At 45.7% G+C, this 144,179-nt stretch overlaps 1 protein-coding gene across 1 annotated transcript; it reads left to right on the top strand.

Moving 5' to 3' along the window:
* The first annotated feature begins 9,110 nt into the window (after nucleotides 1–9,110).
* Nucleotides 9,111–89,015, top strand: LOC126531064 (uncharacterized). The gene is made up of 4 exons (XM_050178449.2): nucleotides 9,111–9,414; nucleotides 73,024–73,229; nucleotides 76,643–76,778; nucleotides 87,455–89,015. The coding sequence occupies exons 1-4, from the start codon at nucleotides 9,360–9,362 to the stop codon at nucleotides 87,550–87,552; spliced, it is 495 nt and encodes a 164-aa protein (XP_050034406.1). The 5' UTR covers nucleotides 9,111–9,359; the 3' UTR covers nucleotides 87,553–89,015.
* Nucleotides 89,016–144,179: the final 55,164 nt, after the last annotated feature.

Consider the following 144,179-nt stretch of genomic DNA (forward strand, 5'->3'; position numbering starts at 1 on the left):
GTTGAAGCGACAGATGCACGGAGGTCAATTGGTTCGCGGCTGCTGCCGCGATTCTAACTCCAGCGTTTTCACAGACAGTTTCCGCTGTTATCGAGCGATGTGTGCACCTGTGCACGCGTGACACCGTGCTGGTTAATTTAGTAGAACACGTTGACGGGCTAGTTGATTTGAATCCATGGTAGAATGTGTAAGCGCGACTGAACAAGGACGTAGAAAAAAGCAGACACACAAGGACAGCGCTGTCTCCACGTGTCTGTTTTTTTCTACGTCCTCGTTGAGTCACGCCTACGCATTCTGTCATTGTTAATTCAGTTAGTAAGCGAATGTTTACAAGTTTATGCGGCCGATATAGCTACTCTGCTTACTTTGTAACGCTATCTACTAATTTGCTATCGCAATCGGTGCTTCGCATTTCGGGCGGAACTGCAAATTTTTTTATTGACCGCCTCCAAACTTCCATCGAACCTCCCCCTTATCCCAACGCAGTGACAACTCGAATCAAGTCCTTTGCCTACACCCATGGCCTACTTCCTGCATTTGCAAGCAACATATTCCTTCCGTACAGGCGGACAGAATGACACGGGCTGCAGGCTTAGCTGTTGTGGAAAAGAAAACAAATGCTGCCACAATTTACGACATCGTTGCGCCTCATTGAATATTTATTACTTCTGCTCTGCTGGAGGGTGGGGGTGGGCGAGGGCCTTGCGTGTGCGTGCACTATTTGTTTTCGCTCGCATGCTTATCTCAGCCTCTACAATAACTTACCCTATTTTCTTTCTGTGTGAGATGGTAATAATCCGGATGTGCGAATATATATATTATTTCTCACAGATTCATAACAAGCGAAACGAACAACAATCATACCTTGCGCGTCTGAATTCGACGTATTGAACTAACCATGAAACAAATAAAAACAGTAATATTTCTGGATCAATGCGGACAACTTGCTGACTATTAAGAACGGCTTTTACAATGCTCAAGGAATGCCAAAGTGACCGTTGTGTGAGGTGAAAAAGGCTTACGGGCTGGGACACTAAAAAATGGTACATTTTTATGGCATTTGTAACGCATTCGACAAGGTACCACAGATTAAGCCTGCGTGAATGTGACTTTAAAGGACCACGTTCAATCTTGGTAACTAGATAGATACTACTTTACAAAGGACAGTGTGTCCAAATGATAAGCTAAAAATGTGAAATATAATTTCACTGTAGAAGTGGACACACAGTTTCATTCATTCATTCATTCATTCATTCATTCATTCATTCATTCATTCATTCATTCATTCATTCATTCATTCAAATGTTCTCCGAGTAAGGCCACCGCAGGAGCTCTTTCCTTTCTTTCTCTTTCTTTACGTTATTATGTACAATCATCACGAAAACTACCTGCCATCGTTTAGTTGCTTGAACTTTCAGAAGATAAAACAATGTTAAAAATTTAGTGTTTTTATAAACGTAATTGAGGATTGTAATACTCCCTCTGGCTATTTAGCTACGATGAATCAAATTATTCGAGAAACTCGTTGACACTTTTCCACGTTTAGAGTGGTCTTATGGCTCCAGTGTTATCGCCACTGTCTGTTAAAATTCTTCTTTCTCCCCACCTTTGTTTGTCTATGATGGTATTATAGAGTTTGTTTTGCAGCCGCTGTAACTGCACACATCACAACATCAGTAACACCTAAGTCATCACCGAGGAACACACCACCGTTAGACGGACTCATGCGAAAGTCACCGAGATATTCCGGAGACGGCGACAGCTACCCATTGCTTTGTTGCAGGGCTAACGCGGCCGACATGCCGAGGTGGCCACAAAAGTTGGGCGGTTCGTCTGCACCGCCGCACAGCGATCCATACCAGCGTCCCAAAATATCGCCAAAGCAAACAGAGGGCGCACTTATTAGTCGCCGTCGCCGCTTCGACCGCGAACAAAGGACTCGAGTCGGCAAAGGGGACCCTGCGAACTCCGCTACAACTCTATCGGAGCGTGTCGACAGGCACCAAACAAACCAGGGCTGATTCACCCCCCGACACTGCGCGACGCACTCGAAGGGTGGAGGCGGCAAAGCTGAGGCGCACCGGGGAGGCGGGCGCGCTTCTGGGCTTACGCCTAATTGCCATTAAACTCAACAACAACGCTGACGCGGCCCTTGTTTGCGGTAGTCTGATAACGGGAACTCGATTTGGAGCGTAGTAGGCGAGCGTGGAGGAAGCGAAGCGTGCTTGCACGACATTCACGGCGTTTCTTAAATGGGACCGCCACCGCGAGCGCATTAGGCCAGTGAAGTTTGTTCCGCGCTTCTGATTGGGCTAGGTCAAAAAGTAGACGAAAAACAACGTCGTGCAACGACACGATATTGCAGTGCAAAACACACGCGCGCACGCGCGCACGCACGCGCGCACACACACAGGCACACACACACAAATCAAGAGCAATTCCAAGGGACAGACAGAAGAGCAAGAAAGACGACGCTACACTCAATAGTTTATTAGGCACAAAGCATGCCACATATATACCGCGCTCACTCTCGACACCAGGGGGCGGCAAAGAGCAAGCGACAAGTTATCTTGTTTGCGACAAACCTATAGCTATTTCATTTCTGCGTAATATAACAGAACATATGTTTGACTAACGCATGCTTGACTACTGATATTGATGGGACATGCTTCTAGCAGTTATCTCGGATCCTGCCTGGGATTCTCACCTCAGAACTACGTGGTTTACCGCGGCATGATCTGCAATGCGCAGAGAAATGGGTACTCATATACTTTTTTAAATTGTTTGCGTGCTCCCTCATTCGGTCGTTCAGCAAACAAGTTTTCTGGGTTTATTGCGCTACAATATCACGTTGTTCAGCAAACACCAACTCGCCCAAGAAAATGTTATTGAACATCATGGGAAGCATCTCAAGTTCACACAGTGCACCTTTTGTATTTATTCACAAAATTAGTGCTAAAAATGTAAGAAAGTAAATAATAAAATTGTACCGACAGCCAAGGACTGGAAAACTTACCTCTCCAAGTCATACTGCACTGCCAGTCGGCCAATTTCAAGAATAGTAGCGACTGTATTTATTTGTGAATGTATGTAGTAGTTTTCAATGTACGTATGCATTAGTTGTTAAATGTGTGCATTAGATGTTAATGTACGCGCCTCATATAATACACCTTGGCTAGGGGCCTTTGAAGTAATCAAATAAATGAATAACTAAAAGCCTGCTTAGCTGTAGGATATTGCAGGTAGCCACAGCACCGCTGACGACATCATGTGAAGCGAATTTTTCATGGGGGGTGATTTCGTGTTAAATTTACACACAATTTCTAAAAATCACCTGTGGCAGATAGCATAATTTTAGTCCTCGAGGTCGGATATGCAAAGAAGCGGACATGACTTGCTCGAAAAATCGAAACACATTCAACTAATTAAAAAAAAGAGATGCATTAACTTCCTAATTATACACTTCACGGTACATATTGCAATTAGCGAATTGTAGCCGGTGAGTTAATATTATCAGTAATATTACCTATAGTAATATTATCGGATATCCTAATCCCGTGCATTAAATTTACGTGATCGTTTGGCACTAAATACACTTCTTAAAATTAATTAAACTTTCATTACTTAGCATGTGCCGACGTTCAATATTTCCTTGGTGGGTGCCACAGGTCGTGGCACCACCGAGAATATAGTTGAGTACTAGTGGGTGACTCTACATAGGCAAGTTGAATGAGATATCCCTGATTGGTTTATTGATTAAATGAGTGCATCGGACTTTCAATCAGTATCGAGGAAGGTTGGGCGTCTAGGCTGCCATATTCGCATGTATTTATAGACTCGCACATTGGAAAAAAAGAATTATCCGCATCCCACACACCGTGGGAATTGATGTTACTGGAATCATTTTGCAGTTAGCTGGCTATTCATCCGCGATCGGGGTTCTGCAAAGCGGTATTTGATGGACCGGCGTGTCAGTGTAAGACGAACAATCGGATCTTTGACGCGACCATGAGTGCGATGACAGCAATAAGGCGACGACGACGGCGGCGACAGCGCGACGGGGACCGTGGTGGCACGATGACTGGCCTAGTCTACACCGGATAAGCAATGTTGCATGCTTTCTTTCGTTAGGCCCTGCGTCGATCCCGATGGTGGTAGAAGGTCACATAGCTTTTACCAAGTGCTAGCTGCCATGAGGATAGGTGTGGGAAAAGTTGGCCGATACCGAAAACGGTGCAACATATTACTTAGCGTCACAAAGCTCTGCCTGTACTTAGAGAATGCTGGGGAAAAGCTGGTGCTACATAGCTTTTATAGGCAACTTGTCGCAACGACACGTGGCGTACGGGAGGGAAATGGGTAACGAATACATCTATATATGCGTTCTATTCCTCCGCCTGTGGCCTTATGGGAACTGGCGCCCGCGAACATGTTCCCGCATTTTATAAAGCACCTTGTTGCTGTGCAACGTGGCGCATGTGCCAATCGTCTCAAAGCGCTGTAGTGGACGTTGGCAAGAGGTAATTATACATCACGTGTGTGGCCTTATAAAGGTAGAGAAAAAAAAAGGCGTCTGCGGTTTAATGAATAGAGCATTGAGTTCCTGCGGTAGGGCACTCTTGTTCCATTCTACCATCGCACAAGAATTTTTTATCTATTGAAGATGCCTTAAGTGATGCATCTCGGAAACCTACCGAAAGCGGTGCTATGAGGCAAAGAATACTCCGCATTACGCTTGCCGGCGTATCCACAAGAAGAGTGGTGACGCGCCTACAGGAGGTAGCTGTAAGTACACAATGACAGGAGTGACACTGTGCAGGAGTACAAATTTACAGTTTAGTCCTTTATTTCTCTGAAGGTCTTCGAAGAGCCCTTTCAGTGACGCCGTTTAGAATGGTTTGTCAGTTGTTCCCAACTGAAGTAACACAATCCCCTACGAGGGATAAAAAGTTAATCAGGTCACCGTGACAACCTTCTATTTATATCTGGCATATACCATTCGCATGCATCATCCAGAATTTATGCAAAATTATTGATGTGAGTGTGGCACAGATAAAGAAAAAACAGTTTATCACGCACGTTGACGCGAATCTCGACGAGATAAACCATTACTTTCACAATCGATTCAATTCAGTGACGCAGTGGAAAACAAGAATGCAAACCTATTTAGAATAACACAATCAAATCGACACACAAGACGAAATATTCCATGCCAAAGAATATGGATACGCCTTTTGATTACAGGACAGTGTTCTAGTGAATTTACAACCACCACGGTCTTTCCTTTTCTACATCATCGTTGGCTTTTACAACTAATCTTTACATATAACATCAATTAAAATGGATTCAGATGTTTCTTTTCAGATTATTTATTCATTAGTACGAGCTACAGAAGTGACAAGAGGCTTCCTTTGGAACCATAATGCTTCGCTTAGCCCTGCAATTAGTTTAGGTATATACGTAATGGCATATTCGGCTGGTCGCTCGAGTACTCTGCTTCCGAGCAGCCAGATCATGAGCCGGACCGAGCTGGAGGCACAGCTCTCAGCCTAGCACGCTCCATCATTTGTGGCTATAGCTTGGTGCTTTCCGTTTGTAGCGGGAAGCCGGAGAGATTAAACACACCATTCAGGTAACACGCTTTACTCACACTCTCAGCGCGGCACAGCTGACCACTTGTCTTGTCTGACCACAGGTCGCCACGTGTAAACGAAAATAACTCTCAGGTGAGAGTATAATACTTGTCCTCTAGCGAACACCCGGTTGGGAGTTTGTTATACTCCGTTTGATCGGAGTATAATTTTTACTCTGTGCGGGCGGAATTTTCGCATGGCGTCTTGGGAGTAGAGTCTTGGGAGAGTCCGGAGAGAGTCCCATAAAGAATTGCTCCTAGATCACTGTCTTTTATACATCATAACGTTTTTGCAATATCCGAAGCAACGACGTGATCAAAACAGAACTGCGCGCTAACAATTCGATTCACATCGCTTAATAAGGAGCTTTATTTACAGTACAGGCTTACGGCCTACCGTTTTTCTCGGCCGAGGATATTCGCACACAGATACATAAAAACAGTTGCTTGTACTCGGGTTTTCCTCACTGGCAACACAGCGCCGCAACGATGTTGGAACACGGTATTCATGTGCGACTAGCACGGGCGTCGTCGCTCGAACAGTGCTCGCTGCTGCGGCCATTGCTACGTGACACTTTGAAAGATTACACCAGACGTTGTCCGCATAAACTCACAAGGACATAAGCTCGCATTTCACGTACTGAAGGACGCAAGTCCAGGCGTCGCAACACGAAATCGTAGCCAGAGACCTGAACCCGCACCAGGAGTCAAGCAGCAGCTTCGAAGTCATACCTAATGCTTTTTCGCACTCGAAAATGTTGCTCTTGCATTCATTGCTGTCAGCAAAGTTATCACCGCTAACGTACATGAAGCTGAGATACAGTGAGCTTCAAGCACGCCGATAACACTTTCTGGAAGCAAGTATAGGGAAAAAATCGTCGAAACGCTGACATCGCGACGCCGCTTCACAGATGCAAACAAGCCGTCAGCCACGAGTAAAGCCGACTCCGCCGAACGCGGCCGGTCGCTGGCGCGGACAGAGCCTCATGGGAAGCGCCATGTGACCAACCTGTCTCGGCGGGGGTAGTGTTTAAAACTCCCTGTGCGGAGTTTCTATAAGATAACAAGATTTTAAAGGCGGAGTAAAATCACGTCATGTCGCCTTTATCCTCGCGCAGGTTGCTTGCGGAGAAAACGAGGAAACGCCGCTGTATTTCTCCCATGTATCGGAGTAAATATATAAGGATTGGGAGTTTTTAGGGCACATGACCTGGTACAGCTCCCGTGTGGGTTTATTTTCGCTTACTGTGCGCGCGCACAACCACCTGATGGGCGTGCAGGTCTGGTCCTTATCTAATCGCACGCCAGCGGTGCGAGTGTGCCAACTAATACACCAATGGCGAGCCGAGTTCGCGATGCATCCACGAGGCTGCACCCTATGAACTTCCAGAGCTCTATAGTGCTAGATAATATAACTTATCTCTTTCCCTCCTCCTGTAACTCTATCGAGAGCGACACCACAACGTGAAAGCGCTGCGAACGCAGACATGAGCAGCGTCTTCAATTTGCGCTGCCAGCGCTGTGGCTTGTACATTTCGACATTTCAGAAGGAAGCTGAACATTAGCGCTGAAGGAATTATTCGCGTTACTAAGATTTCTGCGGTCTACGGGCCTTCACGATAGATTTCAAGAAAGCCGCCCCCTACGGCTCTGTAGTGTACGCGGTTTGTTTGTGCTCGTCTCTCTTTCTCTCTATCTCCCCCTTTCGCTCTCTCCCTCTTTTTAGCTTCCTACTCCTGCCCCCCGTGCAAGGTAGCCAACCGGAACTTCCTCTGGTTAACCTCGTTGCCTTTCAATGCATCCTAGCTCTCAGAAAATTTGACGCTCAAGGGACTGAGAAGTGCGACAACAATATGTCGCTTGAACTTTGCGGAATATGTTAATATGATCCACATGCGGCGCCTGTCCGAGAAACTACGATAGACGTGCCGCTAGATAAAGGTTTTAGCATACCGTCATTGCAAACTGCGCCTGAGTGTAGAAGTAAATTAGTGCTGCAGCGAAGATTTACGCTTTCAGAAGCACTCCACATCGACAGAGCATAACATACGCTAAACGCTATGGCACCACCTCGTAGATAGAAATCTCAACACTTTGGCGACTCGGTGCAATATTAAACCTAATATTGTTAAAACAAACAGCTGATCTCAATAATAAAGACAATGTGTTGCTAAAATTTGCCTTCACTGTTAGAACAGGCTGAATTTACCTTTGATTTTTTTCCGCGATAACTGATATGCCAATAGCGAGGGTAATTTAGTATCGAAGCATGTGGCCTAGAAGCTGCCATTTTGTTATGCAATCGCGGTAGTCACCGCAGAAGCGAGCGGTACGTGAACATAGTTCGGCCAGATCTTAGAGTCGATCCGACAGAAGAGTCGGAGCGCTTCTGAGTGCTCTTGACTGGAGGCAATCGCATGGGTAACGTGACCTTCAGCGACCGGCCTTACTGTGACCTTTACTGTGTGTTCTACTTTATTCTTTCAGGTTTGTCCTGTCGCTCTTTCTTTCCTCTTTCCTCCCTTCCTTCCTATCCTGCATTTCTTCAGGTGGCAGTTGCCAGCCTGTTCCTCGCTTTCCCTTTCATGCAAATTGTACATATGTATAAAAAAAAAGAAACACAATCGACATTAGAGCACTTTTTTCCACCAGCTGAAGATGGATCACCTTTCGGGGTGCTCTGGAGAAACCGAAAACGACCAGCCGAAGATCGCATCAGGCATCGTTCTAATCGTGGCTATTCTCACATTTCGCATTGTCGGCACGTGTAATAAGTGATGTGAGCAGCAAATAGACAATAGTATTTGCACTGCACATCAGCGTTTTAACCCAGCGATGTCAGCTTCGAACGCTGTGGTCGCCACAAAAAAATGTGTTTCGTTATTTTTATTGCCCTAAAAGTAAGTCGTGTCACAATGTTCTAGTACTGTAACTCCGTCTAAGAACACGAATCACATGCTAAACGCGGCAATATGTCCCCTGACGCAGTCATATCGCTCCAAAAGACGACCGGTTGGTTACATTTTTCCATGGTGTAATTCAAAGTTTCAACATTCTAAAATAACGTTCATCGACGACCAGGCAAAACTCTGTAGCATATATATAGAGAAAAGTCGTCAGAAAGCTCTGCACTCCGCATACGCGCGCACCGTACAGGTCGAAATGGGGGGGCGGCGGTAGGTGGACAAGTCGCGTGTGGCGTGCTCTGCACACGGCATGAGGGTACGCGGGGCAAAGCAGGGAAAAAAGAAAACAAGGGAGGGGAGGTGGGAGGGGAACCCAGCCGTGGGTGGAAAACGATAATTAATGGACAAGATAGGGGGCAGGAAACAAAATGTAAACTGCAATCCGAATATCGATTCGTGTTTGCGCGGGAAAACCGGGTCCCGGTCCCGGCCTCGTCGCTAGTCACCGCCCCGGTCCCGTGGCGGCGCTAGCAGCACGGCGCGCGCGACGCCCTCGAAAGGCCGGGCGCGGGACGCGCGCACAGCAGATACGCGGCGAGTCGCGCGCGTGGAGTCCGTGCGGCGCTGGGAGTCCGGCGAGGGACAAGCACGCTGTGCGCGACGAGGCGCGCGCGCGCAATCGGGGCTCCACGGTGTCCACGACTTTTCTTCGTCGGTCGAGGAGGCACGGCGCGGCATTCGGAGTACGCCCACCGAGCGCGACTCCTGCGGATAAGCAGTGCGGTCGTCCGCCGCCGCCAGCGCGCACCACGTGCACACCCATGTCGGCAGCCACGGGTGCCCTGCACTGCCTCTTGTTGGCTGCGCTGGAGGCCGGTGAGTGGAGCCGTTTTTGAGGGGTCGCGTCGGGACTGTCACCGAAGTGGGGACGGTTGGCACGTGGGGCAAACGCTTGTATTCCAAAGCTTTTGTACATACAGAATTATATATGTGTATATATATATATATATATATATATATATATATATATATATATAAAGTAAGTGCAACCAGGAAAGGCAAACAATCTCTTGAAGCTACGAGTCACAGAAGGGTCACTGGAAAAGATGAGAACTGCGAAATGCGTGCATATTGTATCGAAGCGAGCACAGCGCTGTGTTCCTCAGTCACTTAGTTTACGCGGAACGCTTGAATGAAGTCGCGTATATGGATAAGGTCTAGATCTAGATATGAAACAAGAGCTTATAAATTCCGGGGACAAAGAATTTTGGGGGGTTAGAGCAAGTGCGCACTGTACAGAGGACAGGCACAGAAAAACAAAGAAAGAACAAGTCCCAGGGCCTCTCAGCTGACTGGAGGAGTCAAACATCTGGTTGCAAAGTTTCTTACGAGCATCCAGTACAATCCAGCCGTACACTCAATGCAGCGTGTCGAACGTACGAAATAGTTCAATTTTTCTGAGTATCTTTCTTTTTATTCACACTGACGCAAAGCTCTGTGTACAGTGTAAAAACTACGTGCTACTTTCTGCAATATAGCCCGCGCGCTCGGGCACGTTCGAGCTGCGCTCACCGGCCTTAGCTGGAAACAAAGTCACCGTTCAGAGTAGGCGCTCGGTATCACTCTTATTCCCGACAGCAAAGTTAAAGCGGAATCACTGCTACCGAAAGTCGCGGCGAGAGCGTTGACCCTTGCACCTTTGCGACAGAGTGCAAGTTCCGTGATCCTCGAGCGGTAATCCTCTGACTGGCCTCCGCGCGTGGAGTCCTACAAGGCGCTGACCTGCGAGGATAAGAATTGCGTCGCGCATCGACACCCTCATTGGAACAGGGGAAAAAGTGTTTGGTGTAATTATGGCATGGCGGAAATGATCACAGAGAGGATGGTGTGGTGTTCAATATCTAGTGCCTTGTAATCGTAGAAAAAAAAGAAACTGCCCATTACAAATGTTTTTGAGTAGCCAGAAAAAAAAATTACGCGTGTTCTTCCTACAAAGCATGATAATGAGAAAGAGGAGGGCGAGGAAAAACACTTATGGCATAATAAAAAGAAAAGCCAGGCAGGTGTCTTTCTGCTTGTACGGGGAGGCGCCCTCAGTCCAAAGCTCTTGCGGCTCTCGCTGTCTCTCGGGCCCTCCGCACCAGTTGCTGCTGGTCACGAGCGTGCGAGCTAGTAAGTACGGCCTCCCGATGTTCGGGTGTAGGGTTGGGGATTTGTGGGTCTGCCTTTGTGCTGGGGCACGCCCAAGTGGTGTGATATAGGGAGGCGTAGTCGTTACAAAGGGGACACTTGTACGAGTATAGTGTAGCTCTGGTAAATATCCTACGCTTACAATTGCATAATGCTTAATAAGTGCGTCACTACATTTAGTGAAGCTAGGTGTGAGAGTGGTCTTGTTGGTATTTCACTACAATTAGGCCGCTCAAATTCATATATCCTTGCAGGTTTCGCTCGCTTAATTTCGGATTAAGGCTACGAGAAGAGAGAGCCCTAATTTCATTGCTAGTTTATTTTATGTACTAGAACATGAAAAAGCGCAACAGCCCAGCCTAGCATTGAAGGAACAAGAAAAAAAATCAGGTTACCAAAACAGGCGTTTAGTCTAAAGAAGAAGAGCTTCACTGAGCTTTAATCTCTTTTTCATCACACGCGCTTCATTTCTCTGGGAATTCCGAGCCGACTTCCAGTCAGTCTGCACGCCCCAACTTCCTCCGACTAACCAGAAGCTTCCATCGAAGTTAGTGGAAAGATTATCGTTTATACTTCCTTCAAATATAGCTAAACGTTTTATGAACTATTCCACTCCAATGCTTCTCAATACTGCGAAGGACTACTCTAGGCTTACCTACCGCTTTCCTATGCGCAAAATATATTTTATTTGTTCAATCCTTACGTAAAAAATAGCGGCGCGAGCTGTTCTTAGAAATTTCTGAGCGCTTGTCGAACACTAGTAAATGCATAACCCTGAAAAGCGCGTTAAGCCCGCATAGCAAAAGAGAAAGAGACCATGTAGACAGAGATATACATATACTGTATCTTATTTTCGTTGTTGAACCATGCCAGATAGAATTACCGATTAAGAATGCGCCAACCACTTTCGGCACGTCAGCGCCAACACGGAATCAAATGTTGGCAAGAGAAAAGCTCACACGTGAATAGCGAGCTTAATTTATTTGTATAGCCATCAAGAGGAACCGGAAACTTTAAAAAAATTTTCGAGTCATGCTTTCGGAGCATCAGTAGAGGGCCATAGTGTTAAAGACCTGTTTCTTTTGCGCACTGCTCTTTCAAATAGAAAAATAAATGAAAAAATCCAGACCGGTGGCAAGCGTAGGCGGGATGAATTTGTCATATTACCCTTAAAGGGTTCCTTACCAGGCCACATAGCAAATTTTGGTTATGCGCTGGAAGTTGTTACGTGCCCTCAAGGGAGTGTTCTACAACAAGAGATCTTCAAATCAGCTCATTGATAGCAGATATAGAAATGTTCGAGGGGCCGCGAACTGATGATTTCAAGAGGCGGGCGTCACTGACAAACTAGACACTCTCCCCACTTGCCCCGTGCAGCCTCCGCAAGCGAAAGTACTTCCCAGCGTTGCCCCATACCGGAGCACGTTTCAGCCAAGGGGCGCACTTCCGGTGACAGCCTCGCGCGCGAGTTGTTGCGTTGGTCTCGTTTCACGCAACCGACAACTTTCCATACTCTGCACGAGAACACATGACCAAGTGCAACAATCACGAGCAATGAGGCAGGTGCGAGAGGATGAAAGATCATGATCGCATCGCTGAAAGAGGGTAGGAAATGACACACTTTCGGTTCTCTGCACGCGCGGCTGCACGACGTGGGAACAAGCAAATGAAATGGAAGTAGATGTATCTTGGTACGCATACGTTCAGTTTGTACGTTTTATTATTTCTCTAAACTTTAATTCGTCTACTGAAGCAACAGAGTAAACAATTAACTGATGCTGACTTGGATAATTCTCAAAGTCACGTGCCACTGTGAGTGATGTCACCTCACAGCAGTGCCCTGTACGTAGGCGCACTCGTGCGACTGACGCCGAACTCTCCGGCTGGGGGCGCGGCGCCCGCGAGGAGAAGGGCAAACGGGTTTCTTTCTTTTTTTTTGAAATTCAATCTCTTTCCGCGGCACGACCCTTATTTTACAGCTACGTAGTACAAGCTAAATGATAACGTGCATTACATAGAGTATCCAGAAGTGCTCAACAACGACATAACTGAAATTCGTAGCAGCCCAGAGTCACGATTGTGAGCGTGAAAGAAGCCCGCGAATACACGTGCAAAGTGCCTCGAGTGGTCAGTCGTGAGGCAATCTTGCATGCATTTGAGGGCGTCTTTTGCGCTCGGATAAACACTTTTACGTAGCGCGTACTGGGCGACAGAAAGCTCTATCGGGAGTTTTTCGTGTCGCTCTACGATTTCCGCATTGACACTTTCGACCTAATTATAATATTTGAGAAGTTGATTAATTAATTAAGAGTAATTATCTAACTAGGCGGAATGAAAACAATTATTTTAGCTTCTCCAAGTGACCGCAAACAACATTATCTTGGTACTTTCCAGCTACGTGGCATTCGCATATTTTAAAACTCTGGTTGAAGTTTGTTGGGACACCCTGTATATATAGAGAGAGATGGAAACAGAAGAGAGCAAAGGCAAGGAGATTAACCAGACCACGTCCAGTTCGCTACCCAGCAGTGGGCGAGAGAGGATCTAGATATGAAGAGAGAGAGAGAGAGAGAGAGAGAGGGAACACAGTTTCCGCACATTGGAAGGTGCGCAGCGAGTCTACAAATGGCTGCCGAGACGCGTCGATTTAAGGTACTGCAATAACGCTTTCGTGGATTTCTGTGCCGCCGGCACGCACGGCCATGCTCCAAGGATCTTCATTTCTGACAATGGTCTAGAGGCAAGCCGATTCAATGCTGACCGGAGAGTTGGCGTAGAAATAGCAAAAACCATCAAGAAGAGGCAGGAACTTCCAAAACTTCACTGTTTGTCAAGCTCGATTCTTAAACACTAACATCTAACTTATCCTGTCTCCTTGATTCGTTAGAGTATGTAAGTAGAGTTGTATTGAGTGTACGTTTAAGACGTGTGCAAATTACCGCAATCAAGTGCTCCACGTTCGCGTGGGAAAGCTGGCCACGAGCACGCATGAATCACGACTCTGGGCTGCTACAAATTTCAGTTATGTCGTTGTTGAGCCCTTCTGGATCCTCTATGTAACACACGTTATCATGTAGCTTCTACTACGTAGCTGTACAATAAGGGCTGAACATACGCAGACTGAATTTGGTGTACGTATTTTAACAGACGACAAATACGCGAGTAACAATGCTGTCGGAATGTTTAGCGCTCTAAGCGATGTGCCGCGCACTATAGTGCACGGATTACAATTGCACGGATTACAATTGGAACCGTGCACAATAGTGCACGGTTAGAATTAATGTAACCAGACATGAATACGGGCTTTGTGGCTCACTAAATTGTATACACGAAACGCGTGTAGGACGTAAACGGACCGTTGCACGAAGAATGCCAGAATCTTGTTGCATTCTTTACTGGCGAAGAAAATGACGCCATCGCTGTTTGCGCGAGACGCCCAGATTAAATTATTTTCATGTTTCGAAGCAAGAGACTGTGGATTGATTTCATTTTTCCGAAGAACGGGTCGGTGTACATATTGTTACTTAAGCGCGTTCAGAAGGGACACCGTTCTTGTTTCTGAATTTCAGCGCAAGCAGCGCTGTTGCACACGTGTCAATTAAATACATAAACAAATAAATTGCGTGACTCCCCGCAAGCGTGGCTTTCGCAGCAGCCGCGAGACGGAGCAGCCAGACTCATACTATATTCGGGTCACTGACCGCGAGCATTAATGACAGCGCTCCACGGAAGACTCTCTTGCCTGTGACCGCTTCTGCCGGCAAGCGAACACAGCAAATCGCTTAGAAAATATCATGACTGACGGGAACATGTTTTCTTGGAGAGGACCGCGAGTTTATATCATCGTCTTTATTAAATATTTTAAGTTCACTCTCTATTTCTTCTATTATCTGACTCTTGTTTCTCTTATCTCTGAAATAAATACATGTTATATTTTAGCACATTTTCTTGTAGTATCGCGAATATTATTTCTGCAGCGGTTCGCTAATGTCAACTGAAATATTAAGTAAGATATCAAACCACCCAAGAGACGTGCGGCTTGGCTGCCCGCACAGTCGTGAGAATGCGTGTATGCCCTTTTTTTTGCCGCCTAATTATAGTGGGACTCCATTATGAGAAAACCACTTCAAAGAGAATGTCCACTATGCCCGCTGGGGAATGACCAAATGTGTGCCCGTGAAGGTGTTTATTGCGCCTTGCTACAATGGCGCGGTGGGCTTAGCAAGAACAGGTGTTTAAGATGGACTCCAACCAGCACTCGTGGGGTGTAGGCGATGCCGTAGAAACGTGTGTTTTTCTTCTTAACATGCGCTAAGCGAACGTTGAATCAGTCCACTTGCAGAAAGAAGGCATGAGACCGGCATAACAATGCCACATCCATGGACAGTAGGCCCCCCAAAAAAAGAAGAAAGAATGGCAGTAATAAATAGACGGCTTTCGATACTTAAAAAAAAACCCTTACTCTTGACCAGAATTGAACTTTCTGCTAGTTGGTTACGCATTGATAACAGTAGAGCAGTGCGGAAGTGCGCGACGAAAGGAAGAAGTGAGACACACAAGCTGTGTGTGTCTTGCGCCTTTCTTACGGCCATGTCTTGTGCACTGCTTTACTATTCCCGACTTTCTTCACCTCTTAACCGTTCGTTTTTCCTTGCTTGCCTTCCCTAACACCTTGCGCATGAAGCCCTTAATAACACTAGTGGTGGGGACGGGCTGGACACCCTCCACACTGCAAGCCTGTGCGAGCGTAATGGGCAGACGCCTCTGCGTGGATATAAAAACCAAAGCAACTACTATAACCGGCCCTACCGAAAACAGTTATGCTTCAGAAGCTATACCATTCTCGAAATACCCCTAGGGTACGTTAACATTCAAGATTCTGCACGAAAGCCGCGAAATGTTCCATCGTTGCGAGAAGAGCGAGTGTCGGTCACGTTTCCCAACTGCGTAGCGAACGTACGCAGCTCGCGCTTTTGAAAACAAGCCTCCATAATTTAAAGTAGCTTCCGGATGCATAGTTTGTGATATAGTCTTCACCACGTAACACCAGCCTCTTGTTATTTTAAGTCTTCGACAAACTGTGCTTTCATTTTCCCTTTGTGTTTGCCGCAAGCTTTTACATCGAGTTTCGCCGTCTCACGCGCCTTTTCTCTCAAATCTTGACTTGTCGGAACTGGTACAGCGCGAACGAAAGCTAAAGCAGTAAAGCCGTACAACCGCACACAACGACATACTACGACGAGTAGAACGTATTCTGCCGGTGCTTTGTCGCTAGCAATAAATACAGCACACTGCTGCAACCATTGGGTGAGCTTTCCCACTCGTCTTCTCGCTGCTGCAGCCACGTGACCCCGTAGATCACGTGTTTTTCACTGACTAGGTGGAACACGGACTTCCAACTGCAGTGCAACGGAAGTGTATATACGGTAACAGTAGTGAAAGCGTCATCTTGTACATTGCTACACGTGGACCAGACGCAACTTAGCATCGTAAAACCCAGATGGCAAGCAAACAGCCTCAAATACCTTTTAAGAAACTTTGAACAACCTAAGAAGCTACGAACTTCAAGAACACGTAGAAGCGCTTTTCTGGTTTTGCTTTATCGCCCACTTAGCTGTATAGGCGGAAACACGTGCAAAGTGATCTGCAGTACTCGCATAATTTTTGTGTGATACTATTTTGTGAAAGCCCTTTGAAACATGACTTATTCAGGATTTGAACTAGTGCTCGGGAACAAATAAGGAATGTGCGTTTGACAAGGGGGGGTGGGGTGGAGGGGAGGGATGACACTGAAATAAAAAAACAACAGAACTGCGCTCGTTCACACTAACAAGCGGAGAGATGTGAGCTCATAGTGAAGGCAACCTCGAGTTCCAGGCGTTTAGCAAAGGCACTCGAGCCGAGAATTAGGCATCATAAAGACCAAAAAGTGCGCGGCATGAAGTCTATCAATTTTGTGCACAGCATGGGCACTCCACTAGTTTAATTACAATGTGTAAAAATATTGCTACTCTCCTTTTTCTTGCATGTTGCACAGTAACTTACCAACGCCAATGAACACGAAAGAAAGAAAGGAAACGTTGCAGGAGACAGTGTCGCTGGGGCGGCACGTTAATGAGCAGCTGGGAATGAAATTTTGGCGCGACCACGATTAATTTGATTAATGAAAGCTGGGCGCATCAATAACACCTTTCAAAATAATGAGCGTGAGCTAGCGGAGGTTGTAAGGTGGAACAGATCCAGTTCATACGCACGTGACAAAAACGCGAAAAATTATCCTGGTTGAACAAACACGCACGAGTAAAAAAAAAGAAAATCTATGCTTTCCGGAATTACAAACGCTTAAGAAGCAAAGTGGAATGTAGGGCGACGCTATAATTGCTATAAATTCTTATTTCTTGCTAGCTGGAGCGAACAGAGCGCCAAAATGATCTAGTTGAAAAATGGTGTCTCAAGAAAAGTACGGATTCATATGGAAACACCTACGGAGCAGAGAGACAGAGAGAGAAAGGTGAAAGAAAGACAGGGAGGTTAACCAGATATTATCTCCGGTTGGCTACCATGCACTGGGGGAGGGAAATGGGCACGATAGATAAGAGAAAAATATTACGAAAGGACAAGAGAAAAAAAAACACAGACAGACACGCACGCACACACACACGCACAAGCACGCGCACACACAGACGCGCACACACGCTCAATACAGAACTGTTTCTGTGGGCGCTGTCACGCAGTCCGCGAAGGCGTCGCGTAGTGTTACACAGTGTCGATGTCCCTTTAATACATTCCATGTCACACAGTGTACAGTCGCAATGTGTCACAAAGTCCGATGTCTTTTTAAATAACGTAGTAGTGCCTCCTTCGCAGCGGCTTGCGCTGATGTCCGTGTAGGCCAATTTCCAGTAACGTTGTTCTCTGTTAGTGGGAGCTTGTCCAGTTCGTCTCGCGTGGCTAAGAGGGCTGCTCATTTCTGGTGGGAGCGAAGGGCACGTGCAAAGAAGGTGCGCGATCGTTTCACTGCACCCGCAGAAATCACAAAGTGAGCTATTGCCCATTACGATAAGAAAGGAGTATGCATTTGAAAATGATACTCCAACCTATAGACGGGATAGAAGGGTGCAGCCGCGTCGTGGAAGGTCGGACGGAATACGGAGCTGTAATTTATGGTCCGGGGTATGAAGGCGAGCACTTGTGAAGCCGGATGAATTCCACTGAACGAACGTTAGGTTACTCACCAGTGGCGGAAAGTTTGTTTCTCTGCGTAGCTTCTCGAAAGAGGAATGGCAACGCAGTTGACGCCGTCATGGGCAGATCGGCCAGCTGCGACTGCTTGATCATTGCCATGTATGCCACATTGACTAGACAACCACTGATGTCGTATGTCGTGGCCTTCAGCTACTCGAACTATTCGATGGTGGACTTGTCTGATCTCTGCGAAGAGATGCTCATGTGATCCATGGTGCAGTGCTGAGAGTAAACTCTGGAGGGCTGCCTTGTAATCACATGAGATTGATCATCGATGGGGGTGGGTTCTCCGGAATGAAATCAAGGGCCGCACTGACGGCTACTAGTTCAGCAGCTGTCGTTTAAGATGCATGTGACGTTTTTGGTTGTATTTTGATGGAACTTGCTAGAATCATCATCGCTGCAGCTGAACTTGTAGGTGTGACTGATCCATCAGTGTAAACTAGGTGCGCGGCCACTGTGCTCCTCCTATAAAGTCCTAATGTGGCCTGTTTCAGGGGAAGGGCGGCATGCTAGCTTTCTTCGTGGTTCCTGGGATGGTGAGGCATACTTCAGGTTTGTGCAGGCACCATAAACGTGAGGATGAAGAGCCTTGCTGCAGGCATGTAGTTCGAGGGCAACGAGGCGCGATTAACAGCAATTGAACGGCGGAAAGTTGTATGTGGCCCTTCTGCAGGTTAAGAACCAAGATGGCGAGAACGTAGTCGGGCAACATACCGAATATGTGCTCTGAGAGCATCCGTGGCTGTGTACGGTGATAGTGGGTGATCTCGCGCTATGACAATCGTTGATGCTGTAGACGCACACTTAGGAAGACCGAGGCACGTCCTGAGGGCTTGAGCTTGCGGTGCCTGGAGTATAGGCAGGTTTGTTTTGCAGATGGTGCTGTCAGCGGGAGGCTGTACCTTACGAAACCGAGGAACAGGATGAATCATGTGCCTCGAGAGGCGGCGAAAGAAGAGTGGTTCATGCGAACGATATCCCGCCCGTGGCCAACTATATTTTTCTGCAACCCACAGAAACCGTTTAGATGCAATATCTGATAGACAACATGAAGAGCACACCCTCGGCAGGACCTGTCGAAATTCGACCGGAGCCGATCAAATATCTCTCAAGCGAAATAGGTGGCGTTCTAGATTATATTGCTAATTTGTCAGTATCTTCAGGAATTTTTCCTGATATGCTAAAAACCGCTCGCATAACACCAATTCATGAAGAGGGTGCGAAAGATCAAGTCTAAAATTACAGACCAATACCGGTCTTAAATATATTTTCAAACCTTTTTGAAAGTGTCGTGGTTGACAGGCTGGGGTCTTTCTTGGATAAACACAATATAATCTCAAAGTACCAATGCGGTTTCAAAAATATTAAGTCAGCAGAGCAAGCCCTTCTAGATATCAAACATAAAATAATTGAGAACATCGAAAAGCAGAAGCTTACACTTGGCGTTTTTTTTAGGTTTGCGGAATGGTTTTGACTCGATCGATAATAAAGTATTAATACGCAAACTAGAAATCCACAGAATACGCGGCGTCGCTCATGATTTAATAACAAGTTACTTAACAAATTGAAACCAATTTGTTCAGATAAATTCTATTGCCTCTGACATTTTTCCTATAAAACAAGGTGTACCTCAGGACCCAAAGCTGGGCCCACTGTTGTTCTTAAGTTATATAAGTGATATTGTGCGAATACCGGGCTCACCTGACTTGGCAATGTATGCCAATGATACCAACGTGCTTTTTATATCCAATGACAGTTCTGAACGTATCGTCAGCATTAACGCATATCTAAATCGCTTGCCAATGTGGCTTAGAGAAAATAGTGTACAATGAAATACTGCAAGAACAACATACATTTTATTCAGGGCTTGCAACAAGAACGTACCCAATGACTAGCATTTATTTCAATGGAACAGCAATTAACCATGTCCAAGAAAAAAGTTCTTAGGAGTACGGTTTGATGAACTTTTATCTTGGGGTTCACATGTAAGGATGCTATGCAATGGCCTTACTAAATATCTCGGTATCATTACCAGGATGACCCAGCTGATTCTGCTTTGGCTCAAACAACAGGTATACGAAGCCCTTCCTTACCCTAAATTCTGCTATGGGGTATTGGTTTGGGAAACAACCTCAAAAACAAACTTTAACGTGTTAATCCTTGTACAGAAACGAATACTTCGTATATACTGCAATTACCATAGCCATTTTCTAGACCTTGAAACAGCTCCATTATTTCAACACTGCTCTCTTCTTCGAGCGGAGAGAACATATTATAAGAAGCTTCTGGTCACTATACATAAACGAAAATTATTCACCAAAACAGACAATGATGAAATATCTCGTTAGCCAGTACGCCGGCATACCAGACACGCACCGAAAACATGAACAAATTATGGAAAACAAACGTTCACAGTCGATAGAAATATTAAACAAGGTAGGAGAATTGTTAAATGTTAGTGCTTCAGAAAGCTTCCTCAAAAAATGAGCTTAGTGCATTATTACACGCCGATGACATTTGCTTTCACTAATTATTGATATTATGTTTCTATTGCGTCTGTATGTATGTAGGTATGACCTAAGAAAACATTAATATAGATATCATTTGGGCTAATCTTCATGTGGCTTCCTCATTCCAGTGAACAAATGTAATCATTTTTGTTACTGAAATACTGTTCTCTTGTTCAAGATGCATGTACGTTTTATATGTATTCATTTGAAGTGATTATAACCGCTGTTGTACCTGTGGGTGCTGGGACCTTTGTCAAGCATTCATGGCTTTTGTCTGAGTCTCCTCCAGCTCGGACGAGAAATAAAGTTGTTTCAAGTAAATAATGCTGTAGCTTTGACCGCACCGATGTGCACCTCGACTTTCCGCCGAAGAAATTGAGATATGTTATTGTCGTTAACCCGCTCTTTAGCTGTGAAATGTGTGGACTACATGATAGGTCGCGGTCCATGATTACCCTTAAAAAGCGCTGTTTCTGTGCGTTTGCAATTGCTTGCCCATTCGCATATTACAGAGTAAGGCCTCATTGTCCGCCAAGTGAATGTAATCAGGCATCATCTCTCGGAAGTAAGCTCTCAAATCTTTTTTGCAAGTACAATGATGTTAACGTTTCTGCTTTGTAAAAGACACAGGAGGGAGAGAGACAACATAGGGTGGTTGTGTTGTCTCCCTCCGTCCTGTGACTGTAGGAGTTTTACTCACAATGTCTCACCAACTGGCCTACAACTTTACCTTGATAAATAACGTAGCTGCCTTTTGTAGCCTAGTCGCTCGTACCTGCAGTCGTGTTATAGCAGACACCCAGGTGCAGACGTCATCAGCATAGACGGACACTTGAATTGCATTAAGCAAGCAAGGAAGGAAGGAAGGAAGGAAGGAAGGAAGGAAGGAAGGAAGGAAGGAAGCAGAAATAGGACAGAAAGACAGCGAGGTTAGCCAGTTCTCAGACCGGCTGGCTACTCTGTGCTGGGGAAAGGGAGTAAGGGAAATAAAAGATAATAGAAAAGAGATATGCTAGGAAAAAAAGGAAAGAAGAGCAAAAAGAAATACAGGAAAAAGCGTCGGACAGGGCCAACGAGCACTATACGTTGACTAATGTCGGGCTCAACGGCCCGCCTCGCCGTACTTCACGGAATGCTTTGTGGTGAGTGGTCGCGCCATCCTCGGTCCTCAGAAAAAAATGTCTGTCGGTGCTCATGCTTACTTAATGTTGTGCTCACGCTTACTTTAGCTAATGCATAACTCGTGCAAGGCTATACACTTCATTCGTTATACGTTATTGCACTCGATTCCCCGTTATAAGTAAGTGCAAGCTTCCCCTTCCTTGATACTCGTGCATGCAAACAGCGGCTCCGAGCAATGATTTCGTGCCATAGCGCGGGATGATATACGGCATACCGGTTGCATAGCGCCGTTTACTGCTGCTGCCAGACGCAACAGCATCGATCGCAGTTACGTCTACAGGGGCCCTAACGGGCCCACAATGTACTACGCAAACACCGCTACTTCGTCTGCAGTCCCTGGCGTGCCGTGCGGTCTCGGTGAGGCCCTGGACAAATAGCTCGGGCAGCGAACTTCGAAAAAAAAAAAAGTTAGTAAAATCGAAGGCACGAGCAGAAAGAAGCACGGGCAGTAAAGCGAAGGACCCAAGGGCGAGGCCCCACCTTGCGATACGCACCCTCCTCTTCCTCCACATCCTCTCCTCTATCGGAGCGCGGTCGCCGCCCCGAGCAAAGTGTTCGGCGCGCCGCGCTTCTCCTCGCACGCGATTCAGTCCATCGATCATGGCCGAAATGACTTGAAAGACGCGCAGCTTTCGCGCCGCGTTCCCGGCTGTCCGTCACGACGTCGAAGGTTAAGACGGATTCTTCGGTCCCGCAGCGCCCCGTGCGCGCCCCCGGGGCTATCGCTCGGGGCGAAACGACGCTTCCCGTGAAGGATTAGGATGTCTTCCCGTCTCTCGCCCTAAACTGTGGCCTTACACTACTCCCCACTTCTTTTTTTCCTCCCCATTCTTTGTTTTTTTTTCTCTCTTTTTCTTATCGGAGTGTGTAAAGCGAGTATACTAGACCGCGGCACGTATTCCACGCCGTGTTGCGCGCCGCTGCACTCGCTTCACTCGGCCGAAGCGGAAATCATCCGGCGCGGCTTACAAAACGTAGACATTCTTCTCTCTCTCTCTCTCTCTCTCTCTCTCTCTCTCTCTATTTTTTCTATGAAACATGACAAGCAGCCAATGTTCTGGGCGTAGCAGGGGATGCGCGGAGAGAGATATAAGCCGTAGCCAATTACGTTTGCTCACGCTGGCTGTACCACATTTTTACTCCTTCTTTGAGAGGTGTTGTACTCCGCGACGAAGCGCGTCCACCCCGTTTGTGCTCGAAATGAGTGATAACTTCATACCCTTCGCGGGTATGAAGATATCAGAAGAATGGAGTTGGAAATGGGAAAGAAAAATAGCCACCCCTGCATAAAAAACTGCGAGCATTCCTTTTTTTTTACACAGCACACGCCTCCTTGGGGAAACGATACAGTGGTGAGCCACCCACGTGCTTCCGTAATAAACGGGTTGCCAACTCTGCAAACGAACTTCGCTGCAGTTGCAGCAATGGTTTCTGAAGTTACCATGACTCTGACTGCGTATCGCGGTGCTTATTTATTGTCTAAAAAGATCGGTTTGGCACGCAGAGGAGCTTGAACTAGAATTCAGACTTTCTGTCAACTTACCGAGAGACGTGGAGACCTTGTTTTATCGAATTCGACTCCCCGTTAGCTGCTGCCTTCATGAACCACTTCCTGCATAGATTAGCGAGCGCTCAAACATCATCATGCGCTAGTTGTGAACCAGATGACGACATTTGTCAGGTGGTCATAAACTGTAATCTTTACGCCTAGCAGAGGTTAGAAATGCGCGTCAAGCTTAGAGCAATATGGAGAATGTTGCGCCTGCTTTGCGCACTATTCTTGGACCAAGGCCGTCTCCAGATATCGCAAGGAGGACATCATGTGGCGTGCAGCTTTTTCTTTTTTTGGTTTCTTGCAACCTACTCTCGAAGTACTGACAGAGGGCTGTAGTCTGAACTTCCATTTTGTTTTTCCAACTCGGTGACGTTACGCCATCTAGTAGTTCTTTAATTTTTATGTTTTCCATGTACGTCAGCAGTTTTCTTTTTCCGGTAATTTTGATCCATCATAGCGCCCTAGCCCATTAGGACGTCAAACGAAGTAATAGAAAGCAAATGCTTGTGACCTATCTGCCTCATTTCTAACTATACCTAATTTAATCTATGGTCGCATATGTGCAACGCACTTTGCCTTCTTTTGGACTACGTTGGTATTTGTGCTCAAAAGTCGTAATCTCTAATAATCCATCTGTGCATATATTTTAAATTAAAATTATGCTTATTCTTCAGCTTTTTTTTCGTGATGCATTTTATCGTGACCTTTATAAGTTGTGCATTGGCTGCTTCGTAAATGATAACTTGTCTTATACAGAACTGCCCATCCCTGTCACAAAAAAAGAACTGCGATTATACTCTCCTCGACGATTATACTCTGCTCTCGAGTTGACTTTCGACCTCTGCTGCTCGGTCACTTGCGACCACTTAGGGTAATGACGGTGACCTGCTGACATTTGTGGCACCGTCACTTTTGCCTCGGCCCTGAGAGAAAATTGATGACATGAAATGGTGTACGGCGTGTGTACATACGCAAAGCGTCCCGCAATATGAATTGTATGCGCCACTTTCCGGGCGTTTTGAGTTAATTCTGCTGGAAGGTGGCCTTCGTCTGACTAGCAAAACCTACAACATTGTCGGGAAAAAAGAATTTATACACTCGTTGGTATTTGGATCTGTTTTGAGCTAGCGCTCATCAATCCGGAAACGGCGTTATTAAGAAAAAAAGATAATAACAAAAAATGAAGCGCTAACGTAATTGAGGAATGGAGGTAAACGCTGGTGCGACAGCCCGGAAGTACTAATAGAACACGGAGAGATTTTCCTGAGGAACGTACACATGATGAAAGGTAACGGGGCTCTGATTTTAGGTTTGCGAATATCGTTTATTTTTTTGTGTGTGCGTTCCACATACCAGATGGCTCCCATAAATTGGCAAAGATATAAGTTCCGGGGTTTTACGTTCCAAAAAGACGCTGTGCTCATGAGGCAAGCGGTAGTGGGGGACTCCGGGCTAATTTTGCCTGCCTGGGGTCCTTTACATCGCACCCAATGCACGCTACAAGAGTGCTTTTTGCATTTCGACCCCTATCGTAATCGCGGCCGCCGCGACCGGAATTTGATCCCACTTTGCCAATTGATAGATCAAATGGTAGAGCATCCCAAGTGTAATGCGAAAACTTGAGATCGTTCCTCACCTGCGGCAAGTTGTTTTTTCATATACAAGCATTTACATTAATTTATCACTTCTTTATTTCAATTAGTAAGTAGAAGCAATTTCCCCTATGTTTTCCTTGGTGTCATTGTTTGTTGGCTTTTTATAATTATATATATAATGCTTGCGAGAACACTACAACGATACTGATCTTGAACAAAGTATATGGAACTTGTATTGGATCCTTTGCCTGGAAAATGTTACACTAATTTCGTTCGGCTTTAGAAGTACGTCCTTTTCGTTGTCGTTTTGTGTTAATGACATGTAATTCAAGCAGAGGTTGGCGATTTTCTTGGCGCCGGATGCTAAACTTGGCAGGGCCGGCAAAACTAAAATCAAGAAAACATTGAGACAGTGAAATGTCACAAACATTTGCGAAGTTTCGTACAAGAGGAAAGGAAGTCTCAGAAAGGAGTAAAATAACACTAAGAAACAAACTATCCCGTAATGACAAGAGAGTTCAAAAACACGCACATAAGTTGACATTTTTGCAGATGATGCCGCTGGCCAATCTAACCATGTGTACATAAAAAGATAGAAACAACACGCCTTAAGAAGGCGACGAGTTGGAATTATTCGTTTTAAATTTTCCAAATCATCATGGCAAATCGTTGCGCGGGAACGTACAGATGGACAGAACAAGAGACAACAGACGAGAGATTTTCTTTTGCTTATCTTTCTGTCCGTCTCTATGTTTTTCCGCGCTAATCTTGATATTATGGGAAAAAATATCAATTATAATCCAGCTTTAAGCCAAGACATTGCAAGTTATCGCATCTTAACGGAACTGAAAACGTTCTTGCAGGTTTTACATTCTGCATTCTTGTGAATGCACGGGGTTCGACTGCTCCCCAACATACCTCCCGCTTTCACCGACGCTTCCATTTAATGAATAACGAACGAAGCGACACCACGAGCGTAAATCGTGGGACGCTCGTGGAACATGCGGGAGCTGGGTAAGCCATTAAGAATGTAAACAGGATCCGCGACTCATTCAGCAATCAGATTATTCACCCACGCACTCCTTGGCGTCGCAACCGCAGCGCCCCTCCTTAGCGCACGCGGCATCGTCGGTCACTGCAAACAAGCTTCATTTTCCAGTCGCCTCTACTTCTCCTCGTTTCTCTCTTACAAAACTTTTCTGGTCCTGCAGTTCAAGACACGGAGCGCATGAATCATACGAGAGAGTTGAGCCGAAAGCGAGTCTTTTACTGTAAGCGTTCGAAAAGAATGTGCCGTGGCAGCGACGTCCGCGAAATACTCTAAATAAGCAATCGCAGTTGCGCAAACTGTAAAATATTCATCGCGCCAGTGTTCGTTGCACTCGCGGTCCGTACAACCCTCTCGACGCGGCTCGATAGAGTCCGGGTGGACCAACACTTGGACTGCTCTGGAAATAGGCCCCTGAAAAACAAGTTGTACCGAGAGTGCGAGCAAGGCGTTCGGCCTGGCATTTGCGCCCAATCGATGCATGTGGTAGCCCCGTTTGTTCCCATTTGCCCAGATAAAAGCGAAACCACAAAGCAGTAGCGGTGTGCTGAATTTGGCCGGTGACCTGAAATCCTGCTGCGCTGACACTGGCATAAGCAAAGTTGCAGTCATTTTACAAAATTAAAAAGAAAGAAAGAAAGAAAGAAAGAAAGAAAGAAAGAAAGAAAGAAAGAAAGGAAGTAATCACAGACGGAACGACATTTATCACTAAGGTAAATGGTTCAAACTGCAAAAACGGGTAACAGGACGGGCGCATTGCCCAAACGATACCCACGCCTTCGTGATCCACCGAACGACCAGAAGATGGCGCCACTGCCGCGGATATTTGGACGAAAGGCCGCATGAGACGAATTCGTTCTTACTTTCGTCAACTATACGTGCTTTGTCGCGGCAGGCGCATAGGTTTTGTAGGATTTGGCGCATTTGTTTCCTTTCTTTTGCACATCGCATCAACGAAATACTTCAAATACTGAAAATAAATATGACAGTCACAGTCTAATTATGCATAATGAACGCTCAACCGACAGGTCAGAAACATAAAATAATTTATAATAAATAAATAAATAAATAACCCTTATATGTATTTATATATAGTATGTTATAATTTTATATAAACACACTTCTCATCGCAATCCAGTCCTCGGCAAGCATTATACATTGCTGCGTCGACTTCTCCCACTGTATACATCCGTTTGATTTGGTTCTTGCGTGTCAGCATAGAGTATGAATGGGGTGGTGCATAAACATAAACATTGCGTTAGATTGTATGTTGCACTGGGTGAAAATAAACACACTTGTACACATCGTATTTAATTGTATAACATTCCATGACCCGCTTCATTTACACTCCACTTCACTCCACTTCACTCCACTTCACACAGATTGAAACATGTGCGTTGCATCTGCACAATTCCTTAGTCTGCACAGGATGGGCAATATTGAGCAGTTTATTGAGCTTTTGTTTTATCCAGCGACTTTCTTTAAATCAAGTATTTAACCAGCAGTGACAAGCAATGCTTGATGCGACGAACATACATGCATGAGAAGTCAGGTCCTACTTTTGTATCCCAAGTTTGTCGTGTTTTCTGAACGCTTCATTCTAGTGAGTGCTTCAAACATGAATTATTTGGAGGAAAGTAATGTTCCTTGGTGTGGGATACGAGGAATTACGAGTGTTGCTGATGGGATGAGCTGCCATTTGTCGTGCAATCGCAACGTTGGGAAAAGAAATGTATTTCACGCAGTCAACACATATCATGTAGTTTTCATATAGCCAGCAAAGTTATTATTAAATTCACGCTGAAGTGCGAAGCTGTATCTTTATGCACAATCTTGTGTCTTTGTGCACAATCTTGTGGATAACTTTAGTCGGTAAATGATATTAAACAATATGACTGCCACATCCTGTCAGTCAATCTATAGAAGGCGTCCTTTAACAGATTTTTCTTTGCGCAACGAGACAGAGAGAAGAACTGCGTAATATTTGACCAACAGGTGCACAGGCTTCACGACGGATGCACTTGTTTACGTCACTGTCAAAACTTTATCGCCTGTCAAAAACGGAAGCATCGCGCGATTCAATGGTTCGCCAAAGATGATGTAAGTGCCCTGACAAATTTTGACAGGACGCTATTTGTATTCCAAAAGCCTACTCAGCAGGATATTGGACTTCGAGGAAGTCCAAGAAAAGTATGCAACCACGATGAAGCAGTGCAAAAAAAAAAAAAAAAAAAAAAAAGAAAAAAAAAAAACGAACGAAGAAAGTGTAGAGAGAGAGAGAGAGAGAGAGAAACGGGATGGAAAAGGCAGGGAGGTCAACCGGATGAGATTCTGGTTTGCTACCCTGCACGGAGGGAAGGGTAAGGGGAAATAAAAGACCGAAAGAACAGGAACGTTGCGGCCGGTAAAAAGATAGAAAAACCACCTGACAAGGGAAAGGTCGGGAGGGGAGCCAGACTGAGCCGCCCTATGTTTCTAGTGCTGTGAAACGGAAATGGAGGGAGCAAGAAAGCAGGACGGTTAGACAAAAATATGCGCTGAAACGGAAGAAAAAAATTATACGCACATGTGCGCAAACGCGCTCGAAAGGTCAACGTTCGGGTATGCTTCGGCATCAATTTGTTTGGCTGTACAACAGCAAATGGACAATGAGAGAGAGAGCGGGAAATTTATTTACAATGCACAAAAATCGTTATGCAGCTTGGTAGGCGCAATGCACAGCGTATCTTTCTTTCAGCTGTTGATGTGCTCACACACATTTTTCCGTGTCCGCCTGTGCTATGCCTGCGAAGAGTCAAGTGATGTGCAGAGTGTTGGAACGAGTGGACAATCGTTCACTATCCGAACAAAGCATTCTGGGCCAGTGATCCCAAAGAAACTTGGCACAGATTGCTTTATTCGTGCTACTAAGGTTCCTGAGGTCTAAGGACCTTCATTATAAACTTTAATACCACCGCCCGGTACCGCTATATAGTGTACGTATTCACTCTGTCCTCTCTCTCTCTCTCTCTCTCTCTCCTACTGCACTATTTCTGTTTTCATCCACCTACTTTTGCCCCCGTGCAGAGTAGCCAACCGGAATTACCTCTGGTTAACCTCCCTGTATCTCTGTGTATTCTCTCTCTCTCACGTGCCGGTGAGGACGCAAGTTCCACTTGCGAAATTTTACCAGAAAGTTGGTTTCAAAACCGCCGTGGTGGCGTAGTGGCATTGGAGCTGCGCTACTATGCACGAGGTCGCGAGAACCAATCCGGCGGCTATATTTCGATGGGAGTGAAATGTGAGAACGCGCACGCATCGTACATTGGCTGCACGTTAAATAACCTCAAGGGGTCGAAATGAATCCGCTGTCCGCCACTACTGCGTGCCTCATAATAAGAATGAACTTTTGGCACGTAAAAGCCCAGAATTTGTATATTGTTAAGTTGGTTAGAAATTTTGGCAAATTTTCTATTTTTCGAGAAAGAAAGAAAGATAGCCGCGTTGTAGAACGCTTCGAACTTCTACTCTCTGGCTGCAACACACAGCTTCGTAATTTTCTCCCACCTACGTCTAGCGAATCTTAAGTGGCACCACTTCTAGGCATCGCTTCCTTTACGGTTTCGCATAGCTGCCCTTCGCGACACGGTTTTTGCATTGCACAGCTCCCCTCACTGCTCCCTCTCCCCCTCTCCCCCCAGCCTGCTACTTCTGTACGTTTCGAGTAGTTTCTGTGCTCCCACGCTTTATCTTACGAAGTTCCTTGCTACAGAAATGCAAGTTGCGTCTCAGCAACCGTTCCCTATACGCTCCATGCTATACCCGCCGAAGAGACAGACAGCCCCGTGGAATACGGAAAGAACGAATCAGTTGCTCGCGCGACCATGCATGCAGAAACGGATCAGGAAAGTTGGCCGTGCAGACGAACTAAGGCGGTATATTCCGAACTATATAGGGGCTCATCTTTTTGCATTTCTCCGCAGACTGCGTGCCGGGGATATTGAGGCCTCTACGGAGGTCGTCGGTAACCGCCGAGCACGTGTCGCTCCGCCGACGGGATGCATGCCCGCGCGGCAAGCTAGCATCGGCGTAGCGCGCGCCAGCCGGAAATTGAATCGGCCTCGTTCGATGCCTGACGCTTCCTCCGCTCGAGTTGATGCCCTTATAACTACGCCCCTGTTCCTTGCGCCGGTCTGTGCCCCATCTTGTGACTTTTCCTACCATTTGTATATTTCCGTCTCTTTCTTTTTCTCTCCCTCTTTTTGTTTCTCCTCTGCGTAACTGTTCCGATGACCTTTACCTTCACAATACGGAAGGGACGAAACAGGTGTCAGCCAAACGTGCATCACTTCTAGTCGCTTGTTTAATTGCTTGCATGAACTTGAAGAGTCATAAAAAACTAGCTCGTGCGTGCACATAAAACACGAGATATCCCACTTGGTTCAAAAATGGCGTTAGAGTCCTATCAGATAATTCATCATTATTGATAGCGTGCTTCGAAAGGCGCCGGTAGGGGGCTATAACCGTAACCAGCAATCCGCAAGATATATAGGACACCTTGCCCAATGTCCCAACTATATCCCGACACTAAGTACGTGCACGCTATAGCAGTGCACGTACAATAGAAAGATGCGTCAAACGAAACTCATGCGGGCTTCTTGGAAAGAAAGCATCACAGTCGACGAAAAATTTCATACACTTTCCTAATATTTCACTTTCAAAATAACACTTTCATAATATGTAAATTATCTATATCTTTAAGACAGCACGCACACGCCACTCGATTCGCTTATTCGATGGCATCAGCAACAACCCGGGAAATATGTCCCTATCAGAGTCGATATTGCACAGCATACTGCATTGCAATAGCCCCGAAATGGCAAGCTTTCTCTTTCTGTTTCCGTCATAGAGTATCATTTAAATGCTGAAAGATGGCCCAGATCTTTATGCGATCTAAATTTAACGCCTTACTAAGAATGATGCGCAGAAAGTCACTTTACCCCCCATTCCATTGTTTCTCTCTATCTTAAGTTCCTTGTGCGATCTCGTTTCAACCAAAGGGATTCCATCTCTTGCCACGGTCCTTTAGATGCCTTCTGTTGCAACTGTAGTTTATATTCTTCATTCTTGATCGCACTATTCCTTTTCAGTGCTTCATGTAGAGGAACACAAGTGGCATTGAGTTTTCTTTCGCAAACGTATTCTCAAGAGCCGCTGCCTTGTGCTTTCTTTTAGTGCACTTTATTTCTGCTTCCCAGGCACGACAATCGCGATAGCAGTGGAAAGAGTGCTTGGCGAGCAAGCGCGGAACGTTCTTGTAACAGGCTACGGAAACGTTTCTTTGCCTAAAGCGTTGCCTTCTATTTCTCCTCTCTCCGTTGCTCGCCAAGGCGAGCCCGCCTCTTCTATCCAAAAGAAGTTGTTGCAGGGACCATGCGCCCTTCTTGTACAGCGCCTCCCTTGCCCTTTTTTTCTTCTAACCCAGCCGCCCCACCTAGGCTTCGCGAACCTGCAAGATCCGACCCGTTATGGCGCCGCGCTACGACCCGAGTAACGGAAAGGAGAGGTGAGCGCTTGAATAGCCGTCCTTCCTTTGAACGCTGGGCCGACTTTTCTCTTGTTGCCCCCGCGCACCGTCGAGTGGAAAGTGATGAGAGAGAAGGTCGCCTCCAGCTGCTGCATTTTAAGGGAAGTGCGGCGATTGTGTAGACGTTCTCGGAGAAAGGTCCTGCTCCTTTCTTGCCGGCAGCGCAAGTTTGGTGGGTCGAAGCAGGAGAAGACGAGACACCCCCCCCTCCTTTCCCGCTAGAGAAAGCGATCAGGTTTCGTGCTGCCGTTCGCTGTCTCGCTTTCTTTTTATTTTTCGCTACTATTTCTACTTCGCGCACAGGCTTTCCAGACGAAGCCCCACGTGCCGTCACCTCGCGCTCTCCAAGTGCGCTTTCTATTCCGTCACAAAAGGGGAAAGCGGGCGGGGGAGGTTACCGATTTCCGAAGCGCAGAAGCCGGAATCGATAATCGATTATACCGGAGCTCGCATTAATTGGTCGATGAAAGCGTTTCCCGCGCCTTAGCGTGGGCGAGGATAAGAGGTGCAGGACGGTGCCGGATAGACCGTGGCTCTAAACAAAAGACGGCGTGCCTGTACCCGTTCCGTCTCCTGACAACTACGCGGACGCCCGATTCAATATGCATTAGTCAAAGCATGTTACCGCTGCGGCTCTTCTTTTGCATTCCCTTAATGACAGACCAGGTGCATCAGGGTAGACTGAAACGCGACGGCGCACCGTTTCTGCTATGGAGGCTCGTCTGAATGTCTAAACGCTGAAGTGCACATTGCCTACCATTTTACCGTTTTTCGCTTGACGCTGAAACGGTTCGCTTGCATGGCGATTTCCAAATGACCCACGTAAAAAAAAAAAAAAAAAAAACAGTGCCCTTCCGCATTGTGAAGAAGGATGACCAGCGAAATTGTGAATGTCAGCCGCTTACTGGCGAACTGCACCTCCACCGCTGGTCGGCACGGTATTGCACAATCTTCGGGATCGGCCAACGTAAGGTTAGTACTTAAAGGGACACTAAAGCGAAACAATAAATCAGTTTAAACTAATGACGCATTGCTTGAGAACCCTGCAGGCAGTCATTTCAAAAAAAATAGTTTGATTATTAGATGAGAAAATGAAGGTCCAAGTATCAGTATTTGAATTTCGCGCCAAAACCCCAGAGCCGGTACGTCAGCGTGACGTCAGGGATTCCAAAGTATGTTTTCGCATTTGGGCCGCGTTGGCTGAATAAAGGTTCCTGAAACTTGCGATGTTTAATATTTGGTTCCTTTAGAACACGATGTAGCCAATCTTTACCGCTATATATAATCAGTAGGCCCTAGAAGATGCCATAAAAGTCCAAGACGTCACAGCCCCCAGGTGCGGGAACTTAAGTAGGCGTCGCCACCCGTATTTCGTTCTTGCGCTTTTTCTGGCTTACGAAACGTCTTATCGTTGTAAGCGTCGTGTTTTTGCTGTTGTAGAACGGTAATTTACTGATGCAGAAGAAATCATTTTTCACTTTAGTGTCCCTTTAACGCGTGCTTCTCCTCTGCCACGGGTTTGCGCGGCATTGCACTGTCTTCGGGATCGGCCCACGTATGCGGAGTGCTGAACGCCTGCTTAACCTCTGCCGCGGGTCAGCCCTGCATTGCACTAGCTTCGATTTCGGTCCACGTATGCGGAGTGCTGAACGCCTGCTTCACCTCTGCCGCGGATAGGCCCTGCATTGCACAAGTGCGGGATCGGCCCACGTATGCGGAGTGTTGAACGCCTGCTTCACCTCTGCCGCGGGTCGGCCCTGCAGTGCACTATCTTCGGGATACGTCCACGTGTGGGAAGTGCTTAACACCTGTTTCACCTCTGCCGCGGCTCAGCCCGGTGTTGCACTATCTTGGGGATCGGCGCACGTATGAGAAGTAGTTGGTCTCTGTGAACGGAGACTAGATCAGCTAGACGCTAGCCATATACAGCTTCGCTGACTCAGTGAGTTGAGTCACTGAGTTGAGTCAGTGAGTTGAGCGATTGTGAGTCGCTGACTCACAATCGAAGTCTCACTGAGTCGCCACGGTATGCTTTCAAGCAAACTTGTACACGTACATAGAATTTTTTTAGTGTACGCGCTGAATTAAGAATTCGTCGTAGTGACCTTGATGATACGGATTTATGAGACTCCGTGTACCTGTATTTCGGTGTCGCTGCAGAAGGCTACAAAACCTATTCTTGGAGGTATTCAAGCACGCAAGAACCGATAATAGTACTGGTTTTCGTAGCTTGCGAGTGATCCCGGTCTCTTCTCATCTACATATCGTTCGATTCATTCTTCTTTTGCATCTATCTCGTGAGTCGTCGCACGGTAGTTAACAGGTGGCTATTGAATTTCACCAGTCCACGAGTTTTGCTGTTGAAGTAACCACTCGTTAGACAGGAAAGAATAATCAGTCATACCATGTTTATGACAATAACAGCGTGATGCTAAAAAATGTATTGCTTGGAAAAAATTGGCGAAATCCAAAGCCGGATGAGAATTTGCACAGCGAGAAAATGCGAAATCTCTGTTGTAATTTTTCACCTGGATAAGTGCTGCAAAGCCCGCCATATGCGTCCCGTGCTGTTAACATCCGAGTGCTCATTGCTGCGAATAAGATGGGCTGAATAGTTGGTTACTATTTGAAAACAATGAAAACAAAACGACGAAGGTGTTTTACTTGCACGTTAGCGCATTACTTGCACGACAACTTGCTCTGTATAGGCTCCTAATTACAAAAAATACATTTTGCAATAAAAATTTTATGTTATTATCTTAGCATACATGCTGAAATTCCGAAATTAAAGCCGAACACCAGTGAAGTCATATTCGCTTAGCAGAAATCCCAGGACTAGCAGCACTTTAGAGATACCTTAATACCCTATCTGAATATGCGCGATGAGGGCATTGTCGTTCGAGTAAACAGATTCCCATTAGACTTCCTCTAGCAATTCTGGACGTTTCTAACTGCAACATCGCTGAATTTTCAGAAGAATCAAATACACAGACATTGCGTTTTCTCGTGAAAGTCATTTCTTTCGCTTTGAGAGATTCATTTGAAAAGGCGGAGTACTCCGATGTATTTTACACGCGAATCATACTTTAAACAACTGAGATAAAGATATGCAGGTGATATATATACACACTTAACCGTTTCTAGGCTGAGGAGCATTAAAACAATAACGAAAATGTATAACTAGGTGTGCGGGAAACACCACTCTTTCAATGTACTATATCTGGGCCCGTGGAAGGAGCAGTACCGGTAAGAATTCCCAAATTTTGTGGAGAAATGCATTGGCGTTCCAGTCACTTGTGTGCTTCAGTGCATGAAACGACGTTTTGTTAACAAATTAACTGGAACGCAAATGCATTTCTCCGCAAAGTTTGCGAATTTATATCTCGAAACTGGTGTCTTAAATATTCGTTCCAAGTGGATCCACATTGCGAACTCCACGGCTAGAATTAGTAAATTGCAATATGGGCCATAGTACAATTAGGTAAGAACTTAATTAGGGAATTTTTATTAATTAGCCAATTTTGCTTCTCACTTAGTTTTTTGTGCAAGTATTGTCCGCCGCTTCGAGTTGATCAGCTCAACAACTTGAACTGGATATCGGCCACAGGGAACTTTTAAAGATTTTCGAAAGTGTTCGCTGAAACACCCTGTATATATATTGAAAGCGAATAGCTTTCTTTGAATATTTCGTTCGTTTTCGTGGTCGGACGTTCGCCGCCGGATCAAAGTTGCCGACGCATACGGCACGCGCATTTGAGCAGCCGACTTGCGGGGCACGTTCTTTGCCGAACGCCAGTTATTGCAGTTCTTGCAGAACACGCGTGCTCTCCACGTATACTACCGCTGCGGATGCGCTGGTTAATCGCTCTGTTCTTTACGGGATTAGAAACGCTACTTAAACACTCTCACAGCAACAAACATACGCCGTCAAACGCACCATTCCTTTTGTAAAGTGAAAATAAAGAAGTGGAGCGACAGATGGGGTAGCACATTGTGGTATAGAAGTTATATAAGCAGGGATAAAATGCCTAAGAAAGGCTGGGAAACGCTTTGATAGGTGGAGCTATCTTGGTTCTTTGAGAAATATAAATAGGTCCACCTATTGGAACGTTGGGCAGCCTGTCTGAGGGACTTATTTCTTCTTCTATATAACTTCTACGCCCCAGTTTAATAAAGAGGATAGCTTTCTAGAAGTGTCCGGCTGTTAGCTTACGTTGACCGCCATCGCCGATGATTTCTGCATACATTGTTTAATCCATATTAAGATATTGGTTTATCTGACTGAATAAATATCGGCTTTGAAGAAAGTTATTCCTGGCGAAGTCACAAGCCATTGAAGAGAGAGAGAGAGAAGGATAAAAGTAAAGACTGAGATTACCCACAGGATATCTCCTGTAGGCTTCCCTGTGCCGGGGGGGGGGGGCACGAAAGATTAGCACGAACGGCACGAACGATTAGCGATAAAAAAGAAAGGGGGGAGGAACCAAAACATAATATGATGTGTGTTGGCAGTGGCGCACACAAAGGAGCTTTCTACAAAAAAAAAAAAGACAGAAAAAAAAAGAGTTCGCCAGAGGTAACTCGGGCGCCAGTGTCTACTGGGACCTGTAAGTACGGCGGCTCAGCCAGCATGGACCTGATGTACAAAGATTTGCCTAAATTTCGTCCTTGTGGTCTTAAATCGCTTTTTCTGTCTTCGAAAATTGATAACTTTCAACAAAATATTTCATTCAAAATGCAACAGTTCGCAACAATTACGCGTGTCCACAGAGTCTAATTGCATTGTTATGTTTAGAATATTCTGAATGCTTGGGAATTGAAAAGGATAAAGCGTGATATTTAACGCCAGAGAGAGAAGTCATAAGGGAAAGGCAGGGAGGTTAACCAAACTGAGCCCGGTAGGCTACCCTGCAATGGGGAAGGGTGAAGGGGACTGAAAATGGAGAAGGGAGAGAGAAATTCACACTTGGCACAGTTGCACAGACACGCTTTTGTTGCTGAGTTAGTCACAGGCGGTCTTACAGGCTGCCGCATTAAAAAAAAAAGCCCGCATTAGCGCTTTTGTAGCCTTCCACATAGCAGGCGCACGAGGCCATGGGCCCATGATCTGCGCTGTAAAAGGCCTGCCATTTAGGTGCCCCAAAGCTGTCCGAAGGCCACTCCTCTCATCTTTGTGTGTGGGGCAGTCACATAAAAGATGTTTAGTGGTTTTTTGAACACCACATGTGCTGCAATTGGCATTGCCTTCATTCTGATTACGAATGAGTATGCGTTTAATAACGGCAGAAGTACGTCATAGAGCCACACGCACGAAGATTAGACAAATCCATGTATGCAAATATACGTCGTTCCCACTGAAAGATCGCAGTGCCGTAGTAATTTTTGTAGCAACTTCTATGGCCCCGCCGTCTGCCAAGACGTCGCGTAATCACACGCAGTGTGGGTTTAACGTACCTACAAAATCACACCAGTGCGCTTTGTCTCAAAGTCACAATTTGCAGCCTAATCCGGCATCTTTAATATGCTGATGTCGAAGGTCGGGGGGTGAGGGGTACTATTCGAGAGATTTATAAATTCCGCCCACATGTCTTCGAATTCGGCTTCTTGTCAGCTGCGATTGGCTAAGGGGACTGCTACGGCCTCTCTGATTGGCCGAAAATTCTCGCCATTACTTAATTTGACAACATGGCGGAATTTGATGATGTCCAGAACAACAACCCTGGGCAATGAATTCAGCTCCTGCAGAACGGGCAGAGCGTGGAAGTGAAGCAGGAGAACAATGCTTGCGGCGAAATAAAGCCGCTGCGAGCGATTCGGGCCGCACAGCCCGCTTTCGGGCTCAATCACTCGTCTCGGTTGGGGCCGTGCGGCTGGCAGCTGGCTTGGATCCAGGCAATGATGGATGATGAGCCTCGCTGGATTGCAAGCCTTCGCTGAGTTGCCTTCTCAGACGCAGTCTACAAGAAGCATATTGAGTCTCAGTCCCGAAGGGGCAGCAGTGAAACGAGCTTCTAGGTTGTCCTCTCCGGCGTGTACATATATAGCGCTGGAACCACATGGAAATGATCAACTACCAGCGCCTTAAGCAAATTCGGAATGCAGTCTATCGGAAATGTCGAAGGTTGGTTCGATATAGACGAAAGACAGAAAGAGCAAAAAATACGCGTGGCTGGCTTTCAACACAATTACGTTAATTTAAAACGCGCTGAGTACCTAGTGCACAGAATCTGACGCCGTAGGCAGATGTATCCAGAGAACTCACGCAGGCAGGAGAAACGGGTATTGAAGGGTATTGTATGATGCAACGATGTCATACGACACGGGAGCTATAGCTGCATTATTGTCACAGAAGATTTATCACGATTCGAACGATTTTTGCATAATGAACCCCAGACTCGATGGCAGGCTACGATTTCTATTGTGATTTATGATGTCAAATGAGGTGTCTATGATTTCATGGCTGCACAGATCACGCAAATGCGCCGTGGTGAGGTTCAAGTTTAAACCCTGCAATTCGTGCAAACGTGGATGCATCCATGGGGGATTTACGCTGCAACAAGAACGTGGTGCGTGGGATAATTAAAGATGACACGTCATTATATTAAAGACCGTGCTCGCGCCCGACGGGCTCTGCCACTCACCTTAAATAATGTTGAAAATTTTTAGCTGTGTTCGCATCTACCTAGCGATACCAGCTAGCAACCAAGGATTCAATTACCATAGCGGCTTATTTTCACCACACCTCGAGGGACCTTATAAATCCCTGTACTTCATATCTACACTTCCCCAACCGACAACTATAAACACATTTACCTTAGGTCATTTACGTTAGGTTTCACTGTAGAGTGAAACAACTAAAATATATATTGTCGAGAAAAAGCTGTTCGGCAGAAGCTTCCAATCTTCCTAGTCTTTCTTCTCATTACAATGCCGCCTGATTTATGAATGAGCATTTTGGTTCTTTTATGTGCTAGATTAACGAAGAGAATTGTTATGACCAGATGAAGCACAGTGCGCATTTGCTATGATTGGAAGTAAAAATGAAAATGCTACTATGCAGCTTAGCCTTAACCTTATTGCGTATTGCCTGAAGAACAGCTCCAAACGCTTGCTTCGTTTCGCTTCGCCACAGGCTCTTGCAAAACGCAGGAAGGGGGAAAAGAAAGCTAGATATGTAACTGCAGCATCTTGAAAATTAGTACACTCAGGCATAGAACCAATTCTCATTACATAGTTTCAAGCAGCGAAAAATGCTACCAAGCAGATGATGACATATGAGCTCCGGTCCCCCAAACAAGGCATTTCTCCAGTTATACTTAAAAGCATGTACACGGGTTAAACATGTCGACTCACTTGCGCCACAGACGCACACTGGTCCTAAATGTTGCTGTCCAACATGTACTGTCGAACAAGCAAGTGTCCACGCGGCGACAGCATTAGGTAACGTCTGCTTGCCGTCAGTTTGACGTTCTCACAGTAGGAAAGAGGCCAAGAGGCATGAAGTTCCTCAGTGCTTGTGAACTATGGATAGGTAGTCTAGACAGAATAACTCGTGCTCGTTACTTCGTGGCAGCTTAAGATAAAAGAATATGCCTAAATATTAAAATGAAAAAGAAAATATGGTTGATCCCTCTTTCAGAGGAATTGGCCATAGCACTAAAGCGAAACGTGTATTCAAAAAGCAGTGACAGCTTCGTTGCAGATTCACAAATGCAAGGCGCTCCAAGGCTGTGTCGCTCCAAGGCCGAACCAATGGCAGCGACAGCAAGCACGCGAGGCCTGTGCTACCGCGCAGCGCGAAACAGTAGCACGGAGGCTAGCAGGCGTCTTAAGTGTAACCGACGCGATTGTGAAAGCGTGTGTGGTGAAACTGCGTCGTTAAAGTTGCAGTTGCATCGCGCGCGCGCGCCCATAAACATGTTGAAAGATGAGCCGCCGCCGCGGCGCCACCGAAATGTCACGGAGATCACTTTCGAAAAAGCGCCTGGAACGCCGTCACCCGTGGACGACGATGGAGTTACACTGTAAAAACAAATACTGTTGATGACGGGAAATACCTTGGCAGCTCCATGGCCAAGTCTTTGACCGCCAAGGCGACAGTGGGCCGTCATTTCGTAAGATGTATGCCAAGACGTAGTCTGCGCGGTAGTCAATATAATCGCGTTACTGTGACATAAAATGTGTTGTTTTTTTTCTCGGGCGTCTTGTCTGTATGACGCCGATGACTTGCCAAAAATGAAGAAACACGACCTTAAAGTGACGACTGATTTCTTTTTTATCAGTGTAGACCGCAAGGCACTAATCTTTACTACCCCAATAGGGGGGCAATCTATCGACCATTTTTTTTCTGCAGAAATAACTAGTGATAATACAATTCATTTCTAAAGATCCACTGTAGAACAAGTTAATGTCGTGAAGCGCACAATTATTTCAATAAAGCGCACCTTTCTAACCATTGTATGTCTATTTCCATAACTATTATGTAGGCGCAAAACAGCAAATATGACCGCAAGACACTTTCAAGAACTACAACCTTTAATACTCTGTAGCTGTCCAAGCTGCCACTCATCTTTTCTATAAGAACACTCTGTGAAAAACCAACAATACCTAAATATTCTTATTACAACAAATGCACTTGATCAAGAGAACAATTATTTTATTTAGCCAACCTTCCTAACCTTTCTATGCCCACCTTCTTAACCATTAATCATCATCAGCCTATTTTTATGTACACCGCAGGACGAAAGCCTCTCCTAGCGATCTCCAATTCTACCTGTATTTCGCTACCTGATTCCAACTTGCGCCTGCAAATTTGCTAAGTTGATCTACCAACCTAATTTTTTGCCGTCCTCGACTGCCTTTTTCCTTTCGTAGTCACCCATTCTGTAACTCTATTGGTCCACCGGTAATCTCTTTTACGCATTGAATCGCCTGCTCAGCTCCATTTTTTCTCGTAATGTCAACTAGAATATTAGATATTCCCGTTTATTCTCTGATCTGCATCACTCTTTTCCTGTCTCTTAACGTTACGCCTAACATTTTTCGTTCATCACTCTTTGAGCAGTCATTAACTTGTTTTCGAGCTTCTTTGTTAACCTCCGAGTTTCTGCCCCTTATGTTATAACCGGTAGAATGCAATGATTGTACACTTTTCTTTTTAACGATCGTGTTAAGTTCGAAATCAGGATTTGGTGATTTCTGATGTATTCACGTCAACCCAATTTTATTCTACTGTAAAGTTCCTTCTCATGACCAGGGTCCCCTGGGAGTAATTGACCAACATAAACGCACTCGTGCACCGACACTAGAGACTAACTGACAATCCTTCATTTTTGTTCCGTTGCCAGCCGATTGAAAATTACCTTTGTCTTCTTGATAATAATCTTCAACCCTACCCTTAAACATTCTCGGTTAAGGTGCTCATTCCTTTCCTGCAATTCATCACCTGTGTTGCTAAACAGGGCAATGTAATCTGCAAACCAAAGGTTGTTTCCATATTCCAGGTTGATCCTCAGTCCTAAGCTTATCCAGTCTATAGCTTGAATACTTCTAAGCCTACGGTGAACAGCATCGGAGAAATTATGTCTCTTAGGCTGAGCCCTTTCTTGATAGGTAATTTTAAACTCTTATTGTGGTGAATTAAGGTAGCCGGGAACCTCCGTAGAGATTTCCCAAGATATTCACGTATCTAACTATTAGGTGGGTAGAAAACGGCAAAGGATCGCCATCTCATAGATTCCTATGATGATGGTTGGGTAACGTAAGTACGTATGACAGACTTTCGGTGGAGCCCGACATAATAGACTGTCGTGGTAAAAAGAAATTGGTCCGGGACCGACGTGATCATCCTTCGCTTCAGTGGGTAGTCCGATTCGTTTTCCTCGGATCGATTTTACTGCGCTGTTTAGCAGAGCAAGAAGAAGGGCTGGGCAAAAGACTTAAACACAAAAGAAGCGCTTACATGGGTAAGCACCATCAGAGATTGTGTAAATATACTAAAGATGCTAGCAATAAAGGGCAATCAGAAAGCATGTTCTTTATGCGGGGTCAGCCGACGGCCCATGCATAAGCAGGGTTAAATTTTTCTTTTATACGTTAATGTGTCGTGTACGCATACTGGCCACAATAAAGCAGATGCTCAAATTCGGAGGGTGACTGTGCTTGTTTTTCATTCAGTAGTTGAATAAAAAAATACTTGGCAGCTACAACTTGAGAAACCCGTTTGCCCTGCCCTGACAGCGTCTGCGTTTTCTCAGCTACAAGATCCTGTAAGAGGAACATTATTCTCTTTTAAAAGTACCAAGTCGAGTATCACTGAAACCAACGCTATATTGGAGGAAACCGAAGCCCAAGAGCGCCGAAATATTCCGTAAACGGCCACTCTGGAGTACAACAGTTGCTATCCCTTATAGTGCGTAGCCCAGGAAAGCTTTCTGAAAAAAGCTTTGCAATAAAATCAGAAAATTGTTTTCTACGAAATAGCTGTTAAGTAGAGAGGCTCGTTACTGTCATAACAACCTAAGAAATGACATTTAATAACTACGTAAGAAAGGACAAACTTTGATAAGCAACTTGACATCTTTTGCAGTGGAAAAAAATAAATAAGTATTGGCTTGCACACGGAAATGACGTATCCACGAGCTTATGATATTCATTCCCATCAAATGTGCGTTGTTAAAAATTATCCAGAAACGCAATTACCAAGCTGGAGATAAATAATTAAAAAAAGTGTATCGCGAACATGTTTCATGCCGTTGCTGCGTTTTCGATCTTGCTACTTTTATTGCCTTTTGAATTTTATATCCTTTTCTGAGCAGGCATAGTAATCGTGTTCAAAAAGGCGTTGAACCGAGCTTAGGCCTGCTCATTCAGCTATAACAAACGCGGCGTTGTCATTTTTTTCCCCGCTTGCTTACAGTGAGACCGGTAACGTCGTGCCCTCCTTATGCGACTACACCGTCATTAATGAATCTGCTTGGTTTGCAAGCTGTACAAAGAGAGGGAAACAAGCGAGAACATTGGCTGAATCTGTTGCTTTCATTGCATTTTGCCTTTTTGCTTCTGTTTATTAGAAGCAGGTATGCATGTGGGCGCCTTTCTTTTTTTTTTTTTGTCCGGTGTCGTGGAGTTCTGGGCGGCTGTAATCGTGCCCATATGTGTTGCCAGTAGCCGGGTTTGAACTACGAGTACCCGTCAATGTTCAAGCGTCGTGGCCATGCGTTTTACAATACTTTTTGCGAATTTGCTTCCCTGCGCTTCCTGAAACTCTTTGACGCAAACTGTACCGTATTGCGCGGCATCCATAATGGCGGAAAGCTGGTCCCATGGATGGCAGATTAATCTAAGAAAACACGAGCAAAATTGTATACCCGCTTTCAACTGTGCGTTTATTTCATTTTTTTTTTTCACTTGACGTTCCTAACGTTCTCACATTTTACCGAGTGCTGCTGTTATGTACCAAGTTCTCTTACCTGCGTTCTGGTGTTTCTTCCATAAACGTTGTAGAGCTTATAGTATTCATACAAAACGTAGTTAATTAACAAGCGCTGCATTTCGTTTCCTCTGGCCGCTGCTGTGCACACAAAAAAAAATAATTTTTCATATCCCCTCACACGTGTTACGTTGGAAGCGCCTCTTCTCTCTCTTCTTGTTCTGCTTATTGGACACAGGCTAGAGTAGCACGCCTGCAAATGACGCTTGCTCACTTCATTAAATGCTGTAGCGATTGCTTCTTGCATTGGCATCAGAATACATGCGTCGTACGATGGAGTTTTCAGAAGCAAGCACATAAAAGTTGTCATAGAAAGACATTATTACGAATGCTAGGAAGCGTAAGTTCTGAACATGACCTGGAAGGTGAACTGCAGCTCACCAGTGGGGTTTAGTTATGTTTGAGTTTTGTATAGATCGGGTTGTGAACTGATATGAGGTGCTCCCAGAGACGTCAGAGGGTGTACTTGACATAAACACGAACTTATGATTATGACTCCGAGATCACCACATGCTTACATTTGTGTCCTGGTCGAACCCTGAGGCTTCGAAGGTCAACATAGGCCACAGCTTTGGTAACTTGTACCTACGGTGGCTCTGTTACATGAAGCGTAAAGTCGCCAGCAGCCAAGCACAGATGATTCTGTTCTCTGCGAAGAGAAAGCAATATTATAGAAACTTCATGCACGTTCGTTTATAAATACGCTCTGCTAGGTAATACAAACAAAATCAATCGCGCGGACATGTTTACCGCTCCACATAAGGCTTTCTATAACAAGCTTGCATGCATGGTTAACCGTTAATAAATAATAAATACAAAACATACAGCCTCAAGCAACGCTAAGCATTTTGTACATTAATGACTGCTATGACCTTTTTTTGTGTTACTTTGCCCGGATAACCTCCCATCACTGTTATTAGAATTTCACCAAATATGTTACTGTTGAAACGTCAATTTTTCAATAAAGTGTAATTTTAATACTTCGTAGTGTTTATGTATTGCTGTTGTACATTACAAAATGAGTTCCCAATATTTTGCTTTGCCCCAGCAATAAATGCCTCATAGATCACACCACTCCAGAGCCCACCAGAGGAATGCACACATTTCCCTAAAAATATTGATCTGGCGTTTTAAAAATGAATAGGCAGTAGAGTAAATACACGAGTAGGACAGGGGCGAGGGGGGGGGGGGGGTGCAGGCAGGAACAAGATAAAGGGAACACCACAGCTGTGTCTAGTAAGTCTCGGTTGCTATTACCAATCTGAAACAATTTTACATGCCTAATTCGAACAGAAACGTACTACTTTATAACGCAACAGTTTAATTTTGAGCACGACAAAAACTACGAGGAATTGAATTATAATTAGGCTCAAAGGTAAAAAGAAAAGAAAAATTTTGGTGTTTCATGTGCCAAAACCACGATCTGATTTATGAAGCACCCCGCAGTATGGGGACTCCGGAATAGTTTTGGACGGCTGGTGTTCGCCACCGTGCAACTAAATCCAAGTACCCGAGCGTATTGTATTTCGCCCCCGTCGAAATGCGGCCGCCGCGTACGAGATCGAACCTTCAGCATCAAGCTCAGCCAACGCAACGTCTTCGTCACTAAGCTTCCGCGGCGTTTCCTCAAACAAAGACCTTCGGATCTAATGCACGCGAAAGTAATGTAGGCGCCTACATCCTAGGATAAGAGTGAATGCAAAATAAAGCTAATCCTTGTAGTGTGCCACACCACCGTGCCGCAGGCGCGTCGTAAGCCTGCTCTGTGCCATCAAACCAGGGCGAAACCGATACGCGCGCGGCTGTAAAACGTCGAAAATCAAAGCAAAAAAACCAAGCAAGAAAGAAAAAATGTGGCGACGAGAGCAAGCAAAATGGCTGGATATGGGAAGGAGGAAGCGATAGACGAAGCACACACAGACGTGCGAGACAACGGCAGAGTCCTAACGGCCTGAAGTCATCGGACGAAAGGTCCAGGCCACGGACCTGATTTCCTGTGTAAGAGCACTACCTTGTCCTAATCTAGAGCCGGCGAATGGAGACATTAACCTTAGGGCACCGTAGCTTTACTTTGATTTCTCACGGGAGGCCCCGCTCACTCGGAGAGCGCGCTGCTTTTTATGACTGAAAGTACGCCCGGACGGGGCAGCCCGTTTCAGCGAACTTTCCCGGCTCACTCACCGGCGGTATACGACCTCACGACCGTATTAAATTTGCACGGCACTACCGCGTGGCGCTTTAATCGATGCCGACGCGTACATTTCTCGCTTCAGGTGGCAGGAGATGGCGGGGGAGAGCGAGATGTGAGGCTCCCTTTCCGAACTCGCCGCCTCTAATTCGCGGCCGTGACTTATCAGCAACGATGAAAGAGTCGGACGACGCTGGAAGACCCGGGCTGACGCCTTAAGTACGACTGGTCGTCGAAGCAGGTCTCCGTTTCTTATCACGGAGGGCCAAAATCAATTGTACAGGACTTTTACGCGTCGAATCTGATTTTTATTTTCTTGTTTCGGTGGCTGACGCAAGTTATGTCTATGCGTTTTTGAGGCAGTGCGGTGTATCTCCGAGCCCTTCCCTTAGGGAAGTGCAAGGAAAACTATACATTGATGGTGTGGATGGAGTGATGTATAGTTGAATATGAAACAAAAAGTAGGTGACAAGATTGGTATAAAATTCAGTTATGGAATATGGAAAATATGGGGAATCCTTCCCGTAGTCACGGCATGGAGATTACACCTCAGTTTAGATGCGTGCATTTACAAATGACTAGTGCATCGCAGCGAATATTACGAAAGATTACGTACGGTAAGCTTCACCAGTGTGTAATTTTTTTAACGAGATGTATGTCCATGTGTAGAGACAACGGCTGGGCTATAGTAATAATATTGCTCTATATCTCTACATGGTATATACTGCCGTGAATATAATGTTCAGAGACAGTCCATGGCGTCCGTTCTGGCGCACCTTGACAATAGACCATTGTCAGTTGAAACGATTTTCAGATGTCGCGGACAGAAGACATCGCAGCCGAAAGCAATGAAGGGCTACTAAGTGACGGGCTTGGACAAGCGGCTGTGTCAGTGATGTCACGTACCACGCAAGAGTGACACACTGTAACTGACGATGTGCGTGCTGTGCCTATGTGCTCTCTCTCTCTCTCCTCCCCATATTTCATCTGCCCCCATTCCGCTCCCATGTGTAAGGTAGCAAACCGGCTGAGCTAAACTGGTTACCCTCCCTGCCTTTCCTTCTCCACTTTTTCCTTCCTTCCTTCCTTCCTTCCTGCCGTGAGGAGGTGAAAGCAAGCGCATTGTTGGCACACAGCTCTCATAAATAGGTAATTGCAGACAAAAGCATTCATACAAATAGAACCATAAAGACGGAACAGATATGTCGCACCAAAGCGCCTCCATCAGTGACTGAGTAAAGTGGAGCGATGAATTTCCGGAGGAGTTGCAAATACGCATCGATGTTCGTTATAACGGTCCCTATGAAAGCCTATATAAATTCTTGTTATAACTGTCTTTTCATAAAAAGAACATGAACGTGATTGAGTCACTCCAAGAAGTGAAATTTCTTTTATTGCATTGACTTATTTTGTGTATGTGTCCGTGTGCGTGCGAACTAGAGCGCGAGGCCTGCACTCGTGAAGCAGACTGATCTACACGTGGTGCGATGTTGGCGTAAGCACAATATACCCATTCGTGCAAAGGTCCATTTACAGGCGATGACAGTCAAATGCATTCGTTGGTTCTGATTTGGCCACATAAGAAGGCACATGGTCAGCGGGCGAGCTACTTAACTACACAAGGTCTTCGACGAGCATGAATAAATTTTCACGCCTGTAGCGTGGCAGCTGCCATCAGATGCCGTTCGTAGATTGTTTTTTATTCGGTCGCTCTATTTGCCCAGGCATTATTGTATGGAGTTGTGCTTCCAAGGACTAAAAGAAACACAGCCGCCCAGAATATCGCCATAGCTATTGATGGTCGTCTGTTTCAATGGCGTGGCTTACTTTTGGGGCACTTACGTAATGAGAAGATGTCGAAGATCATCCTGGATCAACACATGTTTATAGCGGTAATTCAAGAACCGACTAGTAGCACTTCGTGTAAGCTGATATGATTCTACATATATAACGAAGCAAGCTCGAACAATAAAAGAACTGAGGAAAGATGGACGCACACACTCTGTGGCATAAAACGACTGGTTGTCACACCTCACTTTTATGTATTTGTTTTCATCACTATGTTGCTGTTCTCGTTGGTTTCACGAAGTGCAGTCACCAATTCTCCCATTTGTACTTTTGCCCATAAATCTGTTCGTTAGGATATAAATTGCTTGACTGATCCCTAAGCAATGAGGGCGTGATACAGCAAGCATGTGTCGGATGAGGACGGAAACATGAAGACACCATCATCACGGCGAATTGCAAATCTCAAAGTTCGAAAGGAATATAAAGGAAAAGTGATCATCATTGACAGGCTACACAATAACGAGTGGTGTTCCTTTCGTACAAGTTCATTAGTGTAATCCTAATGATTTCAAACTTCCAGTCCCTGTAATGTGGCACCTTATTACTTCGATTGCGCGCTCATATTGCGATAGTAATTATAGGGACACTCCAGGCGCATGTCTGCCGTCGGCGTCGCCGTGAGGTTCCGTGCAAAGTCCAAGGGCGGTAAAACCGTCGCCGCGCGCCGTATGCTGTATGTGGGAGCGAAATATTGCGAGGGTGAACCGGCGAACGCGGTTCAATCTCGCATGCGCGAGCGAGCAACGCGGGCCGGAAACGTGCCCTCTCCTGTCGCGCACGAGGAGGGGGGTCAAGGGGGGGAGGAGGTGTGTTCTTCTCCGGCAGCTGATAGGGTGTCTCGATGTCCTCCTCACCCGCCGCGTACAGAGTGAAAACAACCGCGGCGTCTACTACGGCGTTGGGCACGCGATTGGCGGGCGCCGTAAGGACGCGTTGCCGGCGCTCGTGTCGTTTGAAGGCGATCTGCGACGTGGCCAAAGTGCGGGTCCGCGCGGGCCTCATCTGCAAAGCGATCTGAGATGTTGGTAGAGTGTGCGTAGTGCCAGTAGCTTCGTATGCGCTGTGCTTTCGATGTTTCGTTCGCGTTGAAGCGAGAGATGCACGAAGGTCAATTCACTTGCTGCTGTCGCGCTTTTGGCAGCGAGTTTGCGCGCTCGACGAGAGATGTGTTCATGTTTACCTGAGCACGCGGGACACTGTGCTTGTTAATCAAGTTAAAACACGTTTACGGGCTAGTTGGCTCGAATCTATGATAGAATATCACACAAAGACAGCGCTGTATCTGTGTGTGTGTCTTTCTCTTTCTCTCTATCGTGCACATAAAGTGCACTATAGAGAGAGAAAGAGAGATAAAAGTAGAGGAAAGGGAACCAGGGGATATTTCTGATTGGCTACCCTGTACAAGGGAAGGGGAAAGAGGGCATAAAAGAAACAAATGAAAGAGAAATGAAAGCAAACGAAGGAAGTAATGACCGATGTAGTGCTGCGGGGGAATTGGGACACAGTCTATGACACTATAAATTGAAGTAGTTTTAGCCATGCTAATATAAAACAAAATCAAAGGCGCATTTCGATGCAAGCATTTATTATAGGAGCAAATCTTGCAGAACAAAACAGTCAGGAACAAAATGTGACGCAGATAAGTACGAAGGTCCTGAAGCCAATAACAAACACTGACAATTGGTCACCTGCACTGGACCATCGGACATTTTTCAGAGAGAGAGACAAGGAGGAGGAGGAGAAGAAGAAGAAGAAAGAAAGAGAGAAATAAAGAGAGAGAGAGAGAAGGCAGGTATGTTAATTAGAAATGCGTGTTTGTCTACCCTACACTGGGCCGGGGGGCGGAGGATGAACAACGAAAGGCATGGGGTGTTAACCTGAAAAAATCCAGTTTACAACCCTGCACGAAGGAAACGAAAGAAGGGATTCAAGAAGAAGGTGAAAACAAGCGTATAAAAAACTCGAATCGACTCACAAAACTGAAGTGGCACACGTCACTATTACAATAACTTCAAGTGCACAAGCAGACGAGGACGGTGAAAGACAGACACACGAGCGCTGGCTTTCAACAATTTAACAAGACGTGCGAAGAGCGGAATATAAAGGCATCTTTTGGCCAAACATCACGTAAGGGCAGCAAGCAAAAGAATCAGTGCAGACATAAGTATCATAATTTCTTCGAAGTTAAAGCAATCGACGGCTTGGACACACAGCTATACCGAAAACTATAATTTCATGCGTCAGTTGGCAGCTGCTTCTCGTGACGATGCTTGCAATCTTCATAGATCGACACGCAGCTAGATTTTATACCGGAGTTTGCGCTTTTGCCTGAACTGGAAACCGCACTAGCATCATCACTAGATTCACGCTTCGTGCATTGCAGGTTCACACTTGTCTTTCAGATTTCTACGGTATTCACAGAGACGAACATTTACACACCTCCCACTTTGGCCTATATAAGTCTTATCACAAGAAATCGGTATACTTTACACGATCGATTATGCACATTTGACGAACTTGTCTTTGTGCTTCTAAATTGCGCCGAATCTTGAGCGAGGTGACAGGGTTGGTCATCTTTCACATTTTCTGAACCCTGTGATTAGCAGAAAGAACAACTTGAACGTTCGCCTTTTGCACAATCATTTTTAGTCGATGTGACAAGTCGTGAATGTACGGCATCACCGCAAACTTGTGCTTCCTACCAGAAGCCCGCAAGGTATCAGGCAGTTTTGACGACTTCCGTTTTAAAATGCTTTCGGCGACACTGACTAGTATGTAAGTCGGGTACACCAGAACCAATCAACCAGAATGTTTGTTCATTGAACCAAGCAGCCATTAGTTCAGGACAAGGTCTATGGAATGCAATAGAAAGGCATGATTTTGCGATGCCCCTCTTGATCAGTTTTGAATGCGCAGAGTCGTAAGGGAGCAGTGGCTTATTAGCGCGTGGTTCGTACTTCCAGTGAACTTGCTCGTCCTGAAATAAAAGTCTAATTTCAGGGAACCTAGTAGTATTACCTGATGGCATCTCGTAGGTTATTTCCAGCAGAGCTAAGCCTATGCATACGAAGGTTATTGTATTATTGCATAGTGAGTTAAATGAGTCTGAGCCACAGTCAAGGAATATTAAGTCATCTACGTACCTAAAACTCTTTGTTACATAGAATTCAGCAAGGCGGCAGTTAAGGCCCCTGTCAAGTTGCGATACAATGAAATCACTGAGCATGGGGGTTATATAGGAACCTATACATATGCCCTATTTTTTGCAGATATGGCCACCCATCCCACTGTATGAAAGTAGATCGAAGTAAAGACTGAGAAGTTCCAAAAAAAGCCACTGCTCGACGTTCCGTACGCGTTCTAGAAAGCTACATTTCCAAACCTATCTCTAGAGTCTTGAACTTAAGAGAGCATGTCAGATTGCGGTAGCAAATAGAGCAATTCCTTGATATCTACGATAAAGGCTCTGAGGATTTTTTGAGCTAACGTCTTGATGTAATTCAATACCACATTGAAATTCTTCACCTGGAACGGGTCATCAAGTTGTAAAAGGTTAAGCTTTGCTTGCAGAAATAGGGCAATTGATTTTCGCCATGTGCGTTTTCCGGCGACAATTGCCCTGAAGTGATCATCGACCTTGTGTGTTCTTTACACTAAAAAAGATCTCTACGCAATTCCTCTGACTTGCTTCTATGTCCTTGAAAACCTTTTCTAGCTTCAGGCTACCGCAGAGTTTTCTTGGTCCGAATTTCACTTTTGAAACGGACAAGTTCTTTTCAAGAGCTAAAGGCTTTTGTGACCGCTTCTAAGCCTTTTTCATTGAATAACCCATGAGACATAACAGCGAAGCCTCCCTCCTTGTTGGCGTGTAAAACGCAAAACGCGTGATCTTTCAAAAAGGACACAACGCGTCTCACCGGTACCTTAGGCGCTGAAACCATGCCATGGTTTAAAACGTCCAGGCCCTCCGATACACAGTTGGCGGAGTCCTCCCCTACATAGTTTACTACAGTCGAACATGTACCATCAATCATTTGTATGCAGTGCATGCGTGTTTCCCTACATAGCCTCGCAATATTAAATTGGGTCTTCACTTTCATATTGCTCAAAGGGGCACTGCTCAAGTTTCACGGAAGCACTGAAGCGATTTAGAACTAAAAAAAAGATAGGTAACTTTTTTTTAACGTTCACGAGAATGTCATGGGCAGCAGATTTTGCAAAGCACAGGCCTTTTCCTAGAGGAAACTAAACATGAGACAGTATACAGGACCGCCAAGGCCGAATGGTCCAGGTCGAAGACGCCGAAAGTCTCTATCCACCGTGTTCCGTCGTTCTTATTCGTCCCCTGACAAACTTCTTCCGCTCATGACACGCACACCTTCCCCAGCGGCAGCGCTTGTAAACACGCGAGGCGTCCTCCGGGAGTGCAGAATCCACGGCACCCGACACAGGCGTCGTCCGAGACTGCGTCGTCGTCGCTATCGCTGCTCCCTACCTCCCCGTCACGTTGTACCCTCTCGGCTCCGCGCGCTTTTTTCGCAAACAAAAGAAAATCAACCCACGCACCGAAGCAAGCAGTCTCCATCGATCAGCGTCTTCCCGTGGTGCGATGCCTCTTCTGGTTTGCCGCTAGTGTCTCTGCAGCGCATCCATTAGTCGCAGCAGCCGAGACTAATGCTTGTTGCGCGCCTCGCCGTGGAGGAGGGAATCCCGCGAGATGACGTGGTTCGCTCGGTCGGCCGCGCGATGCATTTTTGCGACACTGAATCCACGCCGAGGGCGATGATCCTCTTCCCCGCTGCTTAAGGCAGCGGGACTGCACTTACTTCAAGTATTTTGTTCGACGACGATGGATTGAAATTCCTTTATCATGCTTTGACTTACTGATGCGGCTTCCAGGCCGACACAGGAAGGAACGAAGGAACGGGCACTGGTGACGGCGCTGTGTATTGGGAGTCTCATACGACATTCTGCATTTCTTAATATATTTTTTTTTGTTTCGACGGAAAAGATTAGAGAGAGAAAGAAGGAAACGTTTATTATTCGAAGCAGTAAAGTCGTTATTTATTTTGTTTAATGTGCTGGAGTAGCGGGAATTGTGCGTAAGCTGCAAATTCGCAGCCACGTAGCGTTAAGGGAAGCTTGAAGACTTGTCTCATTCTGCGCGTGAGACGACATTGTCGCCTAACGCGTCAACGTCTCACACGTTTCTTGCGCGCTATTGCAGTTGCAATGCGCTTACCTTAGCTGCTTATATTCCGGGAAATGGAGTCACAGTACGAGCTCTAAAGAAATCCTTGAGGTAGATGCCAGCTTCGCAGTAAAAAGAAGCAAATTTGTTTTTTTTAGCTTAAAAAATACACTTCAGCATGACAGAGCGTGCTTCGCAGTCGTTCTAGCGGGAGGTAAAGTACTCTTGTAACAGAAAGCCTGCTTAGTACAAGCAGTAGCATGATGCACCATGGCCGATGGCCTGCGCATTTCAAACAGGGCACGCGGATGGCGCTTCGTCTTCGTCTGTTAATCCTTCTTTCACTTTGAACCGTGGTGTTATGCAGTCACGTGGGCAATTGTCGAAGTTATGTGCCCTGGCGCACCACTTGCATGCACTTTGGTCTATACGGCACTTGGGATAAAGATGCAGGGAGGCATTCGCAGTGCAGCTGCAGCCTGTAAGCGGGTTCTCTTCCGAGGTTTTGCTTGCACTGGTTTCAGAGTTGCATGCTTAGGAGGTGAGACGCGTAGCTCAGTTGCTTATTTGACCGCACATTAACCATCTGAAATGCAAAATCCAAGCACCGTTTATCATCAAAAAGATTTAAAGTTTGCTCACCTTTATCCCTGACCTTATCTTGTACTTCTCTACAAAAAGAAAACGTTATTTGAATAAAACCCCAACTGGTGCCCCAATTATTCATTTGCAACATGTGTACTGAGCTATGCGAAACAGAACACTTGCTCCAGCGCATCAAAAACGCTACTACATGTGTTCAGCTTCTCGCGCTTAACTGTGCCTTATAGTATATCAAACTCAGCGTAGCTGAAATTGTACCTCGGGCATATTAAAAACAGCTCTTGGAGGGATATTTGTTTCTGAGCACAGTGCAAAGGCTGGTTGCTTTTCTTTGTCTGAATCTATTGTTTTATGGAGAGAAACAAGATACGAACTACTCCAGTAATCATCAAACAAAAGCCTTTGGTCATAGATTATTGCAAGCAGACCATATATCTTTAGTTCAGAGAGCAAACTAGATCCTTGCATTATGTTCATTTTAAAAAATAAAGAACACCTAGCGACTTTACTGGCAAGTAAAGTCTTATTAGGTCTTTTTTTTTTATTCGAACCTACTGTCAAGTCGCTGATGCAACATTATTATTACTATTATTATTATTATTATTATTTCAAAATAAATAAATATAATAGATGTGTTACTGAGTTTTCTTTAGCTTACAGACAAATCAGACTCACTTGACCAGCATGTATGTTTCGCGGATTACCAAGAGGAAAGAAAAGAAACAACGAAAAAAGAAACGTTGGCATATCATAGTCAGTGTGAGTAAGACTCTGAGCGTGCATGTAATTGATATTGTATTTCAGAAGAACTGCAAACCACCTAAAGGGAAATTGACGTTACATGCATTTCACGAATCGGTAATTGTGAAGGGGCTGTGCGAGAAACGTGTGCCTGTTAGAAAAAAAAAAAAGAAAAACAGAAAGAAACGTTTTGGAAGCTATGCGAAGCTTACGCCGTTTTAAACAAGTGGCGTTCCAAGAAAACAACGTCGTCGGCCAGCGAAATGCGTACAAGCACGGCACTTCTTGCCCCCTTATCTCCGCCCCGTTCACAATGGTTGTCGCAGCTAAAAAAACTTCCTGAAACTTTTCTTGAACTGTCGGTTGAAATGACGCGGTAAATAAAGAGGCGTATGCTGCTCACCAAAAACACACACAACACCGGGACGCCTTTTTTGTTTCTTTGTCAGGCCTCTGTGGTCATACTGCACGGTGAGGCTGAACGTAATTCCGAGAAGGCACTGCGCTACGTGACGCTCCTGAATAATCACGCGCCGAAGCAGCTCGCCGCCACGAACTATAAAAAACCGGTGTTACGCCGCGAACCAGCGGTGTAAAGAGAAAGAAAACTTAATATCGACGAAAGCCTAACACGTGCAAAGTGGATAGAAAAAGCAAGGCATGCCACGCGGCTACCCTATCAAGTGAACCTAAAACGGAAAACTTGGCACTCGAACAAGGGATGTAACAGGAATCAACACGCACGAACTTCGCATGCAGTATAAAACTACCTTGGCATTCTGTCTCCGTTCGCCATTCAAAGCTATTTCGTGGCTGAGGAAAAGAAAAAAAAAAAGAAAAAGAAGAAGGAAGGAAAAGTGGGGAAAGAATAGCATAAGCTAGTAATTCCCAGAACACTAAAAAAGTTCAAAGAAAAGCTAGTAAGAACCTATTGAGGCAGTCTTTGGGGCAAGAAAACAGAGCGCTGTTTTCATTTTGAGAAGCGGTAGTGTTGTCGTCGTCGTCAGCGATCCGCTGTTCCCGTGGCTTGATTACGACGGAAGCGAGCCACCTGCACGCCAGGTCACGTGCGATGTTCGAATATTGATGAGTCCTCCGTCCCGTACGCTGGAAAACTGGCAGTCCTTGCCCGTGGGGGCCCTTGCTTCCCCAGCCGTGCCCGAGGGCTTCTATAGTGGAATAAAACATTTATGCCTCGCAAGAACAATTCCTCGGAAAGGTGCGCTGGGTCTTTCTTCCCTTATTTTCAACATTATTTCCTTATGTGTAACACTAAATGGCACAGGCGTTTTATCACAGTGTTTTTTTTTTTTTTACGCTAGTTTTTGTTCATTCGCCTGAAACAGCTTCCCGCAGTGAAATTATGCTTGACAGCAAAGATAATCTTCTCAGTTTATATGTTTCATTCTATAGCCCGTGATGTGATGTTGGCCGGCAGAAAGAAGACTAGTCGAACGACTTTCAGCGAAGTGTCGCCTACTCTTCAAATCAGAAGGGTGATGTCACATTAATTTTCGATTCGAGGAACTTTGTTTCGCTTTGAGAAATTTCTGGTTACGGTAACTTTAGCCCTGTACGGAGCTTTATCACCATCTCCCTTTTGCGGATGAAGTAGAACCATCGTCTTTCGATTTATATCACACGGAAGATTGCAAGCAATGCGGAGATTAGTCTTACGTATATAATCTATATGACGATACATCAGAGAACATATATGCTCATTTAGGTTACAGCAGCTGTGCGAAGCTATCCTTTTATCCACCTCTGTTGGCAGATAAACTAGGACGATCACGGTCAGTGTATCACTAAACGGCATAGGCGAGCCCCTCGGTTCACTTTCTTCCCAACGATCATGGTGTGACATACGACATAGATAAGTCGGCACGAGTGTATATATCACATATGATTATTTATATCTCACAGGCAATCACATAAACATATTGATTTTAGTAGCTTTGCAAAGCAATATGTCCGTCTTGATCAGCAAGACGGATGTATTGCGTCGAGTAGTGCGGGAAATGTAATCCGTATTTAATAGTTATGTTTAAGGAAGTAAATGCTTCAGGTAGAAAGCTGCGCAAAAGGTAATTTTCCTGCCCCTCCAGCAAAGAAAGACGCCTACGATGATATTTTAAATAAACGCGCAAAGCCGCTCGTACAAAATGTCCGTATTACCGTGTATGCTGGAGTTAAACGGTCGTTACTGCGCTCAGATTGAAGCAGGAATCTTCGTCCATGTGCCCAAATAAATAAACGCTCCAATGTGAAGAGAATAAAGCAATCAGCTGATAACTTCATTCATGAGACAGTTCACCAAAACGTAAATGCTAGAACCAGCAGACACGAGCTTAGCAGCGCAACGCCACAGCCACTAAGCTATTGCGGCAGGCGTCTTGGGCGTGGCTTGTGTCACAGAGTAGAAATCAGGCTTGAGCCATTTACCTTTGACGTGACTGCAAACTACGGTGCGGTGAGGACGCACCTGCAGATGTTCGTGTACGTGTCGTAACGGCATTGTGAATTGACGTGAACGTCCCACTGGGGTCGAAGTTCGCTGAAGTCAGGTGAACATTTTCGAATAACTTATAGGACTACAATTATTTCTCATTAAAAAACTGCATTTCACGCACAGGAACAGTGCGCAAATATTTATCGCAGCCGTCTGCATAACGCAAGAGGGAAGTCAAGCGAGTTGCCCGTAGAAGCTCAATTAACACGTAGTTCACTAGAACGTAGGTCCAAGAACTTCCAGTTAGCAACTTTGTTCACGGCATGCCATTGACTGAAGGCATCGATCGAGATGTGTCGCTCTGTGCCCCAATGGCAACAAGTTCCACCAGACCTTATGGACGATCAATAAAGGAACCCGTCTGCGAGCGCTATCTCGCACTGTAAGGCCTGATTTACACAGCCATCATCAACTCCATCCTGTTAACATCACAGCACTCTTGTCTGTCAGGAAAGAATATTTCCTCCCCTGTTTCTCCTCCACAAACTGGGCACTAACGACGCTGGATGATGCTCGAAACGTTATCGGTGTCCCGTTTTAATGCGTGATCATTCTGTGGCGAGTACCCCAGCAAAATGTGTGTAATATCTTGCATCTGTACAAAAATGAGTAGTTTGCGAAGACATTTAATTGTTACAATAGTGTAAATGTAGATTATTAGTAACTTTATAAAGGATAAGGACCAATTGAAAATAAAATGTGATTACGATACTCCCTAATGCGAAATTTGAGTGCAGCTCTATACGTGTTTTCATTTTCTCTTACATTGGCTGGCGCGGAAAATCTGCCTCGTGGGGCACGTTGCAAACAGAGCGAAGTGGCTTGACTGCCTCGCTAAACTGGAGAACGCAAAAGGCAGCGAGGGGGTGACACGTGGGCGCGATTCACAGCAGCCGCCGCAGACAGTCCTCCACTCATGCGGTGCTTTGTTTCCCTACATGGTATCGGTGGCATCATCGGTGAACAGACGACGCGCGCTACATTTGGGGCCATCTCGTAGCCATCGTCGCCAAAGAGCCCGTCTTCTGTGGCACTACGCTTTTTCTTCGCACGCTTTTGCCATAACCTCCGCTTTCCGCCTCATGTTCCCACTGCACCCCCCCTCCTCCGCTTTCCTCCTCACGCTCTCTTAGCTGTCGCCGTCTTTCATCGGCCGCTGCACTGCGTATTCGCTCTTTCACCCTTCGCTGTGCTCGTTCGCTCAGTTACAAGGGATGCCGACGCTCGCCGCAAGAACGGGCGCTTACGAGCTGGGCTCTAAAGCAATAAAATTGATCACAGGGAAAACCGCTCTTCTAATTCCGCCTTGAAAGCTTACTATCCTGCATCACTGTAAAGTGTGCAGAGAAGCCTGCAGTAGGAATGCTCTGTATATAGATAACAATGCATGATTGGCACATGTGATAATGGTAGAATTATGATAAATTATTGATGACGTTAAAAAAGAAAACTGGTGACGTCGTCACCGCCGCGACAAGGTTGTAACAAAAAAGAATAAAGAAACTAAAATAAAAAGAAAAAGAACTGTGGTGAAACCCCTTGTGATGGCGTTCCGGCTGAGTTGATACGATCGCTTTCCATTCAGCATCCTGGCAACTCATCTCCACACGTTTCACTACACGAATTTCATTTGCTTGGCAGCGGTAAAGCGATGGGTAGACACGAATAAGCTAGGAAAAGTAAGTAAGCAAAAGCGAATTATCAGCCGAGCCAAAGAATGCTTACGCATTAGTAGACAATTCTCAGAATTTCTGCAGCATATTAAGGACAAGAATAAAGATTAAACTGGTGAAGAAATGCTCTCTTCGGATTGAGGCCGGTGCTGTGGTGGTTACTGGACGGGACGGATGACAACCATATGAATCAAGCCTAAACGCCCCATGAGTGGCAGTGTTTCACGACACGCTGCGTGTACAAGGGCAAGGCCCACAACATATACAGTGCCTATATCTCTTGGCGCGATTTGATGCATTACATGATGACATGCTATAATTTATTACATTTTTATCAAGCATATAGAACGACTAGTAGAGCAATAAATTGGCTTAGATAATCTGTAAATGTTGGGCCCTCGAGCTGCCACTAATGTTGCCTAGGAATTACGCTTTTCCTTTATGAAGACATTTTATCTACCATTACAGAAGAGACTAGATACTTGAGATCGAGGCACGGGATGTATGGCTTCTATTTTAAGATTATCTACAATACATTATCGCAACTGACTACTGAATGAAATATTCATAAAACTAAGCTTTCTTTGTCTACCACCCCTGATTTTGCTTTAAGGAACGTTTTCTCGCTCTATAGACGACTGTATTATGCTGTACTAGAGAATAATAACCGACAATCTACTCCACTGAACAAACCTGTGCTCTGCACAATACGTCACGACATAAAAACTTCACAAAAAATGTCGGCTCATATATGTATCTCTGAAATATGCCGACATCTTAATGGAATAGCGTATGACGTTGAGCGGCTTCGTAGTTTCTCTTAATTTTCTAATATTTGGCCCATCCCATTCTTGCTGACCTAGGTATGCACAATTGGATGATTCAGCTTATATAGCACGAAATTTGGACTAAAGATATAGTGCCAGTGAAGCGCGCCTGCTTTCTTTCTTTTTTGTTGCGCTATCAAACAACAACTCACCACACAACATTGCCAGTTTCGCCCTAAGGTGGAACATTGAAACCGAAAGCAGAACTTAGCGTTGAGCGGGGGGGGGGGGGGGGGGGGGCTGTTTAGACAATTCGCGACGGCGACATAGCGTGACACAGCATGCAAGGCTACTACTGCTGCGTAGCAGGAACAGCGCCGTCGCAGGTACTACACGCCTCACAACGCTGGCACAGTGAGGAACACCGGCAGCGATGTCACAGGCATCGTACCTCGATTGTGGATCAGATGAGACCGACGGGAAACCCCGGGCGTTCGTCAGCGCCCAATTAAATGATCAGATAGATTTAGCTTGAAGTTTACGGTCCGCATCGCTGAGACCCGTGTATGCACCGCGGTGTGACGTGCACAAAGCTTCCCAGTAGAAACGCTGCGTGTGCGCGAGCAATGCTGCTGCCAGCGGCAGAAGCGAGAACGCTGCCCTCGCTACGGTAGAGCCGATTAGACGGCGCGGGGAGGTGGTGCGTCCGCTTCGTCGCTTTTGCAGCGACACGGAGTGCGCGTCTCTTGGGGCCTTCCAACCCTACAAGCGCGGGGACCGCACATGCACGAGGATGCCGTGGCAGCACGACGGCGAAGCACGCCGCCGACGGCACGAACGCGCCTGAAGTGTCATCATAGCTGCTACCGCAATAAATACTGTGCATGTAAAGTCGGCTCATACTTTTCTCTAAACCACGCTAACATTGTAACTGAAAAGCGCCGTCATTCGAGTTTCATTGGTTTTCGCATATTTCTTGCGTTTAGCCTGTATATTTCTTGGGCCACTGGGTACATGCCACTAGGTATGGGCCCATTCTTGGTCGATACCCCCCCCACGGCCCCGGACAGCAATGCGCCAGTATTACAAAAGTCTGTAACACCTTTCGACATTATTCGTTCCTCGAAAAGGATTACAACACTACCTTCATCATCGCGATGTTACTGCGTCGGGGTCTTACACTGTGCATCCAGTATGCGCAGTACGATACGTCTGGGATCGAAGTGTAAAGCGCTGCGTCTTTGCAGCGCACTCTCCATTTGGGGCTGAACGTGACTTTACATGGTCCTCGAAAGCGTACAGATAAGTACACACACGCACGACATTCGTTTAGCACAGACATACAAATCGACAAAACGTAAGGACACATGCACGGATATGCATAAACACTTAGTCACGGTCCCCAGGTTTCAACTTCCTCCATATACTCAAAACGCGTCGTTTATTAAATTCAGATATTACATTAGATATTCGTATATTCTGGGAACTGTGTCAGAAACACATGATAAGAAATTATCTGGTGTCGCAAGCACATAGCGTCCACAGCTCTCAGAAAACATTCCATAGCTCACTGGATTGAGCGCTGAGAAGAACGTGAAAAGCAATACTCTTTCTGAAGCAAGAACAAGACTGAGAAACAGCCAAAGGGAAACTGCCTACTAAAAGAGAGCACAAGAAAGAAGAAGAGACAAAACCGGCAGGAGAGGCTATTTAGAAAGAGTCTCTAATTACCCGAGCCGTCAGCACTGCTAGAGAAAAAGCCGACCCAAAACAAACGGCCCGTTCATTTTCACCGTCCGGCTTCTATTTAAGAGCTTCTGCTATTGTCTCCTCTGTGTGCGGAAAGCCCAGCGACTGCTGTCTAGGCAGAAACGATCCTATTCACCTTACCTGTCCCTAGTCTCGCGAAAGAGTGGTGCAGAGATATTTTGAATGAGCGCTCTTTGTTCCCGCACCTGGATGGCCCGCTGCCATGGAAACCGTCGGCGACGTCAAATTTTGCAATGAATGCGGGCCACCCACTTGTGCGCCTAATTTGTCTTTCACGAATTAGCACTCAGCTTAAGGGTTTTCTGTAGATTTGAGAGCCCCCAATTGGAGCGCTCCAGTCTGTGGTTTATCTCTGCATTGGCTTGTGTTTAGGCGGTCGCACATGCTTGTGCTCTTTGTCCTCAAAAGCTAAAGTGCTGCCTTCGTTTCCCTCTATACCTGCGTAAACGTTTTTTTTCTCACCCCTTTCTTTTTGCCCCCGCTCTTCTTTCCATCTTTACTTCCCCTTTCCCTTCCCCTAGTGCAGGGTAGCAAACCGGGGGCTTTAACACTGGTTAACCTCCCTGCCTTTCTCTCATTTGCATCTCTCTCTCTAACTTAACGTGAAGTGATGTTCATTAGGCTACATGTCATATAGCGTTGTAATAGTGTGCAGCGATTGTGATTGGTTGTCATTGTGTGTCCGGGCTCTCTATCTCGTTCTGTTTTAACGCGATAGGGTTAAGAGCCCAGTGTAGCAGAAAATCCGGTGTCGGACGTCGTTTCGGCAAAAAAAATTTTCGAACCACCCATACCCAGGCCCTCCATGTGGAGCAAGAAATATACTGAACTAATTGAATTTCTCACGCTAAAACACGTAGAAAAATCGTAAAGTACGACTTGCACACAACCCACAGAGTTTATAGCGTCGGAATGTAATTTTACTATACGAGAAAACACAATTCTCTTACACGAAAACTTAAAGAAGCCACTTTCCAGTGTTTCTGGCTTACGTAGACCGGCCACGGCGTGTTTCTACCAGAAAGCCCGCCTTCTTACATAGCGTTTGCGGCCAGCGTTTCGCGGCGAACATTACGATTACATACGCTTTAGTTGCCGGGGAGCGTGTGAAGCAGTCAAGGATCGTTTAATGCTATTGCGTTCCACTCTTAAGAGGAAGCTTTAGTTCGGATGTTAAGTACATCTAAAGCGGGCAAAATTGATATCTCACACATGAATCTAAAAAAAAGTAAGTAATGTGGAAATACAGCTTTTGCAGAGCCCTACACAACGTAACGAGTTGATGTAAGATATAAAATGACATATAAAGTTTGCCCCCTTTCAATAATCTAATGGATGCTGTTTACAGAACCACGCTATCTGTTCTTGATGCATAGCTATTAATTGGTAAACTTTGTGCTTCTATTTTTTCAAACACGCAAATTTTTGAAAATTCTTGTAACAAAAGTCAGGCTGTAAATCGCAATTCCGCTTCCGGCAGTCACTAAAGTTTAACTTTCTATTTCCAATGCAACAAGTTTCATGAAAGTCGGTCAAGGGTTTATCTCAAAAAACGTTTTACGTTTTACACATATTTGAATAGGCCACGTCGGAGTTGGGCCCGAGCTAAAGTTTCCTCTTAAACGCGAAGCTTAAGCGTCTTCTATTTTTTCGTACTTATCTGTCTACATTTTACTTCCCCCGTTACCCAGTGTGGGTTATTAAACCGTATTTCCAGTTCTGATTAACGTTCACGTCATTCTCATTTCTTTCGACTCTCTCTATTTCTCGCACGCGCGTGCGCGCGAGTGAATGTGCTATTTAATAAATTACCGCAAAAGAATTATACGCACTCTGAATCCTAATTAAAAACTAGTTGACACTCCCATACTACACTCTATTTAGCCTGAAGTCCTTGGATAATAATTGCCAATAATTGCTTTCAAGTAATGGAAACATGCTGACCCAGCGTAACGTTGAAGCCTAATGATGCGAGGCTTGTTTGAGTTGCTCGAGAAAGTTGAAACCTATTCCTATATCTGCGTTTAAGCGTAGGGGTTTGCGTATTCTTACGCTTGTATAATGCGTATGCATATGTCCGTGCTATGCGCTCAACACTTGCCAGCTTATGCGATGACTCTCGCCATGCGAGGTCTCGCATATCTGCACATATAGAAGGTATTCCATACGTGGAATTGTATTCTTGTATTCAGGTGGAATTTAAACGCCTCCAAAATACCAGAAGTAACCAAACCCGGCAAGCACCGTCCATCAGGCATCACCAGCCTTCCACTAGCGAGTAGAAATACTTTTTTTTTTACATTTTCCCTCTCGTTTCAGCGCTTTTTTTTCCTTCCTCAGGATAGCGGCATCCCGAAGCCAACAGCGACTGATTGAGTTACCTGTAACACACTTTCCTTCATTCTCTTCTCACTTTCAGCTGCGTGGTTTGGTTTACAACAGACCGTTGAACACGGCTGTAGAAGAAGAGGTTGTTTTGTGACCGGGACGTTTTTCCAGTTGTTATTAACGTTGGCACCACCCCCGATCTCGGCTAAAGCGTCTGTCTGCCTCTCCGCCTTGTTATCCACTCCTCGGGACCTTAGCCAATGGCGATAGGTCCTTCGCGCTAGCCGCGCTCTTCGATCCCGCCGCCACGGCGCCTCGCTTCTGCGTGCACCAATTTCACTAAAATGCTTCTCTGTCTCTCCGGCCTCGTAGGCGAAACGGCCCGACGCCACCGTGTTATACTGTCCGCTGCATTACACGGCCACCGAGCGCCCGCGGCCGTAAGCTGAGCATGGGACGCGGTCAGAAAGCGAGAACACGGCAGCTAGAGAGCAAGAGAGCGGCAATGGAAGAGGGCAAGGCGTGGTTTGTATTAATAATTCCGCGGACATAGCGGCCTCCCCTAATTACTCAGCGCAACGTGAGGCGAATAAGCGCACATCCGCGCGCGGCGTCTCCGGCCAAGCCTGAAAAAAGCGCGGTTTCCGAGCGTTCCCTCCCCGACTCCCAGCTCGCTCCTTTCGTTCTTGCACGCAGCGCCGAACCCTTTTCCTCCGCCTCAGCCGCCCCCAACCTCCCGCCGCAAGGCTTCGCACGGCGCAACTCCCCTCCTTGTTGTTCTTGGGGGCCACGGCAAAGCAGCCGATTTGCGGCTTTTTGTACGACCTCCGGCGCTCTCGTCTTCCGTGAGCAGAAAACATTGTGCGCTGTTTGGAGTGGCACTAGCCGCGGTGGTAGTATAGACTCGCCGGCGTCGCCGCTCAGTACGCACGAAAAGTAGGCTGCGCCCGTCGCTTCGTGAGCTGAGTCGCTTAGGCGCACACATACTCGCGTCTCGCCCCTCCCCCCGAACCCCGTTCTCCTGCCTCCAGCACACCCGTCGTGCCCTTCCCCTCCCCGCTTTGTTGCTGCCGCTTCTCTACTGCACACGGCTCATTGCTGCCCCGCGAGTTAGTATCGTCAGGGCCTTGTTTGCTGATCATCTTCTTGTCGCTGTAAGGCTTGCTGTTTTATTCCTCCGAAGTGCAAGCTGCTTCTCTGAAAAACTTGGGCGCCGGCTGGGCGCGTACGCTATCGCCGTCCTCTCCGGTGGGCCGTTCGCACGCGCGGACGCCGTGTGCCGCATTCAACGGGGATGCATTGTTATGTAAGCGTGGCCAGGTGATTGCGTTTGGACGGGGCGAGAGACAGTGATGTGAAGGTGAGGGAGGGAGGGGGGTGGGGAAAGCAGGGGAAAGTGCTGCACTAAAGAAACGAGATGGGTCTTCGGCGTCGGTTAAACTTTTCCATTTACGCTATCAGCGCGGAGAGCGTGAGGAGAGAGAGAGAGAGCTGCTTCAATTCGCGCGCTAACGCTACACGAAGCTCGTTTTCTAGAACCCTTGAGCGAGTGGGCGCAGTCGGCCCTAATAAAAATAATAATAATGCGAAAAATGTCTTTAACAGACTTTTAGCGCACTGCAAAAAAGAAGAGAAATAAGGGAACAATGGTCAACGACGTCAACGGTAAAAAAAAAAAGCATTAACTGCTTTGACAAGTTTGCGATGGGCATTATGGAGAATAAATAAAAAAAACAGTGAACGTATGTGGCCGGCCGCCCTAACTCATTCGCGGCTGTAATTATCCCGCGCGAAAGGACGCAAGCTGGCTGTGGACCAAATACAATTAGCTGCCTTTTTTTTTTCGGTGTTTTCGTGAGCCCACCGTTCCATATCCCCCTCTCAAGCGTACACCTGACCACGGAGTAAATGTTTTTCGTGTTTTAACCCTACACTTTCCGGTACATGACGCGTAGATTTAATAGGGAGCGTGACATGCGTAGTTTAGTGCCGCGTATTGTTTGGGCAAGTTTCGAGCTTCTTTTTGTTTTCTTTCTTGGAAAATGTCTAAAGAAAAAAAAGAAGCCTCAACTACTCGTACTGGTTAGCGCCACCGACTGTGCTTAGCACGAGTACAGATAGGTGTTGGTTTATAAATTGTCCGAGAGGTTTTAAATGACAATTGAGGTGAAGTCAACTTTCTTGATGAATTCAGTGGGCGCGTGCTTGTCCCTCCTCGCGCGGGGCAAATGCCGAACTCACGCAGGGAAATAAACCGACAATAGGCTGTGCTCGCGTTTGTAGAAAACAAAACACAGCTGACTGAACAGACGTGAAGTATTATCCCATTATGTTTCTTTCGCATTCGCCTGACCTCGCATTTACTATGTCGCACGAGGAAAACAATCGTGCCTCACTGAGTGCCATGAGCGCGAAAAAAGAAAAGGTGTCCTATTCCGCGGTAGAATGCTTTGAGCAGTTTACGTGGCATTGTTTAGGCTAACAGGGTGTTAATTTAGGCTGGTTAGCGCATCTCGCTAACGAAAGCTTTAAACAGCGCGACACGCGGCACAACAAAACACCCGCAGCTCCATCCACAGTCAGCGTTTCATGCTATGCTTCTTTTGTTGTGTCCTGTGTCGTGCTGTTTAAAGCTGTTGTTTAGTTTTTGTCAGGAAAGCGGCAGTGGCACGAATTAGTGAAAGGCGACCGCTTTATTCCCGATGCAGTGAAACATTAAAATGCCGTTAGTAATTTGTAGCATGCAAGATATTAGAGTCTTCTTCAGCTCAACCTTTCGCTATTCTTCACCTAAACGTCGGACTTTGCCGGCGCATTATTTTTGTGGGCAAAAGTTTACCTTTCTAGCTCAGGCACTATTTCATCTATTTAGCATTCTGTAGTAGCGTGATCTACAGTGACTGGCCCTGCTGTGTGGGATCTGCACTGTGTGTTCTACTTTATTCGTTGAGACTTAACATCTTGCTCTTCCTTTCCCTTTCATCTCCTCCTTCCATTTGCGTTTTTGTCCCCTCCGTTCTGAAGAGCAGACAAGAGTTGTGTCCAATCCGGTAGTAGTTTCCAGCCTACTGGTCGCTTTCCCTTTCCTGTCATACGTATATATGTTTTCGAAACAAATAATAATACTGACGTACAGTACTGGTTTGGTCTCTGTGTGACGACTGATTTGAATGCGAGTGGCTTCAGGTATGCAACTGATGAAGTCGATGCATTATACTGAGCTGTTAAGCAGGAATTGTAACGAGCTCCGACAGGCTGGATCAACTCGGGATACACAATAGCATAGACGATATCATAGAGGTGCAGGTCACTGCCCATCTGGTTAGGCTATCGTCGGCCAAGGCTGGCAGGCGAATCCTTGACGAGGTTGGCATGGCTCCTAGAATAACGGAGGACCGGCGGATAACACTGACATGGGAAACGAGGGCGATCTACCTGGTGAGGCCCTTCTCACGAAACGTACATCCACAGCATAACGAGGGTAGACGTAAGGCCCGAGCCATCATGAAGAAAGTTAACGATGATAGACTCCGCGGTCTTTGTCGATGCGGCACAGTACGGGAAAAGGAGAATGTTCGCGTTGTCGGTTACAGACGGCACAGAGCAAATCGCGGTTGCGCCGGGCTTGTGTAACGCAGAGCGCTTCCACATTTACGCCGACTCGAGGGACGCAATCAGAGCTTTTGAATCGGGTCACCTCGTTCGAGAGGCGGGTTCTATACTAGAGAAAAGGGGTTGGCCCGGTTCTCATTATATCACTTGGTTCCCCGCACACATGAGGACGAAGGACCGAACCTCAACGAGCTGTCCCACGACCGTGCACGAGAACTCACGCGCCGCGACGGCCTGGAGGCTCCGGAGGGGCAAGAAAGGACTAAGAAGAACGATCCACATCTCACATTTAATGAAATTACTAAACATTACCAACTTGGCAGGAGAGTTTATGCTCTGCCTCACCTGAAGCTTAGTAGAAATCAGTCAGCTACTCTTAGAATATTGCAGACGGGATCTTTCTCGTCGCGGGGCTTCCTTAGTAGGATATACTGGGATGTGGACCCTGGTTGTCTCGACTGCAGTGAAACGTTTTGCTCTATGGCTCGCATGCTCTGGCGATGTCCTGCGTTGCCTAACGGCCTTCTCTCCAGCGAAGCAGAATGGGAGGAGGCCATCAGAAGCACGGTACTCCTAAAGCAAGCCCGGGCTATCCAAAGGGCCCAGGAAAGGGCGGAGCGTCACGGCGTTCTGTCCTCTATGTGCCCGCGGCCAGCGGTTACAACGGCCTCCCGTTAGGGGGTCCTGAGAGTAGCTCCTCACGATCAAATAAAGTTCGTTGTCTGTGTTTCTGTCAATAAAAACTAAAGCTCCGCAGATAATCTTATTACTTTACTTATTTATATTATTATTGACCAGTAATATATTATTAGTATAAAATAATGATCTATATATTTTATTATTATGTAATCTGTTTAACAAGATTATTACTGTGAGATGTTAAACCGTGCCGAGAGAGAGAGACAGAGAAAGAATCTGTAAGGGAAAGGCATAGAGGTTAAACGGGCTGAGCCCGGTAGGCTGCCCTGCACCGGGGAAGGGGGAAAGACGATTGAAAGATGAGAAGGAATGCAGAAGTTCACACTTGGTACAGTTGCACACACAAGCGTTCATCGCTGAGTCAGGCATATGCGGTCATACAGGTTGGCGCATTACAAGAAACGCAGCAGCACCTCTGTGGTCTTGCACGTAGCAGACGCACGAGGCCACCAGCCCAAGGTCTTTTCCTTTGTAAAGGGCCTGTCATCTAAGTGGCCCAGAGCAGCCCGAAGGGCATTCCTGTCATCTTCGTATGTAGGAAAGTCATGCAGGAGATGTTTTGTCGTTTCTTCGACACCACATGTGCTGCAATTGGCACTGTCCGCCATTCAATTAGGAATGTGCAGGCGTTTGTGAATGAAACTCCGATTCGCAGGCGGCACAATAACATTTTTTCTCGTCGAATCCTCGAAAACCTCCATAGTTCTTCGCGGCTTTGGCGATCTCAGCTTGCTGTTGTTTCTACTGATAGTTCTTGCTTAACTTGGGACGGTTTACGGTATGAATAGGCTGAAACGAGGTAACGTAAATAAATAAAAAGAAGGCGCAGGAAGAAAACGGGAAGAATATTTTCAGCCGTCTTCCTCTTTCCTAAACGAAACTACGCATAGCTAAAAAGAAATTATGTGGGTACATTCTTTATCTTCTCGTCGCGAATTCTTCGTTAAAATTTTGGCAGTGTATTTTACTCTCGACATCAAGAAAAATGTAGGACTGCAGCCAACGAAATGCATGTCGACCTAATGAGGACTTCACTGGGAGGTTTAAAGTTTGTTCGCCGCGAGAGGAACAAGTGAAATCAGTTTTGGGAATTTTATTTATGTGAACACTTCCGGAGCTCACACTGGTTCTCTGTGTTACATTCTAGTATTTTTCAATCAATGTTTTGTTTGTAATACTGGTTATTGCTTTTATTTTTATTTATATCTCAATATGATTCCCGCAGATATGTTTTTTTATAAGTACTGTATCACATTTCGCAAGCTACTACCTCGCATTACGCTTTTAAATGAAATGAATACAGAAGAAGAGAATGAAGCGCGAGATTAGGTTCGACGAAAAAAAATATAGGCAAGCGGAAGGAGCATTTGCTAAGGTTGTGGATGTGCTTGTGTGGAGTGGCAAGCAGCGAACAAAGAACAAAAAGGAAAAAAAAGGGGACACTTATCTATTGCGCTCATTCTCACCGGCTGGAAACCCTGTTGGACTGTGGCCCAATAGCGTCTGTTTCACTGCGTCTCGCCCATAACTTTTCTCGTTTTGTCAGCTCCTCTACATCCCACGAGTGTCGTTGAAGCGGCTCGCTCATAAACATGTGTTAAACTTGCCGAAAACATTCGCTCCTTCTCCTACGGCAGAAGGTCGGGTCTCTCGAGGAAAGGCCAGTGGGGTGGTAACGAAGAGAGCTAGCTGCGAACAGAAGCCAATATACGAAAGGAGACGCTGGAAATAAATGGCTTTCTAACTGCAACACTGATTTTGCTTTGCGCCTTTTTTTATCCGTTTTATCGTGGTGTGCCCTCCCGTGGTTGAAGTCACGAACAGGGGATGGTAGGTGGAGTCTTGCCGTGGTGGGGGCCAACAGTGCCTGCTTGTACGTACATACGCGGCCCGTCAGCAATCGTCTTACCTTAGATGGCTGCCTTCTCTTTTAGACCTTCCTTCTTTTTTTTTTGAATTTGAATTGAATACAGACCACCCCGTTTTCTTTTCCGGGAAGACCTGTGGCACAGCACCATGCACTATTCCCGTAAAAGACGTTTCGCAATCCGTTCATCTCCCACACATACACCCCTACCTTCCACGCACTCTACAATTTCGTCTACCCTCACTAGTATTTCGTGCGTGGGTATGAACAAGAAAACCGTCCGCAGCAGGGTGCAAACCTATGTTCCGATCGACACCGTAGGGATTCGACACAATAGAGTTCGATCCCTGCTCACGGATCTCTCTAAGCGCTTTTGTTTTTGTGCTTTTCCTTTTTTTCTCGCCTATTTATTTCTATATGCTTTCCATTTGTTCCTGTTTTGCTGCGCATTCGTATTTTCGTAGAGCCTGTTTAAATCTTTTTTTCATCGGCACTACTTCCGCCGCCAACATGCTGTGTGCGGGCGCGGTGTCACGTCTCCTGTATGTACCTACTTGCCTTCTATACATGTAAGCGACAGATGAGCAAAAAAAAAAAAAAAAAACAGAACAAAACAAACAAACAGTAGACTCGAAGCGAGGATTATCTTGGCAGGTGTGCGGAGTTACCTGCGCTGTAGCTTTGCTATAATTTCGGAAAAAGAAATTTCCAGAAAGTGATCGCGCTAATTCTGAGGACAGTTCCTGTGGCACGAAAGGCCGATAGAAGTGAAGAGACCGCAAGTGTAGTGGTGAAGAACCACTACAAAGTTGGCGGGGGTGATTTGTTACACTAACTCGAGACACACATTGTTGGTTCTGCAGATGCTTTATTCTGTCAGCGCTTTATGTGCGATAGGAATATCGCACGCGTAGGATTGCAAGGTTTTTACCAGTTTACTCAATGGTAACTTTTGCAAATATTTTTTTTCACCTCAGCATTAAAATACCAGTGCAATGCCGTTGTTTTGCCTTTTGTACATACATTTCATATCTGGCTTATCGCGTAGGCGAGCGTCTGTTTTATTTTTTTCAGTAACACTAAGCGCATCATTAAAAAAACATATTTTATCGTAAAATGTATTCCAATAAAATGTTTTCTTCACAGACACCTTTTTTTCATAACATATGAGTACTGAGCGTGCTAAGGGAACAAAAACAAAAAACAAAGAAAACAACCATACGGAAATAATGATTTCTTTATTGGCTTTGCCGTTCTACTAACCTGTCTTACAGAAAAGCACGCTTTACAAACCGATAATCTATGAAGTGCACGCGAACCTCGTTACATTTATGTTCCAGTAGCGCAACACCAACTGCTGGCTTCAATCTGGAGTGAAACAACTTCCCGAATGCGCAGTGGGGAGGCAGGATAAGAGCGCTGTAATGAATAAGATATTGACGTTGGCCAAATTGTCATCAGTTTATGAAAATGGCGAAAGGCATGCCTCCTTGCAATATACTCCTTCGTATGTACAGCTTAAGAGATAAGGAATATGGTAAACTTTATTGACACATCGCGAGCCTTTCTATGAGGCCACTTGTTCTCGAAAATTTTCAGCGTGTACCTGATATTTGTCGAGCAGGCGGAGCCGCTGTGCGTATGGAAGTCTGCCTTTTGAAGAATGACATTTTGGCTGCGCATTTGCATCCCATCGAGAAATACGATGCCTAACTGTTTTTCGGATACAATCTTTGTCGCATAAATAGCAGGTGGTATACTGACGAAAGCACTGGCATATTTTCTTTTTTTTTGTATTATCTATTTAGTACAACGCTCGAATAATGAGGGCTGACTGCTTTTCAAACAGGGTACGGGTGAGACGAGATCGCCGGCTAGGTATTTCAAGGTTTTTGTATTCATTCACGTGTGTTTTTTTTTCACCCACGTCAGTTAGCACAATGTGGCTAGTGAGGCTAAAATAGCGATCGGCGGTAATGCAAAAGACATAAAAGCAATACTGCTAGCGAAGCACAGCTGATTGCGTTGAAGACAAAGATTGAGAACATTGAAACATGTATCCCTCCCATTCGTCATTTCTGGCTTCACGCACCTTCTCTGGTCCCGGCAGTTCTCGGCCAAGTTGGTGGAGCTTTAGCGCTGCCGCTAAAAAATAGAATAGGTATGCTAATTCACCTAGGGTAGCAAGAAGAGAGTTCTCTTGTCCTTTGACAAAAAAAAAGCAAAACTAAAATACGCAATTATGGCTATTCACGCAGGAAACAAAGGAGTCATCGACATATAGGGACTTTTCGCGCTAAGACTACTAGCTTTAGCTGTTCGGATTATGGCGCTTTTACGACGGAATGAAGGGTTGTTAGGTGACCATCCATCGAGAAAGCTTGAGTTGTAAGTTTGGCTCAGGCCGTTGCGTTTGTCTGCCGTGTAGCGGCCCTTTCCATCCGACAAAATCATCATAATTGAGAGTCAGACACGCCTGCGGCAGGATAAAATAAGAGAACACTGTGTGCAAACACTACAAAAATATATGCTAAAGTATTTTGCAACGAAGCGCAAGAATGAAGTTATCCAGATTTGCAAATTTATCTACGAAAGAGCTCACGGAAGAAAATACAAATGCGGACTATGAGTGTTTTTCTGCAGTGTGATTCAATGACCAACTTCATTATCGCTAATCAGTATGGTTATGCCATATATCAACCTAGCGCATGTTATGAGCACCGTGTAATACATTTGAATAAGTATTTTTATACGCTGATATTGCTCTAGCGGAAGAGAATGCATCGAAGTTATTTTGCATGGGAAGTTGTAACATTTATCTAAAGCAGTTTACTTGAATAAAAAAGATGCACGCCGAATGGTAAGTTCCGTGGAACTGCACTATCACAGTCACTAATGATCATAACATGCGGGAGCTGCTGATAGTTCTTAACCGATCGATATAATCGAGGCTCAGTTTCGTGTTCAAAGTGTTTACATAGTCTAGAATGGCAGTAACTTCTTCCCTCGTAATGGAGTTTATATTGGTTGCACGTGTGTTAATATAGAACGGAAGGGTTGACATTATCTGGAAGCCGCAAGTTAAAGACGAGTGGACTCAAAGTAGTAATCAGCACTGTCGGGAAAAAACAATAGGAATAATAAATGAAAAATAGAGACGACGCCGTCTTCCAAAGCAACGACGAAAGACTGGCAAAACACTGGATCGTTTACCAGTATTTCGTCAGAACTTGGCAGTGCGCTCCGCCTTGGTTTCACAGGATGTCAACATAAACAAAATATAATTCGAAGTATGCAGCAACCGTTGTCGCATAGCTACGACACGCAACACCAGCTAATTTCGTCTTCGCATGTTGGTGCATATTCATCATCTTATTTGGTTTGTTCTCTTTGTAGTATGCTTGCATGACGGATTCGAATAAACAAAATTGCTTGAAGGGTCTTTTTCTACCTAAGCACGAAGTCCTTTTCGATAACTTTCAACTATCGGTGTGGGACTGGAACCATGTAACTAGATAAACAAACATTTCAACGCGTGCTTGTAAGTTTGAAGACCTATGGGTGCGAAATGGCATAAAAGAAAAGACCATGAATGACCTTTGTGCTTCGACGTACTTGACGAGTGTAGCAGTTTGGGAGATTTGGGAGCGCTTCATTTGGGGTAGGTATTGCTCGACAGTCAAAGACAAATGACAGACAAAGCTACGTGCTCACTTTTGCTTTATGTTGATTATGCGCCACATACACCGAACTTTAGATGTGTTTGCTTCTCACGGTATGGTTCAAGCTATGGAATGAAAAGAAGATGCAGGCGGCGTAGTTTCATTTATCGTACAACTGATATAATTTATGTTATATGCGAGCGAAATATGAGTAACTAGCACAATTGAGTAATTTTATGCTAATTTAGGGGAGCCTACAAACCTTCGCAAAAATAAGATGTCCCAGTCAGGTCGACAGAACATTTACAGCCGCTTGGACTTAGACCACCTTCGAAGTTCATCGCGACTCCGAGTCGAAGTGTATGGTCCATCCGAGCTTACTTGATTCTCTGCAATATGACATATTTGCTACTACAAAAGCAGCATGGTAGCTTAAATTGAAAATGACGTCTGGTAGATGGCAGGGAATAATGAGCGACGAGAAATATGTTCTGTTTTGGCTGTTCTAAGAGCTAAGGCGTCGCCAGTCTTTAACATCTTCATTTCTGCCATCGCACTCGTGGTTTTACAGTTATTCTCTGCACACAAAAAGAAAAGAAAAAGAAAACAAGAATTGACACGTCTGTGCTTCTTAATTTTCAGGTATCCTTGGCTTGCGCATCGTGTCACTGGACGTGCCTCAGCGTGTGAGCGTGGGTCGCGAGGCGCTTCTAAAGTGCGCCTATGACCTCGAGGGCGACCTGCTCTACTCTGTGAAGTGGTACAAGGACGATATCGAGTTCTTCAGATACGTGCCCTCCGACAGGCCGCCCGGCCAGTACTTCGAAGTGAACGGCATACGTGTAGACGTGAGTATCGCACTACCTCTTCTGCATTGTCTTTAGACACTTTGGATGCGTAGTTCATCGGTAGCATAAACACTACAAATAACACTTACGATCGTTCTTCCTCAGTATCAGCTGCCTAAGGCATTGTGTGGGAGCCTGGGACAACGTTGTCCTAGCTTCACGCAACAACCTTCTCGAAAGAGTGCTTTGTTGACACACATTCCTGATTAAAACGTTTCATGGCAAGTGGATTTGTGGAATCGCTTTAATGACGTACAAACAGCGCTATTGTGAAGAATGCCCTCAGTGCGCTATGTGGTGGGAGATTGAAGCGTAGATGAAGCTGACATACTCAAAAGTGCGCACTTAAAAGCGGGTAAATTCAAAGATTACACAGGTGCGGTAAACCGAACGTTGCACTGAAACCGGGTGTTAATGCCCAGGCGACAATCTTATCTAACGCTGCTAGAATAAGTTTAATAGGGTGGTTTTCTGGGCCAGTTAGTGCAAAGGGATAGTGTGATGGTTGGAGCAGGCTTAGACGCGACCAGAAGAAAAATAAATACACGCAGAAGACAACGCTGGACTTGCAACTGAAGTTTATTTCAAATGAATTCTGTACGTCACCGCCACACATGCGTCGAAAACTGAGATATCACAGAGGGAAAAAAACATAGCGACAGCCCCCTCCTCTTTCCTCCCTCCCCCTGCTCGTTCCTAGGACGTCAACATGTGCTTAGCGGGGTATCTTTAGAGATAGATTTCAAAATTCAAGTTCCTTACTAGCGAGATTCAGTTGGGCGCACACATAGTTGTTTGCCCAACTTTCTGATGTCGAAATCTTCTGATCTCTTTCTACAGTTCACTGTGCAGGTTTCTTGCGCTCGCGTTTGCAACTGCTGAACCATCACACTACCATCTGGTAGAGTGAATTACACAAGAACACTCGCGCGCTGGCCGATACCGACCGCTTGCTGAGTAGTATTTCTCACTTTCTATTGCAAGAAGCTCCCAAAGTCGTCCAATAATAAATGCAAACTTTTCTAGCGTTGCGCAGCATTTTTTGTGATGGCGGACAGACAGTGTGAAGACAGAACGACAGCTTAAGGGAGCAGAATAGAGCCCTTTATAAGCGAGAAAATGCCAGCTTCTTGTTCTACGGGTAATTTAGCAATCTTACATTCGCCTTTAACTTTCAACATCAAGTTATCATGATGCAGTTATTCGGTCCAGCTTATGCTGCTTTGGTGAGCAATGTTAAGGGGTGTTAGCGTGCAAATAGGACCTAACGTGCGGCTGAAGGATTCAGTCCGTAACTGATTGTCTTGCACTGAATGCACAGTTAAACTTGCTGAAGCCATGTTAATTACGGCGACGTATCTGTGTTATCTCTTTTAGAAATTTCACGTCAGTGCATTAAGCAATAAATAGCTTTTCATGGCCACCGTAAGGAGGAGACCATGGAAAGATATTTAAAGCTCAATGCATTGACATCAAATTTGTGAAAGAAATAAGATCATGCACCAAGAAAGAATCAGGGTAAGACATTGCTAGAATTGTTAAAGTACGCGAAAACATTCTTATACGTCTGAGAGTTAGGCATTTTTATATAGCTACAATGACACCAGCGGCATAGCTTTCTCGTGCCTGCGAGCAGCCTTAACTAAGCCTTGCCGGGAAAAAGTAAAAGAAACTTTCAGCCAACAAGTTATCAGGCTTAAGAATGCAGGATATGAAAAACATGTACTGTGTACATCAGCCTATAAGTTGATTCGTTATGTGCGCAATGGCTCAGAAAGAGCGTAACAGAAAAGAGAATGACAGCAAAAGAAAATGTGTCAGTACCATATGCACACAAGATTGCGCATACCTTAAAAAACGTAGGTGGCAGATATGGTCTACAAGTAGTTTTTTCAGCACCCAACAAACTCGAAAGAATGTGTGCCTGACTGAATCGTAAAGTTTCAGCGAAAATAAAAGTAAATGGTCATAAGCCCATGGTCAAGCATAAGGAAAAACTTGTCAAGTGCAGTCATTAGTTGTCTACTGTTTGCCCTTGCCGTGTGGAAAAGTATACATTGGCCAAACGAGTCTGTGTGTAAACACAAGACTTTTGGAGAGAGAGATAGAGGAAAGGGGAAAGGCAGGGAGGTTAACCAGAGGGGAAGATCCGGTCTGCTACCCTACGCTGGGGAAAGAGGGGAGGGGGAGGTAAAGGGATAACAAAGTAGATATAAAGAAAGAAAGGAGCGCAGACATACAATCACAGTTGGTCACTGTCGCCGCAGACTGTCACCGCACCGCAGAGTAGCACTTGCAGCACTATGAACATCTACAGCCGCTTGTCCAATTCTGTAGCCCTTAAATACTGCAACAGTGCTCTCGTCGCCCTCTGCTGCGATGGCAAGTGATGGCGGCATTTTAATATAACTTCCTCTGTTAGAGGTCTTCGGTCAAAGCGCCCTATCGCGTTTGCGAGCGATCGTCTCTGTAAATTTTAGCGAGGACAGTTGGAGCACAAAAGGTCACTGGGGGGGAAACACTCATTCCCACATTAAAGGGCACTGCTCACAACATGGGTGCTGGCTGCTTTACAATGATAGTACAGTTTTATCACACCATAAGGGTCAGCTAACCAGGGAAATAATAGAAGCCTTTCACATTCACAAGAGGGGAGAGGGTTTTATCAGTCAGCCATCTGTACATCTAAGCCATGGTGAGGTTGCCTTTTTGGAAGAACACTAAATGAAGAAAAAATTGTGTAATAAAAAAATGTTTGTTAGGGGTGCAACAAATACGATAAGATTGCACACCATGATAGACAGGTGCCATATCTTTGCCGCCCGAGTATGCGCGGGCAAATAAATAAAAAAATGCCTTTAATCTTGCCTTGATTATCTTTGACGCCTGAGGGTGCGCAGGTACATAAATATGAAGTATGTGTTCTGAGATGAAATAGCTGCGAGTGCAGCGAGTGTCGTCATTGCTTTTGTGTCTTCACGGTGTCCGTTTCAGTGTGCTGCTTCACTATCAAGGTATGATGATTAATCACCAACTAGCCAAACTTTCCACATTACTGAATGACGCCAGATCCAACGCATAGGCTGAAATCTAAGAGAAGGGAAGCTTTCGTGACGCTAATGTTTAAATTCTATAAAAAATTGGTAATATTTTGCACCACAATTGGCAGCGTAGAGATTACTGGGTCCAGCATAGGTATGGCAGCGGTCCAATTTGCTAGTGAACTATCTCCAGGGTCGACGCACGTTTTCTGTTTGACGGATACGCACAAAATCGGGGAATTCCGCCTTTAATGCTATCGCATCGAAACAGCGAAGCAAATGCGTTGTGCAATTTGCGCTTCTTAAAACTGCCGCGGCGAATACGCTTCTCCACGTTCACTTGTGTGTTTTTTTGTTGTTGTCCTCCCGCAGATGATTCGCTCTGTCAACGGCAGCGTGTTCATACGTGGTATGGATGCCGCATCGGAGGGCACGTATAAATGCGAAGTCTCCGCGGACGCACCCTCGTTCCAAACAATCTTCGCCGAGAAGATGATCAGGGTTGACTGTGAGTGTTTCAAGCAATTAACTTTTAGTGTGGTGGCATGGGTGGCAACTTTTTTTCTAATAACACACTGCTATGAGGACGACCTTGGAGCACACTGAGAGAAGCAAAGTGATACCGCGGAGAAAGACACACACTGGAAGGTCCGTATAGAGTTAATTCTTTACGTGCACAGATCTACGTTGGTGCTCTCTTCGTAATACCTGCTTTTTAACGAAATTTAAAGAATTCACTATTCTTTACTGATTCGTAGGCTCTTGGTTTACTGACTCTTAGGCCCTGACTCGTAGGCCCTGACTCGTAGGCCCTGTAGACGGTACTGGGAATTCTCCTGCGCTACATCTTGGCTTGAGCTTGAATGTTTCTTAAGAATGCTTGTTGGGAAAGTCCATAACGGGGAACACCAACAGCAAGATATCCAATGCAATAAAATATTTAATTCGTGACTCCCGCCGACTGAATTCATAACTTTGTTGTTATTGCATTTTCTTTTTTCTCGCACATTCTGGTAGCCTTTTCTATTTGTTTTCTTTATTGCATAGAAGTCGTCAACCACGTCTGACTCATGAATGAATCCCAGTTCTTATTTTCAGCTCTCATTTGGTCTGTTTATTGAGATTTAGGTCTATCCAGTTATTGTATATTTGTCTGTGCCGCTCGATTCCCAGCCTATCTTCCTTAATGCGTATAGGGCATAGTTGGACGTCATCATCATCACCACCAGCACGACAGCATTTTGTGGTCTTGTATTCAGCCTTCCTTCACGTAATGTATTAGCTTAGTTGTTACTGCAGGGGGCCATCAACTAGCCTACACGGCTCTTCTGTACTCCACAAACTAGAGTGAAAAATTGGCTGCGGCTTAGCTCAGCGAACCCTGGATATGCAAAGCGAAAGCTTGGTTTAGCCTGGATAAGTCTTGGTTTCACTTGCTTAGCCTTTAATTTAGCTGTAATTACTATACTAAGGTATACATTCATCGTTAAGCCAGGTATGACGGCTGTGCCTAGGTTGGTGGCTAGACGTGACTGTGATTAGGCTTGGATAGACATGCATCGTTCGACGGTGCGCCGCCTGTTGTGCCACAGGGAAAGCGCTTCTGCTAGACATGCAAAGAGACACCGCGAACGTGCGCAACGTCGAAGCACAAATGCACGGCGCGTGAACGTGGTCGCTACATTGATCTCGACGGTGTGACGCCTGTTGCATTCCGGACCCCATCCAGTGAAGCAGCTCGCCGAGTGATATCCTCGGGGCGGTGAGACGCCGCTTGGCGACGACGGCTCAAAGCCTCCCGCTCCCGCGAAACGCTCAGAGAAGACGGCCCGGCCTCGCTCTCATCCATGGCCAGGCTCGCACTGACTAGAGAGCACGGCACTCCGCTTAGCCAGGCGCGCTGCGAGTCACGTGGTCAGGTGGCGGTTAGCGCACGCGGCTGCATCGAAGCTCGGCGCGGCGAGTCACGTGATGCATTGCGAAGGCTGCGGCGCAGCTGCGGTCAAATGAAGGTCGCATTCCCAGTTTCGCCGACGAGGAAGCCGAGTTTCGCTCGACGAGGTTAGTAAAGCTTTCGCTTTAAAATCTAGGAAGCCCGAGTGTGATCACATCAGTAATGAGCCCTATGTATGCACGTGCGAATGTGCCTGTGCGAGTCTCACACGCAAGTTATGTCGAGGACGAATCCGGTGACAAGCACATCTTTCGAAGAAATTTTATTTCTTCACAATATTCAAGTGCTCTGTTGTTGGGTTACCTACATTCTTGCTGCATTACTGCTGCTACGTTAGTATGGCAGAGAAATATTTCATTGCTCGCATGACAACCTCGAGTTTCGTTCTCAGTAGTCCAGCTGTTGGGCTGGTTTTCAGTGAGACGAATTCGCACCCATATCAACTTCTCCAGAGAGGGCCGATGAAATGTTTTGTGGGAAGCGTTTTCGTATGTAGGTTTATTATTAAGCCAAGAATGCTGTGGAATATTATGTGGCTCGCATGTGCCTCTCTGCTTACGGTAGATAAAAACTGCTCAGCTCCTTGGCACCACAATGTCAATGGTCACCGTATACTTGATGCCCCGGCCTACTCAACCAGTTAGCCTAAGGAAATAGACTATTACACATCTGCATGTTTTCTCGCATTACGCGCACTGAGAGTAACTTCAAACGTTGCGATGATTATGCAGCTGTCGCGTCGAATTTGGATGCATCGGTTCAATTAGAGCAGGCGTCCCCAAACATTTTTGGTCGGAGAACCGATTGACGACCAGTGATGGTGCCGACGGCCGCAGAATAAAAAGCAAAATAAATATTAATGAATGTACATTTGGGTATAACGGTGCTGGGCGTTGACTAAAACATTTATACTAATTAATCAACATCTTTCTATAACTTCTTATTTCACCTTGCGGCAAACGTCCGGAAAAGTAGCGAACTAATTATTTTAGGATTCGAATTTCGCAATTACTGCCTAGTCTTCGTAGGTATATCAATTTAAAATATTAAACACCCGTGATGACCAACAAGCTTGTTGAGATATACAGGTAACACCCAGTTTCTTTGCTTGTTCGCAGTCATTTTATCTCCACCACGCAAATATCTATACATTGAGGTGGTCTAGAAAACGACAGATTTTTTTTTCAAAGGGTCTTTTGTTTTGCTGGTGTGTACCGCAACTCTGGTATTTCAAAGAATTCATGCAAACTTGGGTGCAATGTGTATACATTTCCGTAGTGTAGAAGCGTTGACCATTTGGTGTACCACTGTGAAGAAAAAAGCGAAATACACAGGACAGAAATGGCTCGTGCCGTTTCGTAACGCCATACTATGCTTTGTATTGCGCTACTTTATCCTTAGCAGTGTTTGCGCTTTATGAGTTTTCAGAAAAGACGACTGGGGCAATTTAGAGTACAAGCCTATTTAATTAACGTGAGACTTAACAACCTTAGGTGCCCAATTTCTTCACCCTTTCTGTTGCCTGTGACTGGTGCCATCGAGCCTTTATTGCGATATATTGCGATATCCTATTTATGAGCAGTAATTATTGTAGTCTCAGATACCCAGCTCACCTCTTGAAAATACGAGTTGCTTCAAGGAATGTGTTCAGGCGCGCACAAGCATTTTTAAACGGCACGCTAAATAAATGCTCTTTCGTGCTTGAACAGAAAACTTAACCACGTCTGAGCCACTATTTGAACACATATACACATATACACAGGTATCAGGAAAGGGAAAGCGAGGAGCAGGCTGGCAACTGCCACCGGAAGGGGCACAACGCCTGCCTACTCCTCTGAACGTTTGGTCCTGAATGAATGGGCCTGATCACGTTTAGATGCACAGCCACTGGGGTATACTCGAGTGCCGCACACCGCAGGCCAAGGAGATGATAGTTTCTCACTAGCGACATGCGCTGCGCACTGAAAGCTGGACAGTCAAATATAAGGTGCTGAAGTGTCTCGTAGCAGCCACAAGACGTACACAATGGGCTTTCCGCACGCCCTTGTCTGTATAAACGTTCGTGCACGTTCACGCAACCAACCCTCAGTTTGAGCAGTTGTGCTCTAGCGCGACGAGGCAAGCCTCGACCACGCACACGGGGCGGGAACGTTCCATTTGCGACGCGCTGATCTGGATGCTGCTTGAGTAGGTGGCGACGAATCAGCAGACGAGCGTCATCAAGCTTGCGCAAAATTTCTGGGCAGTCACAGTTGTTATGAACGCAACTTGAAGCGAGCCGATCAGCCTCTTCATTTCCGGCGATTCCTACGTGTGAAGGTATCCATTGAGCAACGAGAGATACCCCACGTGATGTAATTTTGCTCGCAGAGTCATTAATGCTGCGCACAAGTGGACACTCAAGCTCACTACATTGTAACCTGCTAAGGGCAGCACGGGAGTCCGTAAATATGATAACCTTCGATGTAATTAACTCCTCTTTCACGTATTTCAGTGCCACTAATACATCGCTAGAAAACACATCGAGCAATTTGTCAACCCCTAAAAAGTAAGCCTTTCATTACAGGTTCTGAAACCTGGTTAAAAAGAAAGACAATCTGAGGCAAGTGGTTTGAAGTTGTTTATACGGGAACATTATGACCACGTTGTATAGATGTGACACCAAACACGTCCATCATACAGGCCTTTTAGACCACGTAGAAACCTCATAGTATTGAGAAAGAGAACGGAAGATGAATCGAAGTGGCACATACGGCAACGACGTGCGACAGCGCAGAAACTATACGCCAAGCACATAAACACATGATACGGGAACCAAACGGCGCTCGTCCTGCCTAAGTCGCCCTTCATCGTTCATGTTTTTTTCGCTCTACCCTAGCTATGCACGACGCAGAATATGCATGAGGTTGAAAAGAAAATTTACCACAGTTACGAAGGCTTTAAATTTTTCACCAAAACGATCGAGACCCCTGACTACAGCGTACAATACATAAGATAAACACTTTACTATCAGAATGCCACCAGTCGTAGCGGTTACATATTGCAACGTGTTAAACAGAAGAAGCTGAATGACAAGACATGGAATGTGATAATCACACCAATAAATAAATCTCAAATATTATGGCATCTAACGAAATTCGACAGAGAAGATATTCCATACATTATCTTTGGTATATTTAAGTATTTTCAGTAATACCATACGTACAAATGGGAAATCATGTGACGACAGCGAAATACAGCACAATGCACTAAGCGACACTTACTATATTTGAAAGCTTGAAGATTGCGTTCCGTTGCCGTGGCGTAGGATGGGAGCTTATGTGAGTGGTCGACCTGATAGTTGGACCTGATTATATCAGTGAAATGCGGCGGCAAGTTTGATGGGTCAGTAATAAGCAGGGAACTCACGTGTTCGTCAGATAAATGAGCCGCGTATCTCGACTTTCCATTTTTCAATATGGATAAAGTTTGCTTACAAAGTAAGTAATGTCGAAAGTTGACATATACACAAGGGCAAATTTGTTTGAAAACAGTTCACTGCCTAGTAGTTTCTAGAAATTGGTTAGATTTTCTTCCTTCTAATAGCGCTTCAAAATGTCGTTTGACCATAGTTCAATTGTAATTGAAAAAAAAAAAAAAAAAACGTGGCAGTGCGTCCACCTCACAGCCTAATAGACTTTGGAACATCTCTAGTGCGCTTACAAAAATGTGTGTACAGATCACCGAGGATTCCTGTCACAAACAGGGTAAGGAAATTCCATATTGGTCTCCAGCCTAAGAATTTAGCAGCAACGGGAACTCTCCCATTTCCAGTTTTTCCTCTGCTTCTGCAAAAACGAAAAAAGAAAAAAAAAGAAAAAGAAAGAACGCCGTTTTGCGCTGGAGCCTTTGGTATGCATGTACAGGTCACAAATGAGGTGTGCATTTTCTTACAGATATACATTGAGTTTATTCATGTGGTCTGTTAGGTCGACGCAAAAGGCTAATTTCCAGAGCTACCCGTAACTGGATAGTAATGGCTCGGGGTGATCCTTCCGATCAAGGAACTTTTTAATTTTAACCTAAGGTTACCAGAGAGAGAGAGAAAGAAACGAGAGAGAGAGAGAGAAAGAGAGAGAGAGAGAGAAAGAGAGAGAGAGAGAGAGAGAAACAACTTTATTCGGTCCACTATAGACGTAAGCAAGCTCCACGTCACCTGGCTAGGCCCACTCGGGGACCATCAGGTGAAACCTGACGGCCCTCTCGCGAGCCCTCTGGACTGCCAGGATTTGAGAGGTCTGATCCTGGGCCTTAATTAACTTCATCATTTCCTCTTGAGTGAAAGGGGGACCGGCAGAGGCGCAGCCCCACAGGACATGTTCGAAGTCCGCATAATCACCACACAGAGGGCAGTCCGGGCTTGGGAAGCGTTCGGGGTACATTGTGTGCAGCGCCGCGGGGCTCGGGTAAGTGCTTGTTTGCAGAAGCCTTAGAGTGACTGCCTGGGCCCTGCACAGCGAGGAGTGCGGCGAAGGTAGGAGTCTTCTTGACATATAATTAAATTTGCAGATTTCGTTGTACGAGTAGAGAGGCTCGGGTCGCCCAGGAGAGGACGCGTTGCCCAGCGCACGGTCAGTCAAACCTCGTGCAGCCGAGTGCGCCTCCTCGTTGGGGTTGATCGAGGCACCCTCAATGGTTCCAAGGTGCGCAGGGAACCAGGCCAAAGAGTGATGTTTCATGTCTTTGGCACTTTGAATGATACGTAGGGCCTGGGGAGCCACCATTCCCATCTGAAAGGCCCTGACAGCGGCCTTGGAATCAGAATAAATCGTGTCGTGTACACTGTCCGTTAATGCAAGAGCAATAGCAACCTGCTCTGCAACGCTGGAATTAGAAGTGCGGACGGTAGCGCAGCTAAGGATTTTAGAATCACCGTCGATGACCACTGAGGAGAAGGCCTCTTCTTGAACATACGAAGCAGCGTCTACGAAGCATGTTCGGTCCTTGTTCAAGCGGGCACTGGCGAGCAGAGCTTTACCCCTGGCTCGTCTTCGTCCTTCGTTGTAGGTGGGATGCATATTTCGTAGCAACCGGTGTATGTAAATCTTGGACCTTACGTCGCTAGGCAGCTTCACAGCGTCGAGACTGACGACCGTGGGGTTACGTCCCAGCTTGCCAAGTATGGCTCGGCCCGCTGGCGTACCGGAAAGTCTGACAAACTGGGAAAATTCTTGGGCTTCAATGATTTCTTCGAACGTGTTGTGAATTCCCAAATTGAGGAGGTCTTTTGTGTGCGTTCGGATGGGAAGGCCGAGGGCAAGCTTGAAGACTCTTCTGATTAGGGCATTGATCTTGTTGCGCTCCGATACGAGCCAGTTGTGCATAGCCCCTGAATAAGCGAGGTGGCATAACACGAAGGCGCGGATAATCCGGATCAGATTGTCTTCCTTGATTCCGCGGTACCTGTTGGCGATTCTTCGGATCAGGCCGAGGGCGCTTTCGGTCTTGGAGCAAATGCGTTTGAGGGCGGCTCCATTGGCCCCGTTCGACTCGATGAACATTCCTAGGACCCTGATAGTGTCTACCCGCGGTACTGGGGAGCCCTTACCGGTGAGTAACGTAATGCGGCTCTCTGTTGCTGGCTTCCAGGACCGGTGTGAACCGCCTCTGGGCCTCTTCTTGTAGAGCAAGAGCTCGGATTTAGCGGGCGAGCACCTTAGCCCGGTGGGGATAAGATACCGCTCCGTCACATCGATGGCCTCTTGCAAAGCACCCTCGACCTGCCCTTCACATCCACTGGAGCACCAGATGGTGATGTCATCCGCGTAGATCGTGTGGTTAATGTTCGGGATTTTGTTCAAGGCCCTCGACAGGTTGATCAGGGAGATGTTGAACAGCGTCGGAGAGATCACTGCCCCCTGAGGTGTTCCCTTTGGCCCAAGCTGGATTTCGTGGGTCAAAAACTCGTCAATCTTGAGTCTAGTGGACCTTGAGGAAAGGAAGGAGCGCACGAAATTGTACGCCCGTTTGCCAACGTTACACTCTGTCAGGCTCTTGAGAATAAAGGCGTGCGATATGTTGTCAAAAGCCTTTTCCAGATCCAAGCCGAGAATTGCCTTAGTGTCGGCGGAGGTAGAGTCAATGATCTGGTGCTTGATCAGTCTCATGGCGTCCTGAGAGAGAGAAATGTTTTTCGCCACTCAGCCATCGAACGAACGTGTGATACATCAAATCCCTGAAATTAGGTTTTGCCTGCTTGCGAAATTCACCTGACTGGCGGTGACAGAACCCATGCGACCTGGTAAGACTAACACCGCAAATAAAAGGTATCAGAGAAAAATAGATGTTCACATATTTCCCACAGAGGGCATGCTGATTAATCACAGTAGTGCAATCACATGGCTTCTGCAGGAGCCGAAAACAGAAACGTCAATCGAAGGGCTTAAAAATAAAAGCGACGTTTCCGCATTAGAAGCGAAACAATTAGCGTTACATCAGCTATTCGATAAGTACAAGGAATATATTCACGCCTACACGGATGGTTCCGTAATCAAAGAAAGTGCGACTCCACCTTATGTTATACCGTCCTTACAGGTAGAGTACGCTTGTCGACCTGAACGCACGTCGTCGCCAACAATAGCGGAATTAGTGGCAATTCTCGAAGCCACCTATTTTATGAAGACATATGAGACACCAACAAAGGGGGTAATTTGCAGAGACTCCTTATCAGCTTTAGCATGTCTTGAATGTACTATGACGGCCACCCACACACATGAAAAGCAAACGCAGTACTGAGCAGTTTAACTGAGGGTAATGAAAGAAAGCATAAAGTGATATTACAGTGGGTCCCGGGACATGCTGGTACAGCCGGCAACGAATTAGCAGACTCGTTGGCGAAATGGGCCCGTAAATATGCAGAATTTAAACTCGGCCCTTTAATACAAATGGACACGAAACGCATATTGAGAGTACTAAAGAAGGACTTGTGTATGTGAAGCTGGTTTAGCGAAAATACTAGGGAATAAATTCTTTACGGAGTGGACCCTCAACTCAAACACCAACTGGATGAAGAACTTTCGAAAAGTACCCAGACACTAATTCATCGACTACGCCTTGGGACAGCATACACCAAACATCTCCTATATCGCATCATAAAATGGGCTTCTTCCCCGGCTTGGTCCTATGCTCATGGAGATGAGGATGCTCGCCACCTACTCCTCGAATGCACCCCATACGCAACGCAAAGACGGCAGCTAGAACAAGAGTTACACTCCATTGATCCTCACCGACCTTTCTAACTCGCTAAAATGCCGGGCACGTGGCCATCGAAAATAGCACCGCGAAAAGCATTCAACGCACTTGAGCATTATTACGAAGGGAAAGGCGTCCTTAAGAAGTACTAGATATCGCACTGAATAGTCACACGATGTTACTATAACTTGTTTACATTATTTGTAATTATTAGCGCTTGTATATTACGTGTTATGCTTTTTTTGTATTCTGCGTGCATTATTTTTGGCCCTTTTTAATTCTTCATGTGTTCATATGCTCATCGCAGTCTACATCACGGCCGCTTGTGTGTGTGTTTGTGACTTTGTTTACAGACTCATTGTGGTGCAACTTGCATCTGCCTTTTTCGTGGGTGTTGTGTGCTATGGATTTCTGACCCTATGACGTGGTTTATTTTATTTTTCTTACACATATCTTTATACTGTTGTTTCTGCTATGCGAAAAGGAGTAGCCGTCACCGTTATGAGATGTCTACGTTTATTTCGTTTGTTTTCATTTCAATAATAACAACAAAAAAAACATTGGATTTGAGAACCCGTCAACTTCACCAGCTTTTGTTATTTGCACTACCAGTCTTCTTTAAACTCTGGACATGTTGCGTGTTCTATCAATTGCGATGAAGCTTAGTTTGTCCCACTACAAGCTGTACGCAAGCACTATCTCTTCTAATAATTTAAACACATTGCACTCTTCTTTGGCACCAACTACCCAGCATGCTATGGACTGGAGAAATGAGCTTGACACTATATGTAATTTCGCGAGCAAAAAGGTAGCGATAGCACTCCCAGCGTGCCTTAGAAGTCGAAAAAGCTTCGGCGCGTCTCCTGGTTTGGTGGTAGGGACAGATCATTAGGAGCATAACGCGCTCCTTGTGGGATGGTCACATGAGGCCCCTGATTTTCCGGCGCTGCCTCGGATGAGGTGGCGTCGTGGCGTCATCTTGTAACTACAGTGAAACCGGCTACCGAGACAAAACGCAATATAGCAAGGTTACTTCAAGAAGCCCCACTCTAAGGTGAAGGCGCAGTAAACTTTCGCAGGGAATAACGGCATGCCTGTCTGGGGCCCTTTATCGGGTGGAACGCCAATGTCCGCGGGTCGGTTGGGAGGCCCGGCCAGCTGGTCCTAGTATGGAAACCTGAATCTCTGAATCTGACCAACAGAAAACCTTCAGCTCCTGTTTACACTAACCTTTTAATTGCGTGCTTGCATGTTTCTTTACACAGACAATTTTTAGTTGTAGCATTGTAGCCGGAAGCACTTTATCAATGTCGGGTGCATACAGCAAATAAATACAGGCTGGACTTCGGGGTTCCATCCAAAAGCGTAGTTCCGACCATGCATAATTAGTTGCACTCTTTAGTTGCAGCATACAAATGCCGGCCAATATTTCGCTCCTAGGCTTTTTGCGGACAGGTCTCGCACCCACGTCTACCTAGACAGAGACATTAGTGACTACACATCAATATTTGAAGGAGCGAATTGGCGTTTTTATAGGCGTTCCACGAACACACAAATATAGGGCGACTCATGTTAAGAAAGTGCTTAAGAAATTTACACTTTGATGCTAAAAGTATACGGCATGCACAAGTTGTCAGACTGAGCAAAGGTTCGGGTCAGCCTGATCAAATTTTGCACGCGCTTTTGAATGGTTCTCCTGAACGATAACGTGAATTAGTCTCCCTATCGGATGTTTCTGTTGAGGCGTGGCAACGAATGTACGTAAGTTTTGACAGGGTAATAAATCGCGTCTGTTGGTTCCGCTCTTTGATACCACCGTCTTTTGTCTCCTCGAGCGGAACGCAATGGGACGATGCGCTTCATTTAAACACCCTTCGCAGTTCTACCTAATAGTGCATGCACTAGCAGGTGCAAACAACTTCCACCATTTTTGTCGAACTCAACTATCTCTCCCACAATGAGTCTTTCTCAAAGTTCCTTTGCTTTTTGTCTTTATGCAGCCGGCTCCCCTAGTCAACTGAGGACATCCGGCCTCGCCTGGACACTCGTAGTCACCGTCGCATGTCTCACGTCGCTGCTTCGGTGGCGCGCCACGTGAAGTGAAACGCCCGCCCTAAAACCATCGCGTCGAGTGGCCGAAGCTGTTGCGGCAGGCAAGCCGGCAGACCAGCCACCGGCTCGCGCGTATTTCCAAGACGAGTTGAACGAAAGACTAAGCAGCGTGAAGTGCGCGCGGGGCGCGGACTGGCTCAGCAGCCGAGCAGCGCAAGTGCGAGCGGGTCACGTGGCACAGAGTTGAGTGCGATCACGCCCAGCGAGAAGCAAAGCTGTTTCCTGCCGACCCGGAAGGTGCGAGACTTTTCGATCGCGCGAGTCACACAGGAATTGGTTTCGGTGGGAGAGCTGGAGCAGCGAAGAAAAAAGAAAAGAAGGATGAGACTACGGACGAGGAAGGCCGAACAATGCAAGAAGAACTCTGTGCCGCCGTTATTCTATTGACAGTACGAGCCGCCCGAAACGCGCGCTCACTGTCGAAAACTGTTTGGTCTTGTTTTGCCTTGCCCGTGCTTCTTTGTATTTCAGGCTGCCTTTCTCTCAACCTCTCTGAACTCGCCCATGATGGCATTTTTCAGGTCTGCCATCTAACGTCGCTCGTTTTTTTTTTCACCTCCCTTGACCTAAAAGAAAAAAAAAAAAAGAGAGCTATCTGCATATTTTTTTTTTCTTTGATCTGTGACGACGACGTTGTTCTAGTCACTACATTAACATTGTGTTACTTTTGAGATCAAAAGACCATAGATGATTCAAAGGGAATAAGTTATTAATACAGAAGAATTTTGTGAGTGCCGGAGAATCAGTTCTCTGCTCACGGTGGATATTTTTCGTCGACAACAAAGTGGACTTGTTTAGCTTCTTACACTATTGCTAGAGACTCACTTTCAGTCGCTTGCGAAGTGAACATACTGAATGGTCATTAACTGAAAAGTCTCATTATACAACATAAAGACTAAGCACGTACCAGGGAGACTGCATTGAAAGGCTCGACAAAGGAGTAGCACCGACCGCAAGCGTATAACGCATTTTAGAAGCCGTGGTAAATGATTCTGAACCGGGTTACTTGTGCGATATCTTTCTGTGGACGTCCTTTTCTCCGTAATACAACCACAAAAATGAAGGACAAGGTTTAATTTCCAGCCATTTGGCTGCAGTACCTCTAGCTGCGTGTACAGTTTACAAACGGTACAAAGCTCGTTGTTGGTTTGCCGCTTGTTCGAGCTTAGCTCCACCTACACTTACATCTATGAAATAGGGCGTAAAAAAAATTGAACGCTTCTGAAGAAACGAGACGCGCAGTTAAGGTGTCTTTGGTTCATCCATTCAGAACTTGTATTGTGCTGTTCATGGAATGTTTGCTTGTGTAAATAGCATTAACAGCCAATGCTAAAATTCTGCTGTCCTCCAAATGAAGCGTTTAACTCCAATGAATGTTTCAACGATGAAATTAAAAGCAACCTTCACTTATTCCTTCGCACTTCAAATAAAAGCTCTATTGAAATTTGACTCTACCCTGTCCTGCCACTGTGTGTAAGTAGTAACTTCCTTGTCCTCTGTGCTACAATGTATTTTAGGCGAAGAGTCATGTTAGCGTTACACCGGCCACTGAGTCAGTGTCGACAACCGGCTTCTGCACTACACGCAGTTAACATGGTCATGTAGCCATGCTAAATGCAAGCGTGGTACTGAATGAATGGATTTCTAAATCATGAAGTTTAAAGGTCCTTAAGTTACTCCGAGAACTTCAGATGCGCAGTAGGAGGGGGGAGGCTTCGAAATAATTTTGACCCCGTGGGAATCTTTAACATGCATGCAAAGCACGGCACTGAAGCGCATTTGTATTTATTTCCCTTTGAAATGGGGCTACCCCGGCCGGGAGTCAAAATTGCGACGTTCTGCTCAGTGGCACACCGGCACAACTGGTGAACACCAGCGGGTAAACAATTGAGAAAACCCAATCATGATTAAAAACGCGCACTAACCTATTTCGACCCTGCATGTTGCAGATGTCCAATCTACTCCTACCGAGTGCTCCATCTTCATTTTTTCTTTTTTTTTCGCTTTTTTTTTCTGATACCAAATGCACTCGATGACCTAGTGCCGACGCACGGCCCTAGGGGTGTGCACGCGAGGGCCTAAAAAAAGGCATCACTAATTTAGTAAATAGAAATGTCAAGCGAAACCAGGGGCGCAGAACAATACAGAGGAAGGAAGACGAAAAGCGGGAAACGCAAACAGTGGTTCTTCAAAGATGTATAAATCAAGATGGCGGCATCAACGAATAGCTGCGATGGAGATAGTCACAGGAGGGGATCAGCTGAAGAAAGGTACCTCAGATTGGCGCGCGGCTGTCGGGAAGAGACTCGAGAGAAATCGGAATTGTCAATCGGTTCACTGTATCGCCTTGGAGTGTTTCGTGCGCGAGATTTCCGCCAATTCTGCAAAAGTACTTTATTTGTGAATAACGTATTCTTTAGCACAAATATTATTTCCCAGCGGCGTATGTCAAGGACGTAGATTGAGTAAGTGTAGGTAGCAGCAGATCTATGTGACGTTTCGTTCCTACGAGGACACTATATATATAAGACGGAGCTGTTCTGGCTCTACCTCAACTTCATCGGCGAAACCAAGCTTGAGTGCGAATGACGAGCTGTGTGGGCAGGATGGCAAGGTCAGGCGAGATGAATGGTGTACTGTGGAGGGTCAGCCTTGGTTTAATTTCATTAAGCCATTAGACCTCCCCGCGTGTTTTCTGAACGGCTTCAGACTGTACTGCACATGGTAAGCGGTGCTCGGCTGGAATGATTGCCGGCAGTTTTTTCAAGATTAGGTCCGCCTGCCTCTATCAACACCCGTCCTCCGTCCTCTGCCTCAGTGTCTCTTTACAACCACCATATCATTAAAACAGCACTGCTTCTTAAAAAGGCACGTGAACTGCCATGGTTGCTTAGTGGCTATGATGTTGGGCTGCGAAGCACGAGGTTGCGGGATTGAATCCCAGCCACGGCGGCCGCATTTCGATGGGGGTGAAATGTGAAAACACCCGTGCACTTAGAATTTGGTGAAGGTAAAAGATGCCCAGGTAGTCCAAATTTCTAGAGTCCCCCCAATATGGTTTGCCTTATAATCCGATCGTGGTTTTGGCACGTAAAACCTCATATTTTTTTTGAAAGTGGACGTGTTTCTACACTGCATGACGCAATTAGGAAGGGCCCCCGTGACAAGCGTAAAGTAAAGCGCAAGAGCACGGCCAAGAAAACAGTATACTGAAGGCGGGGACAGTAGACGCGAACTTATTATTACCGCGAGCCAGCTTATCAGTATCACCTGGATATTTATGTATTTATGTAGTTATTTAAGTATTTATTTATTTACTACGTGTATTTATTTACATACCTCAGATACTCTCCAGCGTTGGAGTATATTGGTCTGACGCAGACAAACTGCATAAGGTCTAGTATGATCGCAAGCCGACATGGCTGTTAAAAACGGCCCCTCTCAAAACACTGACGGAATCGAGGAAAGGATGATGAAGACTGTTAGACCATATGTTGCGCAATGTAGAAAACGTGACAGCGAATATGTGGAACACACTCTCGTTAAGACGAAGTGAAATCCATGACGGCCCTTCACGGATGCCTGTCTATGGGGTGTTGGGATATCTGCGTACCAGGTGGTATCTTTTTTTTATTATATTGTATATACGAGATGTTGTCGCCTTTAATTGACGGTGGCTGCTCCTTTTCACATAAGGATTAAAAAAAACGAATAAATCGTAACGAACACAGTGAAATCATAACAACACAAATTCCGGTAACATAAGTAGATAAACGTCACACTATAACTGAAAGACAGCTCTAAACCATAAAAACATAAAGTCCAGTCACGTAAGTAGACTAATGCTACACTGAAGCTGAAAGTCAACTCAGTAACACAGCAACACAAAGTTCAGTCACATATGTGTAATAAAGTAAACACCAAGTCCGCTCACTAAGCTAGACTAAAATAAGGGCACATAAGAAATCCCAGATTACAAAAGTTACAAAAAACGAGGCAGTGGATTGGCCAAAATCGGCTAAAAAAACATAGAATGTGCTATCACATTTAGACGCTCTATTTAAAAAAAATCCTTAAAGAAGTCGAGGAAGCATCTATCTTCCAGCGGAATGCCAGAGGCATTAAATCGCGCATTTCGGACCTTTGTCTTTTTGTTTCTAAGAACAAATTTCCAATAATCGTCATTTGTGAGCCAGACATTCAGAGCGCCATCCCCCTATCAGGATATGAAGCTTTCATATCTGCCACCTGTAGCGACCGCAGCAAAGTCATCGCTTACGTCAGACGCGATTTCACTTATGTTTTACACGCAGTGGCACCTGATGACGACAATCAGTACGTATGTTTGACTATAAAATGCAAGAACCTCGCACTAACGCCTACGAGTCGATTTGACAACGCAAGACTAAGTGCAATTTTAACAGCGACACCTAGACCATGGATTATTACCGGCGAGTTCAATGCGCATCATCCGCTATGGGGAAGCTTAAAGATGGATTGTCGAGGAAGACGTATACTATCACTCGCGTCGAACGATGAACTCTGCTGCGTAAATGATGGCAGTCCCACTTTTCTGCGGGGATGGACATACAGCTGCTGCCTCGATTTAACTTTTGTTTCAAGATGCCTCAGTGCCGATGTGAAATGGTTTACGGGCAACGAAACTCATGGTAGTGACCACGTTGCAACATACGTTAAGATCGACGGTACACGCAAGTCACACTCTACCATAGTTCTTCAACGCATCGACTGACCTAAATACACGTTGCACATGGAGAAGAATTGCGAAAAGATAGAGTACTGTCTATCTGGCAACATTGAGAAGCTAATTAACGACGCTGCTCAAGAAGCCGCAAGAGTTTTTAGGCCTATTACAAAATTTTCTGAATTCGAAGCAGAATTGGGGCGTCTTCGAGCGATTCGCCGTAGCGTGGAACAAGGTACAGGCGCACCAAGTCCATCTGTTACATAAGGGAGGAGAGATGCATACAGAAGAAGATCCAGCACCGGATCAATTCCCTGCAGTCTCTAAGATGGAAGACTTTCTGTGATTCCCTTGATCTACATAAACCCCTGTCACATATATGGAGAACGGTGCATGGTCTTCGAACATCACCGCAGCAACGCCACCCTTTCAAAGGCATGGCTCTCGGTCAAGGTCGCCGAGAGATCGACGTAGCGGAGGACGTCTGTTTGAAGGTTGCTGGTCTATCGTCCTCGTTCCCCACACGTGATCCCCATGACGTTCGAATCTCGGGGGATTCTCGTATGGACAATCTGTTTTCCATCGAGGAGTTGCAGGTGGCGTTGGCAGCGTGCAGACGTTCCTCATCGCCTGGGCCTGACGGGGTGACATACGCAGCTATCGGCAATCTTGGCCAAACAGCCGGGCATGCTCTTCTAGACATGTACAATAATTCATGGCGTGAAGGAGTGGTTCATGTTGCGTGGAAGTCCAGCCACCTCGTGCCTGTGCTCAAACCAGGTAAATCACTCCCAGACGTGGCGTCTTATAGTCCCATCGCTCTGGCCAGTTGTCTAGGAAAGGTGACGGAGGGGATGGTGCTGACACGTCTAGAGTAGTATTTAGAACACTACAACGTATACCCTGGCGCTATAGCAGGCTTCTGACGTGGACGCTCTTCTGTAGACAACATGATAGATCTTGTCTCGTCTGTTCAGCACGAAAAAAAGCCTAAGGAGACTGTCACTGGCGATGCTTCTGGACGTTAAAGGCGCTTATGATAACATAACCCATCGAGCCATCCTGGACACCTTGGGCGATGTCGGCTTAGGTGGCCTTCTTTTTCGATGGATTTTCAGCTAGTTGAAGGACCAGCTATTCTTTCTGCAAACAGAGGATGGTACGTCATCACAACACAACACCTACCGTGGCGTACCACAAGGCGGAGTCTTGAGCTCCCCTCTAACCTCGTGCTCATCGACCTGGTTCATACCCTTCCGCAATCCGTCCATGTGACAATCAATGCAGACGATATATGCATTTGGTCATCAGGAGCGACGCGTCCACAGATGCGCGCCAGACTTCAAAAACGGCCACAATAACATCAGGCTATCTTCGGGCACAAGGTCTGGAGGTGTCCTCCGAGAAGTGCTCTATGGTCGCTTTCACGCGCAAAGCAATGAAACCGTAAGTTGTCAGAATTAATGGACAGCATACTGTCTACGAGAAGGCGCACCGCTTTCTAGGATTCATAATAAATCGAGACCTCTCCTGAAGTCATCATATCTCCTAGACCTGCGCGCGCCAGGGGAGTATAAGATGGGCTGTTCACTATTGCGGAGAGGCAATTTTTATGCTTCAGCCTTCGAGGCCCCAACCCACGGGCCGCCCTGGGTCCAGCTTTGATCGCCCCGTTACCGCTTGGCTGCCCTGGAGATCCTGCACCGTCAGCTTTAATATAACCTCAGGTGCTCTCCTGAGGCCTCCGTTTGCCGGTTACATGTACCTTCCTGGAGCAGTGCTTGTAAAAAATTCAATCTATCGTCGCGATTAAAAAAAGCTACCCGCGACTTATACAACACCAGTCAGAGCCTTGCCCCTCCAGACACAGCGATCACTAAAATGGGGCGTCCGTGACCACGGCCTCAACGCGCTGGCAGCCAGCGGCGAAGCGTAAACAAACTGGACCGCAATCCGCAATGCCGGTATGCCTAGGGGACAAACGCCTGCAACATGCGTTGAGAAACGTCCTCCGTAGTTCTTAGGCAGACTTACATATTCAAGGAGAAAGGCCCCCAGACTCTCTCTCGCAGCCACTCTTACTCGCGCCTGCGCAAAAACGTCGAGCACCGTGAGAAACGCCACATGCAGCTGTACCTACTAGCAATTGTAGAAACGCTACCTGTATTGGATGGGACCGGTAGACCAACCTCCATGCCCTCCAGTCTGTGAAAGCTCAAGGTCTGCGAATTTGTATTGGCTTTCCCAGATGGGCATCCATGGCAGCAACAATAGCCATCGCGCATGACCACATCATCAATACGCATATTTAAGTCGACGCTTTAAGGATGCAGATCAGGCACTTCGCCCGACTTCTATCGCATCATCTCGCCTCAATTCCTGCCGCTCGACCTCGTTCAGCGTTTAGCAGGATTATTCCCGCCAACCATGGAACTTTACCGTAAACTTCACGCCTGCTCCGCGGCCATCTCTACCACTGTGGTGCCTCCATCCACTCCAGGCTCTTCTTGTTACTCCTGGTGTCGAAAAGAAAACTGAGATGTCAACTTTCACACTCGAACAAACCGTGTTTTCAGTGCTACATGGCAAGCACAGAGGACGCATCCGGGTTTACACGGATGATTCTTTCTCCTCTAAAAGTTCAGCTGGAGCCGTGGTAATTCTCGCAGAGTGTGTCACCATCAAATTCAAGACGTCTCACATTACATAATCGACGGCTGCACAACTTGTAGCTATCCGTGTTGCTTTGGAGTTTATTGGTCACAAATCATTACACTCATGGTCCATCTTTTGTGACTAGAGAGCGGCTCTCCAGTGCCTGCTGTCCCTTTTCAATCACGGACCTAACGTGCAATTAATTAGTCGCAGACATCCGACTACTGCACCATCACGCAAATAACAAGGGGCACAACATCATCTACGAATGGATACCGGGTCACTGCGGAATTTCGAGAAATCACAGCGCAGATGACGCTGCCCGATCGGCCTCCGATGGTGCCCATATTGTACCAATACCACTGTCAAGAACAGATGCAGCCAGAAGACAGCTCCGTCGCACGCGAGCATACGCAGAATATGTGGAACACCAATTAATTCACGAACGCACGTCTCCACAAATTGGATTCACGTCTGCAACTCCGTCTTCCACAAGGGTTAGGACGAGCGGAATCAACACTTCTGTGCCGCCTGCGGCTCGGCGTGGCATTCAAGAACTCCTATTCCTTCCGCACTGGAATGGTCGACAGCCCTACTTGCGACGCCTGCGGCTGCAAGGAGACGATCCAGCATCTTTTTTGTGACGGTTCCCGTTACAATGTGGCAAGAAAAGTGCTCGTGACCACGCTCGAAAAACTGGACCAATCGCCCCTTCACAGAACAAAAACTTCTGGACACTCGTCCAGATGGGCTTCGGAACTCAAGGGCTTAAGGGCTTTGCTGAAGTTTTTAAGGATATGCGAATTGTGCGACCGTCTTTGAATGATGTCGTGCGTAGCATCGCGTTACTGTCTGTATTTTTTCTTTTTTTTTCTTCTTTCTCTTTTTATTCCCTTTAAGCCTTTCCCCAGCCTAGGGTTGCCAGCCGGCACTTACACTGGCTAACCTCCCTGTCTTTCCTCCCTTTTTGTCTCTCTCTCTCTCTCTATTCAATACTTTCCGTGAATATTGCTCGCTTCTAGAAAGAGAGAAGGACGCACAGAAATCTAGGGAGGTTAACCAGAGGTAGTTCCGGTTGGCTACCCTTGCTCTAGAAATCTTTGAAGAGCCAGTAACGCTCGTCTTTGCAATGAATATGTTGGCTAAGGACCTCAGATCTTCCCGAGGCTGAAGGGCCTGTGATCTAAGGCCACTAAATCAAGTGCTTAGCGTTGTCTGTGTGTGTCGTGAAATGGACATTCTAGCAGAAGATGCTGTATATCTTCATCAGCGTGGCCACAAGTACATTCCGCTCTATCAGCTCTTGAAACTCTATGTATAAAGTGTTTTGTGTATGTGGTACCGAGACTCAGACGGTGAAACAACGTTTCAAAGGCTCTGGTTGTATTTAATCTGGACGGGATATTAAATTGAAGTGACGTGTCAATGTAAAAAAAAAAGGGAAGATTTTGACTTCTGATCAAACCATGTCACTTTGCAACGACGGGCTGATATCTGTCTTAGTATGCGGCGCAATTCGCCTTGTGTTAGAGGGAGAACATGTGTGGTGTTATTAACATGCGCTTGTCCAGCTTCGTTATCTGCTGCAACATTCCCAGAGATATTGCAGTGGCTTCGTATCCACTGGAACATTACTGTGCGATTTTCATCACTTGCTTTTGTGAGTTTTATAGGTACCTCGTTAAATAACGCTGATTTGAATTGCTGATATTACTATGAAGTGGAGACAAAGCTTCCTGCGAGTCACAAAGGATGACCCATTGTTCCCCTTTTTGCATTGAATTTATGTAGCGTAGCAAAGACAATATTGCAAAAAGCTCTGCTGTTGTTGATGACGTCGTGTGAGGTAGTTTAAATGTTTGTATTTGTTTCCATTCTGGAATGACAAAGGCAGCTGTAGAAGAATTTGTTCGGCAAGAAACATCTGTATACGCTTGAATACAGGCAGGGTATCGAAAATATATTTAGTATAACGCCAGTTGGGCTGCTGGCATAAATATATCTCGTTGTCGAATAATTTCCTCAACGAAAAGCTCAATTTTCGGAACAGCGAGTCGCCATGGAGGGTAAGAGATATCTAAGAACCGAAATTCATGATGCTGTAGAAAATCTTTGTGCACCTGAATCACCGATTTGATGTTCGCCCCGTCTCTCTCGATTAGTGCACATGCTTGCGAGTGCCTTTTGTGCTGCACTGAAACGCGAAAGTAGTGTCGACAGGTTTAAACCATCCTCATAATAGGAAATGGGGGATCGTGTGCCTCCACAATTACTAAGAAACTTGAGGTTGCTTGAGGAACGCCTAAGCCAACTCTAAGGCTCCTAGCTATTAATCGTTGGAGTCTCCCTTCAGATGAACGGGATATTTCATGCAGAACAGGTGAAGAATATGCTATCTTTTGCTTTATAAGTACATTATATACTACTAGTAAGGACAAAACCGACCCTACCTATGTCGTGCCTGCTACGCTTCGAAGAAAATTTATTAATGAGTTTATTTTTTCGTCGTGGGTTTTAGTGTGAGAATTCCAAGAAAGTTGCCTGTCTAGTATAACCGCCATAAATTTGTGTTCTTTCAGCATGTCTAAAGGTTGTCCCTCAAGGTACAGCTGAAAATCCTTTAGATGTCCTGTGGAGGAAGGCAAAACAGCCGTCTTACTGTAAGACAGATTCCTCTTTCCTTTAAGTATTTGTCCACAACATTTAGGCCTCCTACAAAGTTGATTGAACAAGGCTGGCACTTGAACCAGAGGCCCCAAGTGCAAACATCTTCCGTATATATAGAGCAGTGTAGTGCAGGTGGAAATCTCCGCGGTAAATCCGCCATCGCACAATTTAAGAGAAACGGACTTAATACACTGCCTTGTGGGGCTCCTTGAATAATATTATGAGAGGAACTTTTCCCTTAATTTGTTTGAATAAATATTGACCTGCCGTTCAAGAAGTTGGATATACACCGTAGCGCCCTGTCAGAGACTCCCAGTTCAAGCAGGCTACATTGTATATGAGCATGGCTGACTGCGTCGAAGGCTCGTTTAATGTCTGAAAAACCGCTACTGCGACATTTCCCCTAGCTCGTTCGTGTTCAACATACGTAACGATATCCAAATTGCATCCATAGTGCATCGCCGCCTTCAAAATCCTGTCATGTGATCGGGAAGTACTTCTGCTTGCTCACACCACCATTGCAGCCAAGTGTCAATTATTTTCTCCATGACCTTGCATAAACATCTAATCAGACTCACAGGACGAAAAGATTCAAGAGAAAGAGGTGTTTTGCCAGGCTTCAGTATAGGTATCACACGTGCCGTTTTCCAAGAGTCAGGGAAAGGCTCCTTTTTCCACAAGCCATTGAGTAATTCCAAAAGTGCCAAACGGCCATTAGGTCCCATGTTTTGCAACATACCGTATGTAATGAAGTCTAGACCTGCAGCAGTCTTTGTCTTACAAGACGCAAGCGCACGTTTTAGCTCCATCACAGAGAATTCATAGTCTAATTGTACATGCCACGTCTGAAAACACGCAAGAACTTTATGGTTTGCCATTTCAACCGAACATTGAAACTCAGCACTAGTAATAGATACGCTAGTTCTAGCTATAACTTTGCAGAATTCCTCAACAATCACTAATTCTGAAGTATCCTTGGCTATTGCGAGAGAACGAAATGGTTGTGTTTTAGCGACAGGGCCACTTAATGCACGAATAGTCATCCATACTCGTGGAATTGGTGTCAGGGGAGACAACTCGTTGCAAAACTCACGCCATCTTTTTACCCCTAATTTTTGCAGTCGTCTCCGCATGACTGAGTGGATTTGCTGCGAATTTCTATATGTTTCTATTTTCCGCTCCTGCGACAAGCAATTTCTGCGCTCTTTCTTACAGCTCTCAAACGTTCATATTCTTCGTCAACTGATGTGTACTCGTCAGGAATGGGCATTTCTTTCTTACAAATTTTCATTGTTCATTGTATCGTTGATGTGAGTTTTTTTACGTCAGCATCACAATCCACCCGACTGGACAAGTGTTGACGAAAGAGCTGCCAGTTTGTTACATCCACGTATCTTCATTTTGCAGCACTTTTTAAACCCGGATGTGATATAAGAATTGGCAAGTGATCGCTTCCACGTGTTTCTGCGTCTGTTGTCCACCCACCGTCGGTAACAAGATCATGAGAACACAGTGGTACGTCTATGGAACTGGCGCAGCGATATCACCGCATAAATGTGATCGATCCATCATTCAACACTGGCATATTGCATCTTTCTGCGGCTCATTGAACGATATTCCCACGGGCATCACAGTGATTACTCCCCCATGTTTTACGGTGTGTGCGTTAATGTCCCCACATATCATAATGTTTGGTCCTCTGATGCTAAAAATATTTACCAAATTGTCAATCGTAATACGTCTCGATGCTTGCAGGTGTATGCCTACGACTGTTATAATAGTTTTGCGAGACATACTTTGCAGGCTACACATTCAGGAAAATCTGTACTGCTTGATTGAATGATGTGAGAGGCCAAATCTTTTCGAACGCAAAGCATTGTTCTACTGTTTTCAGCTGGACGAGAGGATTTATGTATTATGTAATTAGCAAGACGGAAATCATGACGTACTCCAGCCTCTTGTATGCACAGCACAGGGAACTGTATTGCGGAACTAATTTGCGAAAATCAGCAGATTTGAATCGAAGGCTATTAGCGTTCCACTGAAATATTGCGACATTTTCATAACGACTATTCAGGACTGCCATCCAGTAGCACTGATGTGGACAGCTGGCTCATTAATGGCTCCATAGACAACAGTGCCTTCACCTCTGGCAGCTTGTTCGCCTGAGGTAGAGCTGTGACAATTGATCGAACTGCATCAAACAGCATGCGTAGCATCATGTGCCCAACACTGAGTGGCGCGGTGTTACCCTGGAATGCCAATTTTCCAGTCACCGTCTGAGGTGATCACTGAGGGCTGTTCTGAGAAAGTCGCTGAGGTTGTCCTAGGTTAGGTCGCTGATATTGTTGGGGTGTGTGGCCTTCAGTGGACGTAGCAGAATGATGGCTCCGCTGTCTCTGAGGCCCTTGCGCAGTATGCTGCTTTAATGGCGACGAATACGATGATGCTTTTAATTTTTGTTCAACTGATGTAGACTGGCGATTATTCGCTGGGCTCACTGCATCAAGATTCGGAAGGGGTTCCTCGTGTCGTGGTTTCTTCCCATGAATTAATTCATGTTTGCGTGGCATGGACGCAGCCTTGTTCTGTGGACATCCTGAGAAAGAAGCCGTATGATCACCCGCACAGTTTGCACATTTAGGCTGTCTCACAGACTTGCATTCAGCATGCTCATGGTTCTCAGAGCAGATTTTACATCGACGCGTCCCACGACAGCTTTTGGCCAGGTGTGCAAACATCTGACAGTTATAGCACCTCGAGGCAGGACCAAGGTATTCCTCCACCAGGTGGCTGGTAAAGCAAGTGGCGTACCATCTCTGAAGTGAAGGATTACACTGTGCAAAGAGCGCGATTCAACTGTACCATCTTCCAGACGGTAGTATCTTGCATGTCGGTGGACTGATATTACTCCAAAATCTTTCAAAAAGTATCCTACAAGAAGCGGAGACAGAAAGAAGAAAACACAAATGTTAACTACTAAAAATTATTTTGCGGAAACCAATGCACATCGACGACGCTCACAAGTGAAAGAGGAAAAAAAAAAGCATAGTAGTGTAGCCAAGCGGGTTAACTGGCTTAAAGTAAGCTAGTAAGCTTAAAGTAAGCTCCCTCTTCTTTGTAATGTTCTACGCGTTAACAAATTAGCATTCTGAAATGTTGCTGATTGACCGTTTGACAAAAAAAATTGTTGAGCAAATCTTCGCCGTTTAGCAATATAAGCCTAATCAAATTTTCATGAAGTGAAATAAATGTAGAGCAGAAATGCACGCGTGTGATTGTTGCAAAACGCTAGCTAGTTGCCAAGGAAACATTTTCAAGTCCCTTCTTACTCCATATAATTAGAAGGAGATAAGCGACGTGCTTCAATAACTCGCCGTGTCGTTGGGGCAGCGTCTGAACCGGAGCCACTGGGACAATTTCCCGATAAGTTAGTTATTGCTTGCTAGACACACGAAAACTTGAAGATAAGGATAATTATTCATATCGCGCGCAGGAGACAGGAGGACACTAAGAATAGTTTACAGTGAAATAGTCGATAACAGTATAACTGTACATTTGCCAGTGAGATCGCAGTTATAATTTTATGTGCTGAAAAAGTAAGAAAAATATCAATAAACAGGGATGTTCGATAAGCTGCAAGTTTGAAATTTGAAAGAAAATACGATGCAGCAGAAAAAGGAAGCACTAAAAGAATGCTCATTCTGTAATTCAGTTACACGAATGCGTGCGTATTTTTTTTGTCGACGTTATTCCATAGCCTTGTGAGGCATAATCATAATTGTCGTTTTCGTAATCTGGAGGCTCGCTCCCGCAACTGAGATAACAGCGCGGGCTTCGAGTTCAACCTAACGATTTCTTCTATCAGCCTCCGTGCGTGTGAAAAAAAAATGCAAATGTAGCTTTCAATTCCTTAAAATATGATGTTCAGGGAATGTTGATGACTGCTGCTTTATATCTACGTTTCTGTGTCCTACTTTCTTTTGTCCGTGTCTCTGTCATTTGTTTATTTCCTCTGTTCTTTCCTATTTATTTGTTTCCTATCTTCTCGTCTTCTATTTTTATTCCCTCCACCCTAAAGAGTTGGCAAGCGTTGTGCCCTTCTCGCCGGCGGTTGTCAGCTTGCTCCCTTCCCGTTTCCTTTGTGTGCTTGTATGTTTCCATACATAATAATAATAATAATAATAATAATAATAATAATAATAATAATAATAATAATAATAATAATAATAATAATAATAATATTAATAATAATAATTTATTTTTATATATGGCTACTTCTATGTGTAACGGCAAACGCTTTATGTGGAATCCTTTCCCGTCCGAGTACACGTGGAATGCTCCGTACGGCATAACCGCTGGCTTTCTTGTACTAGATACGGCGTTCAGTTACCCTGCTAATCACGCAATGAGTGGATTTGCACGAACGCTCTTTATGTCCAGGACTAAGAAACTACTTTCGGCTCCTTCCAATGGCTAACGCCTCCCCATGTATCAGTTTCGTAAGCGGGTGCCCATGAAAGTTTTGAAAGGTTCAACAGTCGTTCAAGGTAGGTAGGTACTTCTATTTTAAGGACAAAAAAAAAACAAAAAAAGAACATATTTGCTGCGCCTATGCAATTTTCTAAATACTTCAGAGTCTTCTTTGCATACAGGTTGGCACAATTTTCGCCGACTTGACAGATTTTTGAAACCTGCAGCGTAAGAAAGTAACACTGCTTTGGCGGAAAAAGAAAATAATTTTTTTTTGTGTTACCGAAAGCGTTCATTTGCGTAAACATTCCGTAGAAATATTATGAACTGACTGTTCATCAGTCTGTATTTAAAATTGTTTACAGTTCTTCCTAATAACAGAAGATTGTAATGATTGAACTGTTCCTTGAAGTCCATGATTTCTTTCCATTGAAATATCTGATCGGCGTATTGTTAGAATTTTAGCTATTTCCTCAGCGCAGAATATTTTAGAGCGTCGCTCTTAGGGGGCTGTTTCTGCGGCAAGCGTCTGCGTCGGCGTAACTGAAAGAACAGGCACAACAAAAGCATGAAAGAGCGAACGCGGTGCGCCGATTAAAGATGGCAATAGCTAAGAGAGCGCGAGGAGGAAAGCGAAAGGAGGAGAGTGCAGCGCAGCGATGAGGTGGAAACAGCAGAAGAAGGGTATTGCGAATACGTAAGAAAAGCGTAGCGCCTCGCACGACGGGCTTTGTGGCGACGATGGAGACGAGATGGTGCCAGAGTAGCGCACTGTTGAATTGAAACAAAGTGCTGCATGAGCGGAGGTCCGTCTGCGGTGGGTGTTGTGAATCGCGCCCAAGAGTCACGATTAGCGAGGCATTCGGGCACACATCGATCCGTTTGAAACATGCCGCACGAAACCTATAGCCCGCGCCAGATAGATATCACGAAATGAAAACACGTATACAGCTGCACTCAAATTTCGCATTAAGTCACTGGTAAAAGAGATTTACGATTTGCAAGAAAGCGTCTATAGTTACTTAATGTCCCCAAAAACGCACATTTGAAATCCCTTTATATATTGGCGTCGTTCTCGGTACTTTGAGGCTCCGTCGATATATTGTATGCTGCATTCATGTTCTTCTGACACAACACATTCAGAATTTGTTGCTGCCTTGTAGCTTTTTGGATACCTTCAAAATACCATTTGACTCAACACTTGGCTCAGCGATGCAAGGCGGATGCAAAAGAAGATTCGAAAAGAAGAAGATGCACTCCAATCCCAAATATGGAAATAATTCTGTAAGTTGTTGGATCCACGTCAGCTATTATCTCAGATATGGAGAACCGTGCATGGACTTCGCGTATCACCGCAACAGCGTGTTCCTTTCAAATTCCTTGCTTTGAACTAAGGTCACAGCGAAATTGACATTGCCGAAGAATTTTGCTCAAGACTTGCCAGCTTGCAGCTCCAACGCGCACTTACACCATATGCAACTCCTGTGCCTCGGGATTATCGTATGAATGTAATGTCTGCGGTGGAGGAGCTTGAAGCGGCACTGGCGACTTGCAGGCGCTCTTCGTCACATGGGCCGGACGGCGTTGCTTATGCGGCGCTCGGTAATCTTGGGCAGAAAGCACGACTCATGCTGCTAAACCATTAAAACGAATCTTGGCGCAATGGTTTCGTTCCACGTGAATAGAAATGCAGCTACTTGGTTCCACTTCTCAAACCTGGTATATCACCACTAGATTTGTCATCGTACCGCTTCATCGCTCTGGCATGTTGCATCGGGAAAATAATGGAAAGAATGATTTTGGCGCACCTGGAATGGTACCTGGAAACTTACAACGTGATCCCAGATGCTATGGCTGGCTTCCAGTGTGGGCGCTCATCCATAGATAATGTCATCGATTTGGTCATATTTGCTTAACATCAAAAACGTGTGAAACTACTCACTGCGGCATTATTGATTGATATAAAAGGCGTCTATCATATTGTAGCTCATAATACCATTATAGAGGCTCTGATTGAAGCCAGAATCGGTGGCCGCACTTTTCATTGGCTGTGCAGTTATTTGACCAACAGGCCTAATAACCATGCATGGTAAATCTTCTGTGATTACAAGGCAGCCCTACAGAGTGTAGTCTCAGCACTGCGCCATGGATCACACGAGCAGCTCGTCGCAGAGGTAAGAGAAGTCTACCGTCACATAGTTGACGAAGGACACGATATATCATTGGTTTTCTAATCACTGTGGCATACATGGCAATGATCGAGTGGAAGCAGCTGCGCTATCTGCCCATGACGACGTCAACTGCCTATTAAATGGATATTAAACACATTATTGCCAAACTATCGAGGACTGTCGTCGTTTTGGTTAGATTACGTTTTTTTTTCTACGACCCAATATTAGATTACTGATTTACAGCGCGTTATTCTTGCCCAGATTAAACTACTGCTTTCTTGCATGGGGCAAATCTACGTCATCCCACTTACAACAATTGCGTGTGCTTCAGAAAAAAGCCCTTAGACACATAGCTGGAGTGCCCTTCAATGCACATAGAGAACAACTTTTCAGGCGGTTTAATGCAGTACCTGTTCGTAATCTCTATGCACATAATATGGCCATACGATGTAAACATAGCATGAATACTAGGGAAGAAATCATAACGTCGTTATCACACTTGAAGACTAGGACACCTACATACAACACACGCATCAAAGAGTATTGGAAAGTCCAGTTTTGTCGAACTAAATATGGAGAACAAATGCTTCAACACAGCATACGTGTACTTCTAAATTTTTTTTTTCATGAACGAGAGATCGATGTCAAAACTGCCGGCAAAAACACACTGCGCTCGATCTTTATGACGCATTCATGTTAACATCTGTTCTACGTGGATGTGATTGTCTGAAAACTAATATGCATTTTATTATGGGCATTTCTTTTTATGCATACAACCCTGCAATTCTCTGTACTTTCTGTACTTCTCTTTGTTTTTTCCTACAGAGAATGTGTGAAATAGTAGTCCTTGCCTGAAATTTTGATATTGAAATGTATGCTCCTTCGTTGTTAATGCTTCTTGTGCTCATTTTTAATTGTTAGAGTGTCACTGCTTTATCCTACTGTATGCCTTGTAAAGGGGGTCCGAACCTCTGTCAAGTGAATGCACTTTCACTTTTTAGTTCGGACTTCCCCCATTCAATATCGAAAGTCAATTCAACTGCTTTGGCGTTTTCTCTTTCGAGAGCCGGCGCAGCAAAATAACTTTCCGCACTTGCGCGTGACCTAACATTAGCTCAACGAAATCCATCTGAACTCACAAGTGCACGCCTTCATACCCTGAAACCTAATTTACAGCACCGTATTCCGCCCGACCTTCCACGACGTAACTGCACCCTTCTAGTCTGTCTATGGCTTGGATATTTTCAAATGCGTACTCCTTTCTTATCGCAATGGTCAACAGCCCACTTTGTGACTTCTGCGGGTGCAACGAAACAATCGCGAACCTTCTTTCTGAGTGCCCTCGTTTCAACCCGCACAGAGCAACCCTCTCAGCCACACTAGACCATGTACAAGCGCCCAATAATCGAAAACAACATCCTCGGCAACTGGCCTACGCGAACATCAGCGCGATCCGCTTTGAAGGCGCTGCAGCGTTACTTAAGAGACGCGTGACTTTGTGACAGATTGTGACTGTACGCTACGTGACGTAGGATTGGACGGTGACACTGCGTAATACTAAGAACGCCTTCGCAGGCTGCGTGACAGTGCCCACAGATACAGTTTTGTATGGCATGCGTGTGTGTGTGTACGGTTCTTTGCCTCTCTGTGTGTGTACGATCCCTTTGCCTCTCCCCCGGTACAGGGTAGCCAACCGGAGGTCATCTCTAATTACCCTCCCTTTCTTTTCTTTGCCGTTCTCTCTCTCTCTCTCACTTCTACTGCATGACGAGTTCATTCTGCCTTTCCTGCAAATGAAACGAAACTGCCAGTTGGAGACACGTTGCTCTAAACCATGCAGCCCGTTCCCTCATTTGGCCCTATCCCATTCTGCTGCAGCTCGTGAAGACATGCGCAGGGAAGAGGGGGGGAGGGTAAATACGGTTAATGCTCCCTTTATTGAATGCCCAGGCTGCCAGGTGGAGGTGTGCTCCATATTTTGTGACGCTTAAATGGCACTTCCTGGAGCCTGATAAACAGTGGTCGAATGCCTTTTGTAACAACCAGAATGAGGTCCGCGGCAGTGGCCTAACTACCACGGAGTAAAATTTGTAACGCTTTTTTGTATATGCCTAAGTGCGGCGTGAACATCTGTCGTTTGGAGGGCCAGTCGGCCAGGCTATGTGTCCTAAGGGATGGGACGAGCGTGCCGGTCAAGCGCATTCTGGGACAAAAGCGGGCAGCACTTAATGCATATTGCTGGAACTCATTAACGAAGAGCATCTCAGAATTTACGGCCTCATTAGCCGATCCATCCGGCAAGGAGTTGCCCGCCCAGGCACGTTTACCTGCTACATATGGCCCGTCACATTCGATCAATGCGGTTTCGTGCCAGCGGGTGATAGTAGGCAGTATCGCGACTGGTAACCGTTGCGCAACTTAAGGGGTGGTCTGGACGTTGTTTACGAGCTCTGCAGTGATTGATAGTACATTGTGTATCATCAACGTTGCGCTCTATGCTTGGGCGGGTTTCGTGGAACATGTAGCAGTGAAGCAGACCCAGTTTGCTAAAAAAAAAAGAAGAAATACTGACGTTTCAGAAGTGCGCGATCATGGGTTATGAACTTATGGTTCATTGTGGGTTCGGCGATGTCAGATATAAAGTTCAAAACACCGCACTGGTGTAAGTGATATATTTCATTGACCTGCCTTACTTTGTCGGGTAATACGCATTGTTGTTGTGGTTCGATTGGAAACCTTCTGGCATCCTGACAGAGATGCTACCTTTAATAAACTGCTGAAAATGTGTGCTTGACTGGCGGCCTAACAGGCTACTCCAGGGTTTCGGTTAGAAACTTATAATCACAGAAACAAAACTGCATTAGAGAGTATTTATTGCCCTCATGAGAAGCTTCCACTTTATAAAAGCAATGCTGTCTTCCAGCATAACAAAGTCCTTCTTAGCATCTGACCAGCAAAATAGAAGATTGCTTTTTTTGGTTTCTTGGCGGAGCTTCCCGGCTGCTGCTTTGATATTGAGCAGCAGCCTCGCACACTAAAATGTAAGCAAAACTTACAAACTACCATTGACTCCACCCATTACACTGCCTCACCCCGTTTCTCATTTTGTACGGGCGTAGTTCCTTGAAAACACCCACTATCTTTACAGCCCATCGCATTTGCCTGCATTTCTTTCATGGCCTTACGTATCCCGCTTGAAGACAAGCCTTTCGTCGTCTCCCCTTTTCCGGCGAGCTTGTTTTGCCGTGTGACTTTATGAAGCGCGTCCTGGTAGTCTCCGTTCTCTCTGTCGGTACCCGCCCTCCCTGAAAGCAATTCCATTTCGTTCCTCGCGCACACGACCACAGGCGGCGCTAAACGCACTTCAAAGAGTGCGCGAGCGCCCGGCTAAGTTATATGCGCAAACAAATATGCAGCGAAAGTTTTGGGGAATGCAGGATAAGAAAATGCCCAAAGCGAAGCGTTGTCTATTTCTGCAGCGCTAAAAACAATAGCTCTACGTATATGAGAATTACCTTTTTTTGTTCTCGCTAAAGCTAAATGAAAAGGCACTCGCAACTTCAAACAATGACGGAGAGAAAATGCACCGAAAGTGTAGCAAGGACACGTTGAGGCTTCCTTCAAAAACAAAACAAAAAGTAATCGCTTTCTGACAGCGGCTTCCACACTCCTTCTCCCATATCTAGTCCCTAACCCAGCGAACTCAAGGAAGCAAAGGCGGTGGTTGAGGGTGAGGGTGAGTGAATGTGTGTGAGAGAGAAATTCAAATGACATTTCTCCCGTGCTCTTATTGCCAGTGCACCCGCCATTTCCCCCTCCCAAGTTTTCCGGTTTCAGTCGCTAACACTGCCCCTTCCAGTCTAGCGTTACGCTGCAGAGCGAATCCGGGTGGGAGTCCATGATGATGGGGGCAATTGTGCGGAACGCTAGTTCCTCATGGCACCAGCCTGCCTACCCCGCTTGCAACAGCTAGGCGCTTACTTCGAAGCAAAATGTTTTTGTGTTCTTGTTAGTGTGACGGTTCCGTACATGATCTCGAACGAAGCGTTCGCAAGACGTTCTCCATTACCAGGCAGTTGCTTCCGCCACCGACTGCCATTTCTCCTCTCCCATCACCCGTCAAAGAAGACCACTGTCCTTTTCTTTCGGTTGCTCCTGTTGTATTTGCTCGTTGCTCCGAACAAGGGCAACGTTATTAAGAATTGCCGCCAGCACAAACGCAGTCGCGTAAATCTCTTGGACTAAAATGCCATAATATATGTACCATTACTCGGCTAGTCCTTGGAGTGGCGTAGCTGGGTCTGGCGGCAACATGCTTATGAACAAGAAGGAGAATAGGATGCGTCATTTCAGACACGCGTTTAGCGGTCCGTTATAGTCGCACTCTAGCCGGTCCAGACACCACTGAATAAATTTCGTATTTATTTGTTAATTACATATAAATAAACTACCAACCAACGATAACATTAACAACCACCGAGAGTATGTACGCTAAGACACATGCTTCTATATTCAGCATAGCGGACAAAAACCATGCAGTTCCAATGAACATGTTAGAATCTACGTGAGGCGAAGCTTCAGGGAAGCAGGTAATTAAATACTGTGCAAGGTCACGGCGATGCGCACAACTGCGCTTATTTTCATCGTATGCAGCCAGCGCAACCCCACGCAATATTACATTTATCCCCCACAATGGTCATAACCTTAATACTGTACAATTTTTTATGTTGATGCACTACACACCTAACAAGATGTGCCGAAACGAAAACACCGTACAAATGGACGCATGGTGTGAGGCGTATACGAAGCTAGGCCACGAGGACGAGGCTGATGACTGGCGCTTATTGAGGAAAGACTATAATGGCAAGTGTGTGCGCAGAAAAGTGCGACACATATCTAGTTACAGTTAAGGAAGACACAGTTAAAGAAATAAATTATGGGGTTTTACTTGCCAAAATCACGATATCATCATGAGGCACGCCGTAGTGGGGGACTCCGGAAACTTCGACCACCTCGGGCTCTTTAACATGCACGTAAATCTAAGTACACAGGTGCTTTGGCATTTGGCCCCCTTCGAAATGTGGCCGCTGGGGCCAGGATTCGATCCTGCGACCTCGTGCTTAGCAGCCTAACACCATAGCCACTAAGCAACCACGGCGGGTAAGGAAGACACAGTGTGTTCGTGTCACAGTGGCGCATACTTGATTGATAATTCAACGCTAATCAAATAAATCCACGAATTCATTCAACATTATGCACCATTCAATTAACAGTTCGTCGTGCTTCAGAGATATCTTTGACTCACCAGTATTTGTTGAGATTTCACGAATTCATTCTTTTTGTTATGCAGGACAGGAGGTGGGCTTATTCGAAATACTTGGTCGGTCAGCGCACAAGGGTTATATAAGCTCGTTTAGTGGAAATACTAGTCGGCTAATATTTAAGCTGTATATATATATATATATTGTTACGCCCACAAAAGGCGTTACTTTGAAGCCGGGTAGAGTTAGAAGCGATGGCCTTGGTCAACTGAGCGCCTGTCGAGACTCAGCTAGCCAGCCACACGTCGTCGTCCTCGTTCACTACCCTTCGGTGCCCCCACATACTGTTTGTTGAGGCGTGAACCCACTATGCACCTAAGCGCGTCACATTCGTGAACCCACTATGCACCTAAGAGCGTCACATTTCCCTCCGCGCAGACGAAGCCCGCCGGGCAAGTCAAACAGGCTGTCGAGAAATAAAGGGCTTTAAACGGGCGACATGCGAAAGTTCAGTCTTTGCTGACCGTCGGCCATTTGATGTGAGACGTGCTATGCGGTAGGTTAATTCGCTGATGCGCTCCGTAATAACATAGGGTCCAACATAGTGGGCCAGCAGTTTTTCACATAGTCCACGTTTCCTGGTTGGTTTCCAGAGCAACACTAAATCACCAGGGTCATATATCACGTGTCGGCGTCGGCGGTCGCAGCGTGCCTTCGTGCGGTCTTGTGAAACATGAGTGCGTAACGAAGCAAGTCGTCGGGCTTCTTCAGCAAGACAGACTGTCTCTGATATACAAAGATTATCGTGGCTGGAAAACGGGAAGATAGTGTCTAGTGTATAACGAGGCGGACGAGCGTAGAGAAGAAAGAAGGGACTGTAGCCCGTAACTTCATGCTTTGAGGTGTTAAATGCGTACGTAATGAAAGGTAGCACGCTGTCCCAGTTCTTATGATCTGACTCGACATACATGGACAGCATGTTAGTAAGAGTTCTGTTCGTGCGTTCCGTAAGGCCATTTGTTTGGGGATGATACGGGGTGGAATGTCGAAACCTTGAAGCACATAGACGAAGCATCTCTTCGACCACGTCTGCAGTGAACTGCCGCCCACGATCGCTGATGATGACTCTGGGAGGTCCATGTCGGAGAATGACAAAACGCAGCAGAAAAATACACACTTCGGTTGCAGTAGCCGATGGTATTGCAGCTGTCTCACAGTAGCGTGTCAAGTGATCGGCACACACGATAATCCAGCGATTCCCATCGGATGAACGCGGGAAAGGACCGAGGAGGTCGATGCCAACTTGCTCAAAGGGAGAGCTGGGGGGTGGCACTGGATGGAGTTGACCAGGAGGAGCACTCGTCGGACGCTTATAACGTTGACACTCGCTGCAGCTGGACACATACTGGGCGGTCGTCTGGCGCATTTTAGGCCAGTAGAACCTTTCTTGGAGGCGGTAGAGAGTTCGCGCAGAACCCAAATGTCCAGATGTTGGATCGTCATGCATAGCGCGCAAGACGGAGACACGGAGACTCTCCGGGACCACCAGAAGATATCGTGGGCCTGTAGTAGAATAGTTCTTTTTGTAAAGAACCCCATCACGAACACAGAAACGAGTGGATGGTGCTGATTGCCTTGCAGTAATGAGCAGTGGTTCTAAAGTTCTGTCTTTTTGTTGCTCGACCTTGAAGGTATTTATATCAGGAAATCCCGGCTCCAGTGATGCGATATAGCAGTCGAAGTTGTCCGCGTCGCAGTCCGTCGTTGGAAGCGGCATGCGCGAGAGGCAGTCAGCGTCGGCATGTCGGCGGCCGCTTTTATAAGAAACGGTAAAGTTATATTCCTGTAAACGGAGTGTCCAACGCGCAAGCCGGCCCGACGGATCACGGAGATTAACCAGCCAGCAGAGAGAATGATGGTCTGTCACCACAGTGAAGGGGCGCCCGTACAGGTACGACCGGAAGCGCTGTACTGCGAAAATAACTGCAAGACATTCTTGCTCTGTAACGGTGTAGTTACGCTCGGACTTACTTAAAGAACGACTCGCATAGGCGACGACGTGTTCTTTGGTGTCGACGCGTTGAATAAGGACGGCGCCGATGCCAATACCGCTAGCGTCCGTATGAACTTCTGTGGGAGCCGCATGGTCGAAGTGTCGGAGAATGGGATGAGACGTCAGACGAGACTTCAGCTCACGAAAACTAGCTTCACATTCAGGAGTCCACTCAAAGGGAACGCCCTTCTGGAGGAGGCATGTCAGCGGATACGCGATGTTGGCAAATCCACGAATAAACCGGCGGAAGTACGAGCAAAGCCCTAGGAAACTGCGTAGCTCTTTTACATGGCGAGGTTGCTTGAAGGCTTCCACCGTAGCAGTCTTCGCTGGATCAGGCCGTATACCGTCCTTATCCACTAGGTGTCCCAGAACGAGTGTTTGGCGCTCTCCAAAATGACACTTCTTCGAGTTGAGCACCAAACCCGCTTTGTCCAAGCAGTCTAGCACAAGATCGAGACGTGCGTTGTGCTCACTGAACGTGCGCCCGAAAATCACTACATCATCTAGATAGCACATGCATACTTCCCACTTCAAACCACGCAGGATGTTGTCCATGAAGCGCTCGAAAGTTGCAGGCGCATTACAGAGCCCGAACGGCATCACATTAAATTCAAAAAGTCCATCTGGTGTTACTATGCACCTAAGAGCGTCACAATATATATATATATATATATATATATATATATATATATATATATATATATATGCGTGTGTGCGTGTGCGTGCGTGTGTGTGTGTGTGTGTGTGTGTGTGTGTGTGTGTGTGCGCGGGCGCGTGCGTGTGCGTGTGCGTGTGCGTGTGTGTGTGTGTGTGTGCAAACACATCTTCTGAGATACTGACCGTCCTAGCAGACAGCCGCCAAGTAAAGCCCGGGAAAATATGCAATAAAGGCTTCTCTCAACAAAAAAGGAAGAAAAAAACCACGTCTCTTAGGACCTTAATTATGAAAGAGTAAAGAAAGAAAAGTATGAGCCACTGTACAGTGAAGCGTAGTGTTTCTCATACGGCTACTCAATAGAATGAGAAAATGCGCCGTTGCCCCTAAGATTCAGAATGTGTGGAGATCAATCGTGATTTGTAGTATAAGTAAATTGGCTGTGTGCGTGAACACTATTCGCGGCTGCAAATTATCCACCGTTGACATTCATTGTATTCATGGTTCTGTTCGCTGTGATCGTTGGGTTTCGTATACCACAAAACGCAGAGGTGCACCGCTGCGTCAACCCATCGCATCATCGTTGCTTATCTTTGTCGTCGTCATCGTCGTTGTTGTTCGAGTGGTGACAAGTGGTTTCCATTACTACAGCCCAGTGCGCTGTGTGTATTCGCCATCATGAAGTTGGTTTCGTGAAGCAGTTAATGGCGTTTGTGCTACGTGGTAACGTTTCGAGACCGGATAAATCTCCCACCAAGCTTACTGAAAGCCACGAAAGTGGCAGACATAAGGCGCTTAGATTTCATTACGGCATCTATGCGTAATTCTCAAGCAAATTCTTCCAATTGGAAAGCTCCGCAAGGCAAATAGAGCGGCAGCCTGTCCAGCCGAGGAGGCGCTGCAAAAATGAGGGTTGGTACATTACAGAGTGCACCATGATTTACCGATTCAGGCACGCCCCGTACAAGCAGCTTCAATTTTTAAACTGACTTGTCGGCCGCAAGCAAAAGTGCGAGTGACAAGTAGAATGGTGGGTCGACCGGTCGCTATGCCAGCCTCACCCATCTCAAAAACAGGTTGGCTGGCTGCTACTACTCTCTGCTACGGCAACCGCCCAATTTTATGATAATGTTTGCTTTTCTTTTTCTTCGTCTCCCCCCCCCCCCCCCCCCCCCCCGACAGCCTTCTGATTGGACCTGGTCGCCAGAGAGGCAACGCGTGGGCAGCGAAGCGCCCGCTAATGAGATAACTAATGAAGTGAACGCGCTACGTATGCCTCCTAGTTCTGTCGTCACTGGATTAGATGGCCGCAGACGTGGACTGCGCTGCCGGTCGCCGTAGACAGTGGCGTGCAACTTTTATCGCGCGCAGGGATTTCCTGCGGTCCCGCGGCTACTTTGTTCCACCACTGGTGTTGCGGAAAGCTGTCGTACCAGAGAACTTAGGGCGTGGACCGCGGGGTTCATCAGAGTAATGAAAATAAGCCCGAGAACGCAACCTTCTTTTCCTCTCTTTAATCCTCATTGTTTGTTTGCTAACGTTTTGTTGATTTCACAGCAGTCGGCACGTAAGTTCTAGGCATTTTGTGTTTGTGTGTGCCGCGTTTCTTGTTACAGTTTCGTTGTGACTCAACAGGTTGGGCTAGAAAAGGAGCGACGTTACACAGCGCGCGACTGGCTTCTGAAGTTACAAATTATTATGAGAATCCTTAAGTATAACGTAAAATTAAAATCATAATAATAGTAAGCATAACGTAAACATAAAATTAGTAATCAAAATGTAAATTGATAGGTCGAGTTTTTGCTCCCGAATTGCAAAATTACGACTCGCCATGCATGTCAAACATTCAGTATGAAGCGCCATTTTTGCTGAGAATGACACTGGCTTCAATTTTTTTCGATTCCGATTCAGGCTGTAGTACATTCACTGCATATCTTAGGCGAAAGAATCAAATGCTGTGCTCAAAGAACCTGCCTAATCAATGGTATTTGGTGATCAATGTCCCCACTTATATGCTCTGAAAGACTTTCAACATATTTGCTTTTTCTCTCCACAGGAGCGCTTCAACCTAAATAAGACACATGAAGAACATTTCGTATGCTTTCCTTGAGCAAGCCAAATGATACGATCGTATGTTTGACCCACTATTTCCTTTTCGTCGCTGCAAACCGTGTTCATTCTGTGTTCTCTCTGAGACCCCAACATAGTGCCGGACAAAAAACGGCTGCTTCTTGGTGACATATGTGTCGCACATTAGGTCGACAAAAAAATACTGGAAAAATCAGGCAAGGCTAAAGCAGACAGCGAAGGATCATAGAAAACTGGCTATTGTTCCTAGACGTTCCCTCAAAACATATTCTTAAAAAGAGGATCGCAGTACTTGAGATACCGGGAGTAACGAACAACGTTCTCTGTATGAGGCGGAAGCCTTAATAATCCCAAAAGACTTCTCTACCTCTATTCATGTATACTCTTATGCCCCAGAAAATTTCATTTCGCCGCTAGTTAAAAGAATATGATTAAGCCCTCTTACATTGATACATTAGGCAAAGATACATCATGCGTATCTGCTAAACAGGCGAAAGAGTTAAAAAATTACACACGAAATGTTAATTAGGTAAAAGAACATCGAAATCTGCATAATATTAAAGCACAATGTGTCACCAGTTACATTCAAAAAGAGTTGAATAGGGCATCTCAAGTGGTTAAGGATTATTTAAAAAGTTATTGCGCTAATAATTCTATCATACAAAACAATGCAACTGCATACTTATGAAATGCATAAATACGCAATAAGATGTGTATGGCTCTGCGAGAACATTAGAGCTTTTGTAATAGTTACAAAAATTATAGCTCGTATGAAGCAAACGATGTATCTTATTGCACACGGTGCATCGTGCCCACACACAATGTTCCCAATCTCTGTTTCCTCTCTTTATGTCCCCCTTTCCCTTACCCCCAGTGAAAGACAGCAAACAGGACGCTAGTATGGTTGACCTCCCTGCCTTTCTTCTCCATGCTTTTCCTCTCATATTGCCAATCTAAGAGTCTTTTTACCTATCTTGCTCCAGTATGGCACAGTGATAAATTGATACGAGATATTACTGATTGCTCGTATAGCAACCTGTTTTGCAGCATAATTAGCAATGATAGGTTTAATTGCTATCTGGAATTTCAAGATTTAAAAGTATTGTGAGCCTTTAGGGCGCTCGAGAATTTGAAGTAAGAAAGAACCGCAAAGCTAGACTTACGCACTCATTTGATCCATAAAACAATGAAGTCCCTAAATTATTAGTTTTGGTAATGTGAGCATAACAGTGACGCAGAGAATGTTAAGAGGTGGCAGCGAGCTTCAACGAGACAGAGAAAGTTCTGAATGAAAGTCAGGGAGCTTACCAGAGCAACAGCCATCTTGGCTACCCTGCATTGGGGCATAGTTAAAGTGGAGGAAGAGATTACGAAAAAGAGCGAAAGCGACTAGTCCGGTTTCCCTCATGAATTGTAGCTACACTTTCGTCGCCTTCTGCAGCTGTGATGCGCGAAACCATGATTTCAATATCTTGCTCAGAGAAAAAAAAATTCTGTCTAGCTGGTTCAGAGTGCTGCGAAGACAAGCCCTTCATTCTTGAAGGACAAGTTTGCAGTAGCATAAAAGGTATGGCATATTATGAAAGAGTAGAGTTATTATAGTGTTGTATGCTATAACAGCATCAAAGGAGGGACTAGTAATAAGGGAAAATCAGCGTGGTTACCCACTCTGAGCGTCAGTTGACTACCCTGCGTTGGGGAAGGGGAAAAGGGGACTGAGAGGTGAAAAGGAGGAGAGAGGTTCACAATACGCACGGACACAGACGCAATGAAGCGTTCATCGTTCAGTTCGTCAAAGGTGATCATACAGGCGGGTACACCTCAAGAACCGCTTTTGTCGCTTTGCGCATGGCAGACGCACTAGACCATGGTCTCAGAATCGTCTCTTCTGTAAAATGCCTGCCATACTAGTATAGAAAATACGCAAACGCTCCAGCGAACGTCTGCGAGCACCAAGTTTGCCTTCTCGGAGCGGTGACTAGCCCCACGATAAACTATCCTGTACTCTCAAAGCGGACTAGGACTTGTCCCTTGTTCTGCCAGGGGACTTTCGCATTATGAGCGCCGTTATAGACAAAAAAGCTTCAGCCAGAAGCGTGAAGGCGCTCGAAAGGGCTTAGCAATGATATTGCTCGTAAAGCAGAAATGGTGCTCTTTCGCTTGGTTTTGTTTTTGCGTTATGCAACTTCTATCTGCCATTAGCTCGACGCGACTAAAAGTTTCACACGGTGCGCCCGAGAAAAGAAAGATCGTTGCGGGTGGTAAAAGCCGAGTGGGATGCTGTGCGCTTCGCTGATGATGGACTGTCTGGTTATCCTTCGTAATTATTTTTTTTTTGCTTATTCATTCACTCTTTAAGCGCGTGACGATACATTATGCGGCTAAACGTTAGGCCGTTTTCAGTCAGAAAACGAGTGGTATATCTTTTTTTTAATTTATTAGTGCTCATTACAATGGTTATGAATTGACTATGAGTACGTTGTGCCCAGTCTCTTTCACGGGGTATATTGAATGCATATGAGCCATGCTTGAGTGCTCGGCGTTAAAAGCATTTCTTTTTTCACTTGCCATGGGCTACGCAATGATGCGTGAAACACTGCTGCTTCATCTCATTAGAAACAAGCGCTAATAACTTAACTATCACCTTATAAATTACTTCTACTTCCTAAGACTGCTAGCACACTAAATTATACAACTAAATTATTAGTAAAACACTAAATAATATAGAGAAAAAACATGACGAATCGCTTACATGATGGCTCTTGGTATATTGATGTACTATATCGCTTCGTCTTTCGCTGCTAAACATGTGCTTTTTTTCGCTATTTCATGTCAGTTTCGTTCCTGCGAGCTCGGCCACTATTAAAAACAAATAAATAGGTGAGACGTAAAAGAAAGTCTGAGGGAGCTAAAATTGTGCGTGTGCAAAATAAAAGAACTAAAATATATTTGTAAGAAGCATAGACAAATCTAACGAATTTCAAGATTTATGCGCGTGGCCACAGTGTGGGGCTCCAGACGGGTAGCGCACTCGACTAGAAGTTTTCTTCCTAAAACGCGAATAAACTAAATGTACTAAACACCTGGAAGATGAAACGGAAGTCGAAATCATAGACACACAGAGAAGATAGATCACTTCCGTTCGAGCGCTCATTTTCTGGGTGGTGGTAAAATTTCTGCACCGCAAATTGCGGCCCCCTGTTTACGCCTCCTCCGCATCCTAAGTGCTGCTAAAATTTACAGACTGCGAAGCACAAGCAGGATGAGAGCCGCCTGGTAGTTAATAGTGAAACGATCCAACATTGTGGTGATAGTATTACGTTAGCCATGGAGCACCAGGAGTTTCTGCCTAAGCAGGCAGAAAGTTGCGATAGGACGAGCAATACTCAAAAAGGAGACATTATAGGCATAAGAGCACAGCAACAGGCCGAACAGGCAATATCTCGTCTCCATGATTACACTACCTTGAATTCCGCACACTGAAAAGTTTTGCAATTTTCGATATATTTCCTAGTTTGGAAAATAAGGGCAGCATGCTTTGCTGACAAAATCTAGAAGGCATTATTGCAGATTGAGAAACTTATACGAAGCAGCCCGAAAGAATATGTATATACAAATATCAAGTGCTCGCGAAATCAACATCCATTGTACACAATGAAACAATTTATTATGAGAAAAGTTTCGACAAGCGTACAAACAATAAATAAAGCTCAATGGCGTTCCGTTTTTCTACGAAAAAAATGAGAATTTGGCATTGATGTCTGAACAACAGATACATGGACACTTCGCTAACATTAGAAATGATGCAACGCAGAGAGATGGCGGGTATCGGGAGATAGTGCCTTACACGGCCGTTGTGGACAATTTTGTTGGCTTCTCAAAAACATGAAGTTTAGTTACGGTCATCCATACTGAGGTTTCTGCTTTTGATTGCAATGGCGAGTTTACATCTTACAGATGACCACACTAGAAAGTGTGGAATTACAAAACCTACCTATACTGTACGCACACTACGTCACACTTGAAGATAATGTGCGGCTAAATTGTATGCTAAAACAGATGATAGCACGGTTGTCTGTGAATATTTACGGTGTGTGGGAAACGGTACACATGTCAGGCGTAAAGAATATGTGGAGAAGGGGCTTGATCATCTAGCGGTGACCGCACCTAACGTAAGAAAATACAAATATTTCATTGTATTTATTTAAGAACCATCGATCAAACGCAGTACACCCAGTGCTCTTGTTTAGTCAAACAGCCGAAATAATTTTTTTATGAAATCCAAGAATCACTTCATTGCACACTGATTGTTGCGTTAGTGAGAGTGAGACGCAGTGCATAACGCTCACAAGTGTTGCTTGAAAGACTGTAGTAAAAGACAAAGAGGCAAAAAACATTAAAAAAAAAAGAAAGGAACGTAGCAGTAAGCGTCGCCTCAGTCCCACCTTCCAACGCGCGTCCTCCATTTACCGGGTCGCGAGGTATCGGCGAGTTAACCTCGCGCACGCAGCTCGTCCCTTCCCTGCCTCGCTCTCAAACCAGCGTCCACCCGGGGAACAAAGCACGCCCTACTCTACCAAGGGCAGCCGTTCTCCGGCGCCACGCAGGATAGGTCGCCTCCCGAGGCGGGCGAAGGCATCCTGTAGGTTAAATAATAAATGTTATAATTTACAATCCCGCGCTCCCGTCCTCATCTGCGCACGGGGGCTGCTACTCTGCGCCCTTTCCTCCCGTTTAAATATTAACCTCACCAGGTAGTGCGTGGACGGCCGGGAACCGCAGTGGTGTGATCTTTGCTATATATCATACGTTAGAAGGGACCCTCCTGGCGAAGGTTTTTACGCAGGTCCGGAAAAGCATTCAGATGTAGAGCTTATGGGATACGCCTTTTTAGGGGCATAAATATCTGAGCCCTTCGTTTGGGTGCTCGCGCCGCCTAAATCTCGCAGGATATCCATTTACCGAGTCCTGCGCGGTGTACACGTTGGGAACCTATCCGATGGGTGCCCGTAATCTCGTATCTCCCTCGTAGGCGAGGCGTTTACGACTCGGCCGAATTAAAGAAGATGAAGGGAAACGCGGCCACTGGATGAACGGATGCCATTGCTCCTCGCGTAAACGATTGAGTGATAACCTGCGTGCAAGTTTAGACTGAGGCTCCAGCTACGCTTGTACTGGAGTGCTCTTCGCAATCGTCTATATAGAAAAAAAAAATACTGCGCATTTGGTTTCGATATCGACCTTTGATTGTCTCTAGAAAAGAAAACAGGTTACCGAGAGAGAATCGCCAGAACTAAATTGGTAAACTGCTACGGCAAATCATTCGAATAATATCGTGAATGTCCTATGTAGGATTTAAGAGCCTCCCGTGACAGAGCTTCCGTCGCAAAATAGGGGAAAAAATATTCATCAGCCCTCCCACTCTGCGAAGAAAGACGAGCAGCGAAGCTGTGACGTGTTTTACCTCAATCGACGAATATATGTATATATACGTATTATTATTATTATTTTTTTTTGAAGGACACAGACAGCGAATACGTCTTTTTACTGTGCAGTGATCTATTCTTATCCTATTATGAAGTAGTGACATGTGCAAGCACCGCCTCATGGCAGACGGGAATTCCGGAATATTTACAGCTTCACTGTGAACTACCTTATTAAGAAAGTAAATGAAACCCGGCGTATTGTTAGAGTCGTTTCAACGATTAATTGTTACATAATTTATTTCGGGACAGTTTTCATAAAACAAGAGTTACAGCCATTTTTTCTAACCATGCTCTCTCCACAGGCGGCCATGAATTGACAGCAGACGGGGATTCTGTAATGTTTACAATTTCACTGTGAGCTAATTAATTAAGACAAGTTAATTGAATTCGGCGTATTGCTATGGTCATCTTAGCGGCCAATTTCAGTATATTTTTTTTATGACATCTACATTAGATTGATAGCTATAGAGCATTCGCCAGAAACTGGAGACAAAACCTCTTCCTTTCGACGCGTAGACGGACGTACTTCGACTACTGCGCGGAGGGTAGCTATATACAGCTTCGCTGTAAAAAGGAAAAAAAAATTAAAACACTGGCTGCCCGATAATACGGGATGGTGATATGCTGCCCTTGACCTCCTTCGACTGTTTTCTTGTCTTCACGTTTCTTACAAGCTACAACCTGCTCAGCTGTGCCCACCCTGGGCGTGGTAAGCCATCGTGCTTCGCATGTTTTTTTTTTCCTTCTTTTTTTGTTTTTCATTTTTTCCCCTCTCTTGACGGGCCTGAACCAGTTGAAGCCGGTTTAGAAGAGCAAGCTACTTGGATTTCTGCGCGATTCTGCCATGCTTTGTTGGGTGTGGGTTCGGCACTTTAAGACTCTCCTTGCTGTTATAATCGCTTTCACTTACAAATATCCGTAAGAAAGAGAGACAATGTCCCGGTAGTATTGTCGATATTGGGCTGTACGTACGCCTGACTTTTGTGAAGGCTTTAATTTCATTTTTGAAAAATATAACACAGTAGTGGAGATTAAAAACGTTTTTGTAAACGAAGTGGCGTACACCCCGAAGTACAGTCAACTACAAAATTTTACGGAACACAAGATCTGAGAAAAATTGTATATCTTCGCCGCCTCGCAACGCAGCCTAGTATTCGCATCTACAGCCTCTACTATAGTACATGTGAACAACATTGTGATGCTCGGTTTCACTGACTACTGTTACAGGCTGCTCGGAAATTGAACGTTTTCTGAGATGTCGTGGTACGTAAACTTTTGCGGTTGACTGTACATCACAGACATTGCCGTAACCAATGAGTGAGAAATCGCAAAGCCAACACACATTTAGAAATATATTCATCCAATGCTGCGATTATAAATGCAATACTGTTCAAGTAATAATACTTTTTCTTCATATTAGGCACACAAACTTCCAACGCTTCAGTGTTGCTTGTACTATCTGTATTTTGGATTCAGGAAACTTTCTGTGCGGTTTTATGAATGATTATTCTGGTCTAAACCACAAGAATATCGGCGAGAAACTATAGGTCGGTTAAAAGGTAAAAACCGAGCAGTTATCTTTTATTTAATTTTATTTCTTAGTTACTTATACTGTTGCCTCACGGCGCTGTGATGTTGCGGGATTACAGTCAGAAAATATCAGAAATAGACAGTCCAGAAGATATAATGAGACAGCTTCATCGGATCTTTTTTTTTTTTTTTATGATAGGTGTCGCAATAACTCATATGTGGTGATTCTATGCGTCAGACGTAAATTAAAATAAAAAAAAGAGCGAAACCTGAACCTTTTAAAATGCGGCGTTTTTGTCAAATAAACTGGCTCTCGCCTGAGGTACATAAGGAAATAAAACATATATTCACGTTTCGAGACCGCTACGGGTCCCATTGTTCGCGAAGAAGATGGGCGCAGGAGGGGGCGATTATTTACGCGTTAGGTGGCGAAGACTGCTCGTGTATTTCTCGGGGAGATTACCCCGCGCCCACTTAAGCGCCTTTCTAGTCGCTTGAATATATAAAGATTCTAAGAGCAGCCTTGAAGATAGGAGCTTCTCTGTCGCGATTATGCTCACGGCATCGCAAACGATGATTTGGTTAGTAGTCCCGTGATGATCCGCCGAGGCGTTTGAAATTACATTGCCATTTCTGGCATCGTTCCTGTGCTGCCTGAATCCTTTTGAAATCTTCAACTTCACCTATGTAGGATGCCTCACAATTCGGTGCAAGAGTTGTAACGCATCCTACAAAGGTGAAACTGGAAATTTCAGAAGGATTCAGCAGCACCGGAACGATGTCAGAAACGGCAATACAATTTCAAACGCCTTGGCGGATCATCACGTGACTATTAACCAAATCATCGATTGGGATGCCGTGAGCATAATCGCGACAGAGAAGCCCCTATGTTCAAGACTGCTCTTAGAATCTTTACATATTCAAGCGACTAGAAACGCGATGGGGAATCTCCCCGAGAAATACATGAGCACTCTGCGCCACCTAACACGTAAATATTCGCCCCCTCTTGCACTCATCTTCTTCGCTAGCGAGGGACCCGTAGCGGTCTCGAAACGTCATTATATGTTTTATTTCCTTTTGAACCTTAGGCGAGTGCCAGTTTAGTTGAAAATGTATCAACCTCGCCTGACAAGTTTTCGTCGAACTTTGTACTAAATGCGACGTTCATCGCTTCATGTTCAATAAGTGAGTAACGCGACGTACACGCGCACAAGTCAACGTGAAACTAGTGTAATTGGAATCCAGTGAATAGAGTTAAAGAAAGAGAAAGAAAAAAAACGCCGCGACCGTTCGTTTATCTTAGTTTGTAAATTAATCAGAAAGTCTGCACTGCCTCAGTGCATTGAAGCCTTGATTTCCTGAGAAGCCCGGCAACCAGATCATTACCCAGGTGGGCAATATATTCAGACAGGCTCAAACCCCATTTCCTAAGTAGAGCCAGTTTCGGCAGTGGCCGTAGCCTCCGATAGCTCTCAAAGCCAGGCACAGGGTCTTTGAGCTCGGAAAGGTCTAGAAAAGAGCCGCAGGGGCCTACCCGAACTGAGGTACCTAAACTTCCCTCATCGTAGTAAAATGCAGCGGTGCAAAGTGGCCACCCAAACTCTGGCCACATTCTGTTTTTAAGCTGGAAGAACTAAGAAATGCCCTAGGCAGTGACCGCAGTAGTGAGCGAGAGGGAAGCGCACGCTTGGAAGAAGTGCGTGCCAGTGTGCGGATAAGGAAGGGTGTCGTTACGACACTTTTCCGCGGGACAAACGCGTATCTCGAACCGACAGGTCGGGGAACAAGGAAAGACAGAAAGTAAAGCATGCCACCTGTGTATTGACAGCGCGTGTTTACATACGGGCATGGTGTGCGGTCGCTATGTAAGCGTTCCGCGAGTCGTCGATCTACCAGCACATGGGTGATATGGTCTAGACGTGCGGGCGTGCAGATTGGGAAACGCGAAACAGCCCGCAAGAAGCGTATACACACACCATCGCGAATATTTGGGCCATTTGACCTTTCTTTTTTTTTCCTATACCGCTTTGTTGATCCAAGGATGTAGGATCCAGCTTATGTTTTCTTCTCACATCGGTGAGATGAAAACACGAAATGGGGAAGGGCGTCGCCGTTGGTTTGAAGACAACCCCCGGGTCGGTGCAAGTTTATTTTTTTCGTTGGCCGTGAGCGCGAGGACCGGGCTATAAAGCGGCCGTAAAATAAAGCCCCGTCGCGGCGCTGCAGGCGACCCTCGACAACACAGTGCCGCTTCGTTCTTTATTCTACTCTTGAAACTCCTCACACACGACGCCAACGCGGTAACGCCATCAGAGGAGCGTATGGCTTCGAAAAGACCGGGACATATAGCCCGTCCTGCGCGCTGTGTTCCCATAGTCCCTCTCGCCTAACTACCCGTCGTCGCATTACATTCGCCTCCAGAGCAACGCCTGCTGTCGTTCAATGCCCGTTCGCCCCCTGTGGGTCTTCGGAGCTCTAGAAGGCCAGAGAGGGAGGTTCACATTCTGTGAAAACGTGCTGTCGCCAAGCCTCGAAGTGGAGTCGTTCGGCGGCAGCGCATATTGGTCTTCCGCCTCGTCTATAAAGAGTGGAGCGTTCCGCCTCTTTACCGTTCTTTTTTATTCTGTCCTCAACATTGGGTGAATAAATATGGGTGTATGCGCCTTCGTGTCAACGTAATGACAAAGTATCAAACTTGGTTTACTTCCAGCTAACTACCTCATTATCGTGGCGATACAATGGTTTACTTGCTTTATTTATGTGTTGCTAGCCTTTCTTTCTTAAGTTCTTCATTAGCGGGACGAATCTGGTGCCGCTCCCCAATTTGCACATGATCGTCGTAATGCTCTTCTCTTTTTCGGCCTTTCGGTTTTGTTTCGTTTTTGTTTTCTGTTAGCATCACTTGTTATCACTGTACTTTATTGTTATCACGTGTCAATGACGGAGAAAATCAAGCGAACCCGGCTCACAGCACCGAGCTAACTGATACAGCCCCCTCTCAGTATTCAAAGTCAGAACAGCAAATAATCTTTACAATGTTGCACTTGATTCTGCTGAACATCTAATTGAATTGTTGGGTCCTCAATATATCAAATTGAACGGTTGCATAATATCATAACGCATGGGGTATTGCTTTGCAGCATTTGTGTATCGTGTACCACAAGTTCCTAAATTATTAAACGTCCACATTTATGGCCAACAGCCGCCTCTTTTAACCTTGAACGCACGCGAAAACTGCTTGGCAGCGAACATGTTCGACATTATGTGCTGTTTCACCGTCGGTACAATACGGCAATAGTAATAAACTCAACCAGACCAAGAAATATCCTATGCTGCGGAGTTTCTTATAGGGCCCAAGTTACACTAGCCTGTGTCTTGACAAATATAAATCTCGCTGCAAAACTGTGATATCTCGCTGGACGAAATGCAAAAAAAGAAAAAATGAAAACCACACATGTATTTGCATTTACGTGCACGTTTAGAAACCTTGGTTAGCGAAAATTAATGTAGAGCCTCCCACTACGGCTTGCCTCATAATCATTTCGCTGACCAGGGACGTAAAACTTTAGATTGTAATTAAGTGTATTGTTTGCTTTGCTAACTACAAAGAAGAAATCTTGGTACCGATTGTATGTTGGGAAAACATAGATGCTTTAAAACTCACCCGTATCGAATTTCACGTCAGTTTAGAAGAAATAGAGGATCCTAACATTCCATGTCCACATAAATATTGAAAGCTCTTACGTAAGCTATTGATTATTGAGTAAGATGTTGTGCTCCTACTGCCCCTTCAACTATTTTTGTCTTAGCCGTTTGTTTCTTTCTTGTCAAACACGGAAGAAACGTGACACTGCTCGATGATACAATAACGTTGCAGTGGCAGAAAGCTCACCGTCGTTACAAACCCTAAAATTTGACGTCGTGATCCTTTTTTGCAGGCGCCGAATTGGAAGAGCGATGTTTTTATGCAGACAATCGTTGAATGGGCGAGTATTGCGAAACGCTCATGTCGTGAGGATAAGAAAAAAAGAAGGCACGCACTGTTACCAAACTAAACCTCTTCTTGGAGAGCTAGGTTGCCGATATGAAATGGTTTTCTGTTACGAACAAGTATAGGTCCGGAATCTTCGTTGACATGGTTTGTTCATACTAGGATATTTGTTGTCGGTAGCATGCACTGTGCAGATGACAGCTTGTTATGCAGCCATGTTTCCCATCGGTACTTTCTCCAGCACTCCTCGCATCTTTCGTCAATATGTTGTTTATCTGCTCCACTCAAGGTTTCATCCCTGCAGCTCCCAGTGGTTGGCGTAGCCGCTGTAGTTGCTGATGAAGCTACTGTCAGAGTCTTGATTTCAGCGTTGTCATCGTGCTGCCATGTCTTCTCGGTGGCTGTGCCACTGCGAAGGCCACCAATCCTTTGGCCTTCGTGATGCAAGTGCTCGTTTCCCTCATCGCGTACCTTTTCCTTCACGGACTGGCGACTATGCCACTGACCGCACCGTCGAACTTGCAACTACTGGCCAACGTAAACCTATTTCTGAAGTCCAAGAACTAAACTTTCAGTTACCAGCAACAGACGGTAATGCATCTTACATATGTAAACATATACATAGACTTGAGGATCATTACGAAAAACTTGTAACAATTAGGAAACGTGAAGAAGCTATGCGTGTTAACGCAACTAAAGCTACTCACTTAGTTTCAAAATTGGAGGCACGTTTTGATGGCGCGGAAAACTGATCCCGCCGTAATAATTTCTTATTCTACGGACTCCCTGTCGCCACGGCATCTGACTCGTACGCCCAATGAAAATATCTGATCATTTGACACTGCCCCAAGCACTCAGATACAAACATCGAACGAAAAAAGATATAGCTATTGATTGCGATAATCTTCGACATGGATTTTAGCGCAGTCGTTAAGAAAAAGCTCAGTGCATCCTTGCCAAGACCACCGGCTACAGTATTGTACCTACTACGATTGCCCTTATAATATCTCGCGATGGATTTTCACCTTTGTCAGCTAACATGAAACTTTGTTCATCGACAGGCGTCAAATAAATAAATTCCGAACTGATAGATAATAACAGATACAATATTACTGCATGTTTATGTTTACCTTGTCGTGTTCAGTCACTGTAGGTCACATGTTAAACTGTTTGAAGGTGGGGAGGGTCGTTCTTGTCTACAAATTTCGTAAAAATTCCCCACTAAACTACCACCTCATTTCATTACCATGTGCCCCGGGCGAAATCATTGAGCCTTAATTTGTTTTTATATCATAGCATTTCTCGATTAAAATGTATTTTTTGTCTATCCCCGCATGGCTTATGTAAAGGCTTAAGGCGGGAGATAGAACTAGCTATGTTCTCTTATTACTTGCATGTTAAAGTCGATGACAACGTACAAACTGACGAATTTTGCTCATTTACGCAAAAACAACCCATAAGGTGTCCCATAGAGATTGCTACTAACACTAACCCAGTTAAGCTTGGACAGCTTAACTAGTTTGGATCCTGGTTTGGATTGAGAGAGTTCAAATTATCTCAACGCATGTTGTTAAATACCATGTGTATGACTCTGTCCCGTCTGGTGTATCTCAAGGTTCACTTTTCCGCCATCGCCTATGCCAAATATATATCAGTGACCTGCCTCAACATTTATCTTGCGAAACCCGCCTAGTCGCTGACAATTGTGTGATTTGCCGATCAATTTCTGACAATTCCGACGCAGTAAAACTTCAGCATGATCTCGACCTTGTCCGGGAATAGTGCGACCGGTGACTAACCACTTTTAACCAAACTAAATGAATATTTGTTTACCAGCCACACGTTTCTCGTTACTTTCCTTACAGAATTGCTTGTGAGCCTATACCACTAATAACATCATTCAAATACTTAAGCATTAATTTTTCTAATGACCTGTCATGACATGCGCATGCTCCTGATGCCACGTCATTGGCAAAGAGCGTTCTTGGTTTTAAAAGGTGTGTTACCTTCGCCATGAAGGGTGTTCTGCTAACTAATGCACCATTTTCAAAATCTTTCGCTGAATGTAAGGGTGCAAAAAAGTTTTTCGACATGCAATCCACCCTCGAGGGTGTAAATGTCTTAAGTGTGCACACCCACCCCTTATGTAATATCCTTTTGTGGGGTCTTACTTAAGGGGTGGGTAAACGAAATAAGGGGTGGAAAATAAATGAAAATTTTTGTACACGTCGCCATCATCCTCACGCCATTGTCGTGCCAGCTGTTTTCGGCGGCACTTAAAGTTTTCCTTGTTTAGCTCCACAAATTTGTTACAGAGAACAAATTTCATAATCAAAATTTTTGTCAATCTACTGGAGACCAAACAATATTCAGACACAGAACCAAAAATATGCTTAAGGTGCCACAATTTTTTACGATTGAAAAATATAGCAACTGCGACACCATAGTAAGATTGAAATCATTGTCTTAGATCATACGAATCAAAGTAAAAACTGTTTAGAATGTATCAAAGTTTAACCGGGCATATCTGCAAGCTTGAAGAAGCATAAAACAGCCTGGACTATGTTTTTTTAACAAAGTTTGACACCTGTTTTTTGGTTCTTCGTGTTTCTGAAGCTGTATAAGTTCAGAGCCTTCCGTGTGAGAATCGAAGATTGCTTGTTCTGCTATAACGTTGGCTATTATTATGTTACTGAAGCCCAACGATATAAACTTCTCGAAGTGTCACTTTACTCGCCTTTCACTTTAGGCGACGTACGCCTAGACAAGTTTAGGGCATTTTAATCAGGGGGTGTGTTGCAGCGAATTTTCAGGGCGAACGAGGACAATGGGACGTCAAGTGAGCCACGTAAATAGTTTAAAAAATCCCCCCGAGTTGCCACCCACATGTCGGAACTTTGCTGGCGGAAGACAACGCAGTAAAATGTGACGCTGGTGGCAATCTGCGTCGGGCCCTAAGACAGAACTATAATCTTGGCCCCCGGCAGGAAAGACGTCAGCAGTTTCTTATCATAATGTAAAAGGGAAGCGCCACCGTCGCTTACATAAGCCAGTCGCAGTGGACAAAAGTTGTTGCCTACAGGAAACACAATTGACGTGGCATCCTTAAGTTTGCGCACGAGGTTGCACCACGCAGGCCTCAGAGACATCCACAAGAGGAGAGCGCAAAGAACGGACACTTATCTCACCACTCCCGTGGTGGCTCACGCCCATCTAAGGCTACGTACTTTACACTCTACGGCGCGTTTTCTTCCGTCAGCGCCATTGCGGCGTTCTTTCCTTCCACGCCTCTTTAAGACCAATCTGGGCGAACAAGGCGTCCAGTGAAGAGTAGCTATGCTGGCTACGTACGTTTTCTTTTTTCTTTCCTGTCATAAGATTCCATGAAGGAGGCGATGACTGTCTCGCAGCATTTGTGAGTTCCTTTATCTGTACATTATTTCAGCTGTGAAAGTTCGCCAGTTGGAACGTCTAGAAAATAAGGAAGAAAACCGCCTTTTATTAAAATAGTACTAGATGACTTGCAATAGTGTAGCTGGTGGATATGCAATGTTATACACTCACTGTCACACAGAGGATGACACGCAACGCCATAACTCAGGATGCCAGGCGTTCGAAAGTGGCAGCCAATCGCATTGCCTTTCCTTCTCTTGCACTGCCTCTCTCGCACCTATTACTCACGCATAAGCAGGGTGCGGCGCAGACACCTAACGCCCCATGAACACAATGACACGAAACCACCATCCCCAGCAGCAACTGTCAAGGACACCACTATAAGGTACATGGGATATTCCCGGTGTCATTGCAACACCGGCGCATGGAGCAATCCGACAGTCAATCTAAGCAATCGCAGAACAAATCCGCTTCATCCTTTCTTTTGCCTAATAAAATGCTTGGTAATATTGTATAGTGTTGTTTTTTGAATAAACACTTTTTCTGGTACTTTAAAATACATTTGGAGTGTTTTTACTTTCTCCGCGCATTTGGTGCCGAAACGACCTCGCCCTTTGCCAGTCCCGGAGTCAATGCAATCCGTGTTACATGCCAACTAGAACCGCAACTCTAAGTTGCCTATAGCACCCCTACCAGTAATAGAAGTATATGCGCCCTGCCTAACTAGAAGTGCCACTATAAGGATGATTAGTGCTTAAGGCCCCATGCTGCACGGTGGTTGGTGAGGGACGCATAGAGAAAGTGCACAAAAGAAGGTTTATTTGCTATGTAACTGTACCTCACTACTAAATCTATATACACGAATTTTTTCGACATATTTCCACACTGTAGTGCGACAGAAGCCCAGACCTCGTGTCCAGAATGAGGACCAAAGTAAACTTTGCGACTTAACGCTATCTAATACGCCAACCATTCAGAAAAAACTGCGTGCCCTGACTCAAGTGAACTGATCTCAACGTGACCAGCGCCGCCATGATTTAATACCAACTGCGCAAAAGCCAAGAAGGCGAAGATGCGGAAGTCTGCGTGCTAGGTGCAAAATACATTGTAATTTCCAGCGTGTGGATATTCTAGGACTGTTTCTTTTGCTAAACTGTAAATTTTGTTTATTATCTTTTGCAGCCTCTCGCTTATTAAATAACTTACGGCGCGTCAGTGGGTACCTTCATCTTTTTCTTTTCCGACGGCTGCACCACATCTTTTAATGAATCTACCATACATGCCTCCAATTATTGTACGCTATGATAATTATCTTTGTTTAAGGATTCTGTGCCTGTATTGGGCCCAGAACGGTTGTTAAGAGCAGGTGAGGTTGAAACATTTACTGCACGTTAGTGTTTACCTTTATATTTCTCTTCTCTGATGGAAGCGATACATATTTAACACAAGAAAGCCCAACGTATAATTTCCGATAGGCTGAATTTGATACACGAAACTCTCATTCGAGCGCTCGCAATCGAATGTAGAGCCCATACAAGCGTTTTTCATATGCTGGATGGAGTTTTCAGTAGTGGATATATAATGCTGCACACCAATTACTAATACAGTGATCACCATACTACTATTAATTACCATTTCACTTTTTTGGTATTAATACCTTTTCATGACCAGAAGTAAATGTGAATAAGTTGTTCAAATGCTTCATGTGGAATGACATGTAGGCATTGTGGGGTTCAATAATTTAGCCAGACAGGCAAGTATTGTACACCATGGCATATTGTTTTTTGGAGGATTATGTGCCCATACTTTCTTTCAAATGGTCGATGAAAGCCAGCTGCAACGAAATTTCACTGTGACTACATTTGTTATTAAGTGAGTTCGATATACCAGTGAATTTTTTGATTGAAATGAAAATAAAAGAGATGCAGTCACGCAACAATATATATATATATATATATATATATATATATATATACATATCGTAACGCACAGTTGAGTGGCGCTACTTAACTTTACGTTGGGCGAACTTGTGCCCGACAAACAGCAAAGCGAGAGCCTCGCTAAAACGTCCAGTCTTTTTTCGCCGCAGTCCCACACCTCTTCTTCTTCCCTCGTGTCCCGCGCTGATGACAGGTTGCTCCGATTGCGCGTGCCTTGCGAGCCCGTGTTGCCCGCTTCACTGCCGCTATCTTTCGCAGGTAGCCGTAAGCAACTGGACGCACGCAGGAGGCGGCTGGCCCGCGTAATTTGGAACCATCTTGTATCATTGTCCCCCTTCGAAGAGGGCATCGTCCCGATGCTCATACAGAAGGCGGTGGTTTCTAGACTGCCATTAATTAGCAATGCTTGTAGGCGGAAGCAGTTATTGTCTGTCGTAGTACGGTTTCATTCGGACGACATGGACGATTTCTGTTCGATGCCGCCGTCGTGATGAGGCTACTTGACCTTCTGGAGCAACTTCGTAATTCAAGGGATTAATTCGGCAAATTATCCTATACAGGCTAAAATAACGACGAAGAAGCTTCTCGGATAGACCGCGCATCCGTACGGGAGTCCACAGCCATACCTTGTCTCCAGGTGCATACTGGACGACCCTTCGTCGCAAGTTGTATCGGTGCGCATCGATTTGCTGTTGCTGCTGAATGCGGTGTCGCGCCAGCTGCCCTGCTTCTTCAGCTCTTTATGGGAAGTCGCTGACGTCATTCTCATTTTCGTAGGTCTCGTCTGCTGGTAGCATTGCATCTAAGGTTGTGGTGACAGTCCGACCAAAAACGAGTTGGAAAGGCGTCATTTGAGTCGTCTCTTGCACAGCGGTATTGTACGCGAACGTTGCGTACGGTAGTATCCTGTCCCACGTTCGGTGCTCCAAGTCCACGTATATTCACAACATATCAGTCAGCGTTCTGTTGAGTCGCTCAGTCAGTCCATTTGTCTGCGGATGATATGGGGTGGTTTTTCGGTGACTGGTGTGCGTCAGTTTCATAATGTACTGTGTCAAATGGGCAGTAAATATGGTTCCTCGATCTGTGATGAGAACTTTAGACTTTAGAAGCGCCATACCGTAGTACTATGTTGGTAACAAAAAAAATTAGCTACTTCACTGGCCATGCCCTTGACAAGACACCCTGTCTCGGCATATCGAGTTAGGTAGGCAGTTGCAACTATGATCCAACGCTTTCCTGATGACGATGTGGGAAAGGGGCCAAGTAAGTCCATTCCCACTTGTGCGAATGGAGTTTCTGGTGACTGTATTGGTCTGAGGAGACCTGCTGACTTGAATGGTGGTATTTTACGTCTTTGACAATCCCGGCAGGTTCTTACGTAGTGTTGCATAGAATCCAATAACTTTGGCCAATAATACTTCATGCGGATGCGTGCGAATGTTCTGCTCACTCCTAAATGTCCTGCTGATGGGTCGTCGGGGCATGCTTCCAATATCTCGAGTCGTAACTTTGAAGGTATGACGAGCAGAAATGTCTCTGCACTATGTTCAAAATTTCTTTTGTACAGGAAATTATTTCTCAGCACGAACGACGACAAGCTGCGGACAAAAGCTCGTGGAATCTCGACAGGGTGTCCTTCTAGGTAATCAATGAGAAGGCGTAACTCCGCGTGAGATCACTGATGCTGAGCCATTTGCGATGTTGTCACAGCTCCTAGGAACGGGCAATCCTGTCCATTTTTCCTAAACGTAGATTCCGTGTATTCGATCGGTGCACGTGGCAAGCAATCAGCATCACTGTGCTTGTGACCGGACTTGTATACGACCGTTATGTCGTATTCCTGCAGCCGTAGACTCCATCTTGCCAGCAGTCCAGATGGGTCTTTGATATTCGCCAGCCAGCACAACGAATGATGGTCGCTGATAGCTCGGAATGGTCGGCCATATAAGTATGGTCTAAACTTACTGATGGCCCATATAACTGCGAAGCATTCTCTTTCTGTCGCTGAGTAGTTCACCTCAGCCTTCGAAAGTGTTCGACTAGCATACGCAATGACTCGTTGCTCTCCGTTTTGCCACTGAATGAGGACAGCACCGAGGCCTAAATTGCTTGCGTCTGTGTGACTATCAGTTTCGGCTTCCTCGTCGAAATGAGCAAGAACTGAGTGGTTCTGAAGACGCTTTCGGAGCTCATGGAAAGCTTTCTCCTGCTCATTCAACCAGACGAAAGGCGTGTCTTCTTTAGTTAGCCGCGTTTGTGGTTCGGTGATCCCTGAAAAATTTTTGATGAAGCGTCTGTAGTAGGCGCAAAGTCCTAAGAATCGCCTAACAGCCTTTTATCGGTGGGTTTCGGAAATTTTTCCACTGCCGCAGTCTTCTCGGGGTCCGGGCGAATGCCTTCTGAACTGACGACATGGCCGAGGAAAAGAAGCTCGTGAAAGCCGAAAGGACATTTCTGCGGTTTTATCGTCAGACCTGCTGATCTAATAGCTTTCATCACAGCCCGCAGTCGTTCTGTGTGCTGCTCGAAGGTGGTAGAAAAAACCACGACATCGTCAAGATAAACGAGACAGGTTTGCCATTTCATACCGGTGAGCAGTGTCCATCATCCGCTGAAATGTGGCAGGTGCGGAACAAAGGCCGAATGGGAGCACTTTGAATTCGTACAGTCCGTCTGGCGTCACAAACGCCGTCTTTTCACGATCTCGTTCGTTCACTTCTATCTGCCAGTAGCCGCTTTTGAGGTCCAGGGAGGAAAAGAATTTGGCATCTCGTAGTCTATCTAGAGTGTCATCGATTCTTGGAAGTGGGTACACATCCCGCTTTGTGACGGCGTTCAGCTTTCAGTAATCAATGCAGAAGCGCAAGGTTTGGTCCTTTTTCTTTACAAGTACCACAGGCGACGCCCACGGACTTGCAGACGGCTGAATTACGTCGTCTTCAAGCATTTCCTTAACTTGACTTCCGATGGCTTCTCTCTCTTTTGGTGACACTCGGTAGGGATGCTGGCAAATAGGCCTCACTGATTCGTCAACAATTATCCGATGTTTGGCAATAGATGTCCGCCGGTCTTTGGATGACATTGAAAAACATTCGGCGAATTCTCTTACGAGGGTCTCTATTTGCTCCTTCTGTCTGGGCGATAGCCCTGGTTCGATGTCAATGGCTGCAAGGACAGAATCCACATCTTGGAAATTCGATGGTGAAGTCTCTGGAATGCTGAGATCTGTAACTTGGACGAAGTTAAGGCTGGCATTAACGGTTCCCCTCGCGACATGTTGCACCTTTCTTCCAAAAATAGTGAGGAAAACGCTGTCACATCCGCCACGCAGCTGAACAAGGCCTCTTGCCAAGCAGATCCCTTTTTCGAGTAGGAGACTGGTGCTGCTGTCTGCAATTCCTTCGTAGTCGCTGAACACGTCGCTTCTGACTGTGACGGCTATGCTGGATCTCGGAGGAAGCATCCCGTCGTCATCGGCAATGTAAAGGGCGTCGAATGTTTCTTCAGTGTTGAATGCTGCAACAGCGTGCTTGGTTGAGAAGGAAACACATGATTACCGCAAGTTGATTACAGCGCCATTATCCTGCAAGAAGTCTATGCCAATAATCAAGCCTCTTGAGCACTCGGAAAGCACGATAAGGCTGGCGACGAGCGTGAAGCCTCGTATTCCTATTCTAGCCGTACACTTGCCCGTCGGGTCGATGAGGTGTCCTCCTGCTGTGCGAACTTGTGGCTCTTTCCAAGGAGTCAGCACTTTCTTCAGTTTCCTGGCGAGCTCACAACTTATTACCGAGTAATCTGCACCTGTATCTACTAACGCGTTGACTTCGTACCAACACACATGTTGACTTCGTCAACAAACACACGTAAATCGGAAGCAACGTCGCTCTTACGGCACTGGTTTCTGAGTCCCTCGTCGTCGTTCGGAGTCATCGATGGAGGTTCTTCTCTTTTCGCGTCGGCAGCAGCCTTACCTCCCGAGGCCTCTGACTCTAGTTTTCCTGACGCGCGCTCTGTGAACGGCATCTTGGGGAGCTTGAAGACGGGCGGGGGCTCGGTGACCGATGCCTCAACGGCGCTGTTAATCGAGGTTGGTGTTGCTGGTAGGCGTATGGGGAGCTTTGACGAGTAGACAGGTACTCTTCGATTTCAAATGGACGCTCACCATATCAAGGGCAAGGTGCGTTCACCGGAAAACCACGAAGCCCTGTCTGGCGATAGTGGTACATTCTGTACAGGTGGCCAGCCTCACCACAGTGGTAGCAGAGAGATATTCGGTCAGGAGTGCGCCATACATCGGCCTTCCTAAATCTTCTTTCTGGTGGCGGCAGCGTATTTCGAGGCATCGAGCTATTCATAGAGGAAGTGGCTGCAACGTCAGCACGTCCGGAAGTATGCCGCAGCACATCGGCATACGAGACGCTCGGCTGGCGCAGTAATGGCGCTTGGGGCTGCGCACTCAGCTTTGGTTCCCGGACCGCCTGTCTGACCTCTTCGCGAACCACGTGTGCCAGCGAAGAGGTCGTTGGAGCGTTGTGGTCAAGCCGTAGCCTCTGAAGCTCTTCTCGCACTACAGATCGCACGATCTCCCGTATGGCCTCCATGCTGCTTCTGATGGCGGCTGGAACAGCGTCTACAGAGGTGATGTTCATTTCCCGGTTGTAAATCCTTGATCGCTGTTGCAACGTGCTTTCCATTGTTGTCGCCTCAGAACGAAACTCAGCGACATTGCGCGGTAGGCTCCGAACCAACCCTGCGAACAGTTCCTGTTTTACGCCTCGCATTAGATGGCGTAGTTTCTTGTCATCGCTCATGTTCGGATCAGCTCGGCGGAATAGGCGGGACATGTCTTCTACATACATGGCCACGCTTTCATTGTACCGCTGGTTTCTTGCCTGCAGGGCAGCTTCGGCCCTCTCCCTGCGGTCGGTACTCGAGTAAGTGGCAAGCAACTCCCGCCGGAAAGCATCCCACAAGACAAATGTCGCTTCGTGGTTTTCAAACCACGTTCGTGCGCTGTTCTCCAACGCGAAGTAAACGTTTCGTAGCTTGCGCTCTCCGTTCCATTCATTGAACTCAGCGACGCGCTCAAAGCGTTCCGGCCGGCCCTCTACGTCTTCAAATGTGCCGCTGTGGAAAGGCTCTGGCGTCATTGGCGAATTCACCACGATGTGAGTTGGCGTGATTTGAGTTGTCATCTCGGTAGCGTTTCCGTTAGCAGATGCTGATGCTCCGATAGAATTCGGCAAAGGGGAAAACTCGGGGGGCTCACCACGTAGGCGACGAGTGCTGCGTTGGTGAACAGGAGTCAATTCGATGGGGCCAAGTCGCCGTGAGTCCGGGCTCCTTTCTCTGACTCGAGAAGGGCTTCAAATCATAGCCCGCACCTCCACCAGAACTGTAACGCACAGTTGAGTGACGCTACTTTAATAACTTTACGTTAGGCGAACTTGTGCCCAACAAACAGCTCAGCGAGAGCCTCGCTAAAACGTCCACAGTCTTTTTTTTCGCCGCTGTCCCGCACCTCTTCTTCTTCCCTCGTGTCCCGCGCTGATGACAGGTTGCTCCGATTGCGCGTGCCTTGCGAGCCCGTGGTGCCCGCTTCACTGCCGCTATCTTTCGCAGGTAGCAGTAAACAACTGGACGCACGCAGGAGGAGGCGGCTGGCGCGGGTAATTTGGAATCATCTTGTGTCAACATTATATATATATATATATATATATATATATATATATATATATATATATATATATATATATATATATATATATATATATATATATATATATATATATATAGTAAGAAAATGAAAGGAAACCACATCATAGGGCCACAAATGCACAGCACACAGTCCCATACTCCCATGATCGAACATACAAATATAAAAGTCAAAGGCCAGTAGCACCACATGGAGTTTGTAAACGAATTCACAAACACTCACAAACCGCTGTAACGTAGACTGTGATGAGCATACAGATACAGGAGTATACACAGAACACAAAAGGGTATAACACGTAATAGGGTCGTTCAAGTCAATCCTGGACTTTTTTAGAAACAAATAGAAGAACAAATTTCAAAGCGTGGAAAGTGGATTTATTTTGCCACATAACCTTCAGGTACAGTTATACACTTATCCTAGCGTTTAACAAACGCCTGAAATGCTTGAGCATAGAAAGATTTATTATTACGATGGAACCATTGTAGGACGCCATTCGTCACTTGGCGTTGTATTGTAAAGGTACGGGCTCCATGGATGCGGTCGTATCCCTCTCTTGTGGCGCCCGGGAGGCATGAGCTCGCTGATTTCCACGGAGGTATTCGTGTCCTGGAGTCCACACTATTTCAACGTCTGGGAATTGGGAGGCTTGTTTAAGAAGTCGGTGGGCGATTGAAGATATTCTGTCTCTCGCGTAGCTACGGCAAGCTGCCTGGGAGTCAGTAATAATTGACCTACTCGTTGGTCAGACTGGAGGTGATGGCCAAGGCGATGGCTGTCTCCTCCGCTACGAGGGCGCTGACAGTGCTGACCGTCATCGAGACCACCTCTTGTAGGTTATAGTCAACAACGCTGGCCGTTATGGCTGCTTTTTGGGGGTACTGCGCGGCATCTGTGAACAGCGTGGTGGGGAGACTGCCATATTTTGTCTGTAGAGATTTTGCGCGAGCTTGGCGACGATCGGCATGATGTTCAGGGTGCATGCTTCTGGGGATAGGGGCTACCTTGATGTACACCCGGAAGTTGGGGGCCGGATGAATTGCTTGTTCGTGGCCTTTGCCGTGTGTGGGGTAGCCTAGGCGCGCTAGGACTGTTCTTCCTGTTGGTGTGAGGGCTAGTCGTTCTGGTTGGCTTGTGAGGTGGGCGTCTATACTTTCTGTCATAGTATTATGAACTCGTAGGGCTTCAAGCTTGGGTGTCGCTGTTCCCGGTGGTAGGCCGAGCGCTTGCTTGTAATCTTTCAGAAGAAGTACGTCTAATTGATCTATCTCCTTGGGAGTGAGGGGCAAGCACGGGGTAGCGTAGGCAATGCGGCTGATTATCAAGGCCTGAACGAGCTGTACTATGTCGTCTTTTTTCAGTCCGTATTGTTTGGTGGTGATACGGCTGACCATTCGCATGATCTGGAAGGTGGTCTACTTGAGACGTTGGATGGTGTATGCGCTTCCGCCGTCCTGTTGTATGTGGAGTCCGAGAATGCGGACGCGGTTTACTGTGGGTATTTCTTTGTCGTCGAGGGTGAGTGTGATGTGGGGTAGTTCATTGAGTTTTCTTCGTGACTTCTGTCGAACGACTAATAGTTCTGACTTCTCGGGGGAGCACCGGAGACTACTTGTTTTTGCATATTGCTGGACGACATCGGTCGCTTGTTGAAGGGCGGGTTGTTTCTCTCCTTCGGAACCAGTGGTGGTCCAGATAGTGATGTCATCGGCGTATATTGCATGCCTGATTCCTGGTATTGCGTTGAGTTTTTCAGGTAATTTCATCATAGCAATATTGAAAAGGGTGGGTGATAGAACAGCACCTTGTGAGGTTCCTTTGTTGCGGGTAGGTAACGTCGGGGTTCTGAGTGAGCCAAGTTCCTGGATTGTTTGGAATGTGCGTTTAGCGGTATGCGGTCGTGCATTGTCTAGCTTGCAAAAAGACCACACTCTTTGTGATCAACCCGGACATTTCTTCCGTAAACTCTTGTGCACATCATGCAGAACATGGCAGTAATACTCACTGTTGATAGTGACACCATGAGGTAAAACATCAACGTAAATGATTCCCTGTTTATCCCAAAATACACTTCCCATAACTTTACCAGCAGACGCAGCTGTTCGACATTTCTTGGGAGGTGGTGATTCCGTATGCTTCCACTGCATTGATGCTCTTTTGGATTCTGGGGTGAAATGGTGAACCCATCTTTCGTCACATGTCATGATGCGATTCAGAAAATCCTGGGCTTCCCTTTCATGGCGTTCCTTCAGTTCTCTACAGACTTTACAGCTGCTTTGGGACCAAGCGTGCACTCATTTTCCGGAACAACAAATGATCATGAATTATTGTGTTCACTGTTCCTAACGACAGATTACACACCCTTGCAATTTCACGACAGGTTATGCGACGATTGTCCACAATCAGCTGCTCCACGCGCTGAATGTTTTAGGAATGACTATTGGGGGCTGTGATGCATCAGGATCGCGATCGTCAGTAATAGAGATACGGCCATCTTTGAAACGCAAACACCATTTCAAATGTCTTACTGCGACTGAGTGTCACATGACCGTACTGAGCCAGAAGTCTTCTATAAATTTCAGCAGGTTTTACGCCCTCGTTCACAAAAAACTTCATCACAACACGCTGTTCCACGTAGACGTTCACACTGCTGTCCGCCCTCTTGAATAACAGTCTATCCAGAAGAGCGAGAAATGAGCGCCGTCTACCAGTAAAACAGTGCCAGTTTATATTGCATACAAAACCTCCAGCCTAGGCATCCATTTAAAACGGGAAAGAAAAAAAAGTCCCGAATTGAGTCGAACTACCACAAGCACTCATAATTAAAAATAATTGAAGCAAGTTGTAGTTTCATAGCGTGACTATTCTGTGCAATATCTAGTACATGGTAAGGATACCTGTGTCTTCGTAGAAATATTCGAGTGCGTTTAATGCTTTTCGCTGCGCGTTTTTGATGATCACGGGATTAGAAATTTAGCGAGTAAAAAAGGTGAAAGCCACAGGGTTGTTAATTGCAGGGTTTTCTCGTTAGAAGCCTTTAAACTTCACCTAAGCAGACGAGGCGTGCGCCTGCTGGTTGTCTCTATGACATAAGTCCCAGCACGGCGCCTCCGAGATATTTCAACGCACTGCCTTATCTCGGAGGTCATTGCAAAAGCCCAAGTGCTCTTCGTCTTGCGACACTTCCAGCGAGATGTAGTGGTGCCGTGTCTTCCAGTTTCATTATCAAAAACGGTTATTCGTGCGAGCTTCTTGTGACGCTTCCTCTCGTACTTCAAATGTCAAATTTTTCCGTGGAAACTCCTCCACATCTACACTATCTTAAACCACGCTTTTTACGCGGGTCCAGATTTCCCTGCAGCTTGCCTTTAGAAGAACGTCGGATCAAAAAATTTGCGTGCATCGGCGCTTATTTTTATCTTTCTCTTCTCCGACGACAGTACCACGTTTATAAATTTGCCAAAAATGCAATTCTTGCACACCGTTGTAGTTATCTTAGCTCGTTGCTCGCTTTCGCGCCGTTGGCCTCGCCCGCTGTTAGACATGTGGGCAAGAGAGGGGAGAGAGGCACCAGAAGGTGCTGCCAATGACGGGAGCGCCCGCGACACCACTTGAGCGTCCGTCAATGAGAAAGGAGTGCTCTCTGACGTGACGCAAATCTCCGTTCCCCGTAACACCACCAGCTGGTGTTGCCCTCCACGCATCACGGAACCAAAATCCGGAGACCGCTCAGCGCATCTTAACGCCACACGCAGGTATTCACCCCGCGAGACCCGTAGGAAAGTGCCCACCTCTTTAAAGCACCGAGATTTAAAGCGGATGGAAGCGTCAACTGGTCAGTGGTCAGGATAAGCAAGAGACGCTTAGAGTATTGGTGGACGAAAAAAAAATGAGGTAAGGAATTGGTTGGACTGCATCCGTTACAGGCATAACTATAACGTGGTAGAGAGAGAGGTTTTAAGGAATAGAGCAAACATTCAGGAGACACAGACGAAATGCTAGACTGATAAATATCTACAGCTTACTTGATTAGCACAGGCAGGCTAGGTGACAAATAGCCACCGCTGCGTTTCGAAGGGGATGCCAATAAATGAACATAACTGCAATCACGCACGGCAAAACCCACTTAGAGCACCTGCAGGGCGATTTGGGGCTCAATCAGTGAGCACACTGAGGGCGCAATTGGTGCGCTTCGCCACCCGTGATTCACCTAGGGAAACGCCATCTGGCAGTGTTACAGGGAACCGAGCTCGGTGTCACGTGACCGAGCTCGGCTTTCTCATCGGTGGAGGTGCACGTGGTGTTACGTGCGCTTCCATCAATGGAAGCACCTTCTGGCTGGTCTCTTGCCTCTCTCGCTGCAGATGGCACCACCGGCATGAAACCTAACAACCAACTGCGATAAGCTAACGCTATTGAAATACTAATAATAAAGAAAGTAATGTTCAGATACAGCAGACATGTTAAAATCTATGTGAAGAGGTTAACTAAATGCTTCATAACTACAGGATATGTTTGTTTAATTTATTTGTTTACTTTCATGCTATGCAACGTGTAATTTTATGGGATGTTTGTGTTTGCCCACCAAAAAAGGACAGAACTTTATTGTGATGCAATTTTTATGTTTATGTACTACATTGCTCACACGCAATGACAAAAGTACAAACTCCAAATCAGGCGAATGTAGAGTCGACCGACTCCTAAACATTACCGTGCGAGCGCAACGACGCGAAGCGAAGCAATCACTAAGAACAAGAGAGATCAGCAAGAGATAAAGTCCTTGCTGAGCCGTCGCCTCGCACCGTTAGAAGGCGGTGCCTACCGGCAAGTCGACGCTCGCGCGGTACTGTTATAGAATCAATCGACTGCACGGTATGAGTAACATATACACAGCGATTTGGCAAGGACGACGTCGAAATGTGATGCTTGTCGAGGGAGGTATGGTGATGACCTGTGCAAGCGCATAAAAGTAGGACACGTATCAAACGACATCTAGGGATTTTGTACCTCTTGTATGTCACAGGGCCGGGATATACCCATTCTGGAAGATTGATCAAAAGCGGACACACCTCCAGTGGCGCATACAAAATGGTTAAATTAAAGAAAAGATGGTAAATAAAAGGATACGTCAAGTATGAATTGCTATTCCATTAAGGAATTGGTGTGCTTTATATATAGCTGTGAGTCGGTATTGTAAGTACAGGTTTCGTGTAGGAAGCTTTTTTTTTTTTCAATAAATAGGTACGCCTATACAAGGAGTATAAGCCAGTTCGCTTGACACTTGAACTTGACACACACACACACGCACGCACGCACACACGCGCACACGCACACACGCACACACGCACACACACACACACACACACACACGCACACGCACACGCACGCACACGCACGCACACGCACGCACACGCACGCACACGCACGCACGCACGCTTACATGTATGTAAGCAGGATTGGCGTTAATAAATGAAAGATCTTGCACTGGTCTCACACAGTAATCTGATACGCCAGGTAGGCAGGCTACTGGTGCACTCAACTGGAAGTCATCCCCTTCATGAGAGAGTCCAAAAACATGCATTTCAATGAGCAAGGGTTCGTTTGACCGTAAACGGACATGAGGTCACAGTCATTAGACGAGTATTAGCCATTTTGGGTTAGTCTGTCTCTTTGTCTCCATTGTTCCTTCGTTTGCCCTCTGTGGATGGCTTATGTCCATTGTGGTGAACAGGGAAATATTCGGATGGAATGATTAAGCGATTAGTAATTACAAGAAAACAACGGAAGTAATTACGGAATAATCAAATAAATGAAATATTATCAAGAATTTACAGTTTAATAAAAAATCTTTTGGAGACCATTATAAACTCAACGGCTGTGCAAGCATCCTAGTGACATTTGCTAAGAAAGGAAGCTCTTAAAGAAAGAATTTCAAGAATTGTAAAATTAACTCGCATTAGTTTTAATGCTGTCACTACAATGTTTTTCCTTGCATTTGTGAATCAACGATGGATTAAGAAAAAAAATCATTTTCTCATCTTCACCATAACTTGGACAAAGCGGAGAGGGATCCATACCAGCCCTGTATTGATAAAAGTTTAATGAAGTTATTCTACACCGTAATCGTGTGAAAGTTACTTGAATGTTGCGACTTGGAAAGACGCTTTTATGCCAAAAGAATAGTAGACGCCTATGCTCTGTAAAATTATTTGCGTGATAGCAAATGACCGGAATCTAGTGACCGGAATCTTGTATGTTGACGCCGCTAGTACCGATTCGCTTTCGTCTTCTTCCTTGCCTGTCTGTCGTGTTACTTTGTCGAGCAGTCTTCGTTCTCAGACACGACGCGTCGTGATGCCGCAAATAATCCGCACGAGAAAAAAAATTAAGAGCTCATTATCACAAATCATCTCACATTGTGCTAATTGCACAATGGCCGCCATAGTGCTAAGGCACTATGGCGGCGCGACAATCGCATGTAGCCGACCAGCCGCAGTTGAATAAAACGATGGGCCCCGCGTGAGAATGTCGCAAGATTAGGACGCGCTCAACGGCACCGCCTCCCTGCCTGATCGGCCGCACTTACCAACCGCTCTCAGGAACCATCGCCACCGTGGCTGGCTGGCTACAGTAAGTCGTGGCCATGGCGGCTATATATATGGATCGCGGCGGCAGCCATCGGGCTGCCTCCGCAATGCAGATATAGTGCCACGTCATGAAATGAACGAGAAGGAAAGGGGTTAACCGAGGGCCGGGCCCAATTTTTATTAATCATATCATAAGAAGCCAGCAAACAAAAACACCAAGGAGAACACAGGGGAAATTACTTGTACTTATTAATTGAAATAAGGAAATTATAAATTAATGCCATTGACAGTGGACGAAAAAATAACTTGCCGAAGGTGGGGAACGATGCCACGTCTTCGAATTACGCGTGCGATGATCTAACCAATTGAGCCACAGCGGCGCCGTTTTTTCATCCACTTTCTTTGGTATTTACGCTTACTAGTAAAGCTAACCTGGGGAGCGTTAGCCAGTGCCACTACCCACAAAACCTTGGCGACGGATGCGGAACATCCTTTCTGGCGCAGGCGTTACGAGTACGTGATCTTTCTGGGTGAAGGCAACTGGTGAATAAACCCGCACATGCTACCTGAGGGCATCAATGTTGCCGGATTCGAGACCCTCGTTATTTATTAACGAGAAGAAAGGGGGTTAACCGAGGGGCCCAATTTTTATTAATCATATCGTGAGAAGCCAACAAAGACACCAAGGAGAACATAGTGGAAATTACTTGTACTTACTAATTTAAATAAATTATAAATTATAGAAATTAGAGCATCGCACGCCTAATTCGAAGACGTGGGATCGTTCACCACCTGCGGCAAGTTGTCTTTTCGTCCACGTTCAATTGCATTAATTATTAATTTGTTTATTTTAATTAGTCAGTACAAGTAATTTCCCCTGTGTTGTACTTTGTGTGTATGTGGCTTCTGGTGACACGTCATGAAATGTAACTTGACACTGCTCTTTCCTCTCGTGTCATCACAGCCCCAAACATTCGCCCTTCACCCGCTGGTACGACAGACAAACTTTCCACGTGAACAACCAATCAAAAGAGTGCCGCAAAACGGAGGCGCCGGCGAATCACCCACGGCCCTGGTGACCGCAGCAAGATGTAGCAGAAGGTGGTGCGATATACAATATCACGTGCGACGCCTGCAAATTATGAAATCCGACGATGTCGGCGCGTGGGCAGACGTGTTTGCGAACGGGAAACTTGTACTTGGTTTCGAGAGGCACGGTACACGCCTCGCCTTTGG

This window comes from Dermacentor andersoni, chromosome 5 (genome assembly GCF_023375885.2).
Source record: "Dermacentor andersoni chromosome 5, qqDerAnde1_hic_scaffold, whole genome shotgun sequence".
Classification (NCBI taxonomy): domain Eukaryota; kingdom Metazoa; phylum Arthropoda; class Arachnida; order Ixodida; family Ixodidae; genus Dermacentor; species Dermacentor andersoni.

What these genes read in the sequence shown, in the direction of transcription:
- LOC126531064 (XM_050178449.2), top strand. Translation starts at nt 9,360, where the DNA reads ATGTCGGCAGCCACGGGTGCCCTGCACTGCCTCTTGTTGGCTGCGCTG. An exon ending in GTTGGCTGCGCTGGAGGCCG is followed by an intron (nt 9,415 to 73,023) that starts GTGAGTGGAGCC and finishes CTTAATTTTCAG; the next exon opens with GTATCCTTGGCTTGCGCATC. An exon ending in TGAACGGCATACGTGTAGAC is followed by an intron (nt 73,230 to 76,642) that starts GTGAGTATCGCA and finishes GTCCTCCCGCAG; the next exon opens with ATGATTCGCTCTGTCAACGG.